A 144,179-nucleotide genomic window follows, 5' to 3' on the forward strand; every position below is an offset into this window, starting at 1 on the left:
AATTATAAATTATCGTCATAATTTAAGTTAGTAAATTTTTTATGTTAAAATTATATAATCATTTTATTATACGTTGCTTAAGTAGTGGAACGAATAAAATAAAATATATTCTAACTACATTATTATGTTAATTATTCACTTAAATATGTTTAAGATTTTTAGGATATTACATCGGTACTACTCTATAGTGACGTAAACTTCAATGATGAATGAATGACGTCTACATTGCAGGATTATAATAGAATCATCCGACTTAAATTTGAGGTCGTCTAATTAGACTTCAATTATTGACACTTGAACCCGAATTGCGCGATTCTAAGTCCTAAGGGCGGTATATTATAGGTTTTACTAAAATGTCGTCCTGATATTTCCCACTAACGTCTTATATTTTTGTACACCAATATATGGGTTGTATTTAATACATGGCATTCCCTCCTCTCCTCTTTCCATTTCTTTATTTAAACTCTCACATGTCTTCCATGTGTTTCATACAAATCCCACCACACTTTCTTTATTCACTTTCATTTTCTCTTATGATTTTCAACATTGACCAAGGTGTTTGCCGGTGTTGACTAAGGCGTTTGCCGGCGTTGACCAACATTGACCGGCGTTGACCAATCAAGAAGAAACAACTCCAGTGTCATGGCAAACAATGTGAGTTTGTTTCGCCAGTAAAAGTAGTTAGGTGACAAAAATAGGCGTTTGACAAGCTGGTCAGGCGCCAAAAAATAGGCGTTTGACTAGTTGGTCAGGTGCCTAACTTAGCCTGACCATCTGGTCAAACGCCTAATTTAGACGCCTGACCAGCTGGTTAAACGCCTATTTTAGGCGCCTGACCAGAGGATCAGGCGCCTAACTTAGGCGCTTGACCAGATGATCTGATATTTTTCTTCTGTAAAAGCAGGATTAATAAATATTATTTTTACTGATAGATTTTAGTTTAAAATTTTGTGTACATAGTAGAATAATATGTTTCATGGTATGTAGAATATATGTAAAATTTACATGATAGACTTTACTATGTTCAAGTTGAAATGTAGAATTTACATGATGTGTTATATGAATTATATCAAGATTTTTAGCATATTATGATAGTTATATTTAGATGTTTAGCATATTAGAGTAGTTATAATATAGTAGACATACATTATTTAAAAAGTGAAAACTACAACTAAATAATATTATTTTGCATATTAGAATAGTTATTAAGCTCACCTTAAATTAAAAATGCATGAAAATATAGACGTTAAATTTTTTCCGCTTAAAAATATATACAAATGCCTAGTTTAGACACCTATTCCTCTCCACAGACGCCTATTCCTCTTCACAGACGCCTATTCCTCTTCACAGACGTATAGTCCTCTAAAAATATATAGACGCCTATTTGTCTAAAATAGGCGCATGCACCAGTTGTCAGGCGTCTAAAATAGGCGCCTGACCACTCATAGACGCCTGACCACAAATGACCAGACGTCTTATTTGGGCGCTTGTGTAAGTTTTCACCATGTTTTTTTTTTCAATTTATCGCTGGATTTTTACTTTGTAATTTTGATATATAATATAATAAATAGTTTATATTACTTGTATGGTCTTTAATAGGTTCCATAATCGAGCAATAATGGGGACGGGGTTAATTATCATAGTAGATTTAGGATAAGTGATGGATTGACGAAGGTTAAAGAGGCGTCTGATCATCTTAATGAAATCGTAGTTTCCATAGGTTTTGAATTGGTTATTAACTCATATAAGCAAAATCATAGAGGTCCCCACATTTGCCATTTGAGATGTTTTCGGGGGACGAGATACAAGGGGGATAAGGTAGACCCGAGAAAGGTGAAACGGCCTAATACATCGATAAACTTTTTTGGATGTCCACTTAGGATTAACTTGATTTTGGGGAATCAATGGTATGCGTCTATTCCTTATAGTATATATGGTTTTCACAACCACGTGTTGATAGTATATAAGGAGGGCCACAGACGGAGCGTTGGGCTCAATGATGATGCTATGCGGATGGTTCGACAAATGACTGATGCTGAGACGACATCGAGAAACATTCAAGCTGCTGTAACAGACGTATACCCGCATATTCACCAAACGATAAATCATATATATACAACAATAGGCCTTTTTACAAGATGGAAGGGAGTGAAGAGCGGACTTCAGTTGAAATTTTCTGCACCTTGCTAGGTTAAAAAACTATGTGTCATGGTCATTACGAGATGATAATGGAGTTATTACTCATGCATTTATATCTCATCCTGTTGGTACGAACGCATTTCATACACATCCTTGGGTAGTTTGCATTGATTCAACGTATAAAACGAATTGATACGGTATGCCTTGCATTGAGCTAGTGGGTGTGGCGCCGACAAATATGAACTTCCTCATCGCCTGTGCCATAGTGAAGGATGCGACTGTAGAGAGTTACCGTTGGGTGTTGGAGTGCCTATGTAATCTACTTGGCCATCATGTGAGCCCACATGTCATATTTACATATCGTAAGTTGGGTTTGATTAGGCCCATTAGTCAAGTTTTTCCAGATTATGCTCATCTTCTTCATACATGGCATATTAACAAAGATATGGAGCCACGAGTTGGTAGAATATGTGGGGCCAAGTCATTTGGAGAGAAATTTTGTGCTGGTCATTGGTGGAATGTGCTAAATGCAAACACAGAGGATGAGTATGAGGTCGCATTGGCAAATTTGAAGTTCACTTGAGCGTGGAAGCAATTCGTTATTGATTATTTGAGACAACATGGTTAAATCCTCATAAGACCAAGTTTGTGAAAGCATGGACCAACAAAGTGCTTCATTTTCGAAACACAACCACATGTAGAGTAGAGAGTGCACATGCAACTCTCAAAGCCTGACTCAAAACTTCCACTTGTGCCTTGGATACACTTTTTACACGTGTTAGTTTGTTCATTGCTAGCCAAATGATCAAAATCAAGGATAACTTAGAGAAATCTAGGTGCAGAATTAGTAGGCAACATATGATAAAACTTTTTCGTCATTTAGTTGGCTATGTCTCACATTATTGCCTTAATTTGCTGAAGTTGGAAAACACTAAACACCTAAAATTAGGAGCTGGGGTGTTTGATTACTGTGGTTGTCGGCTTTTGTCTACTTCTGCTATCCCATGCGCATGGGCCAAACAGTTGGCTATTGTATCTTGAGCATATTCATCATTTCTTCAAGATTTTGGTCATGGGAGATGGTGTAAATGCAGTAGATTATGTTAGTCAATGTGATCAGGATGTTGAATACCTTCAGAGATTACTTGTTGAATTTTCTGAGTGCGATCTAAAGATTAGGAGAGGTATAGCAGACCTCATTTGTCTGCAGTTACACCCAAAGGATGAGAGAGTTCAGCAGCCTCATGTATTTACTTCTAGGAGAGGTAGACCTTCTGACTCATCATCTACTAGACCAGTTTGGAAATAGATCAAAATCTCGTAGTCGTACTCATACAACTACGACGACTCGATCTACTGGAGATGGAGGTACATATATTTACTTCTTAACTTCTTTAAAGACTTAATTGCTATGTTATTTGCTAAGTCATTTATCAATCATTTCTAGTGTGAACTGCCTAACTCGTATTTATATAACAAATTCAAGTGCAACGAATACATTTGCATAGGAGGTATCTGAAACACAACTAGAAACATTTTCTGACATGCAGAACATACCCGATGTTATCATCCTATTTATAGTTGGATGGAATGACGTCATAGGTAATGGGAACTGCGGATTCAGGTGTATAATTGATGCTTTTAATGGTGGACAAGATTGTTGGCCACACGCTCGTCAACACCTTTACAACGAGATTTCTACAAGGAAAGTATATGAGGATGTTTATGGAGGACGAGACTACGTGGATGCTGCGAGAAACTGTATCATGCGCACCCAAGGTCCTGGTCATAGTGATCATTGGCTAGAGTCTGTTAATGATTTGTATGACATTGCTACATTGTACAACTGCGCTATGATGTTCTATACAGTGGGTAAAAAAGGTAGTTTGGGGGGTTGTTGCACTATTCGACCATTGACTGCACCAACAAATGTGGATCGACCATGTTATGAGTTTGTTGTGCTACACCTTGGAGCGTGTCATCAGCACTAGCTACATCCGCCTACACTTGGCTCCTGATTTCTTGGTCCCTCCAATTGCTGCACAATGGTTTTATTTGAGAGATGGAAGTGTAATTGGATGGGAACATCGTTTAGCATCACGGATTAGGTCATGTAATGTTCATTATGATAACTAAAGTCAATGTAAATGTTATTATAGTGAAATCGATGTTAGTTGTAAATATTAATGTACGTGTTATTATGGTGTAAATTATGATTATCTAATTAATGTCAAACATATTATGATCTAATTAATGTAAATGTGTTAGTAAATATGTAATTATGTTCAAATGTAATTATGTTTGATTTGAAAAAACAATGAAAATCAAACTAAATATCATAAATGTTTATGTTTGATAGCTGAAAAAACAATGAAAATCATACTAAATATCATAGGCATAAATCTAAATAAATCATCCATGTAACATGAAAATTCAAAAACAAATCTCATTACATTGAAAATTAGTTCAAGTGAAAATACAAAAATGGACTAGGAGTGAGGATCGCGACTTGGGGCCACACCACATGTACAGTTCCATGCATCATACCACCCTAACATATCGTCAAATTAAGCTCCGAAAATCATCAGGCAGATGGCTAGTGTCCCGTTCCATAAACAGCTCCATCAGAGTGAACATCGCAACCAATACCTACATATAGTAGTATATAACAACACAGTTAGAATTTAATGTATAATTTATTAACACTTAATTTCAATCAATAATAGAATATAATATACCTAATCTGGCACCAAACCCTCACATCAGGCAACTCAGTCGGGGTAATGATGTAAGGCTGGGGGTAGGTGTGATATCACTGCATGAAATCTGACGCCTTCTTCAGAGCACCCAACATAAGCTGTGAAGCATGTGGAAATAAATCCCGCGTCTGTCGTTGTGCTATAAATAAGAAGTCTACCCTGTACAGATCCCCTGCAGAAGGCCTATAGCAAGACTACGACTCCAAGATCCTATGGGGGACATCTTGAATGAATCCAAGCCGACTTATAGTACGGTCTGGCATATATGGCTCAATAATATCCAAGTACCTCAACCACCCGTAGTACGTGCTACGAGGATGAGCGAATACCGGACATATACCATATGGCAACCAATCAGCCTGCATGGCGTTCATCTAATCCAATGCCTATCGAATACTCAGTAGACGGTTAATCCCCCTGGTCTTATGTCGAACATCCCAACAAGGTGCCGAAGCATATCCTATAGGAACCATCCTCCTAGTGTGGTTTGGCCGGAACATGGGAAAATACTCGTAAATCCATGCCTGCAAAAGCGTGAGGCAACCACATATCTGTGTTGAATCAGCAAGACTACCTATACCAAGCTTCATGTATAAATATGTAGCCGCTCCCCAAGAATACCGATTCACATCCTTTGGGGAACAAGACAAAAATGCCAGTGGCCAAGGACGGACTCGATTACCACTCTTGTCAACTAATAAAGTGACACCAAGGAGGGTTAGCATATAACCTCGAAACTGGTGAGTAGGACTTCGATCGGCAGCAGAACATCTATGTATTAAAGAATCAATGAATACACCACCACCGAACCAATGCGCCTTCAAAAAGAAGCTCTTCTCCATCCCAAATAGCTCTGCACATGAAGTCTTCACGTCATCCCATGTACCAAAGTCACTTGTAATTAGTTCATCTGATGGGATATGAAAAGTAGAACTCACATCGTGGAGCAAGATACTTATCTCTCTGAAAGGGAGGTGGAAAGAGTTTGTATCCGGCTGCCACCTCTCAACAAATGCACATATCAACGACTGATCCAGACATAATATCAGGCAAGTGACTCAATCCATTAGCATGTATCATCCCCTGAAGATCGAAGCTCATACTAGAGTACCATGCCTGAAGCATGTTGCACGTCTTCTCCAGGTTATGACAATTCAACATAGTCCTCTCCAGTCCAAATGTGTGACGCTTTGTGGCCTCCATAACTCGGTATGACACAACCGTCCAATGGCCCACCTGGCCTAGCGTCACGTACTAGCCATGTAATGTCATCCTCCGTTACCTTCCTCTTGCCAACTGATGGGTTTTAAAATATATAACGCAAGTGCACGATGTCTGTTTAGCAGAAACTGACAAATACGGGTCGATGCACAGGGAGATGAGTTCTATAGATTTGTGCTCAATTATTTAACTACTTCAAAAGAGAAATTTGATTGAATAATTAACAACTAAACTAGAATAAGCTAAAACACAAAAAGATGAAAGTTTATCAAATAATTAAAAACCTAGGGCAATCGATCGGTCCACCATGCTTATACCAATTTAATCACTACATATAATTTAACAATACTTGGATTGAGGTTCGAATAATTAGAGTATTTCATTCATCCTACGGTTGGGCCTTAACAACTCCGAGATCAACATATGCCAATACGGTCACTCAACATAATCAGTTCTACCTATTGTAACAAGCCTCTAATGAGTATGATCTTTCGATTCTAACTCCTATTAGCTAAACATAACTCATGATGTTGGAAAATCACATGAATTAAACAAGCATTACAAATCAATAGGAATTACTCTAATTCAATCCAAATATCAAAGAACTTTAAACCACAATAAAAAAAAAGGTATAAACATGGCTTCCCTCTCTAAACCCTAGAAAAAGATTACTCACTCATGATAATGATAAACACAATAAACATAGTGCAAGTAGAAGAAAACATCAAATTAAACAAACTAAAGAAGAATACCGAATGATTGAAGAGCACTGAAAAACGAAATCAACGATCTTTTTAATCTTCAAGGGCAAGAGTTAATACAAAGCTAGAGAGAGAAAAATAATTGTTTAAACCTAAATGCAGAATAATAGATGCCCTAATCAAAATACTGAAAAACTATCTATAGTTTTTTTACAAAACCGGCTAAAAAAAGCAAAAATTATTGATCACAAAAAACCGTCCCGTCGGGCGACAGTGATTCTCAAATCTACGACAAAGGAAAAATTCTGCTCGGTCGAGCACGTAAGAAGTTTTAGCTCAGTTTTTCGCCCGGTTGGCCGAGTGAACAAGTCTTGGTGCCTGCTGACTTTCGTGGCTCGCCCGGTCGACCGGGAGAGAGCGATTTCTCGTTCTTTCCTTACAATCTTGTCCGAATCACTTGTGCAATCTCTTGGATCTTCTCTGGGCCTTATGTGATCATTGGACTTCCGTTCTGCAACTTAAATAAAGGTATTAAAAGCCTAATCTGCACACAAAAATCTAACACACGAAAACAAATCCAAACATATCAAATCACACAAAAATCGAGCTCAAAGAGCTCAAATCGACTATCAAAACTAAGGGAATTGGAGTAAATAATTTATATATAATAGACACATCAAAATCCCCCCAAGTTAACCTTTTTCTTGTCCATAAGTAAAACCATGACCTGAACATGAATATGATTGCTTCACCCCTTTATATATGAAAACAGAGATAAAAAACTTTTACAAAACTCATAATCATTTAAGTAGACAAAATTCAAGTTCAACTTTTCATATCACTCTACCCACCAATCGCCCAAGCAAGTAATCAAATTCGGCTGCCTTATATGACATGCAAATCTCGAAAAGGTACTCACTAGGGTGTCACTCCTCTCAATTTTTTTGTGGCAACCAATAAATGTGCCCGAACACTTACCAACCCAACCATAATAACCCTTCCCACTCACGCTCTCATGTTTTAGAAAGATAATAATGCCACTCATCCTAATCATGCCGACTCAAGTAGCGAATGTAATCTTTAACTTTGGCAATTTGACTATGTATCAATTCAACAAACAAAGAATACATGCTTAAGAGGTCTTTTTTAGGTTGTAGTGGAGCTTAAGTTAAGGTATGGAAAACATTTAGGGAATGTAATATCCCGAAAATTTAAACTTACTTAAATTAAATAATAATAATTAGTGGCTAAATTTTTCCTTTAAACATAAGGTAAGATCGAAATTTTGTTATTCTATGTCCAAGTAATAATAATTAATTCTTTAAATAAAAATATATATATTATGGCAAGAGTTACAATTAATAGCAAGTTATGTAAAATGATTTCATTAGTTAAAATAAGAAAACAAATAATAGACAAAACAATTACTTGAACTTTACAAAAATGGGTCAAATTGGTTTTGGTAATAAAAAGGAAAAGAAAAAGAGAAAAGAAAAGAAAAAGAAAAAGAAAAAGAAAAAAAAGAGAAGAAATTGAAGAAAAACAGAAAACGTGAATTTTCATTCTCCTTGGCTCCATTTCAGTTTTTTTGTCTTCAAACAAAACCCACCCATGAATTTCTTCCTCACAATTTCACAAAAGATCCATTAAAGGATTATAAACTCTAAAATGGATTATTCTTACTCTAAAATCTGGTTGTTTTCATAAAAAAAAAAAAAACCCACCCATGAATTTCTAAATCCAAAATGGGTTTCTTGCACACAATCAAACTCATCTTCAAATAAAAATTCACAATCAACCCAAATCACTCAACAACCCATTTTATCCATCCAATTTCATCAATCCAAATGGGAACAATTGAAGCTCACACAATGGCTATATATACCCATATTTGCTCCACCATTCCTCACTCAGTCATCACTAACAAATACACTCAAAAGCTCCTGAGATTATCGCCGGAAAACGCCACCCAAAACACCCCTTAAAATCCCCTGTTTTCGCACAACTCCTCCCTCTCTCTCTCCTCTGTTTTTTTTTTCGAACTAACACCACCGTGGCACCACCTTCTGACGCTACCACCGCCACTCAGCGCGGCCACCAGCGTGCGCCACCCATCGTACCTCCAATCACCTGCCGCAAAAACCCGGACCGTCTTTCTCTGTCGCCGTATTTCTCCTCCTCTCGCCCAGTTCTTTCTCTCTCCTCTGCTTGCTGCGCGCACCGCCAGACTGCCGCTACAGCACCGACGAACCCGAGCCCAGATTCGCCGGAGTTTCGCGCCTTCCGCCGCTGTCGCCGAAGCCTCGTCCGTCCTTCCCTGCTCTCTTGTCGGGTCTGCTAAGTTGGAGCAGAGGTATAAACATACTTCCCTACTGTTATGTTTAGTTTGATTTAAGTAGTTGAGCCCAAGAATCACCTATTGATGACTCACAAGGTTGATTTTAGTTAAACTAATTGAGTGGTTGGGCTTAGTGTTTTGGGCTGATTTTAATTAAATCAATAAATGAAATAGATTAAATGAGATAGTTAAACTCTTTAACTCACTTGGATTAATATTGATGCTTAGTTAAAAATATAATAAATGACTCACTATATAATACTTGTGATTCGATAATTAATAAACGATTAAATGATAATTTATGTGATAATACTTAACAATATATGTCATATATATATATATATATATATATATATATATATATATATTATATATATATATATATATATATATAATATATATATATATATATATATATATATATATATATATATATAACCTTTGCAATTTGATTATTATGAGACTAGACTATGACTAATAAATGATTAAATGACGATGTAGTATGTTTTAATATTATATTTCATATAATTATAATATATCAATTAAAGAGTAATAGTAAATAAGTATAGTTTACTTGTTAAATTTGTATATGTTAAGGTAGCAGATAATTATATACTAATTAAACTACAAGAACGTAAGAATTCTATTACGAGTTTTATAATTACAAGTCATTAATTATAATCATGAACCATAAGATTAATGACCACTGTTTTAATTTATAAAATGACGAATAATATGTTTAAAGGGACTCTATGACTAATAGAATGAAGTTTCGTATTAAAGGTTAACAAAACTATAACGTTTTAAAATTATAAAATACGAAATGGTTATGGTAAGACGTTGTCTATAATCACGAATTACGACTTAGACGCTAAGTTATTAAATGGAAAGAATGCCTACGACTTTTATCAACCACCAAAGACGTTAATATATAAAACTCCTAAATACCTCCTAAAAATAGAAACGTGATGGAAATGGATCAATAAACTCAGAATTCCGAATAAGATATTAATAAGTCTTAATTAATTCCTGAATTTATTATTAGATTAAAAAGGAAGAGATATTACAAGCCTTCCCCTACAATCAAGGTTGTTAAGCAGGATTCCAGGTAACGTCTACTGCTAACACCCACACTCCCCTTCCAACTATGTTTTATGGTGATTTTATATAATGTTTATGCTATGTTTTATATGGTGTGCGGGATATAAAATGTGCGACTATGTAACGTCTACTGCTAACACCCGCACTCCCCTTCCAACTGCGTTTTATGGTGCTTTTATATAATGTTTATGCTATGTTTTATATGGTGTGCGGGATATGAAATGTTTTGTAAATGATTTGATGACGTTATGAAATGACTTTACTATGATTTCTGAAAACTACTCAAAAGAAACGAAACATGATAAATGAAAGTGAAAGATGGTGAATGGCAGTACTATGTTCTCTGGGCCGTGCATGTGTCATTCTGTTATCTGGCGGCAATGCCACCTTCTGATGGGGGACAACGTCCTCGGTGGCACCCGCATTATGGCATTATATGCCACCTTCTGATGGGGGTAATATCCTCGGTGCCTTCTTTATGATGTATGGCATTATATGCCACCTTCTGAGGGGATGAATATCCTCGGTGGCTTTGCCTTTCTGTTCGATGTATGGCATTATATGCCGACCTTCTGATGGGGGATGAATATCCTCGGTGGCTTTGCCTTCTGTTATGATGTATGGCATTATATGCCACCTTCTGATGGGGATGAATATCCTCGGTGGCTTTGCCTTCTGTTACGATGTATGCATTATATGCCACCTTCTGATGGGGATGAATATCCTCGGTGGCTTTGCCTTCTGTTATGATGGCATTATATGCCACCTTCTGATGGGGGATGAATATCCTCGGTGGCTTTGCCTTCTGTTACGATGTATGGCATTATATGCCACCTTCTGATGGGGATGAATATCCTCGGTGGCTTTGCCTTCTGTTACGATGTCTGGCATTATATGCCACCTTCTGATGGGGGATGAATATCCTCGGTGGCTTTGCCTTCTGTTATGATCTATGATGTTATATGTCACCTTCTGAGGGGATGAATATCCTCGGTGGCTATGCCTTCTCTGTACTTGCCAAGTAACCAAAGAAAGTTTTCTGATAATGAAATGTGATAATGGAGATAATATGAAGAAATGACTTTTAAATTCCTATTCGAAGTGTATGTTTACGAAATGATTTTTACTATATTCTCTTCTCCCTGTTTGCAAATAAAATGAATTGAAATGAATTTACGATGTTAGAGTAGTATGTTACTGAGCCTCGGCTCATGACGTTTTGTTTTTCTGTTTTAGGTATGCATATGAAGATGGGATGACGTAGCAGTGAGGATTAAATTACGACTATGACGGTTATGTAATCCAAGTTTATGATCACTAGATTACGTAACATTAGATATGCTTAAGCTATCTATATATATTTCTAGAATTACTATAATTATTATAGAGGTTTAATTATATGAAAGAATGTTGCCTTGTACTATCCTGTGTGGAGAGTACGGCAGTGACGCACCGACTAAGCTAAGAAGGTCTTCCGCTGCTAATCCTTGCAATTAATTAACCTAATAGTGATGCTTAAAAGTCGGGGCATTACATGGAATGTGTGGTAGAGCCAAGAAGGGGAGCAATAAACGCTAATAATCAAGACCAAGTGAAGTCTAAAACAACTCTCAAGGCATCAACACACATCCAAAACATCATCCCACTATGAAATATCACCAAACACATAACAAACTTTTGTTTTCAGTTAGAGATGTAAATGGATCGGGTTCGGGACGGGTGGAGTGTCACCCGCATCCACCCACTCCACCCGATCCATCCATCACCCGCATCCATCTCCACCCGAATCCATCCATCCATTTGTAACCGGGTTAAACGGATGGATCGGGTGATTAACGGGTGAAATCAAATAGTATTAGGAGAAGAAAGAAAAATTACTAATAAGAACCACTAATCCATTTATATAATTCTACTTACGATGTAAAATCGTCTCCAAACTAACCCTAATCCACATTATTAACATTTATATACTTATATTATCATCTTGTAACTTTTGGGATATAGATTAATAAAGCTGTACAAATGAAAAAGCCAAAAATCTAAAAAATTATATATTTTTTTACTTTAAACGTGTGAAGGATCGGGTGGTAAACGGATGATGGGTCGGATGATGGATGAAAAAATATCACCCGAACCCGACCCGCATCCATCACCCGATTATCCGTCACCCGGATATCATCCATTTAAACCGGGTTTTTCACCCACTTAATAAACCGGATGGAGCGGATGGTCGGGTGATCCACTGGATATTGCCATCTCTATTTTCAGTTCACTCTCTCATGATATATTTTTGTTTTCTTTTCAGAACAATGTGAATAAAAGAACAAGGAATATATGCACTTTTTCAACTTTTCATACTTTTGTACTCTCCTTTGAACTTGCAAACACACATTTCTTTTCTTTCTTTTTCTTTTTCTTCAAACCTTTGAACTTGCAATTAATATTTTTCCAGCGAACCACCAATAACAACTTATCATCACAATGACATCCTAAGCTAATGCTCCCCCAAGGTAGGTTTGGGATAGTAATCAAACATAGGACTCAAGGCTTGTAATGTGGTTTAGTAACCAGAAAAAGTCATTAGGCTCAGCAGGGCTAGAGTGGAAAAAGAATCAGCATGAAAATCAAATCCAAGGCTTAAGAATCATTTCAAAAGAACGCCTCTATCACAACATATGATGCCAAATGTCAACAAGTACCTTGCCAAAATCAAGATCGAAATGCTAGAGAGGAACTAACACACAAGAATAGACTGGATATAGAAATAAATCCATGGACAAGAATGAATCCTCATAGTCCAACCAGTTCAAGCATGCAGTCAAAATAACCGCATTATCGTTAAAACTCACTTAAGGTCAAGGCAGTTAAAGGTCACATTCCAGCATCACAATCTCAAGTGCCCAACTATCCAGATAAAAAGCCAAATTATACTTTCAAAGAACATCATGGGGCACAGGGAAGCAATCAATCCAATCCAGTCAAATAGTATTTTTGGTATTTTTTCAGCAATATTTGATTTTTTTTATTTTATTTTTTATTTTAGGAAAGCAATGAAACTAAACTACGGAAAGGTATAAATATGGCTTCCCTCTCTAAGCCCTAGAAATAAAACTACTCACTCATGATAATGATAAACACAATTAGATGAATTCATCAAATTAAACAAAATAAAGAAGAATACCGAATGATTGAAGAATATGAAAAACGAAATCAATATGATCTTTTTAATCTTCAAGGGCAAGAGTTAATATAAAGCTAGAGAGAGAAAACTAAATGTTTAAACCTAAAAACGCAGAATAATAGATTCCCTAATTGAAATACTAAAAACCTATTTATAGTTTTTTTTTTCAAACTGGCTAAAAAAAGGCAAAAATTAATGATCACGAAAAACCGCCCGGTCGGGCGACGATGATTCTCAGATCTACGACAAAGGAAAGATTCCGCCTGGTCAGGCGCATAAGCAGTTTTGGCTCATTTCTCACCCGGTTGGCTTGGCGAATAAGTCTTGGTCCCTGCTGACTTTCGTGGCTCACCCAGTCGGGCCAAACCACCCGGCCCGGTCGACCAAGCGAGAGTGATTTCTCGCTCTTTTCCTTGCAATCTTGTCCGAATCACTTGTGCAATCTCTCAGATCTTCTCTAGGCCTTATGTGACCATTGGACTTCTGTTCCGCAAATTAAATAAAGGCATGAAAGCCTAATTTACACAAAAACATCTAACACATGGAAACAAATCCAAACATATCAAATGACACAATATTCGAGCTCAAAAGAGCTCAAATCGACTATCAAAACTAAGAGAATTAGAGTAAATAATCTATATATAATAGACACTCACCTGCCCTACTACTCTCGGATCCCTCAGCGTTGCACGATGCTCCATCTAAAGAACGTGCAAGGCGACCACGAGAGGTACGTGGTTTGGATCCCCGAGAAGCACGACCCTCCTCTAGGCCCGTTGATGGATGCTCCGATTGACATCATAATAAGCACCTGCCTCTTGCTCGTTCCCCATCATCGGATTTCCTGTCCAAGGTGGGTGAGGTGTCCACGCCTCAACAATCATAATGGTAGGATTAGACAATGCAACGGAGAAAAGAAGGAATTTTCGGTGCTTCCTTTGTTTTTGCGCCTGGTGAAGACTGAGTGCTCCTCAAAAGCAACTCTCAAGCCTTCCTCAATCAGATCGTCACTCTTCTATCATGAGGAGGATGATGACCTGAATTTGTAGGCAAAGACTTTGCTTTTTCCTTGTCTCTCCCACTCATCTTTATTTAAAAGTATAAAATTTAATTAATATTAATAATGTAATAATATGAAAAATCAATTATATCTAATAATTTAATGCGTTCTCAAATATATAATTATTTTTCTAAAGTTCATCGACTGTCTTTTCTATTATATTTCATTAATTTTCTACAATAATACATTTTTCTACTTTAATACACCATAATTAACACAATTTTATAATTATTATTTCCTAAACTAAACAAATTCAAATATAAAACAAAAGAAAAAAAAAATTAGAACTCACCTATAAATTAGGCGCCTAAATTTACAAAAAGGGTTCATACGCCTAATTTAAGCGCTTGCACCACAGGTTGGGCGCCTAATTTAGGCGCTTCCACCAGAGGTGGGGCATCTAAATTAGGGGCATGACCAATGGTGCAAGCGTTTATTTTAGATCCCCCACCAGTGGTCAAAGCGCCTAAATTAGGCGCATGACCTGTGATTTAAGCGCTTATTTTAGGCACCCACCTCCCCATTCGAATTTCATTTCAAATTTATCATTTTCATCAATACACATTGCAGACCTAGTCTAATATATGCAATTTCAACAAGAAATTTACGACATTCAAATCAAATATGCAATTATACACATGCGATTTTTAAAATAAAAAAATAAAAATGTTGGTGGGCGTCCGAAATAGGCGACCTACCATTGGTATAGGCGCCTAATAACTTCGGCATTCCACCAAAGGTGGAGGCGTCCTCAATAGGCGCCTATACCTATGGTGAATCGTCTATTTTAGACGCATGAAGATAATATTACAATTTCTACACTAACCCTGGTTGCCAGAGATCGGTGTTAGCCGAGGTCTCGCCGGAGTTCTTGTCGCCAGAGTTATGTTGCTGGAGGAATGCCTCCGAAAAGTCTGCCATGGGTCGGCGGAGATCGTAGTTGGCTGAGGTATCGCCAAAGTTCTCGTCGCCAGAGATCTTGATGAGAGATCCTTGTTGATGAGAGAGATAGTAAGAGAGTGCGGGAGAGTGAACAGAGTGAAAGAGAGTGGGAGAGTGAGAGAATGAGAGTGTTAGAGTATAAATACATATATATGTATTTATACAAGACGTTAGTAGGAAATTTCAGGACGGCATTTAGCAATCCAGTATATTATAATTGGGCTTACTAATGGATATTAGGCATGTGAGCCAAACCCACCCCCATTCCCAACCCAAAGAAGATCTAAAACACGATTTTTGTTGGTTTGGTATCCAACTCGTCCCCTGATATAATTCAAAACCCAAAATCAACCTGACTCGTGATATCCATCATCATTTAAACATATTAATTATTATTCAATTTATTTATAATTGTAGAAACTATAATGATTTTCATGAACTTTAAATTATTTCTTTCTAAACTTTAACCTGGATCAGATAGAGACCCGATCAGAATTCAACTCGAACATGAGAAATATTCAATCCAACATATAAGCGAACTTAAGAAACACTTGTTCCGAGCTTATTGCAACTCATATGAAGACATGATTTGAGAAGATTAAATCAGTTTTTAACCCAATGTCGCAGATGACCCAATCTAAACTTGGCCTTACTCATCAATGTCCCAATTTAAACTTCACCGGCCTAAACATCCGGAGTAACTTGACAGACAACTAACAATTTGCTTGAATCCGACCCAATGGCACATGTTACTCCGACATGAATATATTTTATATAGACGTATATTATATGTCAACATATGAGAACGCTTCTTATATGAGAACATAAGAACAATAAGATTATTATAATTCATTTTACTGAAACCGTAATCCAATTTTAGGATATCTTACTTTTCAAAAATATGTAATCCTTTTGGAAAATTGGCCTTATAAGGAAAAAAAATTATATAATTTAGCCAATATGAGTTACATATTAGTTAAAAAGACTATAACAAAGTATTTTAATGTCCTCATAAAACGATTATATTGTTCTCATGTGAACCAACCTATACAAAGGGAGTCACGAAGAGGTAGTAATATAGGTGAAACATGATCTCATGTCATAGGTATATAACTTTATCAACTAATTAAGCCAGTTTAAATCCACATAGTAGGTAATATTATATGTTTATATATATGTTGACTAAGACTCTGTTTGACAATTAGTGAATAGTTGCCAGCTGTTAGCTAATTGTACTAAAATCCAATAATACTACTATATCATGTAATAAAATTCATTTTTATACTCCTTTTCTCTCTCTAAAACCCTAGCCTCCCTTACCCCTTCTTCATCAATTAGGGGGTTGTCATGGATGTTTTCATCCATGGTAAGCCCATTTTTCCCTTTTATTTTCAGTTTTTAGTTCATTTTCTTGTTTTGTTCAATAAATTAGTATCTCTTTATGAGATTTTCTCAAACCCTTTTATGGGGTTTTTAGTTTCTGTTTTGGAAATCTCCTTCTCCCCTATGGGAGTTGTGAGTATGGTTCTATTGTTTTTAGGTATGAGAAATTATTCTCATTGGTTGAAGTTCGAGATTCAACCTGAAGAATTAGGGTTTCACAACTTCTGTAAAATTATGGAAGACTATTGGAGTACGTTCATCCCAAAATTTCCGCATCTGCAGATCGTATGCCGAACCAGAGCGAACTCACAGATTGCATTGCTTCAGATGAAGATTTTTATTAAGGCAAAATTAAGTCAAATCTGCGATGTTTACATTTCTAGGTGATATGTATTTCTATTAAAATTTTATGTTTTTCAGAAATGACTTGTAAGTGCCGTTTGGCGAAATATTAATGAAATCCCTTTTCTTTCTTTCAAAAAAAAAAAAAAAGCTAATTGTACTAACTGATATTTGATAATTTATTGTATTATGCGATTTGGCTCGCTGGTTATATTAGTTGTTTATATAAAAGTGTTTGGTAAGTACTCCCTCTGTTTTTTTATCGTTCTCACTTAGAATCTTGATACTATTAATACTTCAAGTGAATCTTCGCAATTTTTTTCAATTTATAAGGAAAAATATAGTCATGTGGGTCTTGTTTGATTCATCTCAATTAGTACATTATTAATATTCAATCGTTATAGTTTTTGTTAATATATAATAAAAGATATTTAAGTTCAAAGATGTGTATTGGGAGATGTACACAGGAAAGTGAGAAAGATAAAAAAAACCAGAGGAAGTAGTTGTTCGCTATATAATTGTGCAAAATGACCAATAAGGCGACATGTGCATAAATCCATTGTTGTGCTTTTTATTGTTTATTAATGTAATTTTTAAAAATTAGGACATAAATTTAATTTGGCTACGTACTCATGCATTCCAAAACCTTTAATGCCAAAAAGCTCATCCCTCAAATTTTTAAAAAAGAGCTTTTTGTACCCAATTAACTATTTGAAACCTCTCTTTACCAACACTAGCTCAAATTAGAGGATTAACTAGTCAAATTCTCAAATATGAGTTCAAACCTCGAAATTTTCCAAACCTCTCTTTACCGAAGAAGGCCTAAAACAATTTGTCTTGAGTGGACCTAATTAATCCACAATGAACTCATTGTGTATTGAAGTATAAATTTCCCTTTTAAGCTTTTATGTGATAATATCTACATCGTCATTCAAAATTAGCCTTTGATATGGTTGAGTAACCATTTCTAAAAAAAAAAAAAAAACAAAAAGAGCATAAGTGTGGAATTACTTCACCTAAGTAGTAATAATTCAAAATCAAATAGGGTAAGTAAGAATTCTAAATAAATTAAATAAAGTTTTTGGTAAATTGCTTTTGGATGACTTTAAGCTTTAAGTTTTACTTCCATGTGGTTAAATAGACAAACAAAGTTAATTTGGTAAATAAGTTAAATAGACACCATTAATAACTAATTTTACCATACAATTTTATAAACAACTGATATATACAACCAATACACAACTAGTTAAACAAGTCTAGTAATATAGCTATGCTAAAATACATATTTCCTCCCCTCAAAAAAAAAAATATACATAGTTCATCCATTTTAAAAATAGTTACATCGTTTTGCATTGGGTCACTGTTAATCAACTAACTTTATTAAGTTTTCTCTCATTATTATATAAGAAAAAACGTATTCAAGTGAAATCTTATTAAATTTATCTCAATACGTGAATTTCAAATATTCAACTTTTAATAAGATACATATACACAATTTGATATATTAATTTTAAGAAACATTTTACCAAATATAAAAAAAACAAATGGTGAAACTATTTTGAAAATGAGAAAGTAAGGGTCAATGATTGAAGATGCTTTTATTCGCAAAAACAACCACGTCTCCGATGAGTAAGCACGAGGTAGCTGCATACTCGCATAGTTGCATGATTGCATTATCACATCATCAAATGACAAATGTGATCACACGAGATGAGAATAAGACTTAATGTTGACGATAGTACAACTTACAAGTATTTGACACTTGACACCATTGGAATTGTGGCCGTCAAACACCTTAATTAGTCAACTGTTTACACCTTCCTCTTATTCTTCCCTAATCAGAAAGTCACTACTCGTTTTCATAGTCAAAATTGATATCCGTGGTACGAATGTGTGTTTTTTGATTATTAGGGAGTATTTTGTTGTAATAATGAAACGAGGTTCTCTTAATTTGGTGCCCACTAATGGTTATTCCGTCAAGAAATAATACTACTATAATTCAACATTAGAAGTCAATGTATAGGCAATAGTGTAGTACGAGTACGAGGAAAGTCGAGGCATCTTTCAGGATTTCAATGTTGAGTGGTTTGTAGTTCTTGTGTGTACGCTTTGCTTTTTGTCGGCCTACCTAAATTTCAACACACTTCCTCTCTTCTTAAAACGAGAAAGTGTAGTTGCATATCTATACAAATATATTAAAAGGCGTGCGAAAATAAGAAATTGTGTCACATGGCGCTTTTTTTAGGTAGTTTCAGTTCATGTAATCCATGTATAATAAAAAAAAATTAAGAAATTGCATAGTATAAGGTTTGATCCCGAGACCTCAAGTACATATACTAAACTTCTAACCACTAGGCTAAATTGTATTTAGTGTTATTATCATAAAATATTATATTAATAAATGAAAATTTTCTTACCTGGGGCATAATCCAGGCCTAATAACTAGTTCAGTATAAAAATTAGTTGTTCATATCGAGGTATATATGAAATTTCAGCGCACAAAGACAAAGTAATAAATGAAAGCACATTTGACTTGTTGACTTTGTCGTTGGTGTTTTAGGGTAAGAGATGAGAAGGAAACAACAGAAGAGAGAGATTGAGCTGAAATACTCGAACACTATCTAAAATGTTGGAAAAATTGTGAGAAAAAAATGGAGTAAATTAGTAGAATTGATTGAGCAAAACTGCCAGTATGCGATGTTGAGGATCTGCAAAGAAGAAGGAGATGAAATTGGGCAGGCATGCAACTTAGAAAATACCGAAATTCATGTAAGTAAATACAGAATTGATGAAACTGGGGCATGCATACAGTAAGGGGGCATTTGGTTTGAGGTTTTTAGGAAAGGGTAAGGGAAACAAATAGGTTGATTCCCTTACTTGTTGTTTGTTAGCACATTTTAATCATTCCCTTTACCCTTCCCTTTCCCCCAAAACTCCTCTACTTCCATTACACACACCCCCCAAGGTTTCACTTACCCTTTCCCTCCTCTACTCCATGGTCACTTTGACTAATGGTTGACCACCACCGCAACCACTAGAACAACCACCCCAACCACTAAACCACCACACCAACCACCGCCCCACTACCCCTGCCACCGACACCACCTCTCATCGCCACCCTCACCACCAAAACCACGCCCACCACCGACACAACCCCACGCCAACCACCTGCCGGAGATTCACCCACTCCAAACCCAAAAACCCACCCCCAAACCCGAAAACTACCCCCATTCCTGAAAACACCACCACTGCACCCGAAAACACCACCATCGCATCCAAAATTCCACCCGTACTCTCGAAAACCCACTACCACTACCAAACCCGAAAACCCACCCACTACCCTAAACCAAAACCAAACGTGAAACAAGGGAAGGGGTGGGGCAACGATGTCGAAGGAATGAGAAGGGGGTTGGGGTAGCAACAACAACGTCAAAGGAAGGAGAAGGGGGTGGTGGCAGCAACAATGACGCCGAAGGAAGGAGAAGGGGGTGGGGACAGCAACGCCAAAAGAAGAAGGCGGTGAGGGAGGCGCTGCTGAAAGGAGAGGACGGTGGTGGGGGAGGTGGCGCCGAAAGAAGGGGTGGGGGTGGCAACAAAGTGATTTTGTTTTGAAGTAAAAGTGTGGTGGTGGTGGTGGTGGTGGAGGGGGGAGGTGGTGATATATTAAGGTTTTCCTTAGATATCTTAAACAAACAACATAGTAAATCTAAGGTTTTGCCTTTTCATTCTTCTTGTTTCCGTTTCTTAAACCCTTACCCTTTCCCCTTTGTGAACCAAACGCCTCCTAAATGTATTGACATTGCTGTTTATTTCGTTAAATTTTGTTTGATGAAGGGAATGTGGTGGGTGTAGTCAAATAAATACGAGTTCGCATTGCAATTTTGTTTGCATATCATTGGCTATTGAATAGGATTTATTGTTGAATTTTATCTTTTTCATAATAAACTAGTTATTAGGCCCGGGTTATGCCCCGGGTAAGAAAAATTTCATTTATTAATATTATATTTTGAATGATAACATTAAATATCACTTGTTGTAGTGGTTAAAACTTTAGTATGTAAACTTGAAGTCACGAGATCGAATCTTACATTATGCAATTTTTTAATTTTTTTGGTTGTATGTGGATTACACAGAGTAAAATGAACTTAGGGAGAGCACCACGTGGTACCGTTCCTTGTTTAGGAACGCCTTTTAATATATTAGTATAGATATATTTTTCATGAATTGATAGTGTTGTGGTTGTATGGGAAGTTTTGATTTTATAATTTAGGTTGCAGTTGTGTGAAATAATCAGAGCATTAATTGCAATAAGAAAGTATGTGAATTGACATATTCTTAAAAAGTCGACTGCTTCTAATAATTCAGCAAAGTGATTGTTTAAGAAAAAATATTGTATGTGAGCAAATAATTTTGAAATTCATTGCAATTAGAAATTAGTGTGTAAATCACAATGGGTAAATGTTAGTATCCAATGGTCCAGAATTGTATGTTGAGTAGTATTAAAATTCAATGATAGTGTTGTAGTTTGGATTTCGACAATTGTTGAATAGGGTCCAGAATTGTATGAGATGAATGGCGAAATGTATGTTGGCGATGGTGTGGTGGCATAGTCAATACGCGTGGAGGGTAATGAGATAGTAGCAGTAACTCCAGAGGGGAGAGTAAGTAGATCTAGAATAGGTGAGGTTAGTGTGTTAGACGTCCCTTATGTTGGTATGGTTTTCCCTAGTTGGGAAGGGGTTGATTGTTATTATAAAAATTATGGCATGCGAGAAGGGTTTGGGATTGTTCGTGCATCTTCAGCACACGGACTGGAAAAAAAAAGGTCAAGAGAGACAACATCATAATGGGTCATGGACTTATGAATGCTTTGGGAATCCTGAGAGGAAGAAAAGAGTGATCAGCGGGTCTGTGTTTGTGACGGATTATTCACTGGTTAGTGATGATGGTGTGAAGAAGTCGATCGAAGAAGTGTGAATGTTCCGTCATAATCGGTTCTAGGTCGAATGAATGTAGGGAGTCGGTGATTAGGAGGGTTGTGTTAGAACATAAAAACCATGATCCTACACCATCTAAGTCCCGACATATAAGTATGCATCGCAAAGAGGAGTTGTCTAATCACGTAAGGAAAAAGCTATTCAATGGGCCATAAGCTATTCAATGGTTTGGAGGAGTTGTCCGACATATAATAAACGAACGTGAACAAAAACATTGAATAAAAGGCAGAAAATATAAGGATAGATCTAGAATTACAAACTAAAATATACAAAATCTGAAATTAAATATACACAAATCGAAAACAAACTAAAATACTCAAAATTAAGAAAATGATCTAACCCTAAAAACAAAAATAGAAAAGAAAAATAAACAAAAATTGAGAAAGGACTTCAAATCTGAAAAATTTGAAAAAAAAAAGAAAAAATTACAACGGGATATGAAATTACAACTAGATCAAAAAACGAAAAACCTTAGATCTGGAATCATAAAGAACGACGAATATAAACGAAATCAGTGGCGAACATTGAGTGAGGAGACGAAACTAGCAATGAAGATTGAGAGAACTTCAACAATATATGGCGAGCGAAAGCGGTGTGTGACAAGTGAGAGATGATTAAGAGCAACGTTGATGGAAAGATCACGAGTAAGAAAGTCGAACGGCGAGCGACGCTGACGGAGACGAGTGAGAGTGTCGCTAATGGAAATGAGTGAGAGTGGCGTTGATGGAGTTAGGAGGAGGACGGAGAGAGTCGTTCATCGCTGAGTTTCACGAAGACGGAGGTTGTGCGGAGATCGACAAAGATGATGCAATAAAAGAAGAGAGAGTTAGGGTTTCATAAGAGAGGGGCGTTTGAGAGAGAGTTAAGGTTTCAGAGGGAGGGGGAGTTAGGTTGGAAAGGCGATGAGAAATAATGGAGGTAGTTAGGCTGGAGTTAGTATTTGTGGGAGACGTTGGGTCGTCTCATTTATATGTGGGGGAATCTCATGAGTTTGGGCCAGTTAAAAGGACATTGGGCTTAAAATTTTTTGGGCCATAAACTGGTATGGTTTGAGGGAAAACCGGATCAGTTTGTTAACTGATCCAGTTCTCCTCCAAACCGGACCAGTTTATGGCCCAAAAAATTGTGACAACAAAAAATATTCAAATTTACTGATCCGATTTTGGGAGAAATCGGATCAGTCGACTTTAACTGGTCTGGTTTTGCCTAAACTAAATTAGAGAGGTTGTGACATTTAAGTTTTTTCCACTAGTGTTTAAAGGAAATAATGTGGGTTGATGCAAGGAGTAGAGTTGCGTACAAGGAGTATGATGATGTAGTGTGCTTTGATTCTACGTACCTTACAAATGAATATGAGCTTCCATTATCGAACTTTATGCGTGTAAATTACTAGGGGCAAAGCATTCTTCTCGGTTGTGCTCTAGTCTCTCATGAAAATACGAAGTCGTTTGAGTGGTTATTTAGAACGTGGCTAAATTGTATGGGTGGAAAGTCTCCATCCGAGATTTTGACGGACTAGTGTGCACCAATGTGCAAAGCGTTGTGCCTAATGCTCGGCACTGTTGGTGTCTTTGGCGTATCACTGACAAGTTTTGTGCAAAACTCGGAATCTATTAGGGGTATAAATATTAATTTCAAGGACGAACCGAAAGATTTTGAGGTCAGTTGGACTGCATCTATATTGAAGTACAAGAAGTTGTCCTCTAGTGAGTGGCTGTCAGGTCATTCAAAGTATTATTTAGTTTTGTGTTATGTTTTTGTTGATTTAAATTTAGTTAACAATTGGTGTGTTAATGACTTGAATGTGGTTAGCTTCAAATCCAATAAGGTTTATTTTTTTGGTCTTTACGAGTAAATAGTAGGTGTAATAATGAGTTCCGAAGCTTCTGTTTTATTAAGAAGAAAGAGTTGTAAGTTTAGGGGAAAAAATATAGGGAAAATTGTATACCAGTAGCTGATGTTATGCTGTTGTATTTTTATTGTTATACTGTTATGATTTATGAAGCTGCCATTATGCTATTTTATACTTCAGAGCTCTTGTGTTATGTTGTTATCAAATTTGTTAACAGTAGTTGTGTTATGATTTATGAAGTGTTTAATAGTTTAGAGCTACTGTGTTATTATATATGATGTTTGAAGTGTTTAATTTGTAACCAATAATTATTATTGTATTTGTATTTAGAAATGAAATAAATCGATTTTGTAGATTTATATCGAGAGAGAGGGATGTGGTCCTTACTTATCTAAGGCACATATTTTTGGGCCGGAATGAAAATATAGGGTAAGTTATGCATTAGTGCGTTACAGATTAATTATATAGTTTGTTTATGGTTCTAAAAAGTAAGTATTAACTAAGTTATGGTATAATGTAGGACACCAGAATGTGGACGCGGCGACATGAGCATGAACATGAACATAATAGTTGGGGTATTTCTGCCATCACATCCACACCAAGTGCTGGTATTGGTGTGCCAATGGAGGTAGGTATTGCAAATTTCTACATTTTAATGTTCGTATGTATGAGTTACGTGTCTGGAAACTGAGAATGAAATTTATGATAATGGTAACTTGTTTGAACAATATGGAGAATCGCACAATGGAATTAAAATGGTTGATGGAGACGGTTCGATAGGTTATTTTACGCGACTGCTAAGTAGAGGAGGAGCATACGACGAGAGCCGGTTCGCGAGCATATCTGTTGCGAGCTTTAATGCATTCTAAACCTGTAGATTATTGATTTTGTGTAAACATTTGATTTTCTAACTAGTATTTGGGCCCGGGCGTTGCTCCGGATTGGTACCGTTTTACAAATTTGATATGTATTTTTTTGTTTTCCCTTAAAATATATTAAGGAAAACTCAACATTTAAAAGGTACAAATATAATAATGTGGACACTTAAAACATGATTAAAAGTTGGTTGAGATGGTACTTGTATCATATATAATTGCAAGAGGTCACGGGTTCAAATATTGTTGGAACCTAATTTTACTTTTGTTAATTGACACAACTTATTACTTGTGTACACAGTACACATTGGACAATTCTAGTGGAGTAATAGAGGTGCCACGTGGCGTGTATACATTGTCATGCACGCCTTTTTAATATAGACTAGTTATTAGGCCCGGGCAATTCCCCGGATAAGAAAAATATTCGTTTATTAATATAATACTTTATAATAGTAACACTAAATACAACTTAGTCTAGTGGTTAAAACTTTAGTATATGTATTTGAGGTCTTGAGATCAAACCCTATACTCTGCAATTTCTTAATTTTTTTATTGTACATAACTAACATGAACTAAAACTCCATACGGAGAGCGCCACGTGGTGCAGTTTCTTGTTTTCGCACGCCTTTTAATATATTTGTATAGATGTATAGATATATGACACGCTTATGAGATGAGTAAACTTATATTCAAATATCAATATATGACAGTAAACATTTTTTTGAGTTTGTAAAGATAACTTGAGCAATGAGTGTGTTAAGTGTAGTGGGTGTGGTAGAAATTGGTAAGGTAAAGTTAAAATGACTCGGCCCAATCAGGATGTGTAAGTAGTGGGTGAAATTTAGAAAAGTTATGTTAAACAAAAACAGGTCCTTTTTGATGATAATATAGGTAGAAATTGGTAAAGTTAAAATAAATCGGCCCAATTCCTAATTATAATGTAGTTACTATATGAAAGAAGGCTCCCAAATGTCCCGACCTTTTGTGCCTTTATGAATTTTTTGCAACACGAGTTGCGTGGATGTCGATGATTTGTATCTTATGTGTCTAAAAAAAAACATTTTCATCCAGACTATACAACATTATTTGTCTACGTGTTCAATGACACGAGCTCGTACTTGCTTACTCTAAGGTACGTTCAGTTTTCTTACTGTTTGAATCGAAAACTTTGTAACTCATATCGTTGTATGAGTAAATCAAATCTTAATGTGAGGTACTTGGATTAAGTAGTACATGTATATTTGATTGTGTTTAATTTCCATAATGGTAAAACGAGTGAATTAATTATGCTTATTGATTGTGTTTATTTTCCATACATGTGGTTTCAGTGAATCAATCATGTATTTTTGCTAGCTTTTGTTTATTTTTCATAATCGTGGTTTAATTGAGTAAATCACTCATGTATCTGTGCTTATGTTTAATTTTGAAAATTGTTTGAACAAGTATATTGATCATATGTAATTGTTTGAACATTCTGAAGTGGCTGTTGCTTGTGATCCTAGCCCTGATCACAACTACTACTTTTTGACAATGCGGGACGTTAAGAAGAAGCCTACTACTGTGGAGATATTCTGGATAAAATGCACCACCAAAATTAGGAGGTTGGCTTTGTGAGCTTCTATACAAGGTATTGACCCTGCAAATATTTAGTACCAAAATGATGATTGTATTGTTATGGATGGTAACCTCATCAATGAAGGTATTGTTGATGGTGATATCATTTACGTCGTGCTTGGGTAGTATGAAACATTAAGGTTGCCATGGTATTATTTAACGATTATTATTGTATTAAGTATGGATTATTATGTGTATTATTGGAGCCTGGAGGGTGTTATGTTGTTTAATGAATTTATGTTTCACGATACATGGTATTATGTAACAATCATTATGGTATTGTAATAGGATGGTTATTTCGTAAGAAAGGTATTAAAAAAATGTGTTGATGTTCAGTTGAATCATATTCTAAAATCTTAGTTTAGTTAAATCATATTTCCAAAATGTTCATGTTTAGTTAAATCATATTTCCAAAATGTTAGATCATATTTGATTTGAATCAGATCCGTAGGAAAGTAATTCAGATCTACTAGTAAAAAGAATAAGATCAAATTGAGGTAGACTTCGCCCATCATGTTGGTGGAAAACTGACAGTATACTATAATCAGGTTTGTTTATACGAGAGTGAAGGATGGCTCAGTTGGTTAGAGCTCCCTTCCCGCTTCCCAGAGATCCTGGGATCAATTCTCATCACTTGTCCTTGTGGCTCTCTAAACATAAAAAAAATGCTTGCTTGGTGGAGGTAGTAGGGAACTTACCTTGTGACTTGGAAGTCAAATTCGAACCCCACTACCTACTAGTGCTTGGGAGTAGAAATTCCCTTATCTCCCGTACTCTCAAGCGTTGACCTATGATAAATGTTGGTCCGGTAGGGTTCTTACCAAGGGGTCTCAAAAAACAGAGGATTGAAGTGGATTATAACAGGGACGAAATTCCTGGTAAAATACAGCTAAATCAAGAGAACATTCATCATACAACCAGTAATTATGCACATTCGCACGACAAGAAATATTCTAAAACTATAAACTGTTCATAAAATGATCTTAGTTAGGACTCCAACAGAAGCTAGTATATTCTTGTTGGCTCTGGGGTCTAAAAGGATTATCTGAAATATACTATACATGTTCTTGAGCTACAATCAGCCCATTTTAAAAAGATGGGCTTACAAATATATGTTACAGTCCATGATTATGTAATGTTCCTGAGTGCTGAAAAATATTTCTACCTCATATAACTACAGGTCAAGAGAGGTAAAAAAAAATTAAAAAAAAAAAAAAAAGAAGAAAAGAATTCACATTTTGCCAAAATGAGGTGCAACTTTTTTTACCTTTCATGTTTTGGTTTTGAATTTCCTATTAGGTTTCAAGTCAACCACAATGACAGTAATGTTGTCTTTGCTTCCCTTTTGGAGAGCAAGCTTAGAGAGGTAATCTGCCGCCGCTTGAGCTGCCAAATCAATGCTGTTCCCTCTGTCGGAACTGATATTAGCACCGTTCTTTTTATGCCAGAGAAGAATTCTCCTTCGTGCTGCATCGCAGACTTCTTCATTCGTCAGGACATCCCATAAACCATCACTGGCAAGAATAAGGCAATCATCATCCTTAGCCCGCTGAACTATTGTCACTTCTGGGTCTGGTATAATCCATGGCTTCAAATAACGATCACCTGAAAAAAGGTAAAAAGATATGAGCCTATGATAATTTTCACTGAATAAGCCTCAACAACAGCTGCTCATAGACATTAATGCATCTAATTCCTCAGATCATTTAAATAAAGTTAATATGATATGATAATCCTATGATCCTATCCAAGTAGCATAATTTGAAAAAATCACAGATGGACAGCTTTTCAGTTTCCAGTATATGCCTTTCTACTCAAGGGTCTTGGCACTTTGCAGTACACATTACGACTCATGCATGATCTTGTCAACCCGAGAACTGCAGTGATCAGAGTTGACAAGATCAGTCGTAAGTCACTTGTTCACAATTCCGTCCTATCCCAATGCTGAAGTATTAGACCTTGATAAACCTACTTCTAAGTAAAGCTCTAGGCGTGCCTCAAAAAAAAAAAGTAAAGCTCTAGGCCTCCAACCAAACAATGATGTTTATTGAAGCTGCTCCACATCCCAATAGATACCTAGAATCCTAGTAACATTCTTGTATATGGCCACTTATTCAAGTTACAGCATTTCATTTGAAGTGTTTCAGTTGACTAGCCCTGCAAAGCACACAAAAACCAGCAGTGGTTGCTCTCTGAAAGTAGTACCATCTTCTTGTACAGAAGTGCAAGTGAAACTGTAATCAGCCAAAGCCACCATATTTTGTAAACAAGTTGTGAACTGTGATCAACTTAAATCCTATTGCCTAATGAGATGAAGTCATTGATTTACTTTCACACTTCAGAGTCAAAAGTTATTCACATGAAGGCTGCTTCAAAAGCCAAATCTTTTGATACCGCATAACTGAATCGGATCTTTCAAAATTGTAGAGCAGCAACATGAATTACAAGTATATATACTAGCGTATTTAGGATATAAGCAAATCCTCTTCAGGACAAGGTAACTACCATCAAAACATAAATGTGACAGAAAGAGATGGACAGCAAGGAAGTGCTTAAGAACTATGTTACTCGGCCTCTTCATTTTATCTGAAGTACATGTGTCAGATTGTCAATACTCTGAAAAATATATGGACACCACAACACTTTATTTTGGAGCTAAAATATGAAAAATAAAACATATAAGAAGCCAACTCAAACATTTAGACACATATATGTCTAATACAAGTTTCCAAGTCTCAATAACATAGCTTAAGAATGCTCAATCCCAGTCTAGAAAAAAAGTATAACATTATAACCATGAGGTGCCAGTAGGAAATTAACTAATTCCATTATTCATGTTCTGATTACACAATGGTCGCAAATATATCATGCTTTCCCTTGTAAAAAAAAAATATGGTCAAATGACCTGGATGGAGCAATGATTTCTAAGGACATAGTGGGTGTCAGTCACATAGAATATCCGAAACAATACCCTGTGAAAACTCCAGATAAAAAGCCACAGCTAGGCAAGATAAACAAACAGGTGCCATAATCATTACACTGCTTAAAAAGTCAAAACCATTTTAATGAACCTCTCAAGCTGCACCCAAAAGTCAACCAGTACACTGCTTAAAAAAGAAACTATTTCATGGGCTAAGGATATGAAAATTGCTGTCCTCTCTCCAAACACAAACATACCTTACATTGGCAGAAAGCAATAGGAACTTCATATCAAGATGATGATGATGATATATCCGGTCATCCAGAGAAGTCTACATAAACCACGAGAATGACCTATATCCCATGGAGTGCCATACTGCCATTAGCTAATTGACCATTCCTGGTAATTATTGGGCCATCATACTTTGCTACAGTAACAAAAAATCTGGAAAATGAAATTTTGGAAGACCATGCGTCCAATAACCTATGTCTATACCTTCATATCGGAGATCTCGTTTCTCAATGGCTCACACCACTCAACATCTTGTCTAGAATCACTCCTCTTATCCAAGTAACTAAACATGAGATCACCATATCAAAGAAAATTGTCACGCTAGATTAGCACCGACATACTAACTTGTCACAAGAGAGACATTGCACAACTTACTTTCTGATGTTTGATCCTGTTTCATCTTAATAAATAAAAGCCTAACCTTGTGTAACCAGAGCCACAATAAACTAGATGAAAGAACAATAAAAATCCATTTCGTCCATGAAACAGACATATATAGTCATCTAAGCTTGCCATCCACAAAGTGATGTTACTATACTGCTACTCACCTATAGCATATGGGTGCTATACCATATTATTCACCACTAAAATCTTAAAACTATCCCACAACTGGGTTGTTATTACTGTCTAAGCATAGAAAAGAAGCAGTATATGTCATCACAAATCACAACTAGATACAGGTGTATATTTAACCTCACAACAGTACGGATTTTACATATTTATAAAAATACATGAGAGATCATATTATAAGGAACTGAACTCATAATATACTGAAATCCGTACTTATAGCGGCACGTCATCGTCAAGGCCATCTTCTTGCACTATCATATAAAAGATAAAAGCAAAATCAGAGAAGACTTCCGGTTAAGAAATGCTTACCAATTGATCTTGACATTGCAAGAACACCAAAAACACGGTAGCCATTCCACTGTATAACCTTGCCATCTGCAGCTTCTATCCTGTCCAATTCATCTTTTCGGTCAGGCTGTAAACAGTACAATCTAGATTAGCTTTATGAATCTGTGAAACCATCTACAGCTAATAATCATATGTTAAAAGGAATCGAAATGAAGAAAAACCTACTTTATGGTCAACAGACAGTGGCATGGGTGCTTTTCCACGACAAAGAACAGCCCTAGAATCACCGCAATTAGCAACTATAATATGGGTTGGACAGACAATCGCTACAACCGCAGTTGACCCAACAGTTTCCGGGGCAATAGGCTCCACACTAGCCTCAGACACATTGTTGCTTCCTCCAGGACGCCCTTGTGTGACTCCTCCAACCTCAGCATCAACTTTAAGAAAACAATGTGAAAAAGCCTTCTCCCATTTCTGTTGCAAATTCTCCTCAGATCTTCCACTTAGGATGTTCGCTTTTATAGCTTCAATTTCCTCCACCAATGCTAGATGCAAGCGATCACGGCAATAATTCGCAACCTGAGATGCAAGTAGCAAAACATAAGATGCTATTCACACAAAAATGTTACATTATCACTCTACATATCATTTGTATTCATTTTGTTAAAATTGGCTTTAGGTTTGGGGGTATCCTAGGCAAATCCTAGTTAACTTTTCTTTAGCAAAAGAGTTCCTAGTCTTCCTACACATAAACAATTCAAAACACAGGCAACATGGGAAGAGAATTGAAGGGAAGAGATAACTATGTACCTGACATCCCCCATGTCCATCATATACACCATACAAGTGTGCAAACTGGCTTAAGCTTTCAGCTATTCCATTCAATACAGTTTCACCCATCAACATTTTGGCAGGAATTCTGTGGAAATATGGCACAGCTGCCAGAGCATCTTCCATCTCCGGCCTTCGACCACAGATTGATGTGAACCCCCACAGGGGCACAGATTCCATATCAAACGCACACTGGCTGCTCATTGTTCTGATTATTCTTTCATGGTTTACTTCATCTCCAGCCAACAAGGTAGAGTCACGTACTTCATTATCCTCCACATCAAGATCCTCTGCCACTGCCAATACATCATCTTTAACAGGTTTACTAGAATCAGCTGTGACTCCAGATTCTTGAACACTCTTATCTAGATCCACCTCAGCCCGTGAATGGGGTACAGAATTAGACTCAAATGCCAAAATCTCCTCACCATTGATGCTACTTATCTCACTACTCACAGGTTCAAAGCTTGAAGATAACCCTTCGTCTCCAATTTCCTGATCCATGTTATCGCCAGAAGCACAACAACTATCATTTTCAGTTAACCCTCCAGAAGAATCAGGCACCCTGTCATTCTCTTTATCACAAAAGGGCTCCTTCACGACTACCAGTTTTGCTACTGTATTTTCACAATAGGAGACATCTTCCCCCATCAAAGAAGAATCCTCGGGCATCATCGTAGAATAACCTCGTAACAAAACTTAAAACTAGATTTCCTTTTGGCCTAGTGATATGCTAGAAGCTATAAGTATCTTCACTTCACTAATGAATAGAGTACCCATTACAAATAACCGTAAGCTCATCGCTCCTGCTATGTCGTCCACTGAATCCCGTTTTCCCATACTGATCAATCTGACTATCCACTCTCCCACCCAAAACTGAAGCACACCCCAGTTCAGTCTCTACCTCTTTCTCTCTCCCTCTCCTACCATAGTCTCTTACTTGACACAAGAAACACCAAATTCTAGACAGCCAGAAGTGTTAATCACCAACAAGAACCACCATAAAAGTTGACCAATCCCAGTATCTACAAACAGTGAATTACAAAAACAGAAAACTGGGCAGTTAAATAAACTGATTAAATATGATTCTCAGCATCTAATATCTGTATAACAAGAATTACACAACATCATATATATGGGTTTCAATCACCAAAACAATTTTAATCCCCTAATACAAGCAACTAGCAGTAAAGAAGCAATAAGTGGAGCACCCAAATCTAACCATCAAAATGAGACTCCCATGATAAATTTTTCACCAATGAACAACCCACCCAATAAAATGATAAAGCAAAGAATACCCAATTTCCCTCTTTCTTTCTAAGTCACACACAAGGACACAATTTTCAGAAACTTGTGATCCAGAAAAATTTCCAACGACCCAAAAAGCAAAAGTTAATCAAATTTATAATAGGAAAAAGAAAGCAGAAAAAAGGGGAGTCATGAAAAAGAAAAGGACAAAAAAGGGGTAAAGAAATCACAAGAATGTCCACTCCAAAAAAGTCCAACAAGATTTATTACCCAGATCTGAGGCTATCTTTGCTTCACTGAATCTGTTTCTTTCTCTCTCCAAAAACTCCAGAAATAGTAGCAGTGATTGTTGTTGGTGTTGTTGTTGCAGTTCTTTTGGGGAAGTTTCTTTCAAAGTTCACCAAACCCAATTAAAAATAAATCCAACACTGCTCAGCTATAAAATCCGATCCAAAAAACTGCTTGCAATAAAAGCGAAAACCCAAGAAAGTAGTGATATTGATACCAAGTAATAGTGTATTTTGGAAGGGAAGAGGACCCTTGTTTGTTTGTTTGTTCTCGTGCTAATTTTCTTCCATGTAAAAATGCCACCTGTGTGCTTCTTGATAAGGTTAAACATAAACCATAAACCATCTGTAGTGGTGTCAGGTTGTCAAACAGATTCTGGGTATACCCATGGCGAATCAGGTCAGATCCGAACAGGTCAGGACTCTGATTGTCAGTGCCCCAAGTCATAATTGGTCTAGTTTTGTTCAACTGGATCGAGTACATGTGAATCATTGGATTTTCGGGTGCCGGACAGGTCCGAGCGTTCCATTTACAAGTCGATTCATTCTCGGATATGATCACCCATTGACATTTTTTTTTCACCGAGTTTGCGCAGGTCGTATTTAGGTTTCATGTACGGTTGCGTTAGGTCAAATGTATTCGGGTTGAATTAGTAATGACCTTAGTTCGATCATTGTGAAACATCGGGTCCATTCGCTATTGAACGTTAATTCAACTTCGGGTAACTCCCGATTGGGCCATCTTGATTTTGTTATGGATTTTGTAAACGAATCATATTAATAAAAGTATTAAGATCGACATGTATATACATATGTGTGTGTGCGATAAATATATAGATGACAACGAAAAACCAATAAAAACATTATTGATTACTGTGGTGTTTAGTGTATTCCCTTAATCAACTCTTATTTCGAATAATCAACTGCTTAAAACCACTCTAATGAGTAAACGAGTAGAAAGACTCTTCATATGTTCAAATATTATATATTATAACCAACGACAATAATAACGAGTAGACGATCAATCCCAAACTTTATATAAATCAATGTGTCTTATATATATGTGATTATATAGAAACTATTCCTCTACACATTGATTTAGTAGCCTAATAAGAATATGACTACTTACAATAATAATAACAATATAAATACTAATACTAACAGTAATAGTAGCAACAATGCTAATAATAGCAATAACAATAACGAATATAACGCGGTATATATGTATTTTTTTTTTTTTGACAAAGAGAGAAAAACCAGAAATTATAAACTAGTAGTGGTGAATTGCGAACAAGTTCTACCACACTGTTGAGTTATATCATGCGCTCCTTAAACTTGTTGGCGATTCACCTTTAAGAGAAAACACCATGAAAAGGATAAAGCGTCTTGCTTGATCTTGTTAATAGTCCAGAAAAGCGATGTCGGCACCGCTAAAGAGGATTGTAGCGCAGAAATAAGGTTTGAGCAGTCGGTAAGAAAGGTAACGTGCTGCAAGCCTTGCCCGTGGGCCCACTGTAAGGCTTGAAGAAACGTTTGGCTTTCTGCATGGAGTGTTGAACTAGCTAAACCAGAGTTGTCCCTAGATGAACCTCAAGAAAGCCTAGCGGAGCATGCAGATCTTGTTCCGGGCGATAAAGAAATCTGAGATTGTTAAAACACGGTAAAGATGCAAGTCGAGAGTCTACTTGAGTAATATCCTGAAGTTGTCCTAAAACGCAGGCCACATCAGGGTCTATACTACGAAAAAGGCGTTCATTGCGATGCAGCCATAAACTCCAAAGGAGCCAAATAAACCTTTTAAGGTTTGAACCCTACGTATTATCCTTGCTATTATAAAGCCGGATATGTGTAGCAACCCAATCAGAGCAATGAATTAGGGTACCATGTTGAATTTGAAAAGGAAGAGTGAGTTGTTGCCAGGTTTGTTGAGCTATGAGACACACTTGAAAAAGGTGTTGTAGAGTTTCAGTTTCTTGATGGCAAATGTCACAATAAAGATCAATAGGGATCTTTCGTTTAACCATCTGCTCCTTTGTAGGTAATTTATCAAGCAAGATGCGCCAGAGAAAGTATTTCCATTTTGGGAGGACAGGAAGATGCCATAGAATTTTATATACCTTTAGATTTACTTCCCTTAGACGACTAGAAGAATGAAGAGGGATTTGTTATCGCAGCAAACATGCATAAGTTGTTTTAGTTGTGAATTGACCAGAAAAGTGATGAGTCAAAACCATAAATCATCCCTCGACTGGTAGGGAAGTTCAGTTGAGAGCACACCTTTAGCATCTTCAAAAGAGAAAAAGGATCTGACCAAGGTTGTTTTCCATACCTTGTTTTCTACATCAATGAAATATCTAACACGAGAGTTTGCTATTTGACGTAGGGAAACTGAACTTTTCGCGATTGGAACTCGACCATTTAACCAAGCAGTAGAAAAGGTTTTTAGAGACATCCCATTTCCAAGCTTCCAAGAGCAATTCTTAAATAATGAACCTTCTGCTATTTGTAGTCCTTTTAAACCCCAAGATCTATTTGCTCCTAACTTGCGAACATACAAACATTAGATAATGATAATGGCTTGATAGAGCGATAGAAAGTAGACAACAAACAATTTGGTTTGGTATGCATATACCATACTTTTTTCATAAGGTATGTTTGATTAAGAACCTGGAGGGACCGAACTCCTTAACCCCCTAACCCTTTTGGAAGATGAACCTGTTGTTGTTTAACTAGAGGTGATCATGGGCCGGGCCGGGCCGCAGCCAAAAAAATTTGCCCACTGGTCGGGCCGGGCCTAAATTGCGGGCCGGATTGTTGTGTCCAAAGCCCGCTATTTCGGGCCTAAATTAGCGGGCTTTTGCGGGCTAAAACGGGCCGGGTAAAAAAATAGACTAAAAAGTCGTTTTTGGCTTGCCCAAAGCCCGCCCAAAGCAAAAAAAAATATGGGGAGGCCAGGCCGGGCCCGGCTCGCGGGCCGAAAAATCTGCCCAAAACCCGGCCCAAAAACGGGCCGGGCCAAAATGATCACCTCTATGTTTAACCTAGTGAATACTCGATCTATCATTGTTTGACCATAAGAAAGCTATTATCATAGAGTCAAGGCGATTCGTTATCGATACAGGTTTTGCAAAAACTGATATAATGTGGAAAATCATGACTATTAGAACTGTGTTGATGAGAATCACTTTAGTTGGCATAGAGAGAAACACATTATTCCAACTTAGTAGTTTCTGTGAGAGCATATCAATAAGGAAGTGAAAGTGTGCTCTCTTTGAGTGCTGAATGTCCAAGGGTACACCAAGGTGAGAAACAATATTATCCTTACGGTCCATATGCAGAATCCTTTTAAACATACTTTGAGAGCTATATAGTAGATGTATTTGGACTAAATTTGATATAGGACTTTTGGAAATTTATTTTAGACCCAGAAATGAGGCAAAACCGGTTGCTAATATTCTGTATATGAAGACAAGCATCTTGTGATGTTTTAAAGAAAAGCAAAGCATCATCAGCAAAAAGCAAGTGAGAAATCGAAGGACCTCGCCTTGCCATTTTTATGCCTTTGAACATATTTAGGTCCTCCCCGAGTGTGAGCATTCTAGAATATATATCCATACATAAAATAAATAAGTATGGGGAAAGCGGATCAGCTTGTCAAAGTCCACACTTTAAATAAAAGGGTGGAGATACAACCCCATTCAGTAGAATTTTGAAAGAGACCGACGACACACAATCCGGGATCCATTTCGTCTAATTAGTTGGGAACCCATAGGCTTGTAATACTGCCCCAAGAAAATTCCAATATATTCAATCATAAGCTTTGTTAAGATCAATCTTAACAGCAGCATACAAATTTTTAGTGTTAGTTTGACGATTGATAAAAATGGAGCAACTCTTGAGATAATAACACATTGTCTGTCATGTTTCTTCCTGGAACAAAGGCATGATCAAATGGAGAGATAAGTGTCGATAGCATATGCTTCATTCAAAAAACTAGACACTTGGCTATACACTTGTAAATGGTATTGCGTAGACTAATTGGGCGTAACTGAGACACCTCTGTAGGGTTAGGGACTTTATGTAACATCACTAGGAGGGTATTATTCCATGCTTAGCTTTGAGAAGAAAACCATTTTGGAAAAGACCTTGAATTGCCATATTGATGTCACTTCCAATGAGATCCCAATGCCCTTTATAAAACTCAGCCGTAAACTCATCTGGTCCCGGGGATTTAGAATCAGCAATCGAAAACATAGCATGCTTAATCTCATCATGGCTAAATAGTTGCGAGAGAGCCTCTTGTTGATTCGCAGAAAGTGAGGGTAAATCAAGTTCTCTCAAAACTTGATTTGTTTCATCATTACTACCAGGCGAACTATCATTTGAGTAAATGGCCATCCAATAATCATGCACAATATTCTTAATATGTTGGGAACCGGTAGCCCAATTGCTTTGAACATCCTTAAGACACATTACATCATTCCTTGTTTTACGCTTGCGGATCTTTGAGTATAATAAATGTGAAGGGCAGTCCCCCAATAACATTCATTGAAGCTTCATCCTTTGTTTCCAATATAGGAAACCTTTTTCAATATTAGGATATGTTGATATAATAGACTGTATATAGTCTTGATCACTAGTCATGGTTTGAACTCGTTGTCCTATTTCTGCAATGTCTGAGCTTAGTTGTTTCCAATTTATCCCATGAAGCTTCTTGTGTTGCAAGCACCAAATTCACAATTTTTTTTTTGAATTAAATCAAGCTTACTTTGAATTACAAACATCAAAGAACCTCGAAAGAACCTTGACCAAACTCCCGTAATAATCTCAATGACTTGAGTCATTAGAGCCATGAGATTGATCATACGTAGTGTAAATAATAGCGGCATGATCCGAGCATAAAATAGGTTAATGGTGAACAACATGATCTGGGAACAAGGTGAGCCATAATGTAGTCACATAAGCTCTATCAAGTCTCTCTAATAGTAAGGAAGTCCCTAATTGCTTGTTTGTCCAGGTAAAACGTGGTCCTTGGAAGGGTACCTCTAGCATGTTAGATTTAAATCTCCAGCTCACAAAATCATTCCAGCCACGTATAGTACTAGATACACCAAGCTTATCTTCATATTTTTCAACTTGGTTAAAATCTCCAATATTCATGCAATAAGGCATAGGTTGCAGGTACTGAAGCAAATGATCCCAAACTACTGCCCTATAATAACCGAGGCCCCATAAAAGAAACAAATATTCCATTGAATCCCATCTGGTTGACATACAATACATAAGATAAAATTTTGACAGGCATGGATAATATAGACTTGATAACTAGTAAACCCTAACACTACTAAACCTCCTCTTGATCCTACAGCATCAATTCCAGCAACAAAAGTCGGATGCAAGGGACTAAACTTAGTTTGAGCTAGACTAATAGATGTTTTAGTTTCTGACAAGCAAATAAACACAGGTTTATGCGTAGTAAAAAGCCAAAACACATACGCATACGCAAGGGAATTATCACTAGAGATTCCCCTTGCATTCCAAGCTACTATTTTCATAAAAACCTTATAGGCTGTATAAGGTCAGCCCCAACACCTTCAGGAGGATATAGTGAGAGAACCATCGAACTCCATGTCATCGTTGCTGTCAGCAGGAACAGAAGTTGAAGTAGATGCTTCATTGTTGCTTTTAAACTTCTTAAGAAAGAGAAGAAAATCCGGCCCAGCATAACGTTTAGTAGCATTAGAGACTCTCGAAGTAATCTCAATACCAGCTTCAACACCAAAATCCTCTGCCATAGTTATATCTGTAATGGACTTTGGTTTCAATTGGACTTCACCTTTATCAATCCACCACATGTTGACACCCCTCTGCTTTCCCACCTTTCCCATTTAACACGACGACGTTTAAGAGCCCAATCAATGGCAATATAACTTGGATGCATAGTCTCGATATCCACACCAATAGACTTGCTCCTTGTTAATTCAGATCCCTCTTTTTCTTTCTGGGCCATACACTAGTAGCAAGGTGAAATCCATGTAATATATGCTGGGTCCGAGGAGTTTGTGGGGAGTTTAGAGAGTCCTCCTCTGATATAGGTCTCTCTTGAGACGGTGATGATTGCGTGAAAGATGAAAAATGCGAATTTGGGGAGTGATGAAATGTTGTTGTAGGATGAACTCTAGACCGTTGGGCAAACGAATGTAACATAGTACGTAGCCTTTGCCTTGCATGGGAGAGAGAACCAGACTGGGGGGTGATACTAATAGGTTGCAAAGGTCGAGATTAATTGGGTCACTCTAGGCAGAACGGGATCCTTGAGCCACTACCTCCTGAAGAAGGCCCGAATTAATTTGTTACGAGGCCTCTTGAACTTGAACTTGAGGGACTGGTTCCCCATGTCTTTGCTGGGCCCACTCATCTATACCCAGGGCTTGAAAGAGAGTTTGACGAGCCTCGGGTTGAGTGTGAGATGACTCATCTCGCGTTTGCAAGTTAGGAACAATACTTGGAGCTAAATAACCTTGAGCTTGAGAAGGATAAAATTGAGCATACGAGTCCAAAGATAGCCCAAACCTTCTTTCTGGGGACTGGATCGGATGTATTTCCTCATTTACTCCCCCTATAATATGAACCTCCTCATTTCTGGAGCATCTGCAGGGGAGATAATGGTCACTAAAATTTTCCTCGCCCGAGAAATATTGATCAGAATCCCCAGAGCGCGAGCCTGAAAGAAATTCTTGATGGCCTGAATTATCATCACTTCCTGAATACGAGTGAGGCCGATTTCTTGGATAATCTTCTTGATCTTCAATATTTTGCAATAAATTTACTTGCATGTTCCGAAAACGAAACCGATCCGGAAGTCCATCAATAATATTTGTGTAATAGGCTAGGCTCATAGCTCCATAAAGGACTCACCTTCCAGAGTGCTCTAGTTCAGCAACCCAAATTCGAATACGACGGTGGGCTTCGTAATCAGATAATTGATAAGAGCTGGTATAATTTCTTGCACAACCACACTTTTTGCAAAACCTGAAAACCCCCTCATAACGAAAATAAACCCAAATTACCTGAGAGTTGTAAAGAGGTAAAAAACAACCTGGGATGAGGGGCTTAGAAAGACCAATTAACATCTGAGCGCAGAATTCCGGGTCAACCGACAAATCTATCGGTTCATCCGACATACTTTCAATGAATCCTACATGCCGCAACGCTTGCATTGCTCTTGCATTTGATAAATAACCCAGAGGAAGACCAGCTACGCGAACCCAGAGTCTTGCATGGTGAAAATTTATACTTTGAGGAACAACAATCAATGACAAGCCCGAAACGTGACTATACGACTATCAATTATTGTGGTATGCTCTTGGAGTAAGGCCTCCACATCGGCTCTATGGCTGCATGTAAATATATAATAGTCTCCAGTTCGCTGAATAGTTATTGAACCATGTTTAACCCATTGCGCATTTATAAGACCCTGAACCAAACTGGGTGCTGGAGGATTGGGGCCAAAGAAATGGCCTAAAACTGAAAGATTCCAATTTACACGATTTAATGAGGAAGTGTCTGGTGGGGGATCAATTAATGCTCCCATACGAAAATTTCGGAACTTAGATGCTCCTTTCATGGTAATATTGAAGAAAATTTTAGAAAGAGGAGAATGAAGATGGCAAGACAAGGATGAAGTGGTAGTGAGTAATTGTACTAGAGGAAAACTGGAGGTAGTTATAATAAATAGGCTGAAGAAGTCGCAGTTTTGGAGAACACGACATTGTAATGTTTGGCGTGCAAATACCTGATTGGTGCTTTCATGCATGAGAAACAAATGCAAGATCTAGTGGAGCTTATAAAGTGTAAACCTAGTAAATACTATTCCCAGAGAAAGCTACGCAACCTGATTGGGAGAGATTGAAATATATGTATTATGTTGTGACTATATATGATAAAGTATAAACAAACTATTTTATCAATATGTTTGAACATTTTAGTATAAAATTGGTATCAAAATAATTGTAAAACCAATCTAATACTCTACTAATTATAGATTGAGTATAACGACTCTTTATATGTTGTAACATTATAACAAATGACAATCATATGTTTATAATTATGGTTCATATGAGGCCTCAATGATTATAACGAGGGTTTATATGTTGTACAATAAGAATAAACATAACAATAGTTTATATAAATGAGTAGTAATGTTACTATATTAAGACTTAGATTACTGGCTAAGGGCTTATTGCATTTATGCGTTATTACTCCAACGGAGTATGTAATCACTAATGATCAATCATCAAATGATTACGTCAAATCAACTTGTGTATGTGAACATTCGGTTATAAATTTATCGTAATAAATCCCAACTTTTTCATTCTTTGTAAAATTCTAACTTGTTAAAAATCAAAATTAAGAAGTTACTCCCTCCATTTCCCAAAGATCTTCCTTGTTACTGTTCCTACAGATACCAAGGAGGATCCACTTGTGTGGGGTGGGTAAAGTAGGAGAGAGAAAGGGGTTAAGATGAATAAAATAATAAAAGGGGTTAAAGTAGGAGAGAGAAAGGGAGTAAAATTGAATTAATAATGTAATGGTGGACCATATGATAGGGACATGAGAGGGTAAAAAGGGGAAAACAAATTTCAAATAAGGAATAAAGTAAAAGATGGAAGATCTTTTGGAAACGCGCATAAACGGAAAGAGGGAAGATCTTTAGGAAACGGAGGGAGTATTTGTTAGCAAGGTTAATCTACCATAAGCCAATAAGTTAATAACTACTTACTTCATAAAAAAAGTTGTTACTATATAAGATTAATGAATGTATCAATATAGGTTATAAACTAATTGAAGATAATAATACACTATTTTACCCAATAGTCTTCATATGAAATGCATTTCGAAACTATTAACATGTATTTGTATTGAAACAAGTTGTTATCTGACGAGATCAATGAATGTATCATTGTAAGCCGATAATCTAAGTCAATATAACACTACATATATGTTCACTTAAATAAATATAATCATATTATTACTTAATTGAGGTATAAACTGATAGTTGTATAAGTAACGCTATAAGATCTAATTAAAATTTAGAAACTCAATTCATAACTCTAATTAAATAGTAATAATTATTACAATAATAATAGTTATATTATGCTAATTAATAAATAATAGTTATACTTAAATACTAATCGTAATCACTTCAGTAAAAATAACCAAAATTTTAAATTATAATAATTGACTAATAATTAAAGTTAGTAAAAGTTACTAAACCAAGACAAGAGTTAGTAAGATTATAGGAATACAAGATTACCAATCATGTGCTAGGTCATCAATCCATGTACTAGATCATTCTCTTTTCCTATTGGCCAACGAATAATATTCTGGATCATGAATTAGAACCCTTCATTTGAAAAATATGAAAAATCTAACCATCAATCTCTCAAACCCATCTCTCCCACTTCCATCGTCTCTCTCCATCACTTCTCTCTAAAACCCTAATTTCCCACTCATTCTCCTCAGCCTACCACCCCTCAAACCATCCACTCCTCTCTCGCCACACTCTCAACCACCACGCACCCTCTCGTCTTCGCCATCGTTGAGCTGCGATTTTCGAAGCTCCGGTCAAGCTAGGGTTTTGGATCTCTAATTTCATTTTTATTCATGAATGATTTTCGATTTATATTTTTGTAATTGTTTTTATTATTTATGTCAAATGTATGATGTTGTGATATTTTATTGATAATTACAATTCTATGAGCTTTCTTTTCTACTCCCAAGCCCACTACTTTCTTTTCTACTTTCTCTCTCCTCCTTCCCTCGTCTCCCTCTCTCATGTGTTCAGAGCTTCTTCATTTATTTGGATTTGAGATCTAATGATTTTGATTTTGGTATGTTTTTTCTCATCTTAATGAATACATCTCATAATCTGGGTTTTGTTCTTACTTCATTTTATGATTTGAGTAACCTTTTCAGTGTTATTACTAAAGCTAATTAGATCCAGACATTATTTCTAAAATCTAAAACCCCTTGGTTTTGTGTTTTTGATTGATAATTACAATTCTATGCGTTGTTTTATATTTATTCTATTTTATTTTGCATATGGGTTTGTTTAATTTTGTCCAATTTCATTAGGATGATGAATGGCTTATTTTCTTTCTTTGAATTCTTTTTCTGTTTTATTTTTTTGTTCAATTTCAAAGATTTACCAGTCACAGAGGGAGATGGAAAAAGTCCCACATGAAGATAATCCATTATAGTTTAGAAACTTTAGTGAGAAAAAAGTTTGATTGTTTGTGTAAATTGCATGATGAAAGGTTTGATTGGTCGGTGGATTGGGCAAGGAAATGTTTGACAATACTGATGGAGAACACCCAAAGCTACTGAAATGGAGAATTTTAAAGGGCAGCAGCTTGGGTTTGGTTTAAGAGAGAAAATTCTTAAAATTGAAATGTTTGATAATGTTTGACAATAATCATTCTGCAAGATGAATTAAACTGGAGATTGGGGAATCGATTCATAAGCTCTTGTAGTTTAAGTATTGAAATGTCAGATGTTTGACAATAATCATTATGCAACAATTGAACTGCAGAAGTTGGGGTGAAATTTTGAGTTCACTTGGATGAGTATGAGTATACAACAGCTGACAAATGAGGAGGAAAGAGGTGTATAAATGTATAAAATACAGGGCGTTAGTAGAAAAATTTAGGAGTATTTTGCAAAACCTATTAATTTTTTAACTCGATTTGTAAAAGGTTTAATAATTGATAATCTTACTATTGATGAGTATAAGCTATTTATAATACAATTTACGTAGCTAAATACAAGGAGATGATAAATACGAGTGGTTACAAAGATTAGAAAGAAAATAGAAACTATCAACAGAGAGGAGAGAGAATATAGAAGATGAAGATGTAGAATAACAAACTAAGATATACAAGGAGTCCACTTGTCAAAGGCGGTGGGAAACTCCTTGTAGTAGAACCAAAAAAAAACTAAGATATACAAGAAATAAGTTACAGAAAATAATATGAGAGAATATGACTAAGTCAACTACTATCTCTATCAATTTGAACTATTACAATTTTCTTCAATTAAAGTACATTAGAGATTTTATATCTTAAAATCTCAAACAAAAATTGTATTCTATACTACCGTAATCTATAATAATTTTGTGGGGTTTAATTGTCCAAAATAAGTTGGTTTGAAAATTTGGATCAAATAAGGTAAATCTTATTTATCTAGTTCAATAGAATTATAGTTGAATTCGGGTTAATCATAAACAAATCGGGTTGAACTGCGTATTTACTTGGCCTAATCGAGTTTTGGGTTAATATCTGGTTGATATATGGTCGGGTTCGGGTTTGGATGCAGGTCTGTGTAACGATCCCTTTTATTCAAACCACAAACTAATTAAGTAAATCATATTAGTCCTATAATGCTTAATTAAAACGCTTTAGAGTTTCAAGACTAAGAACTATCCCTTGTATGCTCAACATCATGCAGCAACAACAGCACACCTAGTCTTCTCCCCATTGTAACATCAATGGTTCATCACAGGTCAACAAACAACACAATAACACACAATCAGCTATGCTAAGTACATAGTAAAGCATTGAGTGCATACACGCATAAACAAAGCAATAAGGATCATTCCTAGACATGATACTACAATAGCATTACATTCTTTACTTTTTATTTAGTTGGCAGCGAACGGGCACCGTCATCTTAATAGAATCATACGGGCTACTTAATCCTTAATAGACAACTTGGTCTATTAGATGAAATGCAAATACGATTTCGTTCCGTCTCACATCCATCACCTTAGTATGCATACCCCCAAGATCGTACGGAACCTTCCGCCTACTAGAGTTATCAAAATTTATAAGGACACTACCGTCGTCACAGTAGGCTTCCCTAGGAGTGTAGAATAAGTCCCACACTCCCCCCATTATTCATCACTTGTAGGGAGTTCGACTACAAGTTTATTGCCAAAGTCCATCCTTAGTATATATTATCCATTCATACCTCAATAAACATAGAATCATTTAACATTCTTTCTTAGATACAATACTCAAATCTTTACTTCTTGTAACATTGTTGTTACACCATGGATCAAAGAATACAAATCCAATAATCATGCTTATGATACGATAGAATTACGTATTATAATGCCACATATCGATTTCCAATCATAATCATGTTACCAAACAATCTCAGCAATCACAATTGTTCCCTATCATGATTCTAGGTTCCGATAGAATAATTCACAACCTAACATGATATTAATAATTGTAACTGAACTGGTACGCGTACGTACCTTGTAACAAATAATTTTCGCTGCCTAATCAAACATTCCACTTAGGAAATTGGGACCTAAACGAGTAAGGAAGTACTTCAATGCTACGTCCTTGATATTATTATCATACAACACGTGACTAACTATATCAACTTAGTATTTCGAAGTATAAACAATAACTAATATCGTTGTTTATTAACTTCCCTTTCTTTCATAACTCTATTGAACTTAGCATCTTTTAAGAGCCAATAACAGTGAGCAAAACTGATTTTAGTTAACTTAATAACAGAATACCTTTACCAAGTCCATTTAAGTCCTTGTGTCCAATACTACTAAAATCAGATTTGAATAGCAAGGCCATTATAACATTCCAACTAATAATCAATAATCTAATTTCTTAACTTTACACCTTAGTTACTTACAAAACCCTAAATCAGATTTACAACTTAAATTAATTTTACAAACTTAGTCAATTAATAATTTACTCTAATTACAGATTAATTAACTTAGAACTTAATATAATAGAAAACAGATTATACAATATCAAAATTGTCATATTATACATCATTGTTTTTATACCGCTAGACTCGCCGATGATAATCACCAACGACGTGATTCCGACAGTGATGCAAAACCCTCGAGCCTCACACAACGTCGCTTCGCACATCACACACGAGTCAGGCTCCTTGTTTCGCACCACCACAGCAGCGACGCACGACGATCACGTTGCACCGCTCGCACTACACCAAGATTCGTCGCACCGCTTGCAAAATATCACTTGCGACTTCGCACAGCGCACAATGAAGTCCCCTCGTCGCACAGCGCGACTTCGCCCGCCTCAACCCCCCTCGAGCACCACTCGCTCGCACGGCACACTCCGACCCTCGCACTTGTTCGCGCTCGCTCGAACCCACGACCCTCACTCGCGCTGCCCTCGTCGGATTGCTTCGAACACCCACGCACACACAGACTCGAGTACTCACCCCTGCTCGCACAACTAACTTCGTCGAAGGAGATGAAGTTCAGAGGAGGCGACGAGGGAGAGGGAGAGAGAGAGAAGAGAGAATTTGAGAGAGAGAGAAAAAACGGCTGAGAAGGAGAGAGAGGGTTTAGGGTATTTTATTTATTCCAAAATTAAAATAAATCGAACGATAATAGGATTACATTATAATTGTAAGCGTACTCACACTGTATTATTATTATATTATTATTTTTTGTATATTATACTAAAATACTTTTCTTTTGTATCTTTATATTTTCTTATTTATAAAGAATAACTCCAAAAAAATACGGAGTATTAAACCGTTACTCAAAGCCTTCAAACCTTCTATTTCCCTGGTCTGCAATGGGAATTTTTGTGCTGCTTCCTTGTAGGTTTTAGCTCTTTCCTCATGCATCACTGGGTTTAGTGTTGGATTGGACTTAGCGGGCGCCTTATCTTTGGCTACGTTGGCCTGATACTCTTCCAGCTTCATGGCGTATTTTCCATGTCTGAGACAACTAATCTTTTAAGATTCAATTGCCTAGTCAAGAATTTACTGAGCACTTGGCACTGGTCTGTTGTATGTGACCCATTCATGTGCCATCTGCACATGTCTTCCAACCCTCCTTCATTGGCTATTTTTGGCATAACCAAGATTCCTTCATCGAGCAATATGTTGAAGAGCTAGTTACCTATTTCAGTAGCTTGAGATGCCTGCAAGGTAACAGTATACACACTATTAGCCATTCCAACTACATTCACATCTTCATCATCAAGAAACATGATATATATTTTTAACAATTTCATACTGGATTTTATTTCTAAAAATAATGCACTTAGAAGTATCATGAGTTCCTGCATCATGCCATTTACAGTATTTTTTACCCTTAACTTCTTCAGCAGTTCTTACTCTATGTCTCCCTAATAATTTAATCTTTTTGTTATATAACAACCAGTCGAAAATAGCATTAGCTTTTTTGGCATCAAAAGTGTATGTCCCCTTTTGTCCAGATTTCATATGCTTTGGAGCCAAAAACTCTTTCTTCTCTAAAGGAGAACATTTGTAAGGTACTCCATGAATGATTTATGCCACGTCCACTTCTTGTGCAGTTTCAAAGTGGAAAGGCTCCTCATTCCGAGCAAAGAAACTCTGGTGCTTTGCTGCACTTTCAGCTTGTAGGTTTCTTTCATACCTTACGGCTAATTCTGCTAATTCAACAAAATCACCAAAGGTATAACCATCACACCTTTCTAAATTGAATCCACATTCCTTCTTGAGCTACTTGTACGAATTCCCTTTCAGGAATGCTAATATGACACTTGATCTTAGCCATCTTGAATCTAGATAGGTAATCTTCCACAAACTCTCCTAACTTCTGTTGGATTCTGACCAGCTCACTTAGGATCACTCTTGGTTCAGTGCGTGCAAAATGATTTTTAAATTACACCTGCATATCCTGCCATGAATGAATAGAATTGGGTGGTAAATTGGTGTACCACCAAAAAGCAGTCTCCGTAAGAGACATGGAAAACTTTATAAGTTTTAAGAAATCATTGTCAGCTGCTTCTTTACACTAACAATTGAACCTAACTAAATGTTTTTCAGCAGAAACTCTATCATTTATAGAGATCAAAGTAAAGTCAAGTATCTTAAAATTTCTAGGAAATGGATTTGCTCTACCAATCCATTCAGGGTAAGGTTTTTGACCTATCTGTCTCTGATTTCTCCTAGAGGTACCACCCACTAATATTTGAACTAGTGCCTCAACTTGCACTGCCAATGGATCCTGCCTTCCTGAATATCCCATATTCCCATATCCCCTGTTTCTTGCATGATCATATGTAGGAATATGATTAGGGTTCAAAGGTTGATTTTGATAACCTCCCATAGAAATTTCCTGATTGTGCATGAAGGTACGATTGGTTTCTCCTTGTGCTATTTGTGGTGGAGGTGTGTTTCCATTTGTGGGCACCTCTTGATGATAAGCACCAGTTTCTTCAGCAAATGGGGCTTGTAATTGACAAAATCCTGGAACATTCCCATAATAAGGAGTACCAGTCATAGTTGGTTGGCTAGGAGGTATATACGCATATGGTGTACTATTGTTGTTTGCAATAAAAGTACCTTGCCTCTATCCTCCTTGTGATGATCTAGGTTGGTGTGTGTTGTCACCAACTTGTCAACCACCCATGGAAAGTGAAGGTTGATGATAGCCTGATGACTGTTGTCATTCCATCACTTCTAAGATTTCCATGATTACCCTTTCCATGGCTCATGGGTATTGCCCTTGTTTGACGCACATGAGAGGAAGTATGTGGATCGCTAGTGGTAATTGGACCCCTAGTTTTAGGATGGGAGAAATCTACCCTTGGAGGGTAACCTATTGGAGGAATGTCCGGTGTTGTGCCACAACTTTCCCTTGCTCTATTTAACAGAACTTCTTCTAATGCCTTAACTAGTTTCTCATTTAACTGACAGTGTTTTTCGACTAATGATTTTAGGTGAGAAACTAGTTCAGTGGCAAGAGATTTAGACATTGTCGTGAAAGTTGCACTGATAGTATCATTGATATTTACCATGATCCTATCAATTTTCCTAGAGTTAACATCATTGTTCTCTTCACTTATCCTTTGGAGGATATTCATGAAGACTCTAGCAGACTCATGGGCTAGAGTTCTGTAGTTAGAGTCAAATTGTTGTCTTTGACTCTCTCTACCTTCTAATAGTAAATTTCTTACTACCTCCGTGAACTTTGCATGCATTTGGTGTATGGGTCCACGACCAATAATACTACTCGGAGGTGAGCCACCCCTATCTCCAACCAACTCCTCATGAACATGGTGAATTGATTCATTATTGTTAGTTTGTTACCATGCACCTTTGTCTCTGGAGGGACAGAAAAACTAGTTTCCATATTGTGGAAATTTGATTCGACCTAAGCAACTTTTTTATTCTTCTGAGAACGTGTTTCCTGCATTTTAGTAAAAATAACCATTTTTTACAGTTAGCTTTCAAAAGTTTGAAGAAAAAGTTTCACAATTTGATTATGAAACTTTTCCTCCCACTATGGTCACCAAAAACCATGTTGGTGCAAAATCAGTTCACTGACCTTGCAAAAAGTCAATGGACACCCAATAATTTGATGTTGAATGTCTTGGGAAACTTAGTCCCTCGGGTTACCGCTTTTAATTAGATAAAACCTTGCTAACATACTCTGTTGTAATTTAATTAACGATCAAACTAAAACATAAATTAATTTCAGACAAAAAGCAATAAATGGAGCAAATAGTAATCAAGCTTTTAATTAATGCACAAAAGTCTCATACATGCCACAAACTTAAAGATGACTTTTACAACACAAAAAGGATAAGCCGAGCTGGACAACTAAAGGGGAGACAAGAAGGTTGTTACCTCCATGGTTCCCTGCTTCAATTGGAGTGAGAATTTGAAATCATGCCTAATGGTGCCAGAACATGCCCGAATTCCTAAGCTAAGTCTAAGGACTAAACTATAACCCCATAAAGGAGTTGGGTTATGCTAGTGCTAAGCTACACTAAAGAATTAAGAAATGCTAGAGTTTGATGGATTGTTCGTGTCTTTTTCTTGATAATAATTTCTCTATTTATAGGGAATCATAACATGTAACTTTCATGCATACTGGAGAGCGAAAATGTTTGAATCATATTTGATTTAAACCTTAACTGTTTTTTTTACGCTGAAAAACCGTTGCCCTCTAATGTACGTTTGTCTTCATGTTGAACCATCTTCTGATACCTTTTGATTGATATTCTTTTACTGCCTTTGACTTTCATCTCTTGATAATCTTGATGATCTTCCTTTGAATTTTGTTGACTTTTGACCTATGTTGACTTGCTTAATGGGATTTATACTTATATTGGACCCTAATGTTAAAGCATAAATTAAACCTTTTGAGATTTGATTCAATGTACCATAATAAATGTTACTTGACATCCAAAAATGGTATTAACCGTCTTTACAAACAAAAAAAATTCATTAACAATGTCTGGAATATTAAGATTATAAATGTAAGTTTTCTTCTTCTGCTTGTAGAAAAGGAATAAATAAAACAATTAAATTCCGAGAGGCTTCATAAAGTGCTTCTTTCGGAGTTAAACTGCCCTTTGTCCATATTTCGAGAAAAAATATCTCTTGTTTTTCGTTCCCATTTCCATAAAAATGAATACTATGATTCACGTTTCAAACAGGCATGAATAAAGCTTCACAAGCAAATAGCAGGATGATTTAAAGAACACGATAATCAGGAATCCAATAGCTAGACTGCTGACCTCGGAAGCTGATGGCCAGCATGAAAACATTTACCCATCAATAGTATGGTTTCAAGCACTGAGTTATGCCCAGGATTTAGCTAAGTAGTACATATTTGCATGAAACATTGACAAGAAACCAATTGCCTTCAGAAAATAAAATCATAAGTTGATAGGCACTGCAATTGGACGGCTGATCGTATTCATGCTTTAACTGCATCAACCAGAAACTCCTAATCAAAATTTAAAAGGCTTTTTCTCATAAACAAAATTACATCTCCTCGAGTATCAAAAATCTTTGTAACATCAGAACCCTTTACAACCCACCAACTTCTCCGGTACTGTTGTAGGTTTTGAAGAATATGATTCCACATCTAACTTCTCTTGCACTGATAGAACGTCACCTCAAATTTCGGAGCTTTATGAAAATTTGTACCTAATAATTCAAGTTCAAATTTTACAGAAAAAAGAATTACTACAAGGAAATAAATGCATTTAGCTACCATAAGTGATAGTAGTTGTTTAATACAATTAGGGAACTTGATGACCACTCATATAAAGCTATTTCTTCTACATGAGGTCACTATTGCTAGAGAAATGCACCGTTAACTATTCAGTAAACATCAGCAAGTGATTGTTTTATAGTATCAAGTCAGAGACTTACCAGAACTTAGCCTACAAGGTTGTGAGTGGAGATCCAGCATTGGTGAAGTATGAAGCTAAATCAATATGCAAATCATCATACATACTGAGGAAAGGATGTTCCTGAATCATCATTAAGCAAGCCAGAAATTCATAAGGGCTACTAGGAAAACTGAAGGGGGACAGTAAAATAAAGAATGATTCTATCGAAAATTATAAGGTAAACTAAACATATACTTCCTCCGTTTCTTAATAAGTGCAACATAGAGAAAGTGGGAGAATACCAAGGAATGTAGAGAGAGAAAGTTGGGACCACAATAAAGTAGAGTAATTCAAGTGATGAAACAAAAAAGTTGTGGTCCCCTCTTGCTTTTTGGTGGCATATTTGAAATAATATTAAACCTTTTTTACCATTTTGAGCTTGGTTGCACTTATTGTGACTATTCCAAATAAGGAAAATGTTGCACTTATTAAGAAACGGAGGTAGTATATAATTTGAACTATTGGTGGTTCAATAGTACGTAATAACCAACTACTGAAATACACAAAAATAATACTTTCTCCGTTCTTTATCTATTGCAACAATGGAGTTTTCACTCTTTTCAATGCACAACTTTGACTATGAATATATTTAATTGCTTCTTAGTAAAAATTATAAAAATTTGATAATTTGAAATTACATATGGAGACAAATCTACAAAGATCCCACATAACTATATTTTCCCTTACGTAAAAATCACAACAAATAGTGAAAGGGTGGTAAATGAATAATGTAAAAACCCTATTGTTGCAACAGTAAAAGAACAGAGGAAGTACAAACTATGAAGTTCGTCAACCAAAGGATAGCAAACTAAGGGCCTGTTCTCTTCGGCATAAAACAGCTGAACTGAACTGAACTGAACTTATCAAAGCTGAACTGAACTGAACTGAACTTATCGGAGCTGAACTGAACTGAACTGAACTTATCAGAGCTGAACTGAACTGAACTGAACTGAACTGAACATGAACTGAACTGAACTGAATTGAATTGAATTAAATTGAATTGAATTATATTACATTGAAATAAATTGAATGTAATAAATATATAAATAATATTTTAAACAATAATAAATGTGAATATTAAATAATAATTATAATGATAAGTAATAATAATGAATAATAATAATAGTAGTATTTTGAATATCTTTAAATGATAGTTATAAATAAATAATATTAATAATCATAAATTAATAATAATAATTAATGATAGTAATGATAATTAATAATAATTATTTTATATTATTTGTATTAATATATTAATACTTGACGATGATATATAATAACAATAATATCTAAGAAGTAAATTAATATTACTATTTTAATAATTAGATTTAATAATTTAAAAAAATTTAGTAATAAAAATAATGATTGGGTTGGACCGCGAAAATTATATCATAAACCGTCTTGACGCGATTTGATTGGTTTATGGGCTAAAAAAAGTGGGTTTATTTGTGCTTTGACCTAAACCATGTTCCTCTAATAATAATAGTAATAATAATTAGTAAAGCTATAATAAAAAAAATATATAGAAACAACAACAACAATAATAATAATAATAATAATAATAATAATAATAATACTTAATAGTAATGATATATATTTAAATAATAATAATAATAATAATAAATAATAATTATAGTAATTAGTAAAATAAATTATACCAACATAATAATAATAATATTTAACAAAATGGTTATAAAAGAATAGAGCTGAACTGAACTGAACTGAACTGATCTGAACTGAACTGAACTTATTGGAGCTGAACTGAACTGAACTGAACTTATTGGAGCTGAACTGAACTGAACTGAACTTATTAGAGCTGAACTGAACTGAACTGAACTGAACTGAACTGAAAATAAGCTGGGGAGAACAGGCCCTAAATAATCAGTGGAACCTTTGGGCAGGTAAAATAACAGGTTAAATCTGCTTAGGTTGAACTTGTATCTTGCTTAGGTAAAAAAAGGATGGTTCATTATTTTATTTTGTTATTTCACTCATATGATTGATCTCCCTCGCAGCATGTCCCATTTTTTTTTCTGGTTTGATTTATCTGTCTCTCGCTTTCTCATAACTCCATCATCTTCTTCATACTTTACTAATTTCTCTCTTTTTTTTCCTCGCCATCATGCTTAAAAAAATATCTTCATAAGATGGGATAATTAGGTGACAATAATGGATTAATCAGATCTTCTGTCAGCAGTCCACCATGACTGTACTGCAGAGAGTGTATTAAAGTGAGGCAGTGAGTTACTGAGTTTTGGTTTTTTAAAGGAGATTTGAAACTAAAGAGATGACCAAATGAAGTTACTTGGTAATTTGTTGTAAAAGTATGTGATGTAAACTGAAACTTCCGGAATCTGTTTCCGCCAAAGCAAACTTATTTTACCAACAAAAAGACTCCACAAGACATTTCTTTGATCTACTTTTGCTGCAAATTTTATAGTTAAAATTTTCTTTGTATATTTCAATAGTTGTTTATTGCATCACTAGTAATTTGTATTATATATAATTAATTTAAAACGATTATTGAACCTTGAGGATAACAGAAAATCGAGACACATACCATTAGCTGTTGAGCAGAGTGCCTAGCCTTCGGGTCTTTTTGTAAGCTGAGCAGATGAAAATAAATAGGGAGAATCGATTATAAACCTTATGCAAACTTCAGGAAAAGGGGAGTAGAGAAGAAGAATTAGCTACTTCAGAATTCAATCCAAATTGATATAAATTAACACTAATGCTGAAGTATGTTCCATGTAAATTTCCACCTGAATCTGTGGGTGACTAGCTTTAAAGGAAAGCTCATACTAGATAGTTACTGGGTTCAGAACAGATCTCTTTGTGCTTATGCTGTATGAACTTAAGACTGCATGAATTAGGCTGGTTTTCAGCGGCAGAGTAGGGAAGTAGCATATGATGTTTGGCCAATCATAATTACAGTCTGTTCTACACTCACAGTCTCACATAAAGCAAATGTTTCTCTCCAATCCCTGGTATAGTGTTTTTGTCTTCTCTGTATTCTTTTGCTGTGTTCTTGAGGGATATGCCCTCTGATTCTTTGTAGAATCACCTGGCTTGGTATAATTTAGCAAAGGTTGGTCTCTACTCCTAAAGGTTTATGTTTTAGCAGGGAGATAACTTAGAAGCACAGCAATACCACAGCTATGCAATTTGAAGCAGATGCGCTAAGCGGTTAATCGAAGCCATTGGCAAGTCCTGTATGTTATACTTTTTGAGGGAGGCTGAAAGTGAAATAAATAAAGTTCCTCTAGGCGCTTAGTGACGACAACTGACAGTCAAGTGCTGCGGAAACTGGTGAAGTTGTTAAACCAAACCACTAACCACCCAAGCCTTAAAACACTATGCGGCTTCAGTTCCAAGAATCCTCTGGCACCAACACAACACATAAGATTTGTGCTACCAACAGACTGGAAAAAGGAAACACTAGCACTATCATACTGGCCGTCAGATACATTATGCAACAGTCCTGGAAAGGTTGGAACGTTAGTCGTTCTGTGCATTTTTAAATGACAACTCAGACACTATTATGCTAGTTGTCCTAAAAAATTCCCGATGTTTTGATGATGGAAAACTAAAATCTTTCTATCACAATTGTAAGAGTTTCCACAAAAGGTATTGTGTGACAACCAAATCAACAGAGAGAGAGAGAGAGAGAGAGAGAGAGAGAGAGAGAGAGAGAGACCACAAGGATATAAATGAACAGAACTCAGCAGAAAACCGGTCAGAGGAGGCAGAAGGTGGTGGCTGATCAATAATGGTTTGCATAATTGAAAAATAGTTGATCCAACCATCATCTTCATCTGGAATAGGATAAGGAAATTTCCCTGTTGCACACTCGAGCACAACCAAACCAAAGCTCCAAATGTCACTTTTAGCTCCATAGGTATCTTCACTGAATCTCTCTGGCTGCATGATATCAATGCAGAAAACAAAATAGAAAATTTATCAGAGACAACATTTAGAATCTAAAAACAGAAAAGAAAAAAAAATAGAACTTCTTATAAAACATCAAATCATATATAGGTCTTACAGCCATATAATAATATGTCCCAATTTTGGTATTAGCCTGGGCAGAAGTACTTGCAACGATTGCACTAACACCAAAGTCCGTAATCTTGACTTCCCCTCTATGATTTATCAACAAATTGGATGGTTTCAAGTCTCTATGAATAATGTGCTTCTCATGATGGAGATAGCACAAACCTCTTACCACCTATAAGTGTAAAATCAATCAGATATTGTCCAAAGTAGATATTCAGAAAACAAATTAGGAGGACAATATAGACATCATCTGAAACTATCCACCTGTTTACAAATGGCAGCAAGATACTCTTCCGGGATAGTTCTAACTTTTCTCAAGAAATCTAAAAGAGACCCACCATCCATGTACTCCAGAATTATGGAGAAAGCCTCGTTTTGGTAAAAACACTGATAGCAAGCAACAACATAGGGACATTCGAGTGACTGGTTGATTTTCAGTTCTTGTGCTGTCTGCTTGCGAGCAGACTCTTCAATATTCATCTGAATAACCTGAAAGTAAGATTGCATCAATAAATAAACTCCGAATATAAAATAGATCTCACAAATACAAAAGTACTAGCATAGCTGTGCTCAACATAGAGATCTTGAATCAAATGTCAAATCTATGGATTTCAAAAGCTTTAATAAAAGTGTGTTTTATTTCCGAAATGGCCAAACATTTAGAGGTTGGTCAAGAGAAGAAAAGTTATAACTTCACCTCTTTTATTGGATCGCATTCGTTGTAATAAATAATATCCAAGGTCACATGACCAGAGTGCATTGGTACTCGATCATGCCATGCATCCTTGTTTTTTAGGCCTAATGCGTAATGGGCATTGTACCCGCTAGCGACTAACGAGACTTTTTGGAAATGAAAAGGGACACTATTGCCTATTGGCGACAACAGTGAAGTTGGCATCAATCAGCTTGGGCGCACTAAGTGAGAACTAAGTAAGTACAAGAGGGCCTGAGACATCAAAAACAGGACTTTGGAGGCATAGAAGCTTTCTAACATATGAGGTGCCCAAATGTAAGGTTGATAGAACAGCTCATGTGCTAAAAGGAAAGGCAACAACTGGTGTAGACTTCTCATATGATTAATCATTATCCTACAGAGGCTTTAATGAAAGATTGTTGTTTTTCGATGCTCCTAGGGAAAACATACTGATGAAAGAAAACTTAAACGTATAAGTCCTAGAAACAGAAAATAACGTACTAGAAAGAATAAGATACAATGGATACAAGCTAATATAAGGTGGATTTTAACACTAGGCTTCTCAAAGTAACGATTGAAGGCAATAAACGGTAACTTACTTCATTCATGAGGATCATGGGACTACTGGAATAGAGTCCAAAGCGGTTTAAAATGCCAGATTAGCAATTGTATTTGCCTGAACTGGAGAGAGAGAGGGGATTCTGTGCAGCCATACGGAAACTAATATAAATAGCAAACATAATGGATGACATTGAGCTAATATCGATCCCCTTGCTGATGTAAGGTTTTGAGAAGTCCAAATCTAGGCAATTTTACCCATAACAAGTCCAAGATCATCAGAGAGGTGGTTTCCTAAAGAAAAGGCAGATTCTTTTCATTGTATAACAAAGAAACTTATTTATGTTAGGACATGGATAAAAGTAAAATCGCGAAGGATTAGGCTAAGTCGAAGTACAGATTAAGTATATGGAGTACCAATTTACAACTGAAGGGAGCCAAACAAGGATGTAGTGACATTAGATAATAAGGAGGTACTCCTAGGTGAAAAAGTAAAGTAACTTGGGTCAATTTTTCATAGTTAATTGAATATTTTGGCTAAGATGTGGCTCAAATGATTAAGTGCGGGAGGCAATGGGGTATTGTACAACTGTATCATAATTCCAATGTCAAAGGGAAACTTGTAGAGTACAACTATTAGACTAATGTTATAATATGTGCAGAAATGCTGAACATCCTCAAAAGAACCAATCGTATTAAGCAGATGGGTGTAGAACTAATATGTATGTTGCAATAGATGTGTGGGAAGTGGGAACAACTTGAAGATAGAATTCAAAAAGAAGCTGTTCGGAGAAAGGTTGGAGTTGCAGGATATTGAGGATAAGATAAGGGAGAATCGGTTACATTCGTTTGGGGCATGTGGTGCATAAGTGAAAAGATTTCCCCGTAAGGAAAGTGGAGAGTTGGGATTGGGTGATTTGAAAGAAGTCAAGAGGGCCACAAATGGCTTGCTTGGAGGGACTTAAGAATCATATTTCAGAGCACTATCTCTAGTAATAGTGAAACCGAGAAGAACAGGCGTAAAAATTATCAAAAGTATTAATTTTGTACTTGTTCTTTTCTTTCAGAGGGATAGAGGGAGAGGGTGGACCAGGGTAAGTAAGATTGAAGCGGAGGCGGAGAAAGAGAGAGATGTAAGCAGAATGTAATATTATAATGTCCAGCTCCACCCTCAAAAAACCAGAGAAAGACCAGCTCACAGACTTGAAGAAGATGCAAATATGATCAAGATATGAGCGGAATGATACTTTTCTACCACTGACAGAAAAAAGGAATCTGTTCGAAAATAATGAAGCTTTGTGGCTTTTCAAAACCAAAGGCCCTCAAAAATGCTACCAGCTTCAGAAGATGCTCCAAGAAACAGGCAAAAGAGAAATGGAGGTCTAGCCATTTAAGATTTACAAAATTATGATCAAAGAATACAGCCAGATCAAAAAATCACCTATAGGATTGAATTCACTAAAAGCTGGGACCAAACCAAATAAACTAAACTGAATCACCAGTAGCGCAGTTTCAACATTCTGTGTAATGACACTAGTACATAAATCCACTCAAGTGCAAGGCTATATATTCATTCCGCATGAAAGAACGACAACTACATGATGGATCTAGTAAACTGTGCTCACACTTCAAAAGGATCCAAAAAAGGTACTAAACAAAGTAATTTGTTCTTCAAAACACAAGTTTGGCATCCATGAGGAAGAGAACAGTCACAAAAACATCAAAATCAACAGAAGAAATAGTACAGAATATAAGCAACTTCATGCAAGTAAAGCCTAATAACGATTTGGCCAATACCCAATAGTGGGTCAACTTGGAACGTGCTAGTTATTACTAAATTTTGTCACTGCAGTGTGTGTTAGAGTGGTTAAAATGTATTGGTAAATCTTGTGTTCCCCAATGCCTATTAATAGATATATACAGCAACCTCTTTCCCAAAGTTTGCAGCACGTTTAACTCAAAGCTCTAAGAGTACAAGAGACACCGGTTTTAACATTGAGGAGAAAATGACATGAAGCATCCAGATATTGGAAAACAAAAGGTCTAAGAGCATGCAAAATGGGCTTCTTGGGAGGGCTCTACAACTAGCTCTACAAGGACAGAGAAAATGGAGAGCTACATCTTACCCAACAATGGGGCTCTTGGGTGTATCTTGAGTGTATCTCCATGGAGACACTTTGAAAAGTGTCTCTTGGAGGAGATACCATTTGGAGAAATGAATGACTCTCCATTGCCCTAATCAATCAATTGGTGACACATGGCACAAAGAAATGGGTTTCATTAACTGACATGGGGACCATTTCATAGTGAAATATGAATGGAGAGCTCCTTAAAGAGCTTTATTATTGTTGGGTGTTCTTTAGATATTGCTTTTGAGAGTAGTTTGAACTTTGAAGAGAGAGAATAATGCAGACTTCATTGGAGAGTCATTACCATTGTACATGCTCTAACAAGACATAATTTATTTCAGACTGCATCTATATAATATAGATTAGCAATAAAGTTCACATATACAATAGTCAGAACTGTTAATCTGATCCAGTAAATTCACATAATCCTTACCTTTAAAGCAAAGAACTGGTTAGTCCATTTGTGCTGCACCAGCTGCACAAGGCCACCACTACCTTTGCCAATGACCTTAATTGTGTCTACATCAGCCAAACTTATCTGGTTGTCCAATGGCTTGATGGGGGGAGGAGGCTGAAGGAAACAAGCCAGATAATAGTAAGCAATCAATAATTGAACAAAACAAGACTACTACATAACTTGCACTAAGTTATACAACAATTTTGAAAAGAAAAAAAAGGATCCTAAAAAAGGATAACTCTTGATATATTGAGAACTCATTATTTGACCTTATAAGTTATAAGTACAATCATTGCACCATTTGTTCTTTTAGGGGGTGGACAGGAGGGGGGAAGTGAGGGGGAGGATCATTTCCTTACCGCCAAAAATGATCATTCCTCCCTAAACAAAAAATTATTTCCTTGCATTTAGTACTTTGGTACATCTTTTGGTATTCAAAGTGCTAAATTCCTGCAATTATGTAGTGAAAAAACAATCTCCTGTAGAGTATCTCTTCACAGTTTAATATTGCTATCATATGGTAAAGCATTCTTATGATTACTTCCTATTTGCTAAGTATTTTTCTGTCAAAGCACACATTTCAGAGTTCAGTAAAAGCTCTATTATTGGTAAAATTGCTCATTACTCAAGAGTCAAGCTGCAAAATCCGACTTTGATGCCACCCATATAACTTACTTAGTGTTCTTGTAAATTTGTAGTCGATGTTAAAAAAATTCTATTCTTAGCTAAGGAAATAGAGGCAATGAGTTACATTTTTGAAGATGTTCGATTATTTAATACAATACCACCAAAAAGAAGGGTTGGCAGTACATTTTTCAACTCTCACTACCCCTTCACAGTAGGTCTAAGGAGTCAATCCATAATTACTGCTTTAGTCTCTGGCAAGCAGTAGTGTCTAGTGACCGAGATTCTAGAATTTAATCACAAACCACGTATCAAAGGAAAACTACTCATAACGGAGAAATGTTATAATAGTACTAGAGAAAACAAAGAACGTCTTAGCATATTTAAAAAATGAATTTACAAATCTAAGCAGAACAAAAAATGTGATATAGAATATTCAGGAATATTTCCGTTTATAAATTCACTAGGCACTTGCATCCAAGCCCTCACCCCCCCCCCCTTCCCTCTAGAGAAAGTCAATAAGGTGGGATCAGTTTTCAAGTCCCCTTGATAACATTATTACATGCATCATAAGCAAGTCAATTGTGCATATTATACCTAGTCATCATCTCGTTGCCTCTCATGACGATCCCACTAAGGCTGGGTAGGTGAAAGAGAATCAGGCAGCTCTAATATTTACTGAGAGGTTGTTCATGTTAGTCCCCTCTATCTTGTAGACAATTACAAGCTATTAAATAGTTGAACAGAAGCATCAGACACTTTAAAGAGACATTTAACAGAGACTTGTTGAGTTATTTCAGCCTATTGAGGATCAGCCGATCAGGAAGTCAACTGAGACTATATGCGGAGAATTTATAGAATAAAGGTCAAGAAGGCATTTAGAATGATGAAATAACAGAAAGTAATGACCCACATGGTACAACTATTAAGGTAGGGAGGTTAGTATTGATTTTAAAACAAGATGTGGAGCAAGAAAGTTACAACAAGATTGAAGAAAGACAACTTTGGTACATTTTTTCTATGAGACCAAAGGAGATAAATTTTATGAGTCACAACACTATGGGAGAGTGACAAATACATACTGATAAAAGGTACAAGCATCTCTCATTACCAATTTGGTTTATTAAGGAAATCCATAATAGAAGAGCCACATTATGGGGTGAATGATGAAGCATTACAGCGAAAGGAAGTAGAATGTTTCTTGCATATGGTATTCATTGTCTTAGGAAGGCTTATGACAAGGTAGACAGATGTTGTATGGTGATTGATGGGTAATGAAATAATGACAAAGAAGGGTATACCACATATATATATTGACATAGTCAAGGACACATATCAAGAAATGAAAAACACATGTTAAGATATGTGGAACAGTAACAAATGATCGTCTTATTACAATTGGGCTACCCTGGGATGTGCATCATACACGTCGTTATCTCTTTGCAAGTCCACTAAGTATGATGCTTGTTGTTTGAGGATGACATTGTATTCTTAGGTGAGACTAGTCTACTAGAGATAAGCTTAATGCTAAGTTGGAGCTTCAGAGACAAAAATTATAATCATGAGAGTTTAGGCTAAGGAGTAAGACCGAGTACACGGAGTGCCAATTTCGTACTCGGAGGGAGCCAAGAGAAGAGAACACTCCAGATTGATACTCTAGGGTTACAAGAGTTTTATCATAAGTTATACATTTTATAGAATAGCAACATTTTATAGAATAGCAACATATTATATACTAATCAACGTCTTTAAACCAGATTTTCGGAACCTCTCACTTGAGTTCTTCAGCCAATTCATTTCAAAACCAGATGTTAATTTCCAATAAGCATGCTCATGAATACTCAAACAAGTACAATTTCCTACTATATCATAAAACAAAACAAGAAAATCCTAGCTTAAGTTCAAGAAAGCAATCTACTAGCATTTGATTTCAAAAAAAAAAATTGCAAACTAGCACTTCATAACTTGAAAATTAAGATAAAGAAGTAGAAAACTTACAGCATCAGAATCAATTTGAGAGACAATTCGAATTCCATCGAGATTAACTAAAAGATCGCCGTCTCGAAATGTGCCACTTTGAGTTCTATCAAAAAAATCATAAAAAGAAATATGATGATGATGATGCAGAAATAAATCAATGGAGTAATTGATGCAAATGAAGAAAAAGAAAAGACATACAGAAATTTAGCGAGAGAAACTTCGTCAGGAGGAACATCGAGCTTGAGATTAAAGCCGCCTTTGTTAGGCATACTTGTTTTTGCTTAGCTAGCTGCAAAGAAGAAGCTTGAGGTTGAGGAGATAGAAAGAGCAAAGAGAGAAAGAGAGAAAGAGAGAGTGGAAAAGTCGTTGCGAAGTCGTGCTTGTTTATTTGATTTTCCAGCGGAAAAATACGTTTGAAAGGTTGAATGAGAGAATTGGTGGGTTCAACTTCAACATGTCGCAGTAACGCAGCAACGTCTAAGAAAGTAACAATCAATATGTTCGCGATTTTAGTCGAATTGGTTGGATGTCCTCTTTTTATATTTTATCTCTGCGATAGAGGTTTGCCTTTGAAAAAAATGTCGCATAACATGAAATCATTTGCAAGGGATGAGACTCGATTTCATAATCTTTAAGATAGAAGGTAATATCAATATTACTATACTATCACCAGTTGAGTGGCGGATCCAAAATATGTATTAAGTGGGGTCAAAATAAAATTACTACTTTTTAAAGGGTTCAAACAATCAAATTAATCATAATATTTACAAAATTCTCAAATTATATAAGGAAAAAATCCAAAATTTTCATATTTAAGTGGGGTCAACTGGCCCCACTAAGGCCAACATAGCTCCGCCCCTAGGCAGTTGTTCAACTAGGTTGCCCTCGTACAGGGCCACTCACCCAGAGGCCTAATTGCTTCCACCATGATTCGAACATTGATCTCCGATATAAAAGTTAGAAAGCCATACCATTAAATCCTATAGTTTTTGATATCATGCGAATCAAATTAGCAACGAGAAAGAAATAAGTCTACCTTGTACATACACTGATACACATCCATCCAAGTAAGACGATAAAACTTGTAACTTCCTCTCACCATAGTGATGCAAAGTATTGCGGACAATATTATGTTCAAATTTCAATCAATCACAATATGGACTAGTACTCTAGATACTAGATAGTAGTACATAGAATAGAAGTAGGTGGTAATACTTTAACGCTCAATGCTCATCACTTTTTCTCAAGTGGAGTGGCCTAGCACTTTGCATTAAAAAGTAGGAGTATATAATTGGAAGAATCATACGCTAATCGCGCTAATACAACTCTTAAGAACTTAGTTGAGCTAATATTATATTCCCTAATGAACTGTCAACTGGCTTTTAAAAATTTTATCAAGTATAATGTCCTGTCTAGCATCCGAAATTGTACGGAAAATTAACAATTTTTTAAACCATCTTTAAACAATTCGATAGGCTTGAAAATTTTACATACCTAAATAATATCTTTAAATAGATTAAATAAGCTTTTTTTTAATCAGAAAAAAAAAATTAGGTGGTGTCTACAGAAAGAATACGCACTAAAGCATTTTGAAGGATGGTTATAACTTACAACCTTATATAAAAGAGAGCACTAAATAACACAAGTGAAAGCTCTATCGTGACACGCCTTCTCCCCGAGCCCAAACAAAGACACCTTATTATAACCCGTCAAGCAGTGGCGGAGCTACACGTGGTCCCTGTTGGTCACGTGACCAACTATTATTTTGGAAAAAAAAAATAAAACTCTCTCTCCTTCACTGACCAAAAAAATCAAACGCTGCCCCCTTTCTCTCTCTCACGTCTCTTTCTCTTCCTCTCTCCTTCAACCTCAAATTGTTAACTAAAATTATTGAATTTTGTTTACATCAATATCCTTTTTCTTTCAAATCTTCAACTAAAATTATCATCTAGCCTTGATCTACCGATTGATACCCGTTTTGCATTTTTTAGAGATAAAAATTATCATTCAAAACCCTAGAATTTGGGGAAAAACTCGTGTGTTGCCGGTTTGGTGTCGTAACTATGGTGAATTGGTGATTGGTGAAACTCGCAAAATTCTTCTTCTTCGAATCGTCCTCTTGAATCTGCTATTTTTCACAGGTTAGGTTTTTCGTTTTACATAATTTTTTTGAAATTAGATGATTTTGATTCGAGAATACTTGAATTTGTTGTTAAATTAATTGATTTGGTTGTTGATTTTATTGAATGAATTGGAGGCCTTGTCAAAATTTTAGTTTCATGGATTTAGGGTTCTGATTTTGCATTAAATTTTCATTGATTTTTCGCTCAATTTATGCTTCGATTTGTTGTATTTGAAGTTTGGTTTGGTTATTCTAAAGAAAATCTTTGAAATTTCACAACTATTCTATCGAAAAATCCATCTCTTTCACTTCAATTCGACAGCCATGGTGACACCATTGATAAGAATCTGAAGAAAAAATGTTGTCGGTTCGGTAACTTTTTAGTCTGATATAATTATGGTAAGTAATGTACAAATGCTGAATGTTGCAGGTTGAGCTTAAAGAAGGACCTCTGACGGAGTTCAGCCATGAGATGGAACCCTTCCTACGCAAGCAAGGGTTGCCTGTTCGATTAAATAAAGGTCTGCTTACTTCCAGTTATTAGGAGGCTAGAAGGTTTTCGTTATATCCCCCATTCAGTGGACGGAGAAAGAAAGATGTAGATGTTGATTGAATTTTTTTATGGCAGGTGTGGTGGAGCTTATCTCAGACTTGCTTATTTTCGTCGTATTTTTGATCCGTCTCTTGCTTATAATTCTATACTTTGTTGTTTGCTATCCTTTTCTTATGATTTTTGGCCTTTTCATGTTGTAGCTATGCTCTGATATTGGGGGTATTTTATGATTTTTGTTGATATATTAATAGTTTGATGTGATTATTTGTGGAGATAAAGTAATTTCACTCGGAATCGTGTACATTGCAAGTTTAGAGCAATTGTAACTAGCATATGGTGTTAGCCTTGGTTCTGTAGTTGCAAGTTAAGTTGTTGTTTTTTTCTTTTAGCTGAATTTATGTCGTACCCATTTTTAAAATTTTAATGTTGAGGTTTTCCATCCCTGTACCTAGTGGTGTCAATTCAATTAACCAGTTCAGTTCTGGTTCAAACCAAACAGTTCAGTTTACTTCAGTTCAGTTAATTCAGTTCGTTTTTTCCAGCTTAATTGATTCAGTTCAAACTTTTTCGGTTTCAGTTTCAATCCATACAGTTAATTCAATTTTCAGTTAAGTTCGGTTCAGTTTACAGTTTTCTTTTGGTTTGACCCATACAGTTTTGGTTTAAACAGTTGACTTTTTATCGAATACTATCAGTTAAACAATTATTTTCAGTTCGGATTCAGTTAATTTCGATTTCTTAAGGAAACCCGCATCGACTCGGGTGAAACTTGATATCGGTTATGTTGTGTACATCTTTTCACTTCGGGTCTCGCTTCGGGTCGAGGCATTATTCATTGTAGGAAATTCCAACTCGTTTGGACTTTTATCACATAAGAGACGTATCTATATTTGTCTATGAAAGCGCATTTTGAAGTTGCCATATATTCTGTAAAATTATCTTATTAAAGGTTCAATATTTGGCTGATATTGATAAATTCAATTTCAAATTCTTCCTTATTCTATAGTTTTCCAATGTGTAACTATCAATGATGAATTGGTGATTGGTTGTGGTCAAAGGTTAAGATGATGATTGATAATGATGAATTAGTTTATAAATCATTTAATGTAAGTGGTTAATCATGAGGTTGATTGTCTTCCAATGTATAATGGAATTTGAAACAAAAAACATCTACTTAAGTAATCCAAGTATTTATTATTGTACATAATGAATGTGCCAACGATAGCCGCTAAGCTAATTCAAGATAACAATACGATATTTGAGTTGATCCATTCCAGGTATGATCGTTAGTGGACATTTTATAACCGGGTTTGCGCATGTCGTATTTGGGTTTCATGTACGCTTGGGTTGAGTCAAATGTATCGGGGTTGAATCATTAATGGCCTTAGTTCGATCTATGTGAAGCATCGGGTCATTTACTATTGAACGCCAATTCAACTTTGGTTAACTTCTGATCGGCTCATTTTGATTTGTTATGGATTTTGTAAATGACTCATATTATTAAAAGGATTAAGATCGATATATATATGTGTGTGTGTGTGTGCGTGTGTATGTGTGTGTGCGTGTGTATGTGTGTGTGTGCGATAAATATATGGATGATAACAAAAAAACTAATAAAAATACAAATGATAACAGTAATTGTAACAATGTTGACTATAGCAATAGCAATACAAATAAGAACATGGACACTAACAATAACAATAACAATAACAATAACAATAGAAGTATTAATATTAATAGTAGCAACAATGCTAATAATAGCAATTACAATAACAAACATGTAACGCGGTATATATGTATTATGTTCTGACTGTATATGATAAAGTATAAACAAATATTTTATCAATATGTTTAATCATTTTAGTATTGTACATTGGTATTGAAATAATTGTAAAACCATTCGAATACTATATTGATTATAAATTAGTACAACGACTCTTGATATATTATAATACTATAGCAAATGACAATCGTGTGTTTACAACAACGATTCAAATGAGGCTTAAGTAATTATCACGAGAGTTCATATTTCGTACAATAATAGTAATAAACATAACAACAATTTATATAAATGATAGTAAACATAACAACCATAAGTCAATAAGTTAACAAGTACTTACTATATACTAACTTGTTAACAACGAAGTATATGTTAACTTAGCATTTAGTTAGTTACTCACTTGGACTTATACACCAACTCAGTAACTCACTAACTTGTTCCTAGATAACTGAAGAAGTTGTTACTAAACAAGATTAATGAATGTATCAATATAGATTATAAGCTAATTTAAGATAATAGTACACTATTTTAGCTAATTCAATATAATAGTACACTATTTTGGCTCTTACTAAACGGTTCATATGAGAAAAACCACGTTACAATTACTTATCTTGCAAAAAAGGGCTCGATTTTATTACACGATTCACAATAATCGAAGCATCATTAGATTAGATTAATTGACTTTCGTTAAGTTAAGGTTCACATAAATCAAATGATCATAAGATTGATTTTCTTTGACATTAATCAAAACCATCAAAAGATTAACCGTCTTTCACCCTTCACGTTACAAGGTTCTTTATACAAGATAGGGCTCGATCATCGATGTTTTTACACAATTATAACAATAATAAAAAGTCTCAACTCTATTTGATTATCCGTATCTTAAGTTGCTATACATATCTTATTGGTGTTACGGATTACGCTATTACAACTTTGCCTTAACAGTTTCACTTCATTTATAATGATCTTTACATGAATCAACTTGTTTAAAATTAGAAATACTAATTATTCTTCTAAAGTTTATAATTTTTGTTAATTTATAATATTAATAATAGTTTCAGATCAATATGATTTAATTCTCAATTTAAATAGCTACCCACCCATTGTAGATGGGTCTAATAATAGTTTAGGAATTTAAGTAGATTACTAATTACTAAACAAATCAATATTAGAAGTCTAAAATTATAAATTTAGAAATTAAAAAATAGAATACTTAATCTTAACCATTGATTTGAGAAATATAAAAATTCAACCATTGATATTTTGAAATCCATGTGCTTGGTCACTCTCAATGCTCATTGGTCAAAAAAATAAATCAAGGATCATGAATTGAGACCATTGATTAGCCAATATCAAATCTGAGCCCTTCATTTCTTTACTCTCTAACCTAGTAACTTTAGAACTCTAGACTCTTTACTCAAAAATCTCAGCCCTTCATTCTAAAATCCAACGATTGAGATTAAGTGATTAATCCTAAAATCTAACCCTACAATCCATCCTATATCAACCCCCTTTTCAGTTCCTCCCCCATTTCGCCACTTTCTAAACCCTAATCTCAATGTCTCTCTTTGCAATTCAAATCTACACCAACTCTCACAAAAACCCTAACCATTCGTCTTCTTCGAACCAAAACTACCAGAGATTCAAATGAGGAATCACATTATCTATACACATTTCGATGAGTTAGGTGAAGTATCAGACGGCGAAAAATAACGGCAAGAAGAATCCAGATAGCGAAAGCGAAAGTTTCCGGTAGATCATGATATCTTCGACAACGAACCTTCTAGGTAACTTTCTCTCTCTTATTCACCATCATTCTTTAAATTTCTCTGTTTCGAATTTGCTGGTTGATTTATTGTATTGTTACCGTTTCTGTTGGTTTGCAGAAATTCGGCTCAAGTATAGCGAGATCGAAGGTAATTTTTCGCGCTGCATCAGATCGGAGAGAAAGTTGAACGAGATGGTCTGAAGGAGGAAACGATTTCTAGGTCTATTTTTGTTCTTTAATTGTTGAGATTCTGAATTGAAATTATGTTTGAGTGTTACATACCTAATTGTGGTCATCCATCTTGGATGAATAATTTTTTACAAAGTGAAACCTGACGCAATCAATGCCAAAGTTTATGTGCTATAAATTATGTACCATGGGGTTCTATATCATCCCGTATATCTTTTTGGGTGCTTGCTACAATATGTTAAAAAAAATTCAGAATTAATCGCTGAAAGTCAGAAATCTCATAATGATAAAGAAATAAGGCTAGTATATAGGGGTGATTGTTTTATGTGCATAAAATTATTAGCAATGTTACCACTCTAATCTGAACTAATTGCCGAGATTATTTCTTCATATAATCAAGCGATTCTTGTTTCTACTAATGAACAAAAGTGGAGTTATTGAAGTTAATTTCTTATTTCATGCGTGTGTTTGTCGTATGATTCTTCTTCCTTGCATATTGAAATTTTGTTTGTAAGAATGACTTAAGAAGTGGTTGAAACAAGAAATATTCCATGATTGTTTTATTGTCAAGGACTTTCTTCTATATTTTTATTTGTATCTTAACAATATTTTTTATTTCTTGTAGGTGAAAAAAGGGTGGTTAATACTATGAAGCAGCAGAAGCATTAGGATTAGTATTTAAAGTATTTTGTAAATTTTAACTTTTCTTTTGCATCAAGATTGGGCTACTTTCTAGTTATCAATGTCGGGATTTGTTAGTAGCAAACAAATTTTATGTATAGATATTAAATTGAATATCAATAATATTTCGTTATTCCTATATTATATCGCATTGTTTGTAGCTATTTATGAAAGATAAGTATTTTGGCATTTTAAGTTTTTAACCTACAACTTGTGTATTACTCCATCAAATCTCAATTTTAAAACATAAAAGATAAGTCAATGGGAAAAAAGTCTAATTATAACCGTTATATCAGTGTGTTATAAGTTTCTTTGTGTGTATAAGTTTCAAAAACATGTAGGATGATCTCTTTAGATATTTCTTAATATATGTTAAAACTTATTCTTTTTGGCAAATTCTTTCAACTTTTTAGGTCATATATACAAACTTTAATAATACCATTTGATTTACCTTTAAAATAACGTACAATGGACAACTTAATAAAAAAACAACCACGTGGGGATTGAAATATTGAATATTGGGGGTTTCAAATTTAAATGAGGTATTTACAAATGATAGAGATCTTAATTATGTATTTATGTCTTGATAAATAATATTTGTCAATTACTTTGACCAAATAAAGTGACGAAATATTTTCTATTCAAAAATTATATAAATTGAAGGATAGATTTTTTTTTGATCCATATGAGCCACGAAGGCGGTACAAAGTACAAAGAAGGGGAGGGGGGATTCGAACCTGTGACCTATCGTTCACAGCACCTCAATCTTAACCACTAGGCCAAGACATCCTTGGTATAAATTGAAGGATAGATCACATTGTATTTATATGTCTTAGTTTTACATCTGGATTATAAGATAATTCTACGTCTTATTAGGTTTATGTAGATCTAGAATTTATAAGGTTTTTTTGGTAATAGTTTTTTATAGTTTAAAATTGTTTTATTCAGTTTGATTCGGTTCAGTTAAAACAGTTTTATTCAGTTTGATTCAGTTCAGTTAAAAACAGTTTGAAACAGTTTTCAGTTATATTCAGTTCATTTTCAGTTCAGTTCAGTTCAGTTTAAATCGGTTTTTCGTGCATTTAATTTCAGTTTGGTATGTTTTCGGTTAAGTTTCAGTTCAGTTAATTGCAGTTTACTTTATTCTGATTGACTTATTGGTTTTTGACTTTTCAGTTATGGATCAATTCAGTTCAATTTATTCAGTTCAGTTGATCAACCGTTTGCAGTTTAACCATCGGTTTTCAACGAAACTGACAGTACTACCTGTACCTATCCGGCCGTCCCTATATCTGTTTCCGTGCTACCTAGAGTGTGACCAACTATTCTCAGATTCCTGGATCCGCCACTGCCTAGAGGAAGTCAAAGTTGTTCACTATTGTGCAAACGTAAGTAAAATTCCCATTTTGTCTATCTATAACTTCTATTTTTCTTGGGGCATTCTTTTTGAATGGATAGTATATACTTCCAATAATACAAATACTTTGAATGTATACAGGGTTCAAAGCCCTGGAGGTATACAGGAAAAGAAGAAAACATGGATAGAGAAGACATAAAATTGCTGGTAAACAAATGGTTGGACATATATAACGATGAATCCCTTGATTACAAGCCTGAAGTTGAGGCTCATCGTCGGAAGTTGCAACCTTTCAAGGCGGCGCTATCGGAGGCTGGTGTTCTTCACTATGTTTCCGCCCCATCTGCTGCCTAGAACGAGCTCCCTAGTGGATATCCATCTTCTTTTTTGTTGTACAAATTTTTTGTTGAGGTTTCTTTTTGTTTGGCTTTTGTTTATGTTTGTTATGTAAAAAGATGAACTAGAAAATAGTCTCCCTTGATATCTCTTTCTCTTACTATTCTGTAAGCTTTGGAATTTGTGAAAATATTGTAAAAATTATGCGAGTATGCAAGTATGCAACTATATATTAATGAAAGGGGAAAAAATGTCTTATGGTTTATATTGTATTTGATCAACTTATAGTTATCATCTCCTGCCTAGAGGTTTTTAGCTCGGGTTTAAAGGGTCGATGATCTGAATCATTTTGCGAGTTTAATACAATGTAGATAATCGTAGATAATAATGTGGTTTATCTATTTGTTGTGATTCTAAGTCAATGTTATTTTGATGATGATAAACAATATGCTTTATAATATGAGTGTGTATGACAGATGGTTGAGAAAGTAATAAATAAATGAAGACTTTGAAGAAATGAAGAATCAAGATTGAAGTCCAAGTTTATATTAAATTCATAGTTTAGTTACTATATGCAAAATGTACTCCCTCCGTCCCATAATATAAGTCCTGATTCTGTTTTTACGCGGGAATTAAGGTTAAATGGAATCTTGTTTTATTTGAATAAAAAAAATTATTTTTATTGAGAAATACTTACATTATGATGACTTTTTGACAAAAAATAAAAACTATTATTTAATGTTGCATGGTTTAATGTGTAGAGGAGTTCAGTGGGGTAAAAGATTTCATTTTGTCATTAATAATGGTGCATTGAAAGTTGAAATTATGATGACATTTTGGGAATTAAACTATTTTCATGAGGGTATTTTGGGCATAATTATTGATTGAAAATAGAAATAAGACTTATATTTTGGGACACCTTATAAGGAAACAGGACTTATATTATGGGACGGAGGGAGTAATATATTTGAATTAGATGATATATTATGTGCCAAGTATAGAAATATAAATTAGGATAAAGTTTATTTTCTAAAAAGAAAAATTTTATCTCTTAAATTAAGGAGTAAAAGATAAATATGTTTTGAAGGATTTTCGTCCAAGCTATGGTCTATAAAAGGGTTTACAATTTATTCTCATGACTCACGTTTTCAGAAAAAATAATCGGAGATATTAAGAGCTGAAAACAGTTTCCTAAGGCACGTAGTATAACACTATTCGAGTCAGTTTAAGTAACCATTCAACGATTGTAATTGTCCTCGAAATTGCTTAACTAAGAAGCACATAATTGAGGATCGTTTTCTTTCTGTAATTTCAACATTATAGAGAGTGTCAACACTTAGAGGTTAAGTGTTGGGGGTCACTACTAGGATTAGTAGTGAGGGAATTCTTATTGTATCAAGATAGAGGTTGATATTTTAGGATATAAAGAAATAAAAGAGTTTTTGTTTCTTGTGGACGTAGATCTCAGAGGTGAGATTGAACCACGTTATATATTGAGTTTGAGTATTGATTTAATATAGTTTTAGTTTTAGTTTTTCACAAAAACTCATAACAGAAATTTACGAGCGTTTCACACAGTGTCTGGCACTGTGCCATAACCGAAGTTTTGCGAAAATCGATTAGATTTCGTCACTCAATTCAACCCCCCTTCTTGAGTGTCACCTTGTGTTCCAACACTATTTCGTGTCATATGTGATGCAAATTTTTGGATGCCCTTGGAAGCCGCTTCCAAGTATATTTGCTTATGTTTTTTTTTGTTTTTAAGGTAAGGAAAATTTCTTGCGAGGCGGGAGAAATTGAGGATCCTTTTTGTAAGGGGTAGAAGAAGGATTTTATAATCATTACATCAATTTTGATTTCCAAGTATATTGTTTATGTATTTTCTTTAAACAGTTAAACGAGTAAAATATAAAATGTGTAAAAAAAGGTGGTTGGGAACATAAAAAGGGCTTTGAATTTATAATAACTCTACTTGTAAAGTAGGTTCGCTTCGATTGCAGAAATATACTCCACAATATATTTTATTAGTTTGTATATGTTTCTGATATGTTTTTTGATAGAAGCAACTAGACCTAGGCGTGGGATCGTGTCGGGCCTGGTCATGGGCTCGGTCCGTGAGCTTGGCAAAATGGCGAGGCAGGCTAGGTCCGAGCCCGTGAATGTCGGACCATGTCGGGCCTGAAATTTCTAGATTTCGCCACGGCCTGGCCCATGTTTTATGTTGTTTTTTTTTTTATTTTTGACAATTTTAGGCTAAAAAACAAAGGAGAGGAGCGTTTTGAGACTTTAGTTTTGCTCGAGATTTGAGATTAATTGATCACAGTTTGTAATTCCGATAACATTCAAGGTACTTTTCATTCAATTTACTTTGAAGTTTCAGTTTTTATTTCATTCATTTCGTGGTTGTTCTTGTTCTTCCTTGTTATTAGTTCTTCATACTTATAGTCTCATAATTGTTATTTCTATTAGTTTGATTATCTCTTAATCATGTTTAGCCTTAGATTAGTCATAGATTTTATGTTTAATTGCTTAGAATCCATGATTAGTGAGTAGTTTCACATCTAGGGTTAGGGTGAAAGTATGGATTAGGGGTTTAAATGTTTTGTTGATGTATTTGTGATGTTTTAAAGAAGTTTATGCATTGATCTTGGTGTTTTGAGACCTTAGATAGATATTGATCACATTTATACTTTGGTATTTTGAATTCAAATGTTCTTGAATTGAATTTTGAACTCTTTTATCAGCCTAAGAATCAACTTAATTTCTAGGCCAAGATATTGGGTAGAAATTAAGGGGATCCTTTATTAGGCGTTTTCCGAATTTATCGAATCTCTTAATCAGTTGACTAAAGACCATTTGAGAGAGGATTTAGTTGATTAATTAAGTGATTATTCTTGAGGACCATTCGAGAGAGGACTCGAGTATTTTAGAGGAAAACTAAACCTTGTATAATCGTTTCCGTTACTTCACAATCGCATTAACATTCATTGTCCATTCTTATTCATACTAGTAACCTTAACTCTAGTGTGTTCCTATCTGATTCATTAATTCGAGTTATTTGCTAGTTCTTGTTATTATCTAGTCATAGTTGTTATTTCTAACCCCCACATACCCTTCAATTAGGTAGTCTAGACTTGATAGACTTGAATTGATCCTATTTTCCCTATGGATCGACCCTCGACTTACCCTTACTATTTACTTAGTAATTGCTTGTTAGGTTTTACAAATATTGTTTGAAAAGCGATTTTTGGTGCCTTAAAGACACACTAAAAACCTCTTATCAACTATCTTCAAAGGCTTTGTCAGATTGGTGACAATGCTGCTGCCATCCACTTACTTACCAAAATCGTTTTTTCGCGGTTTGGGTTGGTTTGCGGTTTTAAAATTACGGTTTGGGTAACGATTTCAAGAAAATCGCGTTTTGCGATTTGGGTTGGGTTTTAATTTTTGTAAACCGAAACCGCACCATAAATCGCAATTTATATGATTTTTTTAAAAAAAATTAAACACACTTGACAAGCTTGCATACAAGTATGCAACTGAAAAAAAGAAGTTTGAGGTAAAGAAAAAATTTAATCCGATACTAACTCTTTTTTTTTGAAAGAAAATTTTCATTAATTGAAGACCAGACAGTATCTAGAATAGATATTAAGGAAAAATAAGATACAATTAAACAAGGTTAAATCAAATTCGTCTTCAAAGAAACTATAATGAACCAGGTCGAGCAATACAACGCAATCCGCTTGTATTTGCTGAATCAAGCAGCTATTGATGAGGAAGTCTATCATTCAAACATAGTTTGGGAAGAGCAGTCTTGATCGAGCAATGTTAACCGTATCTGAGATTTCAATACCTTTATGTTGAGTCTCGAACTTCAACCAATAAGAATAATTTCTCATACCTAAAAAAACACTCACGACTCCCATAGGGGGGAAGGAGATCTCCACAACAGAGACTAAAAACCTCATAAGAGGGTTTAAAGAAATCTCATAAATAGATACTAATTTATTCAACAAAATAAAAAAAAGAACTAAAAACTGAAAATAAAAGGGGAAAAGAGGTTTACCATGGATGAAATCATCCATAGCAGCCCCTAATTGATGAAGAAGGGTAGGAGAGGTTAGTGTTTTAGAGAAAAGAGAGAGAGAAAGGGAGGCTAATTAATAATGAGGAATGTTATGTTATGAAGAGAAAGAGAGAGTTTTAACTTGAATATTATGCTTTGAATTCAAAATGGAGCACCGTTATTATATATTATCTTACCGGCTTGTATTGATATATTGATATATTGATATATTCATTTAGTCTAATATCAATATGTTAAGTTTGGTTGAAATGTATGAGTCTACAAAGATTATAACTTCTTTACAATCAACTTAAATGTAATATTCTTATCTTGATTTAGCTTATCGATTCACATTGATTCATTGATTTAATACTCTAAAACAAATTTGTTTCACTCCAATATATTATGTTTTAAAATCAAAATAGATACAACTTAATCTTACTTTTAATGAAACACAATTATTTTCAATTACTTTACCGACTAACATTGATACATTCATCTAATTTAATATCAATTTTTTTTTGCTTGGCTGAGATTTATAAGTTTCAAATTGGATATAACTTGTTAACGATTAACTTAAAGGTAGTATTATTATCTTAATTTAACTTGTCGATTTACTAGATACCTTGATCTAATCCAATATCAATTTATTTTACGACAACTATATGTTTTTAGTTTTCAGATGCATATAACTTAATGACTAGTATAGTTATATTAATCCATTGATCTAATATAGTTATAGAAAGACATTGATCTGATCTAATCGTTTTTTTAAATGTCTAACTCATCTTTTGAGGAAATTTATAAGAATTTATACTGATATGAAACGTCCTTTTTAACTAAACATGACGTGATTTGCATACAACTAAAAGTTTAAATATCGACTAATATAAAATTGTCTTATTTGATGTAGTAGTGCTTGTTGCTAGATTTACAATGTACTGGATATGTATGTTTCCAAAAAGATGATGAAAATACAATGTGAATTGTAACAAACAAGGAGTTCTTGGACTCAAAGCAGAGGCAAATTCAGAAACTTAAACGTGTGGTGAGGCACGGAAGATAGTTGACATTTAGAACAACAATTTCATAACCTATCTATCTTATGATTTGAAAGCATCAATAAATGGGAGACACTGGTAGTGAAGCCACTGCCCTGGTCCTTCAAGGAAACATTGAGAGGTGGCACGATATCCTTCTAATTGGTACCAATGCACGTTGTTACTGAGTTGTTATCGACCTCCCGGTAAAATAATAAGATAAATCATTTGGCACCAATCTAATATTCTATTGGTACCATACTTAAGACAATTAGTACCAATCTCATTATTATCACGCTTTGGTACCAAACCCACTTGTGCTTGGTACCAATTTAGGGTAATTGAATCATAACCATGTAGTATCAAATCATATATTATTTGATGAAACCACTTTTTGTAATATTGATCTTGACGTTATAACTTTTGTATATTTAATTTCCCACGATTGAAAGCTCAACGAAAATGGGTACAATAATCACAAATAATCAAATTAAAATTAATGTGGAAAAATTGAATTCATATAAAAGTTGTATACTTCCTCCGTTCTATTGTAAATGAAACATTGGATGAAATGACACTATTCATTGATCAATTTTGACTCCAATTTATCGCTATTATATAAAGAAAAACATAGTCAAGTGGGATCTTGTTAGATTCGTCTCGATGCATACTATCAAATTATAACTTTTTTATATTTTTTACGTGTACATAACTATAGATATTAATGACTAAAGAAGCGCGTTGGGTTGCGTGAAAAAGCAAACGTTTCATTTAAAACGGAACGGAGGAAGTATTACAATTTTGTCCATTACTTAAGATACAAACAATAATCTAAATATAATAAAAAAATTATATATATAATAAATTTACAGCTAAATGATTCTAGTTACAAACAAAGTTAAATCATAAAAACTTCTAGAAAATGAAGAAGAGATGATGTTTAAATAATACTCCCTCCGTTTCCTAAAGATTTTCCCTCTTTCCGTTTAAGGGTGTTTCCAAAAGATCTTCCCTCTTTTGCTTTATTCCTTATTTGGCAAAACAAATTTCCCTATTTAGCCTCTCATGTCACTATCATATGGTCCACCATTACATTATTAATTCAATTTTACTCCCTTTCTCTCTCCTACTTTAACCCCTTTTTATTTGTTTATTTATCTTAACCCCTTTCTCTCTCCTACTTTACTCACACCATGCCCCACACAACTTGATTTTCCTTAGTATATGTAGGAACAGTAAGTGGGAAGATCTTTAGGAAACGGAGGGAGTATTACCGCCTAAACATCAAAATGAAAACTTTGTTTTAGAGAGCGAAAAAGGGAAAACTTAAAGATTAGAGGAAAGAAATAAGAAAAAAAAATATGTATATGAACGAAGAGAACAAAGAGGCCAGGCAAGAGCTAGTATCATCCACAAACTAATAATAATAATAAACAATAATAAAAATCCTAGTTTTTAATCCTATTGAACTTCTCCTAAACAAACTTTTGAAATTTCGGAATACCCGATTTCTCGACTTCATTTAAAACTATTAATTTTCCAGCAATTCTATATATTTTTTCTTCCTATTCCCGTTAAAAAAAAAATTTCTCCCCCTTTCTCTATATTTTTCTCTCTATCTTAATTAATAAATTGTTGAGAAAATTTATAATTTTTCTCTATCTTGAGTACCATAGCACTACTTTTTAGGAGATAAAGCAACATTATCTTATTTTGGTTTCCGGCGCTAACTTTTGTTTTTTCAGTTACAAATTATGAGAAAAACAAAATTACCCTTGTGGAAATTGCTTGAGATTCGACGATATGGAGAGGGTGATTGTTTCAATTTTAGTTGAAGTAGAAGAGGAAGTTAATGGTAGATTGGTGGTACAAGTGTCACAGAGATATGATAAAGAGAGCGCGCCCACACAGGGAAATGAGAAATTATGGTGGGGAAAATTTAAAAAAAAAATGAAGAGATCAAGTGATATAATGTGAAAATTAAAAACCGAAAAAAACAAAAGTCACCGTCGAAAACCGGCATAAGTTAGCTGTCAACAATAAAATGGTAATAGTAATGTAATTTAGGACAACATTATTTTTTATAAAATAGTTTCTCGCAAAAACTTGAAAGTGAAAAATAGTTTCTCGCAAAAACTTGCAAGTGAAAAATAGTTTCTCGCAAAAACTTGCAAGTGAAAAATAGTTTCGAACAATAAATCTAAATATTTATAATTTATCTCTCTTGAGTAACACAACACTAATTTTTAGGATATAAAGCAAATTATATTTTCTCTCTCTTCAATACACTAACACTATCCCACTCTCTTGCATTAGGATTTTTTTTTTAGGAGGTTGAGTCACGCACAATGTATTCTCTCTTTCCTCACTTTATGTTGCGATCTCCAGACTCCACTTCTCCACTCTCATTGTTGAGTTTCAGTACTGCATTTCATTTGTGGCGAAGACGACGACAATGAGGCTGAGTCGTCCATTAATTGGTAATAGCTTTCTTCCTTGCTCTCTCTCTTCTTCTTCTTCTTATTCCCTTTCCCCTTTCTTTTCTGCTTTTCATTTTCATTTTCAATTTCATTCACGCAATTATTACTCCATTGCAACTCATGAACATCGTAAGTTGTTTCTTCAATCAGTTAAAGAACACTGCAAATTAGGGTTTTCAAATCTCAATTTTCCCCTTTCTCTCTTTCATCAAATGACTTCATTGCGCCCTCTTCCTTCTGTTATAGATTTCAATCAGCTCTTCACTGCCATTTCCAAATTGAAAGCCCTTCACCCTCACTCCACCCTTATCTCTCTATTTAGAAACCTTGAATTGTCAGGTATTCGACCCGATAGGCACTCTATTGGTATTCTCGCCAATTGTTACTGTCATTTGGGCCGTGTTGATTTTGGCTTCTCTCTTCTCGCCAAAAGACTTAAGCTTGGTTACCCCTTTGATGGTGATTGTGTTATCTTTAATACCTTAATCAATGGCTTTATCCACTGTGATAAGCTTCCTCAAGCTCTTCAATTGCTCCATCAAATTGTTAAGCTAGGTTTCCAACCCGACATTATTACCTATGGTGCTATTTTCAAAGGCCTTTGTCGGATTGGTGACAATACTGCTGCCCTCCACTTGCTCAGGAAGATGCAATCTAGTCCTTGTCAGCCTGGTCTTGTCATATATAACACCATTATTGATAGTCTTTGTAAGGATAGGTTGTTAAAAGAGGCCCTCAACCTGTTCACCGCCATGAAAAGTGAGGGCATTGTACCTGACGTTATCACTTATAACTCCTTGATTAGAGGTCTCTACAACTCCGGCTCCAAGGTCGAGGCTAAAGATGTTTTAGCGGAGATGTTGGAGTGTAACATAACACCAAATGTTACCACCTTCAACATACTTGTTGACATGTTTTGCAAAGACGGGAATGTTGATGAAGCACAAGCTATTCTAGACTACATGATTGAGAGAGGTGAGATTCCAAATGTCATAACTTACAATGCTTTACTCGATGGATATTGTTTGCGTGGACAAATGGAGGATGCAGAAAAGCTACTTGATTTGATGTCCAAGAATGGCTGTGAGCCCAATCTTATAAGTATCACCACATTCATTAATGGATATTGCAAGGCTAGAAAGATTGACAAGGCACTCTACTTATTCCAAGAAATACTTCAAAAAGGAATAATGACACCTGATGTTGTTACCTATAATACTCTCATTGATGGACTATGCAAAGTTAATCAACTCCCACTTGCGCGTAAATTATTCAAGGATATGCAAGTTCATGGAGTTACTCCTGATATTGTTACATATGCTTCATTGCTTGACAGCTTATGCAAAAATGCACTACTTGATGAGGCAATAGCATTACTTGAAGATATGGAATATAATGGTGTTGAGCCTGATATTGTCATATACAATATCCTAATGGACAGCTTGTGTGAGGCTGGGAAACTTGAAGATGCTGCAAAATTCTTCTCAGATCTTGTATTGAAGGGCCTACAACCTGATGTTAAAACGTACAACATATTGATCAAAGGTTTTTGCAAGAAAAGGCTCATGAATGAAGCTGTTGAATTGTTGACAATAATGGAGGAAAATGGTTGTTATCCTGATGATCGTATTTATAATACAATTATCAGAGGATATATTGTCAACAATGACTTATCAAATGCATTCTACTACTCTGACCTTATGGTTAGCAAGGGATATGAAGCTGAAGCTGATACTTTCTCGTTATTTATTGGCCTCTTGTCTTCTGATAACTTAAGTGACTCGGCAAAAGACCAGCTAAGGAAGTTCATCAAATGAGTTGAATAAAATCAACAGGGTAATTATGACTAAATTTTAGAAATATGCAAGATCTCAGTATAGTTGAGATGTTCCTCCGTGTTGTTTGTAATGTCTAAAACGATACGAGTCACACATTAGATTACTTGTACTTTGGCTTGAGATTTTGCTTTTAGTTTCTTTGTCTACTTCATCTCAAGTCCCTGATAACCATCTTATTTTATGACTCGTATTTCTGGCCCTTGGGCTGTTTGTTTCTTCATTGTATTAAGTTGAATGTGTGCTGATAATATATGATGTTTTGTTTCTATCATAGAAAAAGCTGATGAAGCGTCTTTTCAATGTGTTGTCGATTTCAGTTTCTATCTTCTTGACAAATCCATCTGGCTATTTCCCTCATCGTGTCATGTTTACAACCTTAAACAATGGCTCTATCCACAGTGATGTCCTAACTCCTAACTGAGAACAAACCCATATTATATTGAGTTTCTGATTGATCATCTCTTTTAAGTTTTAACTCATCAGTTTGCAGTGTCTTAACCAACTAATCTGTGGTCTGTCCCTTCCCGGTGTAGCTATTAGTTTATATGGTTGCTGTTAATATTTTGTTTGAAAGAAGCTGATCGATCATTTTATTGACAATCTTTCTGTTACTGTTTGATCTGGTGATCGGAAAAATTATGAACATCATATGACTCTTACAACCTGTGATAATCTTCAGAAAAGGGGAGTCATGGTTAATGGTACATGCCTAATGTGTAACAGCAAAGTAGAATCACCTGAACAGATGAGGAAAACAAGTGACGAGGAAAGGCTGTTGTTTGAAGTGCTCCAGCACCTGCTGTATCATTGGGAAGATGATGAGTCGTAACTCGATTGATTCTATATTTAGTCTTGGGCAGCACTACAATATCGACATCGATTAATTTGGTGAGCAGGCAAATACAACGTTTGGCTTGTCTTAATTTTATTGTAGCTCCTGCATTATTGTTTGTGTAAAGTGTAAGTTGCTTATTCTCTTGTAAGTTCATTATAAGTTCATCATTGGCTGCAACTGGTAGAAGATAATTACTCTTGTGAGTCACACTTCTCTAAGAAAAATGGATTTAGGTTATTGAACGAAGAGAAGAAGAAAAGGGGGCAGGGTGAGTGGGGGAGAAACAACCTTAAAGCATTGTTTGTGCCTGGCAAGTTGAATCATACTAACTTGAGGGATTTAGCTGCAGTGAGATTGGAACTCTACAGTAAGTAAGAAGCATAAACATGAAATGAGCCACTTTGAATTGTTGAAGTGGGGGCTCAATCTAGGTGTTGTTAGACTCTTATACTGTAGCAAAGTAATGTACAACACACTAAGGGTCCGTTTGGTTGGAAATATTTTAGGCTTGAAAACGGATTGAGGTAACACACTCCCTTATTTTATGTTTGGTTGGGTTATCCATTTTTTTCATTCCCTTACTAGCCCAATTTTGATTCCCCCATCTTGAAACCCTCCTCACACCACAGGAAACAAAAAGTAAGGGAGTCATTAGGCCAATGATTCCATTCCTACATCAAAACAAACAAGTGTCTAAAGTAACACATTCCATTTCCATTCCATCCTTTCATCCCATTCCATTCCCTTTCCATTCCTTATTTTGAACCAAACGACCCCTAAAATGCAATGGAAGTGACTTTATGTGCTGAAAGAGTTATAAACGAGCAGCATGTTGCTATGTGGAATCTGAATTACCTATAAATGCTTTAATGCTATGTTTGGATAGCAAGATTTCATTTCAAATTCTGGATTTGGATGAAATCTATTGTTTGGATGGCATAGAATTTGAAATCATGGAATTTGTCCAAATTCTTATCAAAAGCTTGTATTAGTAGAATTTAAAATTCAAGCTATTACCTTGTCATTTGAAATTCTCTCCTCATACATATCCCAACTCCATGAGTATCTACATCCCAACTTCACTCATTCTCTTTCTAATATTTATTTCTCTCTCCTTTAGTAAACCCACACTTTTCTCTCTCCTCCATTAAACCTCTATTTTTCTCTCCTCTATCAAACCCCCTTTATGAAATAGTGATTAGGAATTGAAATACAAACTTTAAATTCCAGATTTCAATTCCATTATTTGAAATGAAATACAAGTTTCCAAACATTACCTAAGTTGATACATGCATTGTTAAGTCATATTTTATGCATTGATCTTGTGACTGTAGTGTATAATGGGTTTTTTTTTCCTACCTCTCTCTTTTGGATTGATAAATGGTGATAATATCCTCGCAGTATTGGTGGATTTGTTCCAGCTTGAACAATAATAATAAAAAAAAACAAAAACACACTATAATAGAGCGATAAATCTCCTACAAAAAGGTAAACCGTAGAGGGAGATTAGGAGAAATTTCTAAATGAATTTTATGAATTTTGATCCCTAAAATTCAAAAATATAAAGTAAGAAGCGATGCCATTATTCTATCACTCCAATTTTAGAGAAACTGAGCAAAATGAATATCTATAGTCTACAGTCTACACAACTACTACGTATACTTTCCACTTTGAGATAGGAGTAGTATATTACACCTCGTAAAAGACAAAAATAGAGGTATTAGGAAAGATCCTTAGATATTCCTTGTTTTACTACTCAAGTTTAATATTAACTCCAACCTTATTTGGCGTCAAGGGTGGGCAAGACAAACACCAATGAAGCATAAAAGGCTCTCAAATCTTCCATAAGAGCAAGTCCGAATCACGGACAAGAAAAAACAAGGACGGGGAAGCTTCACCATGGCATGTATAGATCTACCTGTAGGAAAGCAGGGGTAGACAAAAAGCCCAAGCACCAAGAAGGTATCGTAACCCGCAACCCAGTGGCGGAACCACTAAGTAACAAGGGTAGCATGTGCTACCCCTGAATTTTTTCAAAAAAAAGATTTATTATCTTTGCTTTTGCACTGCTTGACATATAAATAGTATAGCGCTGTTGGTTAATTTGAAAGTTGAAAAAGTTCATAGTAAATGTGGAGAGCCCCGTGTTCGAAAGTCCACAGCTCAACTTTTTATTACTTAATTGTGTTTTTTTTCTTTCCTTAAGTACTACTTGTATTGTAGAGTTGTTTGTTAATAATTATCTTTGAAATATGTGATGCACAGGTTTAAAGAAGAATAAAATTTACTTTTTTTTCTTATATTTTATTTGCTCTTAACAAGTAAAAGTTCTTTTATGCAAAAATTTCCCAACATTAAAGATATGAACCCTTCACCTTATTTTTTGTTATATTAGGAGTATTATATTATTTTTTCAGAGATTTTCTCTTTTTTTTTCTAAACTAATCTGAACCTTTCTTATTTTTTATGAACTTTTCTAATTTTCTTAACTTTCTGAAAATAAACAAATTTAAGGAGAATAAGACAAACCCTAATCATATTAGGTGATTTATAAGTTAATAAAAACATAGCTATATAGTCATGTGTTACTTTAAAAAAAAAGTCTAATTATTGGGTGTTAATTATTCAATTTGTCTCAATGTATATTACTTCATCTCAAAACGGTTACTTGAGAAAGATTAGGTATTCAATATTATATCTGTACTAAAATATGAGAATTTGATGCCAACTATAATTTAATTGATTAAAGTAATATTAGGTTATACTTAGATTAATGTTACTTTTTGAGTTTTAAAGTTTCAGTTGGTATTCGATAATAGTGCAATACTATGCTACCCCTAACTCGAAATCGTAGATCTGCCACTATGCAACCCATCGGCAAACTCTAACCCCATGTCGTCGAACAAACCACCACCGCCACCGATGCCCAAGATATCTGAATAAACCGACGGCCAGCAACAACAAAATCGGATGTTCGGATTTTAAGTCGGGTCGGATTCGGATTTTCAGAGTCGGATGTCAGAGTCGGAGTCGGGCTCATATTTAAAATCCGACTTCCTGTAGGGTCGGAGTCGGATTTATGCATGATCCGGTCCAAGTCCGACCCGTTGCCATTCCTACCCACACCCCTCCCCCCTTACCCCTTATCCCCACTGCCCAACCACCCCCTCACCACCACCACTCCCGAAACCCCTTCCCCTTTACCCGCTAACCCCCCCCCCCCTCCACTGCTGCTATCGAACTCCCTACCCCTTCCCCTACTGTTGCAAACCCCCTCCCCTGTTGCCGTCGAACTCCCTCCCCCTTCCCCTACTGTCGTGAACCCCCTCCCCTTCCCCTTCTGTCGCGAACCCCCTCCCCTTCCCCTTCTGCCGTCGAACTCCCTCCCCCTTCCCTTGATGTCATAAACCCCTTCCCCTTCCCTGTTGTCGTCGAGCTCCCTCCCCCTTCCCCTGCTGTCGTGAACCAGTGAAGGCGTCGTGAAGTATGTGGTAGTCTGGAAGCAAGCACCGCATGGGTTAGGGTTTGGGAGGTCAGCGGGGGAAGGGGGAGAGAGTTCGACGGCAGCAGGGGAGAAAGTTCGACGGCAGCAGGGGAGGGAGTTCGACGGCAACAGGGGAAGGGGAGGGGGATCAACGGGGGAAGGGGAGGTTCAGCGAGGGAAGAGGAGGGGGGCTTTGGGGTGGTGGTGGTGAGGGGGTGGTGGGGGTAATAGGGGTAAGGGGTAAGGGAAGGGTTGTTAGGATTAGGTTTTGGGTTAACATATCAGATTAGGATTAGAGTTAGGATTTAACTTAGGTTTAGGTTAATTAATTAGGATCGGAGGGGATTAGGGGTTAATGACTCACGAACGTTTAACACCGTTAGTCAAAAGGTAGTTTGGTGTATTTTTCGAAAAGCGAAGGGTATATGGTGAATTTCAAAAGTTGAAAGGGTATATGGTGCAAATAAAGAAATGGTCAGGATATATGGTGAAAAAACTGTAATTTTATTGATTAAAAAGGGAAATTTCATAAATTAAAACATAATTCAAGCTATTTTCTATTGTTATTCTAATACTATTTACAATTTATACTGCTTAACACAGATCTCTGTTCACGATAAAAACGGACAATTATTGATCAAGACATATTTACATAAAGCAGTATTCAAGTCAAAGAGAAGAGGGCCTGATTCAGAAAGATCTACATATTATAATTATACATGACGAAATAATTGGAGAAAGATCTACTGCATTTTATAACTGATTACTAACCTACATCGACTCTCATATCACACTACAGATCACAAAATACATGTACAGATTACACGTACAACCACAACAAACTCAGCTATGAAATTAATGAAAGCACACTATACAAAGCAGGTGCCACTAGTTTGTTCAAGGCTCTATCCAGAACTAAGATCCCTCTGCCACAACTTCTGTCACACCTCACAACACTATATTGCCTTACATTGCTTCCATGAAAAGCTCCAGCTCTACGTCTCGAGCATGTTGAAGGAATATTTCGATAGTAGCTGCGGAATCCCTGCTATAATTGGTCCGTATGTCTACAAAGATCAATTAGAATTGTCAATCTTTGATTGAATATTAAACAATACAACATAACATCACATCCTCGGATGAAAATTTGATTACATAAGGGAAAATGATGGGATCATGACTCTTTGTACACAAAAATATTTGGCCTTTAATCGAAGAAAGGCAACATCGATGAGAGGGACTCTATAAATCAGAACCAGCAAATGAAGATAGTGAAAAGAAGCAGATAATTTGCACATAGTATTTATGTGAAATAATAGTTTGACACCTAAAGCAGCCAAAATTTTACCCAACCTGGAATTCCAAACTATACATGTAACATTTTGAACACAATATTTTACCTAAAACCAAAAACTGGGTAACAAACCTGAATTTAATCGACCTGACTGACCAATGTGACAAGTCTATTACCACATTCTAGCAGATTTCTTAGTGTCTCTATCCAATGCATTAGAGGAACTACTGTGTATACCATTTGGAGTGTAAGAATTAGAAGATATGAAACAAGGATGCAATTTCATGCAAGTAAAAACCACTGGGCCAATTGCATCATAGTAATTCGTAAGACGGTGAAATTCCATGATACTTAACTTAGAACTGGTGTTTCAGTTTAAGCTTTCACTTTATCTGCAACAAACAGATATTCCAATTCTCTAGTAACCGAAAAGACAGCATACGGTAAAGTATGAACTGCAACTTTTCTGTACCCCAACTAAAAGGCTCTTCGGACATCAAAAGCCATCAGAAGTCAGAACACAGGGTATAACAAAGGATTTGGAATATCCTCCTCATGCAGCAGGGGGGTGCGAGCATTGCAAAGTCTGCAGTTTCCAGAGGAAAATACTCCAAACCAAAGATGACAGTGACAATGACAATAACGATAACAAAGGCTGGGAAGAGGAAAAAAAAAAGGAAAAGGAAGCTGAAAGGACTAGATTAATTGATTAAGACACAAATGAAGTTTTAAGTTCTTAACGGCAGTCAGCAATATAGCATACAACCCAATGCCAAATCCTCACAAAAAGCTAAATCGCATGCTAAACTGTAACAATGTATATACCTTGTGGTTGTCATGAACCTGGCACAATGGAACAGCGAGCAGTTTCAAGTTCTTTGGCACAATGAATCTGCGACTTACGGGTAATTTCACCAAAAAGAGCTTGGCACACTCCTAAATACACGATAGTCAATTCAGATCAGTTTAGTTTACCAGACACAATTTCTTTAAAAGAATTTACTGATTGATATGAGTCAATACACACCTTGGGCTTCTTAATATTAGGCGGCAGATATGGATAGAACAAGGTCTCAAAATCTGGCCTCCACCACATTCCAAGGCAATCCCCCACCTAAATTTAGCAATTCAACTAATTAAAGTTGCAATTGTATCAAACAATCAAAATTTCTAGAGGTTGTAAACTCCAATATCAAGAGTAATCAACCATTTAATTACCTCCCATTCTCTTTCATCACTGCCTTCATCAAGAGATAGCTTCCTTGAAAGCTTGCGTCGCAAACCTTCAATATCTAAAGCAATAGCAGTTTTAACAATTGTACACCCCTCTTCAGCATGAAAATTCGTTTAGTATCACAAGGTTTACCTGATTCACCCTCCCTTAAACGACCTCCAGGAAGGTTAAAAGTACGATTCCTCACTTGTAGCAATAAGAGATGTGGATGCTTAAACAACTCAACCTGAATAGAATAAACTCTATCAACGGAGCAACACATTTTGTATTTTGACAAAAGCAAGCAACTTAAATAAATTCCACCAATGGATGCTTAGTGCTTGTGAAAAAGAAAAAAAAAAAGTTAAAAACTGAGTTTATGACAAGCCAAAAGGTTAGCCATCCTTGCTGAACAGCTAGCTGGGTATGGGGGCAAAAATGGGGATGGGGACCGAATACGGCAAATCTATTAATTCTTACACAACGGTTACAGCACGTTATTAAGTAAAGTACCGTTATCATCCCCAGCACAGGGACAAATCAGGTACACGGAACAGGTAACAAGTGAAGTACCCATGGTACTATCTCGAACACTACCTTACTTAAAGGGTCATTCTACAGTAATTGACACTTAGCACAAACCGCCATAGCAAATTAACCAAAAGAGGCCAGTCTAAGACAATCTGACACTAGAATCTTTAAATACAATCCCTGTAGTAGTAGCTGGTAAGCACTACAAAATTACAATGAGTCCAGAACTACTCGTCTCCATTCATCAGAATCTTAACAAACATAGATTTATATGTAAATATAGCTAGACTAAGTGTTACTTAAAACATATGAGAAGTGGAAAACTTCATAGTTGTTCGGTTGATAATTGACATAAACATAGGAAGTGACAATTCACAGGAAGTTTCTACTTCTCACAAAATGGAGAAAATAAATTACGTAGGCTCCCTAGGTAAGTGGCAATTTCACTAAAAACAAGACTTCCTTGGCATTGGAATTTCCTAAAAAGTTACAATTCCAACATTCAACAAAACGACAACTAATCCCAAACCAAATTTCCCAGAAAACAGCAAATTGCGAACATTGAAATGATGTGTATAGAACAACTACTATGCTCAATAGCATTCAGTAGTCAGTACTCATCTTCACTTGTCAAATACATTCACGAGAAACAGAAATATTCAACACGGAAACAACTTCGAAACATGGAAAGCGAGGTCCAGCCATTTCTGAGCTTCATTAGCACACATACTAGCAAAGAAAACTTGAATGAAACAGGTTCACAATAACTTATTGTACACCGAAAACCATATGATATAATCATTTTTCATTCGATATAGTGCATTTTTGTTTGACATAGTCAGTTTTTATATGACATAATTACTTTTTATATAGTCAATTTTGGTATGATATAGTCAATTTTCGTATGATATAGTCGGGTTTTTTCTTAAATAGCCAGTTTTTGTGCGATAAAATGAGCTTGTGTGCATAATAAATTATTGTGAACCCAGTCTACCCAAGACGTTTCGACATACGGTCATACAGATGGGGTTCCACAAACATAAAGGTTTCGAAAACCGGAAAACCTCCGATCTCATAGGTAACAAAGCTCGAGGTTCGAAGAAATCAACATGGGTATCAGTACAAAAGGTCTTAAAACAAAGATAACAAGTAACAGGAACAATTTCAGTACCCAATTTTAGATATAAACAAGATGAAATAAACAGCAAACAAAAAGGTGGGAATATTACCAAAATTACAGCTTGAACGCAAGTCCTTAATCCACGAGCTTCATAACTAGGACAAAAAAAAAACACCACCCAAAAAGATTATGAAATAATCAACAGTAGCAATTCAATTGAATTCAAGCATGAAGGAGAGAGAAAATAAGAGTAGTACTTAGATTTGAAGCGAAGACGGGATTCAGATAACGTCTCATCTTTGGAAGAAAGAGTATCTTTAGAACCGAAATAGTAACGACTCAAAGGGTAAATATCCATCACATAATTGGCGAAGTTGTTGCTACTACTGCTACTGCCTTGTTCTGGGTGTTCATTGTGTTTGTTGCTATTTGTAAGCAGTACTACTTCTTCTTCCTCTCTCATATTTTGGGTTTTGAGAATGTTTCTGTTGTAGCAGGAAGAGTGGGGATTTTGGGTTTTATTGTCGTGTTGGAGATGGGAGACGGTGATGGAAATCCCGCGAAGTTTGTGGAGAAAGAGAAACTGTGTGTGTGTGTGTGTCGATGAAGTCGTTGAGTTATTTGGTGGGACAAAGAATTAAAATGCTTTTGGGATAATGACCCTTTCGACTCCCGACAATGGAATGTATAAGCCGAGCTGAAGTGAAAATGATGGTTGAAAATTGTTGGACAAAATTATGTTCTTGGTTTGTATGTTCTGTTATCTATCTTGTCATATGTTATTGTTACTATCATTCTTATGAGATGGTTAGCATTTATTATGATACATTATATTAAGGCTTAAACCCTAAAGGGTTTAATGTTTACGTTTATGTGAAGGCCCAATTATACTAAGAAGTCCATGATGAAGAGTCAAGGAAAGTCAACTACTAGAAGCCCATAAAAGAACGCCTATGAAGGCCAAGAATGTTCAGGAGATATAAGTCACATGACGTCAAAGCGTGTACAAGGACGTGGATAACTGTAAACCTAATGAGGAAGCATGCAAGATTACGTGGGTAGTGAGACATGATCACTTTAGCGCCAGAAGAGAGCAGTTGTGATTTGAATCATAAATGATTCAAATCGTTTCCCTCCAAAGAGGCAAGGAAGTTACGCGCAGTGGTGAAGTATAAATACAAGAAGAAGGATCAATTGAACAACAACAAACACAACACATAACAACATGCAATTTACTTCCTTGTAGCTTTAACCTAGATTAGTCAACCCCCTTATGGGGTTATAGTTTAGTTCTTTATTTTTTATCCATATGAGCCACGAAGGCGGTACAAAGTACAAAGAAGGGGAGGGGGGATTCGAACCTGTGACCTATCGTTCACAATACCTCAATCTTAACCACTAGGCCAAGACATCCTTGGTATATTATAGTTTAGTTCTTATCCTAGATCTAGAACATGTACTAAGTGATATATTTGTTCATCTCCAGTTTTAGCCAGAATTCATGGAGGTATCCATCTTCGTGTTTTTCCTTTAATTGTCCAGCCTGGTTTATCTTCATGTATTTTATAAAGAATCTTTTTAGAAGTTTGTGATATGAGTAAGAATATTCACCTTTAATTAATAGATTAATTATTGCGTTGTTGTCTTATTTAATACCTATCGCATGAATTTATTAGACATTGTAGTTCAATTAACTAAAGCTATAACAAAGTACGTTAGCAAGCTTTTAACTAATTAGAACTGGTAACCCCCAGGGACTAAGACTCCTGTGGTGCTCAATATCTAACTATTGGGTGTGCATTGACTTGTTTGCAAAGTCATCCAACTAATTTTGCACCAACAATTGTATAGTGAGGTAGCTTAGTTTGTGGTCCAAAATAGAGATGTAAAGCATAGGGTTGTATAATATGTTGGATACAACCCTTGTGAAGTAGATGTATGAAATACACAAAACGTAACACCACTATACACGACTGCTTATCGTACGTACCATGGTATCAGAGCCACCACGTCATTGACGGTAATCTTTTGATTTATTTTCTCGACAGCCTTGACTGAACCCTAGCACCACCCACGTGAGTTCAAGGGAGGTAGAACGAGATGGGTGACGAGAAGAATGTTGTGTACGACGCGAAAGGAGGATGGCAGATGAGCGCCACCTCCCTATATTATATCTTGGATCCGACGACCGGCCTAGAAAAATGTGATTAGTCACGTGATTTTTACTAGAGAAAACTATGTGGCTTGGGCACGCACGATGACTTTGTCCCTTCGTGCCAGGCACAAGTTTGATTTTGTGGACGGTAAGATCCCTAAACCTACGGACTCTAATGCTTTACTTGACTAGGATACTGTGCATTCCATGATTGTGTCATGGATGTTGAGAAGTATGGATTCGAAAACTGCAGCAAGAATACCTTTACATGAAAGTGCAAAAGTTTTATGGGAGTACCTTGAAAGGCAATTTTGTGTGGCAAATGAGCCACATATGCAACAATTTAAATCGGCCATTATTGACTGTAAACAGACTGATGTGATGAATATTGACGAGTATTACACCAAACTCATGGGACTTCATGATGAATTTCCTAGATTAAAGCCGCTACCTTCATGTGAATGCAAGAAGTGTGAATGTGGTCTTGCATTGAGACTGTCGAAGGAAAGAGAAGAGGATATATTCCACCAAATTTTTATTGGTTTGGACCCCAAGTATGTACCCGTGCGTACCAATCTTCTTTCTCAACAACCCTTGAGGGAATTGAAACGAGCATTCCAAGTACTATCCAAGAAGAACACTCACGAGCCTTGGTTCGTGGCCGAGAAACTCACGAAAGCATTCAAGCTTTCCATGTTGCTGCTGAGCGTGGGAAGGACCGGTTTGATTGAGTTGATAAAAGCAAAATTGTTTGCTCGCACTATAAACAGAAGGGATGTGAAATTAGGACGTGTTTCAAAATACACGGGTATGAAAAAAATACTTAAATTCGTATATTAAAATCAAAAAATTATGCCTGTAATCGAATTTCAACATATACCTTAATTTGGGGAAAATCGAATTTCAATATAAACGGTAGGGCTTGCGTCATGGCTTGCTTGAGATAATCCTTAGATAATAATCGACGGTCTCAATTGAAGAGATAAAAAGAGAGAAAAACGAGTGTGGTTTGATTTGGGGGAAATTCATGAAGATGATGTTCATTTGAATATAGAGAAAAAAATATTGAATATTCAGATATATGGGTTTGGGAATTAGGGGAGTAGTGGTTTGATTTGGGGAAATTGATGAAGATCCATGTTCGATTGAATTGGGGGAAGTAGTGGTTTGATTTGTGTTTGAGAAATATGGGTTCAGTAGCAGAGCGAATATGGGTTTGTTCAAGAAATTAGAGGAATGACTTAAAAATAGGAGAGTGTAGTCTGTGAAAATTTTTGTCATTAGCTAATATTGAAGAATTGAAGAGGGAGATAGAGTAGACTTAGTGGTGTCAGAAACAAATCTGACTGCTAGGTCAACCTGATTATGACCTGACTTGAATTAACCTGGTTCGACCTGTGAACCCTCAGACCTGATCGAAACCTGACCTGGGATTACCCAGACCTGACCGACACCTGGCAATATTATATGCTGACCTGACCAGACATACCTGCATTCAAACTTGAACCCGACTGTACTCAACCAGATATTACTAAAATTCAATTTTTTTTTATACTACAAAATTATTTAAATATATTAATTTATAAAACTTATTATATTTAATAATTAATTAAATAAAAAATTAAATTACATTTAATTTAAGGATTTTGAATATCATGTACTTGTTTATATTTTCATATAATTACCCAATGTTCTCATTTTCAAATAATATTAAAAAATATCTGATTAAACCCTATACTCCAAATTTATAATTCTATTTTAATATTCTACCGAAAATTCTCCAAATATTCTACCAAATTATCTCATTTAATATTCTATCAAATTTGCTACCAAATAATAATTCTCATAACCCTATACTAAAGAACAACATATGAATATGAAATTCATTCTTATTGAAGTAAAAGTTAAAGCGTATACATACTTAAGTAAAAGTTACAGCAAATTTGAATTCATTGTTTAACTTTACATCCAGAAAATTACAGAAATGAATCTACAATTAAGTAATTTACAGAAATTTTGGGCAAAAAAAAAAAACAATTCAGTGCTTGAAATTGCATCTTCATTCTTCACTTAAAAAATTGCAAGGAAGATGTGTCTTCAACTTCTAGCTCAAATCTTCTATAGAACTCGCTCTTTAGATCTGGAAAATTAGAAAAAATAAAGAAAAATAAAATTCTCGAAACCAAAGTTAATACTCCATGATTAACGAGAGCTAAAAGATATTTCTTGTATATCAGCTTCAATCTAACTAACCATCCAACAACAATGAAGCAGGAAGGGAAGAAAAATCAAAATCGATACATCTCCCTGTTTTCCCTTACCTGCGGTGGTTTCTCGGACCCACCACCAGTCGCTAAGCTGCAATTTGTTAGGTCGTTAGAGTTATGGCAAGCCTTGCTCGTTGTCGGCTGCGCGTTGTGAATTTTCTCTCCCCTGTTCTTGTTCGTTGTTGCTGCTCTGTCGTTGCTACCGCTAGACGTAGGTGCTTATTGCCTTCGCCGGTGATGCGCCATCTTGAACTCAGTTGAAGCCCTTGCTTTGGCGTCTTTGTTCCGATCTTGATATCTTGTGTTGTAGTGCATTGAGACTCATATCAGTCAAGTGCAAATGCAAATGTATGTAAGCTTTAAAATCAAATTGCTAAGAAATAAAGAGATCCAGAAGAAGCAAACGAACACAAAGTTCATCATATAACCATAATTTACACCAGATTGGAACTCAACTTACAAGCCCCCATCAAAGCAGCAGCAGTAGTTTCCACTTTACAGACGAAAGAATACTATTTTTAAGATTCAAGAAAACATTTGGAAAAAGAAAAACATTGTTCCTAGTAAAATTAGACTGGTATTTAAGAAACGATCAGATACATTCGAGATGATAACATGAGTTGAGAGAAGTAGGAACTAGGCGGGAGGCTGGGCAAAAAATATGGGTTTGGAGGAAAGAGATGAGGGAAAAGGTGATAGGTTATAAGGCAATCTAACGGTTTAGCTTCTTTTATGGTTGTATCCAACGGTTAATATTGATGATCCATGTGCTTTGTATTGTTTTCTTATGTGCCCTTGATTCTGATCACCTAACGGTTTAGATTTTGCCTATTAAATGATTTTGGATTTTGCCTTAAGAAAATCAATAATCCTACCAACAACTAAACCCCAAATCTCATACTTTATAACAACATTTTCAAATAATAATCATAATTATCTAAAGTAATAATTAAAATTTTCATAATCTATATTATTTGTTTAACCCAAATTGCTCGTGTCAATTATCTCATTGTCTCATTTGTCGGCGAATTGATTAGGGAATGACAAAGAGCATAAACACTAATCGGTTACAGACTTATAGTTATACTAGTTATATTGCTCTAAGGTCATTACTTATGAAACTAAACTTCTTGAAAAATTACTTATACAACTGTTATTTACTCAATTAATGTTTTGATTGTAGTTATTTATGTGAACTATAGTATAGCAATATGCTTCATATAAAGATCTTGTGAACAAGCAATAAGATTTAATCGGTTAAAATCTTGTTAAAATGCAAAAAGAATAGTAATTTAACAAACCTCCCTGTATATTATAATAAACTATGTTCCTGAATGTCTCCTATCTAAGCTCTACAACTCTATGGTGATTTATTTGTTAAGTTATTATTTTATAGTGTTATGTATGCAAATATCACTCAATTATGTAATTGTTTGATTATAATATCTATTTAGTAAACTTATAGTGTAACGATATAACTCATATATATGAACTTCATTGAGTTGATAGTGATTGTTTGTTATATTATCATCATAAAGATGATGAGCTTAAATGGAGTATTGTTATGTTGAACTATCAACTTTCATTCATACATTATATTGATCTTATCTAATAATAACTTGTTTTAATTCAACTATATAGTAACTAGCAAGTACTTGTTAACTAATATACCTATGGTTGTTACTTGTTAACAGTTAACTTATTGATTTTACTTTTTAATAAGTTATGGTTAGCTTTTACAAGGGAGAATGATTTGGGGGTATAATTTATTATTATTATTATTGTACAACATATGAACCCTCGTTATGATCACTTATAAGCCTCATATGAGCCGTCGTTGTAAACATATGAATGTATGATTGTCATTTGTTATATTATTATAACATATTAAGAGTTGTTATACTAATTTATAATCAATAGAGTATTAGATTGGTTTTACAATTATTTTGATATCAATCTTATATTAAAATGATTCAACCTATTAGTATTTATATTGTTATTGTTATTGTTATTGTTAGTATTCCTGTTCTTATTTGTATTACTATTGCTATTGTTAGCCTTGTTACTATTACTGTTATTATTTGTATTTTTATCTATTATCATTGTTACTTTATGTTTATTAGTATTATTATTCTCATTACCATCATAGCTTATAATAATAAATCATTTATATCAAGTTTGGAATTGATCGTCTACTCGTTATTATTGTCATTAGTTATAATATATAATATTAAAACATATGAAGAATCGTTCTACTCCTTTACTCATTATAGTGATTTTACGCAGTTGATTATTCGAAATAAGAGTTGACTAAGAGAATACACTAAACATCAAGGTAATCAATATGGTGTTTTTATTGGTTTTTCGTTGTCATCCATATATTTCTCGCACACACACATATGTATATATATGTCGATCTTAATACTTTTATTAATATGATTCGTTTACAAAATCCATAATAAAAATCGAGATGGCGCGATCAGGAGTTACCCGAAGTTGAATTGACGCTCAATAGCGAATGGACCCTATGTTTCACAATGATCGAACTAAGGTCATCACTAATTCAACCCGAGTACATTTGACTTAATGCAACCGTACATGAAACCTAAATACGACATGCGCAAACCCGGCAAAAAAAATGTCAGTGGGTGATCATATCCGGGAATGGATCGACTTGTAAATGGAACGCTCAGACTTGTCTGGCACCCGGGAATCCAATGATTCAAATGTGTTCAACCCAGTTGAACAAAACCTGACCAATCATGACCTGGGGCATTGACAATCAGAATCCTGACCTGTCCGGGTCTGACTTGGTTCGCCGTGGGTATACCCAGAACTTGTTTTGACACCACTAAGTAGACTGAGTAGTATGTCTTTTGTCATGGGACACATGGGGTGCATATAAATTTTGAAAATAAGATTACTGAAATTTATTTTTTATTTCGAAAAGCTAGTTTATTATTAATAAATTAATTAGTGGATGAAATTAATTTTGAAAATTTGAACAAATACTGAAAACGATTACATTGAAACGCCGATATGAATAATAACTTACTTTGATTGAACTTGAATGAACTTATACAAGGATCGAGTAACAACTAATTTTGAGTGTGAGGCTTTTGTATTTGATTCCTAATTTTGCTCTCTCTCTTTTGTTCTGAAAAAACACTTACTTTCCTATGATGATACAGGTAATTATTTATAGTACATGAATTTTGGATTTTTGTGATACATTTGTGATAAGTATTGCTGCTTGAAATGGGAAACTGAATTCCTTTTGAGTTTGCCTCATGAATTGGACTTTGGAATTATGTTTGAATGTTGTTTTTGACTTCTTGTGGAAGAAGGGTGCATTTCTGAACATGCTCGGAGGATGTAATTGATGAAGATGCTATTTTGGACTTTTCTTCCGTTGTTGTTGTATTGCAATGTTGTCGTTTTGTGCCTTAGATTTATCTTACTACTCTAAGTTGGTTCTATAATCTTATATCTATATCTATTAAAGTGTTTTCAAATACTATCTGTAAGTATTTCAAAAAATCGTATTTACAAAATGAAGATAAACTTAGGTACGAATTTTCGTTTTTGGTTTATTTTACTATCAAATAACAGTTATGTCCAACAATATGTCGCACGCATCGAGTACATAAAAAGCTAGTATTAACAATAATCCAACACTAATAAGTCCAAAATTGCACAAAAAAGTGGGGTTGTGAAAGCCATAAAGACAAGAAAGAGACGAGTCAAACAAATACTATCAAGTAGCAACAAATGTGTACATACAGCAAGTCGGAGTAGACTAGTAGAGAAAGCACTCGTCGACCCCGGTTGTTAATCCGCAACTACCGTTTGCTTTGCTTAGACAGTAGACTTCTTCCTTTTCCAAAATTTCCAACTCCCTGAAATAAAACCTTTGTCTCACTATTAACTCAACTTCTCTTCATTTCTCTCTCTCTCTCTCTCCTTTTTCTCAAGAATTAGAAGAAATCCCAGATACCCAAACAAGAGTTTAGCTTTTACTTCTCTTTCTATAAAGGTTTGTGATTTTTTTCTTTGGACTTTTTCCCCCATTTTTGTTGCATTTTTTTCTTTAGTCTTGATTTTTCTTTATTAAGTTTTGCCATTTTCAATTATAGCTTACTTTGTTGCTGATATAATTGCTTAAAAGGTAATCTTTTATGTTGTTGTTTTTCTGGTCGTTGGTTGGTAGGTAATTCTGAAATTAGCTGTTGATTATTTTTGGTGATAGAATAGGGTAAACGTAGAAGAAAAGTTCAACCATAATATAAGTTGTTTTGGGGAAAAGATTGGAGAATTTTGTGCCATTTTTGCAATATTTTTTAGAAGGGTATTTTTTTTATTAAATTATTATTACCGTTTGAAAATTTACTATTGTATAATCTTGAACACCTTATGTTATGTTATGTAGCAGACGAATTATATGATGTCAATTATATTACACACTCAAAACTTGGCATGTTTTTATGTAGTTCTTTAATCCAGAATTTTGCCTCCTGTGACTATTGAATTGTGTGAGCTTTAACTTAAGGTTATCTTATACTCTCTTTGAAGGTGGTAATTCGATGTTCTTTTCGTTGATTCGATCCATATGAATCGATAAAATAACCGGTCTATCAAATGTTTATCGAAGTATGTAGATGTTCCTTATAAAAAAGTATGTAGATGTCCTTGGCATATGTTCAGTGATATATTGATTGGCAAATGCCATAGTTACAAGCTGAATTAGGTGAAAGTATCAAAGGATTGGCAAAGTTCAAGATGATATTTCATAGGTCGAATTCCAAGGAGGATATAGAGTTAAGAAGGAGAGTATGTTTAGAACTCGAATATTTGAGTCAAGCTGAGTTACATAAACTGCGGAAATGGAAACTTTTTTTAATTCTCTTACATGGATATCATTTAATGAATCCACTCTTAAGCTACTCATGGTCCATGGAGTGCATCTTTTGACTTGGATATCTTAGCTTTTTCTGAATTGTGATTGATTCTTATAGATGTGCCTTGTGGAAAACCGAAACTCCAATAAGACATTAATTGCATTTTGGTTTTTGCGACGCAGATATTGGATGTTCGTGGCTCGTTGAGAGTGTAAGAAGCTTGAGATTGCTGGATGCCATTCTCAGTCATGGACAAGAGTATGAAATTTCCCTGATCCTTCAATTAATGGTGTAATTTGACTTAAATGCTCTCTCATTGACTTATTTTGACACCTCGGAAACTTTGAATCGTTTACCTTTCTTGCCTTTAATCTTTCTTGTGATTTGTTTATCTTTTCAAAAACATAGATAAATGGCCATAGGACTATAATATGTATGTCTTCTTGTTAGTCATGCACATGTAATTCCTTGTCATCATTTAATTCCTTGTTCCCTGGTGTATATAATCCCTTTGATGCCTGACAACTGAAATAATGAGGGTGGGGATAGTGAGAAAGGAACTAGAATATGGCTGGTATTCGAATGTAATGAGCTGGCCAAGGGGAAGGGTACCATCGGGATTGTCTTTCTAATTCGAGTAGGAGAAGCTTGTGAAGGAAGGTAGAGGAATAGTTGAGGGGAGAGAGAGAGATTTTCAGTGTTATGGATACAGGGAAACTGTAAGAGAGAAGATTGTGCAAATTTTTATTTTAGTTTGTTTAGTTTACTCTTGGGAGTGCTCAGGCCACTCTGAATCAAAGGAAGAGGAACATGATTCTTAATTGATAATCTGAAAGTACAACTGAAAGTTAAAGATAGTTCAAGTCTTATAGTGGCTTGATTCTTGATCCCTCCCAAGTGTAAACTAAACAAGCTAAGACAATTTAATGTGATTTTCTCTCCCTTCCAGCTCCCTCTGTTTATAACATTGAAATTCCTGTCTCTTTCTCTAACTGACTCTCTACTTTCGTTCACAAGTTTCTCTTGACCGGATGAGAAAGATAATCTATGTCTCCTCGGCCCTCACCTTAGCGAGCTCATTACACCCACTTTCTTTTTGTGTATGTTCTTCCAAGCCTTCTAAACTGGAACTTGTGTTCTAGAAGGTACATGAGTTGGCCTTCAACATATACAACCCAAATTGTATAGAGATGATGGATTTATGCGTTAAAAACTGAAAGGATTTTCCTTTCCTACATAATTTTACATTGAGGTTTCCATTTCTGAAATCATATATGTTGAACTATGCCTTTAATTATTTATCTAGCGCTAGGATCAATCAAGCATGGGGGTTTGGAGACGTGGGGGCAACTCCCCTAAAGCTTTTCGATATATGTTGTTTATTATATTGAGTCTGTTTAATTTTGAATTTAGGCCCATAGTTTAGGTTAATTAGTAGGGTACTATATAAACCGTATAATTAACTTGTGCCTCCATATTCTGTAATTTGTACTCTCTCTCTTAAACCTAATAAAATCTAGTATCCCTGCTGTGTGGATGTAGCTAACACATTGTTAGTAAACTATGTTAAATCCTTGTGTCAATTGTTCTTTAGTTCCTTATTGTTTTATTACGTTCGTTATATCAATTTCATTTCCTTTCATAGCAAAGTTCACATCAGAATGATGTAGCTCATCAGGAATGGAAGTATAATATTGATAACTTCATTCATATTAGTTTTCCCAACTAATTTATCAACGCAGACACTAACCGCTGATCCTTCTCCATAGTTTTTACACAGTTGTCTTCAGTTTCTTCCCTATAGGCTATTTCCAATATGATTATTTTGCCAACTAAGATTTCGACTCCAGCGATTGTCTGATCGACCTTTACTTAAGTCGCACGGGTTAGAATGGTGCTAAACTGCTAACTATGAATTGATAATAAGGACAGAAATTGGAATCCAGTTCTTTTTCTTTTTCCAAAAAGATACAGAAGCTCCTCAGGAGACCTAATCTTTGAGGAGACTCTAGGATTCAGTACTTGGCATTAATGCATGAGGGCCACACTAATTATTTCCATGGTCCAACTAGCATAATTATTGAACATGGGGTCGGTACAGCAGCTACAAATATTGAATTCCATTATGTTAAGAGACAAAGATGACTACCTGAACTAGTGAAATCAGTTCCATAAGCTTCTAGGTCTTTTGAGACTACTCGCTCAATACTTTGATTTTATAAGAGGTTCAGATTAAACATGATCTGCAATCAGTATAAGTATGACTAAACTTCAATTTATCATACAACCTATAACATATGACTTCTTAGATCTTAAAACCAAAAAGTAGGTTACTCATATGTGCTTCCTAGATTTTATTATTATAATAGTAATGAGTGTACAACTAAATCAATTAGTTTTTACTTTAGTAGCCATCTCTCATGTTTACCCGAATAGTGCTCAACTGCTCATAATCCTTTATGTTCTTTCCCTGCAAATGACTGCACTAGAATTCTTAGCCACCGGTTTACTAATTTATCTAAGTAAAGCTTCACCTTGCCAAACTTACATATCAACATGTTGTCTCCACTGCTGTGTTTTGTCTGACTATAAATATTCTGGCACAGAATTTGTGTTCATGAAATCTATGTTTAAGATGTAATTATGAATTTTGTAGGGCAAGCAAAGGATGTTGCAGAATATGGGAAGACCAAATATACTCTTATTAAAGATGTTGAAGATCACCAACCCGGAATATATGAGAAGCGTCTCCCTTGCTTTGGTTGTGGGTTAGGGTGGTTTTCGTAAGCACCACTACTCTCAGTTTTTATTCAGTATCATCTTTTCCTTGATCTATCTTGCTATCATGCTTTTTGAAATTGTTCTAATAGTGTTTTCCTACACAGTTTTCTTTTAGGTTTCCTTTTTCCTCCAATGTGGTATTATGCAACATTTCTCTATTTTGGGAACTACTATCGTAAAGATCCGAGAGAACGAGCTGGTCTTGCTGCTTCTGCGATATTAGTATGTGACTGTTTTGAATTTTTCCTTTTTTTCGACAAGGAGAAAGACCCTACTGGACCGGTACCTCTATAAGGTCTACCAGTCCAGGTTAGCTGTTCATACTCTTTGGAGTAGTGAGCAGCACTATCATTGCTTTTGGCATGTCCTTACTTGGCTAATTCCCTTGTTGCAGGCTTTGGGTTGCTCTGTTGTGGCATTAATAGTTCTGCTCGTTCGGGTATTCTTTTTTTCGTCATCAACAACAATGTAAATACACATCTGCCACTTGGCAACGGCCATCAAAAAGAGGTGGTCACAGAATATAGATGCATACATTTTGGTCCAGATTGATCAAATTTTGGGAGAAAACCTCCCTTCAGAAATGTTACAACAAAAACAAATAATTGCATTAGGCCATTGTATAATACTACTGTAAAGGTTAGAAAGAAAGCAATAGATGAGTTGTGTGGGTTTGAGATAGTCAATGACTTCCTTTGATTTGTATTTATACACATTTGATGAATAAAGTGAGATGATTGGAAGCGCCACCTGAGTGGTTTCTGAACTTGCACATCATGTGAAGAAGTTTCAAACAATTCTAACCTTATGTTACAGTTTACTAGTCATATAGGTGTGATATGTTTACCATCTATATTGAAATTATACATCAAGTAGTACTTGGTTTAGTGATAAAATCTGTATTTCACAACCTTGAAGTTGTGGGATCAGACTCCACTATAGGCAATTTGGGGATGGAACCCTCTTTCAAAGAACCTTGCTTGTTTTTAAAAAACGAATATCGTAAATGATAAAATGTTTTATCAACCGGTTAGAAAACTATTAGAAAATCATGCAATAGTAACCATGTTTGTCTCACCTTGCTTAGAAAACCATGCAATAGTAACCATGTTTGCTTCAACTCGCTTACAGGTTCTTTTAGAACTTTTTCAAAATACTACAATATATGATTATTTTTGAGAACTAAAGAATGTTGTATCTACTCCATTTGTCAGCAAAAGGGAGAGTGGGCATCTTCTAAAATGTTTATCAACCGGTTAGAAGACTATAAAAAACCATGTAATAGTAATCATGTGAAAGTTATGATATAATATGGTCAAAGGAGTAATCTTATTAAAATAATACCGACTTTAGATTATTTTAAAATAGTCGAGACTTTGAGGAGGATTTTTGCAAAGTACCCCATATTGCTAATTTTTCTATATAGGAGTATAAAGTTAATAGTTTGGATGTGGAATTATTTTTAAAAGGCAAAACACGAATTAGAACTATTTATTTCAAAAACCCATATTTTTAAAGACCCCGTGCATTAGGCACGGCCGCACGGGCACCCTACACTCGCGTTAGCAAAAGGGAGACTGGGCTCAGATTTACATTATGAGTGTCTCTTCATTAAGAGGGTGTTTGGTATAATCAACGTAAACGGAATGGAAAGGATTTGGATAAGGAGGTGAAATGAAAATAATAATCGTTACCTTTAATTGTTGTTTGGTATCCTAGTGGAATGGAATTAATTGAGAGGTTTATGATTGAGGAAGGAAATGTGATTTGTTTCCACTAGTTTGATAAGGGTGACAAATGGAGGGATTATGTTTCTCTTTGAAAACGGTATTTGTTACTTAGAGGGTGTTTGGTATGAAATTTTTTGATGTAGGAAACGGATTCAAATAAGCGCTTCCATTTCTAATTGTTTGGTATGGGACTATGGGTGTTAAGTAACAAATACTCGCTATTGCATTTATAACCAAAATAACAAGTAATATTTCAAGCCTGAAACTAATAAATTTCACTACATAGACATTTGAAGTATGGCCACAGTATTGTGGATAAATAAATACACATCACCAGTCCAAATCCATTAATAGCTTGGTAGCATAGACATAAATTATAAACCGTCATCTTGGATAACTTTTCTCTATGACCCATAAATATAGCCAATGACTTGAAAAATGAATTTGGATGATTTCTTGTATTCTTTAAAAACCAAAGTTTCGTTCATTTATATATTCAATTCAAAAGAAAATTTTGATTTTTTTTTTTACATAAATCCATATTAAAATGAGATAACAGAGCATATTTTGTGTGGAATTATAAAAAATATAAACCTCAATTAATATAAAAGATTTTTTTGTGATACCAAAAAAAGAAATATGTGAACATTTGTATACAAGAGATAGTGTGATGAGATCCCACAAGGTAGAGAATACTAATACCCTTGTTACCATAAACTTGGGAATGGAACTTTTGTTACAAGATTACACAATTATCGCCCTTTTTTGTTACTAAACAAATCATCATTGTATAGAAATGGTGTGCAATTGGGGCAAACACTTATGAAACATCTAAACAATCAACGTTCAATCTCATCTTCAATTACTTCTCAGTGTTCAATGCAATCGCTAAATCACTAGTACAGAAGATCCATCATCGTCAATAATAATACATCTTGATATATTGAATAATACAAAATTCCATTTCAAGTACAAAATTGCTTAGGAATGTCTCTTCCCTTTCAACATCTCGAGATCTTCAGAAGAAAGAATGCTCAGCCCATCAAACAACGCATAAATGGTTGCTTCGTGAATTTGTTTTAAGTCCTTCGGTTTATATATTGCAGCAATGCTTTGCATTAAATTTGTTAAACAGCCAATGTTACAAGCTTGCCATCAACTACAAATTTTGAACTCGAATTAACCTGCAGTATAAAAGTATTAGATTGTTCGCAGTTTTTTGTTTAGTATAAGCAGACTTGTTGAGTAATTGTGTGATCTCACCTTGTGCTCAAGAGTAGTTCTGAATTCAACCTCATCCACTGCAATGCCAGACTCCTGGAGACTTTTAAACACAAGTTTCTGTAATTTCTTCATCTTCAGAGCTCCATCTGCAGTCTGTCACCAGTACATAGGAAATCATGGTTTAGGCATCATGACACCACTACAGCCAAATTGGCACTTCTAAGGGACAAACAGGATATAACCTCTACTACCCAAAGTGTCAACATCTTGATCAAAATGATATACGGGGAATTGGATCAAAAATTTGATTCAAACTATGCTGAAATTACTTTATTTGGAAATAGCATGAATGAATAAAAGAGTCAAGGAGCAGAGAAGGATTCAACCTGCATTTTATCTTGGCTTCTTTCTTAATAACCCTGAAGTTACAGCTCCAAGTTGCCGGATTTCTAATTTCTTGGTCTAATTTAAATTGAGATGACTTTTTAGGCATTATGTGTGACAATCTATGTTACTTAGACTCTTCACTTTATCCTCAAAGGCCCATGTCAGATCCTCAGAACTATCACATGGGTACTTGGGTGTGGACACTTTGATACTTTGTTTTGCGCCAAAATAAACTATGAAATACCCAAGTCAGACACTTGGTCACGTGACAATGTCCGAGATGAGTACCCAAGTCCGAGTAATGTAAGATACAACTTATAATATTTAGATGCCAACACCATGTCATACATGGATGGCCAACAATCCTGAAATCAAACAAAACTTTCATCCTCATGTTGAATCGGCCACCTCAAGGTACCTTTGTAAAACTAACAACTATAAGACCCTTTTTCTGTTTGTTTTCTTTCAGATGGGCAGCAAAAGAGGGGGAGGGTTGAAATCCTTTACCAGACAAATCAAGGAGGTTTTTTTTTCCAAGAATATAACTCTCTATACTTCAACCCCTATCAACCTCTCAATTTTTTTGTAATAATGAACCAAACAGGATGCAAATGAATTGAAATAGTAAAACAGAGTTGTTCTGATACTCACAGATTTTAAAACTGAGGCAATCAGCTTCTTCCACTTTATATTCAGTTCAGAACCTTCTTTTCTGGTACTAGTTCTCTCAGCTTCTTTCTCTGCTTCAAATTTGGCTTTCTTTTTCTCTGTACCTTTCACCTCTGTTTCCTGCCTAGCTTTCTTTGACTTTTTAAGTGTTTCCTCTGGCTCTACGTGAGTAACAATACCATTACATACTCCATTTGAACACTTCTCGGTGCCATTAGACGTGTCTTTTTTTCTCTTCTTCACAGAAATATTCCCAATCTCCGTTGCAGAATTATTATGTTCTGACACCCCATGTGAAGGACCATTCTCTTTGTCATCCTCAGAACTTTTGTCGTTTGGAACTTCATCCTTAGGAGTGTTTACTATAGATTCCTTACTAGCTATAGCCCCTTCCTTGCCAATTGGAATTTCATTCTTGGGAGTGTTTTCTGTAGAGGTTTTATTAGTTATAGCCCCTTCCTCAGGTGGATTAGGCTGTTGTTTTGCAGTAAACGCTCGAACCTTTGCTCTGTGCTTCTTCCCATCACCATGCAAAAGCAGAGCCTGCTGGCTAGTGGCTTTGGTGTTGCAGAGACTACAAATTAAATGTAAACATGAATTGGCATGGGCAAAGTCTCATCACAAAATGGTGCCCAAAAAAATTGATTTCACATAGTTAAGAAAGATTTAAAAAAAAACAAGTGCAAAAGTCAGATATCATCAGTCTATTAATCATTGTAAAACAATCATCAAGAAAATTTGAAAATGCAAGAACATAGCAAGAAGGAAAATAGAGGTCCATTTCCATTCTACCAAAATAGCAAAACAAAAACAGAAGAACCAAACACATGTTAGTTCGACTTAAATTATGTCAAATTTTATGTAATTAAACTTAATTATTGAGGCCACGAAATATGTACAAGAGATTCAAATATCACAAAAAACTTTGCAGCATTTGTCTTTAAACAAAAGCCACAAGATGAACATTGTGTTGCAATTGGTGAAAACCTTTAAGGAGGCATTGAGGTTCTAGCTCGGCAAGTAGGTGTCTTATGAGAATATCAAGATTCAATTCTTGATACCATACTAATGGTCTTATGAAGGTAGCAGAGTACGTGAGCTTTTGGTGGTTTATTTCCAATTTTAGTAGGTACTATTGTCTTTAATCCTTATTTTGTATTTACCTTTGGTAAGTAACAAAAAAGTTGATTTGCTGAAAAGAAAATTATTACGGTTCGTCAAAATGCATAGAGAAGTTCCCCCTTCACAAAGTGATGTTATTCACCTTAAAAACAAAAAAGACTATGTTAGGGTCAGCATAAACAAAAATTCCAGAAGATATTCACCTGCAAAACCATGGCGGCCGTTCAGATAATCCGATATTTATATCAACATCTGGCTTCGGCTTGGTTGACTTTGCAGGTGTGCCACTTGCAGTTTTTGCTTGACCCTTTGGACCATACTTTTCCTGGAAAGCACAAGATACTGAGTTGAACTTACATCCTCGACTATAGCATGAAAGTTATGCTTACAGCATTACTAGGATCAAACAACTTAAAACGATCCACACAAAATGAGGGCATTGTGATGCAAACGAAATAAAACTTTGAGAAATGGGCCAACATCATCATCAACCACAACACATCTTATTGGAGTGGGAATAGGATTTTCTCTTGTTCCTATGACCTATCTTCTGATTACACCACCTCACCAAGTAAAAATAAATAAATACCAACCCCCCCCCCCTCTTCTCATCATGCAAATCTTACCATTTCAGTCCCTAGAAGAAACAAGAGAGAAACCAGATCCATTAAAGTGTATCTTTATGTTTGAGCTGACAGGTAATTAAGTGTAACTCATACACCGATGAAACTTTTGAAGGGCAACTCAACATGAGAGTACTTCAAAGCCATTTACAACTCATTTCTTCATGCAAAGCTAAACATGAGAGTGATTCAAAGCCATACAAAAGATTCCCTTTCTTTTTTGCTTACACAATCACTACCTCGCCCGTCAACTATTACTCAAAATACTACTACAAAAACTATCCTAGTCCTCAAAATACACATTCTAAGAAGTCTTAAGATTGAATAACTTCCCTCATAGCGTAACTGTTCATATTAATGGATGAGAAACATTTAAGACATTCAATTTCAAACATCCCAAATAAAAAGAGGAGCAAAACCAATTTCAGGAAATTCTGAGAAACACCCACAAAGCGAAAATTAGAGCACATCAGAAAAAACCAACCTTTATTTCAATCTCAGCAACTTATTCACCCCACTAAAGAAAAGTAGAAAACCAATCCACCACTTTCACAAGTGTTCATCAAAATTAAAATAATACCCAGGTATTAAAACATCCTTAAATAAATAACCCTACTTCAATTCATCAAAACTAGATGACAAAACCTACAGAAAAAAAAAATCAAGAGATAAAGAAAAACATACAGCTTCAGTAATGCATTGAGTGTGCGCTTGAACACGCTGCTGATCAAACATCTCTCCACAATCTATACAAGATAGCTGTTACCAAATAGTTATGATATATATAAGAAATCTTTTAAGAGAATTAATTACAAAAATAAGAAGAAATAAAATGGGGAGATGGTATTTTACCTTATATGCAGAGCATTGGCGAAAATGATTAAGGAGCTTAGGCTTCTTGAGATTCTCCCCACAATCTTCACATTGAAACCAAACCATTTTTTTGCTGTGTAGAGAGAGAAAAATGGGGAAATTTTTAGGGCTTTAGGTTGAAGAAAGGGTTTAGGCATAATTTTCAGCCATTTTTATGTGCGCAAATAAAACACATAATTCCCTTCAAAAAAAAAAAAAATGAGTACGACTAACTCTAACCAAGTTCACTCTGATTGAAAATCGTTAAACGTAGAGGGCGTTTGGTCTAGTGGTATGATTCTTGCTTTGGGTGCAAGAGGTCCCGAGTTCGATTCTCGGAACGCCCCTTTTTATATAAAAAAAAACTAAATTTGCATAGAATTATCCAATAATTTTTTTTACTTACATGTAAATTCTTTTTGAAAACAAACTCACAAAATCTCGTTGGTTGATTCTTTTCTTTTTGAAAATTATTTTAAAACATTAATTAGATAATAGGTTTTCAAACACTTCTTGTAATATAATAACAAGGCGATTAATAAAATAAAATCATGCAATTAAGTCAATGTTAATAATGATTTTAATTTGAAAGGTTAATAAAATACAAATGTATTAGCCAACTAATATACAATCTTAAATCAATGTCAATATTTTGTTTTATTTGCTCTAGATTTTTCTTTTTAAAAAGAAAAGGGTGCATACTTTCGACTTTAGTGTTTCCAACTTCCACAAACACTTCCCCTAAAAAAAAAAAAAAAAAAAAAACTTCCACAAACACCTCTTCTCCTCTAATATACTACCCTTTTTGTATATAAAAACTAGTGTGTGACCCGCGCTATGCCCCGAGTGTTACTATTAACATTTTTATATGGTTTAACTCGTGTGTTTATTATTTATGGAAATCATATTATAACCTTTTAATCATTTGTAATACCATGTAGTTAGTAAATTGCGCTATGCATGGGATAATTTTGACCAGAATTCATTGTCATTCTTACTTTTGGGACAGTGGAAATATGTCAAGTGTGTGTTAAAAATCAATAATTTTATCTTTTGGCAGAAATGAGACATAGCAATTTTTTTTTGGCAGACAATGCTTTTATTGTAGTTGCTAAGCATCATAATCTTTTCGGTTGCTGCTTCGATTCGAGCTTTGCTATATACTTGGTTGGCTACTTATTGGCAGTAGGGTTGTCCTGTTGATCTTCTTTCCTGCATTTTTGTTATATGCATAATACAGGTGTTAGTTTTTGTAATGATTGTTATGGTAATTATTTGTATAGATTTTGTGAGTGCAGTGTCTTACACAATGTTTATGTTCCTCTTTTTTGTGGTATTTTCTGCTTCTTCATTTTGGGTTGGTTCACCAAGGAATTGACCTTTTATATGTGTGTCTTCACCACTGTCATCAAATACTTCGCTTCCTTGGCTTCCCGTTTAAGAGTTTTTGCATTTATGATGTCTGCATCTTGGCCTTCTTCTGGAATTACCAATATCATGTATGTGTTAATAATCGTTTACAACAATAAATTAATTTATTTTGTTGTTTTATACTTTTTTAATGCTTGCCATTTTCTTTGTGTTGCTGTTCCTCCTACGATTTTTCTAGTTGGTAGTTTGTCTCAAATGTCCTTTGGCAAATCAGCTTAGTTGTCTCACTCCTTGTGCTGAGCTTGACCCTGAACGCAAATTGTTTTCCAATACAAATTTGTAGGCGGTCTATCACCTTCTCATTGCCATTTTCCTGCAATGTATTTTTTATGCCAGTAATTGTAAAGTGGCATCTGTGTGAGAGGGATTGGTGGGATATTTCTTAATTTTCATATTACCTTTTTTAATAACACTTTCAGCTTCCTTATCGAATAATGCAAGTGGAACGCATGCGCTCCAGTCATCGATGTTAACTATTAGAAGATACATGTAGTTGTGAGGAGGTGAACATAGTAATTTATCAGTCATGAGATTGGAGGAAAACCAAGTCAAGCAAGCAAAGTCAAGCTTTGCATAGAACATCAGTTAAATCACTATTGTATAAGATCATAAAGTTATGAAGAAAAGCATCATTAAGTTTTACTAACATTATGTTGTAGTAATTAGTGTTAATGCTTTGGAAAGACTGTAAGAAAATTTATTGTCAACCATCATTTTGTTATTGGTGTTTACCTTATCTTTTGGGTATTTGACCACAACGTCACAATTGGTCCAGTATAAAGTCTCATCGATCTTGGTCTTGCATGCGTCGCAAGAGTTGTAATGCCATTTTTTGTGAAGATTTATGCTTGTAATTGTGGCACTGCAAGTAAAAGTCTCCTGTAGATTTTGATTTTTAATTGAAATATTTTTTTTTTGTTGAGGTATTTGGTAAAGAATTTTTTTTAAAAACTATCCTAGATTAGTGTGTTATGAGTCATATGTTCCCTTTTCTCTTGGGTCCTGTTGCAAAATGTATTATAGCTTTGTTCTGTTCCGGAACATGGCTTGTTCTGGTGCTTCATGTGGGTGTGGCTGCAATGCTTTAATTGGTCTCATTTCATCCCCCCCTAATTATGCATGCATGATTTGGTTAGTGGTTTTTTTTGTGCATTAATGTTTGTTTTGAGAATACATTATTTGAAATGATTTTTGGGTTTTTGATGACGTACCTTTGTTTGAAGCCTTCTGATTCTGGAATGTCTTTGTTGAAGTATATTTTTGTTGCGCTAGTTGAGTTCAACTGGTATCTTCCTGTAAGACATGTATGTCGTGTCATTAGTGCATAATTTATTCCACCGAATTGTATAGAAGTTATGCTTACATCACACATGATCATATTATGTCGAGTTACGTATTTATTGTTTTGATTATATTTTAGTTTTCTGTTTTTCTTTCTCTTACCTTGGTACATGTTCACTTTTGTCGAAGTGATGATTACTCTTTGCAGGTTTTCTCTTTTGTTTTCTCGGTGTCGATCAAATCTGCTTTCACTCCCCACAAAAGTGATTGTCACCTTCAAATTGATGTATGAGTTGATTAGTACATTAGGGTAGTGAATCTCTTGTTTAAAATCCTTGTGTTTACTAAAGGAAGAGGGTGTCTTACTTTGAATCTTCGATATAAATTCTTCTTATTCGATTCTTGTTTGCTCCTACATTGACCCATGTTTTTTTCCTCAACTCCAGTTAGCAAGCCACCAACATCTACATTTTTCACATCAATAACCAATGAGTATAAGTTGTTAAAGATTTGATTAGTATAATATAGTAGTTGTCTGATTAGCATAGCAATTACTACATTAATAAATAATTACCTATGTTGTAGCCATTTTTGTTGTTTCGTTCGTTCAATCGGTCAAGTGGGTGTATCATAAATACTTCATCCTGGATTGTAGCTTGAGTTTCTTGTTCTTGAAAGATAGTCGTGTAAGGTGTAGACCTGATGATTAGGTCATTTTTCACGGGCAAGTGTTGTTTGTTGTTTCTAGCAACTTCAAAGTTGTTTAGAGTGTGTAATTTTCCTTCCGAGATTTGATCTTTGTAAGCCTGTAACAGCCCGCACTTCCAAGCTGCTAGCTAATCATACTTAACATTCATTAATCTCAATTAACACTTAATACCCTCGAATTTACATTATCTTGCAGCGAAACAAAACCTTTTTATACGATCCTGGACCTGTGGGTCAAGGCCCACAATAAAACAACTTCAAAACCAAATAACAGATTCCTAGTAACTTACTCGATTCCCAAAACAATAGATATATACTCCTAAATACAACCTCTAAACAATAAATGTAATTATAATTTCATAACCAACTCTTCCTTATTGATCTATTCCGAGCTTCCCACACGAACCTGCAATTACAGAAAAGAAATACAAAACAACCAAAAACTAAAATAAGTGGAAAGCTCAGTAGCTTTACTTCAGCCCGTCAAAACGATTTTGGTTCGTAAACGTTTTTCATATATATAAGAAACTAACATGGTAATTGTTCGGAAAAGAATTCATCTTTTAAATATATCGCTGGCAGAGCTTAATCACGTAACAGAAATCGCTGGCAAGTACAGGTGGAAACTTAACATAATATAACATAAATATTCGACCTTATCTGGTCTTAACTCATATCTGAATCATTTCCCTCCACCTGTACCTTGCCCACTATTCATCTCAGTTCATAAACTAAGCCAGCTAAAACAATTTCGAAATCATTTTCTCATTATCATACTCAAATCATATTCCAAGAAACACAAATATTTCCGAACAATTCCGATAACTGAACAAAAAACATACATGCTTATATTAATCAATTTAATTACATAACTCAACACATGTAAATGCATCTATAACCATGGCCATGACTATAAATGATATATGATATCTAAAATTCAATATAACGCATACACGAGCATTTAAATAGATTTTGCTGAACATAAAGGTTACCTCAACGCTATCCAACTCCATAATAAACTCAAGAATGATTATATGCAACCTCCAAAAATCATGAACTTGATCTCCTTATTGGCTATAAACATACATATCTCCAATAGCCATGCTCTAACCACTACCACACAACAACAACAACAATAAACATTCATTCTCATTACAATTCACTCTCTAAACTTTTGTATGCACTAACTACAAGCCCATATATACAAATTATTCCACTAATCTATCCCCCATCATTAATATCACAAGCTAGCTCTAATAAACACACTTTGAAAATTACCACACTAATTTGCAAACACATGAAATTATGATTTTAATTTGAATTATAAAATCTGATTTAGCAAACTCACTAAGATTGTAAGTTCCAAAGCAAGTTCCAATCCACGCAAGAAGGAAAGATTCAATCTTTAACTCTAACACACTACTACATGCTGATTTTGCAAATCAAAATCAAGAAAACCAAGGTTTAGAGCTAAATAAATTTATGGAATCATAGAATAAAACCCATAGAAATCTGAATTTATGCTTATGAACTTAAGGAGAATAAGATAAAGAATTGAACTTTACCTTCACTAACACACAAGAGAAATGGAAATAAATAAGTAAAAAGGAACACCAACATCAACACCATTGCAAAGCAGCAGCGACGGCGTCGGAGTACCGATAGGAGAACAACAGACCACGACAGCAGCACCGATAGTTGTCGAAGAAGAGAGAGGAAATGGTTGCGACGACAGTGGCTGCAACACTGACAGAACCACCATCAGGAGCGCCAACGCACAACAACAACAACACGCATAGCAACAACAACATAAAGGAGAGAGAAACGAAAAGGAAAGGGCGGTGGTTGCTCTGATGAGGAGATTCGAACTGAGTGAACATAGGATTGAGAAGGATGACAGTAAATGAGAAGAGTTCAACTTGGGTTTGATGAGTTTTATTTATCTTTGTTGACGGTGGATGAAGAATTGACAACAAAATGATAATGTGGCAAAAATGACAATGTGGCAACTCCCATAAAAGTCACGAAGCATCGACAAAAGAATTAGTTTTAAATTTTTAGTTTTTTTTTCTTTTTCTTTAAAACATTAAATTTCTTTAAGAAAATCCCATTAACTTATACCAAAATATTGTAATTATTTTAAGGTAAATAATTAGCCCTTAATTAAATCTGCTTAAAATATACGGGATATTACAAAGCCTGTATCAAGTCTCTTCTCACAGTTGCTACAATTAGTCCTCCTTGGATATTTTGTTCATGTTAGTTATCTGTATAGTGAAAAAGGTAACATAATTAATATATTTTTTGTCTCCCCCACTTGATAATTGGCCACAAAATAATCCTAGATGAGTCGTAACTTCCATAAATTACAACCGAACATGTTAAGTTTAAGGAAGAGTACTATTTTTCAATAATTTTCTTTTACCTGTTCGTCATAAAGTAGGATGTCAAACGAACTTGGGTTGATTTGGTTGTACACCACATCCCATGTTCTTATGACTCGCGCCACCAATGGCCCCCCTATGAATGTGGGCTTCAAGTCAAGAATATGTTGTTTTTTTATTTCATTTATCAATGTTTTGATTCCTGCATGAGAAAGGGTTAGTATGAACAATATCAAATTTCAATTGTTTAATTGTAAAGTGGAAAACATGGATACTTTAGAAAAGAATATGGAGATGTAGAAGTATATATGGGAGTGACACTATGTAATAAACAAACTTGGGAATGATTTTATTGAAATGTGGTGTAGGCATCGCTTTTTATATAACAGATACTCCTGACATAAGTTCATATTTATACATTTCTAAATATTTCTTTGTAGACTTCATTTTTTGTCATCGCAATATGTTGATCTTCGGTTTCTGCCCTCGGGGTGCATATTTTCAATCCTTTACGTGTAGTGACTCTTGAGACGGCTACATATAGCTACCCATGCGTGAATATTGGTTCTGGCAAGTACAGACCCACTTGATCAAATGTTTGTCTTTGGCTCTTGTTGATTGTCATTGCAAAGCACACTTTTATGGGAAATTGACGCCTCTTTAGGGTAAATGGCAAATTCTGATCAGATAGTGACATTTCCACCCTTGGTATAGTTACCAGTTTCCTTGCCTACTCTTTGTTTTAATCTTGTGACAATAAGGTGTGTGCCATTACACAACCCATCTCTTTGGTTGATGTTTGTCAATAACATAATAGGGCATCCCACCTTTATGTGCATCTCATGATTTGGTACCCCGGGAACTTAAGGCTATTAAGAAGCTCAGTTTGGTACAATGCTTCGAGATTTCTTCATCCTATCATTGTTCGACACACTCTATCTGCACTCTTGTAAACCATCTCCTCCCCGGGAATCAGTGCTTGAATGTGTTTTTTTATGGTGTCCAACATTTAATGTTTAGGAGCTAGTATAGCCCTTTGTTGGAGGTACTTTGGATCGATGTGGTTTTCCAATATTCTAGGGTAAACTTCTTGCACTAATGCAACTATGTGATCTTCATCACTCTTTATCAATTGATCTCCGGGTATTTCTATCCACATAGGTTCCTCCTCATATTCCTTTGAGGTTGCCTTTATCTTTTCATCTCCTACATCTAGCACCCATTTACAGAATTCTGCAAGCTCTATATTATCCTCGTCATTGTTTGTCTTTCTGAGCCGCATGTTAGTCCTCAAGGTGTAGACAGTACATTGTGGCCATATAGTTGTCGATTTGCTAATCGATGCATCAACTATTATTCTTCTCTTCCTCCATTTTGGACAACTGATAGTGTTTGTCGGAAATCCCCTCCTAAGACGAGTGTTTGCCTCCAAATATTTTATCCTTTGTTGATGGGTCATATAGTTGCATTATATCTCGAATTGTGCTGTCTAATGCTTCGAATACATGCCTATGTACCATTGGGGCCTCATCCCATATTATTAGTTTTGTTTGCCGTATGAGTTCTGCAAGATCAGATCCTTGCTCAATGTTATAGCACGAGTCCTTGTTGAGATCAATTGGTATCTTGAATCGGGAATGAGTTGTCCTCCCACCCACTAATAGGAGTAATGCTATGCCAAATGATGCCACTGCAAGTACTATGATGTTTTGAGAGCGTAGCTTTGACATTAAGGCTCTCCATAAATAAGTCTTGCCGCCCCCCCCCCCCCTACCATAGACAAAGAAGAATTGACCTCTGTTATGGTAGACAACTTCAAGGATGTTATCGTACACCTGTTTCTGCTAAGCATTCAAGTCTTGCTCCAGATCAGCTGAATCTTGAGTCATTGATTCAGTGGCATAGGTTAGCTCTTCCAACAACAATCTGTTTCCAGCATCTTGCATTAGGGCCACATCTAGTAATGAAATTCCGTGGTAGTCGGTGAGGGTTTTGTTTTCCCTGTTTAAGATTTGTTCTATTTCAACCAGTGCGTAGTTTTGAATTTGCTCTTCAGTCAAACTTAGGTTTGGAATACCCATCCTTTGACGTTGCCGGAAGAGGATATCATCTTATAAGTCTTTCTAATGCCTATCCCATATATCTTTCGGTTTATGAGACTTCTCAAAAAAGCAGGATTGCCACAAAAGGCCGTGTAACTGTGTGCCAGTACTCCATATGGCTGCTTGGAAGAGTCTCTCATGCCATTCATTATCTCCATTAGAGAGTCTGAGGGTATTGCATGTCGCCTTATATGTGGGGTAGATGATTCCACCCACAATTCTGATGTCCTTGAAACATGTGGTCCCTTTCACAATATTAAGAAGCCTCCTTAAGTAGTACCTCTCTCCAGAGGCGGGGTGTGCAAAGTAAATCCTTCCGATGCTTCTTCCTAGTTCTCGCCTTTTTCATTTTTTCTTCTCACTCACCCATACCCACTTTGTCGGAAAGTCTACATATGTCAATTCGCACGCTTCTTCAAATTCCTTATTAGCTGTCATCCATTATGTAAGTGTTTTTTTCTTTGTCTCAACTCTTTCGAGGACGTCATCTTAGTGCTCATCCTCAAAAATGATCTCCTGATGATTTTCTAGGTGGAAGGTTAGTTGTTGTATCGGGGGATCCTTGTATTGATATTGAATGCAAAAATTTGCCAACATGCTCCAGAGGCAAACATATATCTACACTTCAAGTAATCCTTAATCTCCCCTATGACTTTCTCTTGTTCATTATGTGTGTCACCATCATCATTACTTGTAACTTGTTCAATCCTTACAAGTGTCATATCAGGCTCCTTGTTCATATACTTGAATAGGTATTTCAGCGACTGGTCTTTGTTGCACCATTCTACATTAATGTGGGATTAGATTTTCACCAATAAGTCGATGTCATAAGGGATGACGGACCTGTTGTCCAAAGTTTGACCATTTTTGGTTGCCATTTAACCATTATCACGCCTCATATAAACTGGGTAACCCTCTTCACTAAGCGTTGTTTTTGCCTGAAACAGTTTTGGGTAGTATTGGGAACACTGGCCATTTTGCATACATGGAGATTTTTCATTCATTGATCTACAAGGTCCATGCATCATTGATTGCACCACTATTTCATTTCCCAAAAGGTCATTTTTCGGGTTAGGTAGCTCTGCAAATATGATAATGTCTATGTCTTCAGGTGTTAAGGGCTTATCTTCCGAATCTAAGAAGAGTAAGATGTGTCCATTCGGTAATCCCCTCTTTTGGAATCCAATGGTGTATATGACTGCCATAAGATTAAAAACAAGAGTCTTAGTTATTCAGTTTACTCTGAATTATGTATTTATATAGTTAGGTAGCATAGCATCTATTTATATATACATGCCAGTGTCTTTCCAAAGTACACAATGAGATCGCATATTGATTCATCAAGCTTGATTTTAAAAACTCAAGCCACCACATCCGGGCGATCTTCTAGTCGTTGTCCAGGTATGCTTGCAAGGAATTTTGTAATCTCTTGCCATTTTAGATTACATGTAAAAGTTATGAATAGGTCAGGCGGTCCAGCCCATTGGCAGATGGCTATGTATCTAGGACCTCCAGTGAATGAAGACGGTAAGACGATTCGACGCCCTATTGAAGCTGGCGTTGTATCCCCCTCTGGACACATAATCAGTCAACCCGCAAAGGACATTCTCTCTGATTGTCTTTTGGTTGTTGCGTACAAAATCCAACCTCGCCTGTTGCAAGCATGTGAATGCGTCGACTATCAATTATTGGCGTAAACGACCACGAAGAATCAGTATGCGAGCCTCATTCAATCTTTCCATAAAGCGGAAAGCATTATACAATCTCATGGCGGTGACAACTATTCTTTTTTCCGAGTTTTGGAATCGAAATCATTGTGTGGGATGTCAATTCTGTACCCATATTCTCCATATGGAAAAAGGAGTTGATATTGTAGGGCCATGAAACTTGGATGATTTTCTGATATCCTTTGGAGACGATGACTTTTCTCCTCTACTATCACATCTCGTGGCCCTCTTTCATTGTCATTGTTACCCACAATCAACGCTGCCAACTTATTGCTACTTGGTAGGGTGTATTGTCTACCATCTTTCAAACGGGTAGACATTAAGCGAACCTGCACAGGTTGCATATCGATACCGGAGAAGCGCTCCCTAGCCATTCTGAAAACTTTGGCTAGTTCATGGTGCTCATCTAGCATTCTCGAGAGCCCCTCAACTATTTAGGACCTGAGATCACACTCGCATAAATCGATTACATATGCTAAGTTACTGAAAGAACATGTCACTTGACATATGAAGATTGTTGTAAGATAAAGTAGCAAATTGTTCTTGGTCATGAGGTGTATGAAGCTACAAATAGCAAACAAAAGTTATATATCTTAATTATATATTTTTTTATTTTAATCTTTATTAAGTATATATATTTTGATAATTGGAATTTATTAGGTATAACCGTCACACAATAATTTATAGTGTAACAACCCATTGAGATCACAACATTTAATTAAACTGTATCTTTATCCTTCACTATTCGCATTATCTCTCCTCCAATGTTGTTCGTCTCTCTTATGCCACTTCCCTCAAAAAATGGAGCCTTCTCAACATCATCATAACTTGTAGAAGCATCCGCAAATTGTTTTTGTAGCAATAATTTTTTTATTGCAATGGAGTGATCTTATTTATCGAAGATTTGCATTGGCATAATCGATCAATCCATCTAATTCCATCCACTCAAAAAAATCCAGAAAATAATAATTTGTTGAACAAATTCTTGAGATTCTCTTCACAAATTACTCTTCTAAATTCCTTTAATACTTGTGAGTTCCTTCACATTCGAGTACAGAAAACATCTTCTACCTTTTTCTTCACCATCGTTTTCCTTGGCTCGTTGGTAAGGGGTCAGTCAATCAAGAACAACATTGACATCGACACTAAAGATAAAGTCATATCATTCTGGGGTTGTTTGGCACTTGACTGTTGACTGTTGGCTTTTGGCCAGTTTAGTTGGCTTGTTTGACTGGTTGGAAGCATTGGTTGTATGTATTAACTTTTTATGTTGGCTGTTTAAGCCAGCTGTTTGTAAAAGTGTTTGGCAAAATTAATTGTGGTTGTTGGCTGTTTATTAGAAAATTTGTGGGCCAATAAGTCAAAAGCCAATCCAAAAAGCTCCTCCAAACAGCTTTTTCCTTTTGGCTTAAAAGCTAGCTTTTCAGCCAACCAAAAAGCCAATAACCAAACACTTTTTTTGGCTGTTTGACCAAATTAAAAAGCCAAAAGCCAATGAAAAACCATTTACCAAACATGACTTTGCCAACTTCAAGTGTATGTTGTCATCTCTGCCATCCAATGAGACGGTGATTAGCATCAAATTCTTCAGTGGTTGCAGTGATGAGGGGTTAGAGTTTGGATGGAAGAGCATGGACATCGAAGTAGGTAGGGTTCTTTTCTCTCTCCTCTTGCCGCGTGGTAGCAGGTAGGCACAACACTATTGTTTGCCTATTCGTTGAGGTGTTGAACGACGGGTCCTAACACTTGGCGGTCGTCGGACAGAGTCGCGGAGGAGAGAGAAAAACTAGGGGTCAAAGAGAAAGTGAAGGGGATAAAAGAGAAAGATATAATATTGACGCATGCTTGCTGAAAAATGACATAAAATCAAGTAACGATGACATCATTTCATTTATAGATGATTGTGTAATACTGATAAGTATATAAAGATTTGAAAAATGATAATGAAATAATGAAAAATGATACATGTTTTTGTTTGTTGCTTCAAAAAACTGCAGCAATAGGCTTTTTTAAATAAAGAAAGCGCGCGGCCCAATTAGGATTTTGTTCCTCTTCATTAGCCGTTTAAGTAAAAAAATATTTCTCTCTCTCTCATTTTCCTCCTCCTCGGCCGTTTAGGCCAAAAAGTATTTCTCTCTCTCTTCTCTATCTCTCTCCCTCCACTCTCCTTTCTGGTTTACAGCAACTGGCGTCCGTTGCCCTCGCCACAGATCTTCGTGGTTTACAGCCCCTTCTCTTCATCTCCTCCCCTCATCTCCTTTCTCTTTTCCCTCCTCGTTTCCGCCCCTTCTCTTCTCCACTTATCACTAGCATCGTTCGTCTGATCATCTCCACTTATCACCGGCGTTCATCTCCATCAAAGTTGTTCGTCGTCTTCGTCTCCACCAAAGTCGTTCGTTCGTTCAAATAGTTAAGGCATCTCAAGTCATTCGTTAGCACCAGCGTCGTCGTGTTCGTCTCCACCAAAGTCGTTCGCTGTCTTCGTCTCCACCACCGTCGTTCGCCATCTTCGTTCATCTGTTTTGGCCGTCGTTCGCCATCTTCGTTCGTCAGTTTTGGCTGTCGTTCGCCATCTTCGTTCGTCAGTTTTGGCCGTCGTTCGTCTCGAGTTCGTTCGCCGTCCACACCGTCTTCTGCGCCAAGCATTCGTCCACACCAACATCCCATAAGTTAGGTTTCAAGATCTAATGTCATTTTCCCATTTTCTTTTAATTTTTTTTTATTAATTCTATGCATCTCTAATGTACTTCTGTATAGGGGTGTGCAAAAATATCTGATCCTATGATCAGAGCCGATTATCCGTTGATCCGATCCGAAATTTCAGATATCCGGTCCGGTTTTTGGTTTTCGGGTATTACGGATCGGATATCTGAAAAAATATCGGGTTTTCGGATCGGATGCGGATCAGACTCTTTTGCATTTCGGATATCCGAAAACCCGATTTAAATTTTCTCCAAAATAAAATATGCAAAAGCCAAATATTTAATTGGCGTGCAGTATTGCTCGCTGCTACTGCCTAAACCCTAAGTGCCTACTGTACAATTTTCAGAAATGAAACCCAGTGCCTACTGGCTACCTCAGTCATTGCTCCCGAAGTCTCGACTCTCAGTCTCACTCCTCTCACAATTTCACAACTTCACGCCTCTCTATCTCTTCATTTTTTCTTCGACTTAAGCTTGAGAATTCTTCGATTTTGAAACATATGAAGCTTAGATTTCACTTTAAATTTTGGAAATTTTTGATGTTTATTTCTCTGTTATTATCAGCTATGGTGAAGGATTTGGAGTCTTCTGTTATTGCTGGTTTTTGTGATGAAGATCCCTTCTTTAATCTTTGCATTTTTTATTTTGGTGGTTTAGTCGCAAACTGCCATTTTGGTGGTTTATGGGCTCTTAGTGGCCCAGTCTGCCCCGACACATGAGGAAAAAAAAAGCAAGTTCAAAGGACTTGGCGACTTGCAATGCAACGTCCCACCATATGTGAATGAAAGTCGGATCAAAGTTTCGGATATTTGCTTCGGATATCGGATCTGATCTGATCTGATCCGATCCGAAATTTTCGGATCGGATTTTTGGTGATCCGAAAATTCGGATATCCGAAATTTCGGATCGGATCAGATCTAATATCTAAATCTGCACACCCCTACTTCTGTATCTCTATTTCTTTTTTTTTTGTTTTTTTAAATTTTTTCCTTATTAGCTCTGTTTTTATTTTTCTTATATATTTTTGTAATTAGGGTTTGTAAAATATTATTTTTATTGAAGATATGACGGTTTGGTTTAGTTACTTTTGTGTTGTGTTGTTATGGTACTTCAGTGCTGCAATAGTCTCCTTGGATTAGAGAATGATATTCTTTCAAATTTAATTGCAAAATGCAATAATTTTTTTTGTTTTGCTTGTACCAGGACCTATTGCTGCGGTTCTTAGCTAAAATCGCAGTAATACGCTGTACTTTTTTAATAAGAAATAAACATATTGATGCGGTTTTGCCCAATATTGTCACGATTTTAAACCGCAGCAATATATTAAGGAAAATTTGCACAAAACGACCTTAAGTTTTCACTTATTTAGAAACTTCCACCTTTATGTTTTTTTCCCATAAACTTCCACCTAAACTTTGCAAATCTTTATAAACTCCCACCACTTTACGAATTTTGCCAAACTCCGTTAGTGGTGGGACCCACATCAGTTATTTTTTTGTTTTTCCCTCCAAGCAACTCACTTCCCTCATTCATTTCTACAAAAATGTTGTTTGGAATCCATAAATTTACCCAGATTTCAAGAGAGATGAATGAAGAGAGAGAGAATGGAAAAAAAAGGGAGTACTTAATGGTGGGAAGAGGAAGAAGACATCATTTTTGGAGAGATGAATGAGGGAAGTGAGTTGTTTGGAGGGAAAAACAAAAGAAATAACCGATGTGGGTCCCACTAGTAGTGGAGTTTGGCAAAACCCGTTAAGTGGTGGGAGTTTATAAAGGTTTTGTAAAGTTTAGGTGGAAATTTAGGGAAAAAAAAACATAAAGGTGAGAGTTTCTAAATAAGTGAAAACTTAAGGTGGTTTTGTGCAAATTTTCCATATATTAATTACCTATTGCTGCCCCCGCGGTCAAAATCGCCGCAATAGGCCACTTAATGACTGCAACAATAAGCATTTATTCTACTAGTGTGACATAAAATTGAGTAATAATGATATCATTTCTCTCAAAAATGATATTAGTTTTGTATAACAATGATAAAGTATATAAAGTGTTGAAAGATGATAAATAAAGTAAGGGAAAATGATATAAGTTTGATGAAAAAGGACATAAAAGTGAGTAATAATAATAATAATATATTTTTCTTTTAAATGATATTAAGCTCCCTTTGTATTTTATTTTGTTCTTTCTACCCGGAATCTTGACACTATTTACAATTAGTAAGAACCTTCTAAATTTTTCTTAATGTATAATAAAATATAGTCATGTGTAGTATTGTGTGACTCGTTTCAATGAATACTTTAGTAGTATTCAATCGTTATAATTTAGACTGATATGTAATGAAATATATTTAAGGTGCGAAATTAATCAGAAACCTTAACAATCATGTACAATCCACTTAGAAACTTCACTATATATGATAAAGTTTAAACCCTTTTGCTAAGGAGATTCTGATTAGAGATAAAGAGTTAGGGAGAAATGGAGACGTCGAAAAATAAATTAGGGCTTTTGGTTTACAGTTCAAGTAAGTAGAATAGCGGTATTAGCTTATCAAGACGATAAAATTATAATAAAGTATATTTTTAGTATTTGTTGCACCTTTTCAACCCCACCCCATATATTATGATTGTGAGCTTGGAAGAACCTCTTGTCATAGGGATGGAAGGAGGGTTTTCCAAGTCACAAGCACCATACCAACCTTGATTCTCACTAATATGAACTACTTTATTTGTTTTTTTAATTGTTACACTTTGTTTTGGAAGGAGATCGAACCAAGAAAATTATGCAAAAAACAAAGAAGAAGTACAAAAAAAGAATGTTTGATTGTGAAAAATGTAAAAAAAGCATTAAAATAATATCGAAAAGAGAAAAATAGGATAGGTGGTAAGATTTTGGGTGAATTATTAAAATGGATGGTGAAGTATATGAGGTGAAAAAATTGAAAAATTGATGTGATAGGTTACCATATAAGGAAAACTGAGAGTGTAACAATAAAAAAAGACCAAAAAAAGGAAAGCGTAAAATTAAATAAAAAAAAGAGGGAATACTAACTAGGCATTACCTCAAACTCTGTTCTTTTGGACTGAATTAACGAAAATTCAGTTCACAAATTCAGTCGAGTTTGTTTCCTCTTACCATTTTCATCCACTTCAATTCAGTTAAATTCAACTTAGTTCAATTCAATTCAGATAAAGTAAGTTCAGTACAATTCCGTTTAGTTCATTTCATACAATATTTAATTTAGTTCAATTCAAAAGAACTTAGGCCCCGTTTGGTATGGCGTAAAACGTTTTCCTGGAAAACTGTTTTTCTCTATTTTCAGTTATAAGGAGTGTAAAACCATTTTTCCTTGGAGTAAAATTTACGCTCCAAATGATGAAAAACCATAACCCCTTCAAAATGAAGAGAAAAGTGTTTTCTTTACTCTCTTACACACTCCTCTAACTACCTCCTTACTTTTCCTTCATATTTCTTTCATTTTCATTATTTTTCTTACATGAAACCAAACAAGGAAAAAACTAATTTTGAAATTGTATTTTCTATTCTATATTATTTTGGAAAAATGGATCAGAATACCCCCAACTTTGGCCCGTCCGCTTTTAATACCCCCAACTATGAGTTATTTTTAAATACCCCCTACTATTGAGGAGGTCCACCAAAAATGCACCCAGATGACTTGTAACCTGTTAACCAGGTAATTTTTTTATTTCTCGTTTATTTTTAATTTCGACTCCTACCCACCACCACATCAACCACCCTCTCCCCCACCCCAGACCCTCCCTCTCCCCTCCCCGGCTGCAAACCCTCTCCCCCCACCCCAGACCCTCCCTCTCCCCTCCCTGGTGCAAACCCTCTCCCACCCCCCAGACCTCCCTCGCCCCCACTGCCCTAACCTCGTCCCAACAGCACCCAGTCCCCACCCCCATTCGACACCACAAGCATCCAGCCCCACCCCCTTCGACCCACCACCACCCAAAACCTCGACCCAACACCTGCCACCAAAAAACCTCGCCTTAACCACCCAGAAACCCTGACCCAACCACCCACCACCCAAAACCCCGCCTTAACCACCCGAAACCCCATTTCAACCCCACCCCAACCACTAAAAACCACTCAAAACCTCACCTCAACCCACCATTACCCACAACCACCGACTCAAAATTTGAGCAAAAACCACCCCCATGTTGGTGAGAATGGAGATTGTGGTGATGTTGCTGTGGTGAAAGTGGAGATGGTGTTGTGGTAGTGTAGGTGGAGAGGTGTGGCGGTGTGGCGGTGTGGTGGCGCAGATAGGTGGTGGCGGTGTTGTGGTGCGTGGCAAGCAGTGGCATGGTGGGAGGTGGTAGGTAGATGAGGAGAGAGGAGGGGGTGGTAGAGGAGAGAGAAAGGGTGGTATGGTGGTGGTAGAAGAGAGAGAAAAGGTGCAGGTAGATGAGGAGAGAGGAGGGGGTGGTAGAGGAGAGAGAAAGGGTGGTATGGTGGTGGTAGAAGTGAGAGAAAGGGTGCAGGTAGATGAGGAGAGAGGAGGGGGTGGTAGAGGAGAGAGAGAGATGAGCAGAGGGGGTGGTTTTTTGGTTTACCAGTTCATCCGGTCATAACAGGTAAATGGTGCATTTTTGGCGGACCACCCCCAAAGTTGGGGGTATTTAAAAATAATCCAAAGTTGGGGGTATTAAAAACGGACCGCCCAAAGTTGGGGGTATTCTGATCCATTTTTCCTATTTCATGAAAATCATTTTACACTCAAAATGTTTTACGTCCCTAACAAACGGAGCCATAGTTTAACTCTTAGGTCGCTGTGTCCCACACTGACCACGGTATCAAATTCTCATTCTCAATTCTAAAGCCTAATTCTCAATTCTAGGGTTTTTCTCTCTCCTCTTTTATCACCTTCATCACTACTATCCCACTCTCTCCCAACAACATCAACAATGGTGGCCGCAAGTTTCGAAGTCGGTTTCGTCCCTTTCAACCCCGACGGCTGGGGCCCACCCGAATCCTCCACCACCACCACAACCACAACCACAACAACCACCACTCCATCCCCTTCCTCCACCGTTCCCGTCAACGTCCCTTTCGCCCCCTTTTCCCGCTCCGAAAAACTCGGCCGAATCGCCGATTGGACTCGCAACCTCAACAACAACCCTAACCGTCGCAACAACAATCTCAACGACGCTGTTTTCGACTTTTCCGGCGACGATTCCTTCGCCGCTACTCTCGCCGCCGACGAAGACTCCTCCTTCCGTCTGGTCGACGGTAAACCCCCTCCTCGCCCTAAATTCGGCCCAAAATGGCGTTTCCACCACCACCACAACAACCCCTCTCGTCACCTCCCTCAGCGCAAAGACGAAGAAGTCGAAGCGCGAAAGCGCGAGGCGGAGAAAGAGCGCGCCCGACGAGATCGTCTCTACCACAACAACCGCACTGGAGGCGGTGGAAACCAACGACGTGAAGCTGCTGTTTTCAAATCCTCCGTTGAGATCCAACCTGAATGGAATATGCTTGAGCAGATTCCATTCTCTACTTTCTCAAAGCTATCGTTTTCGGTCCCCGAACCAGAGGACCTTCTATTTTGTGGCGCTTTGGAAGGGTATGATCGATCCTATGATCGTCTTACCCCGAAGAATGAGCGTAGGCTTGAGAGGTTTAAGAATAGGAACTTTTTCAAGGTTACTACTACTGATGATCCTGTTATTAGGAGGCTTGCTAATGAGGATAAGGCTACGGTTTTCGCTACCGATGCCATTTTGTCCTCGTTGATGTGTTGTCCTAGGAGTGTTTATAGTTGGGACATTGTGATTCAAAGGGTTGGTAATAAATTGTTTTTTGATAAGAGGGATGGGTCTCAGTTGGATTTGTTGTCTTGTCATGAGACTTCTCAGGAGGCGTTACCAGAGTCTAAGGATGATATTAATTCGGCTCATTCATTGAGTGTTGAGGCTGCTTATATTAACCAGAATTTCTCTCAGCAGGTTTTGGTTAGGGAAGGGAAGAAGGTGGCTTTTGATGAGCCGAATCCGTTTGCCAATGAGGGAGAGGAGGTTGCTTCTGCTGGGTATAGGTATAGGAGGTGGAAGCTTGATGATAATATGTATTTGGTTGCTAGGTGTGAGTTACAGAGTGCACTTGATATTAATAATCAGAGGCAGTTTTTGACACTTAATGCTTTGAATGAGTTTGATCCTAAGTATTCCGGTGTCGATTGGAGGCAGAAGTTGGAGACTCAAAGAGGGGCTGTTTTGGCTACTGAGTTGAAAAACAATGCTAATAAGTTGGCTAAGTGGACTGCTCAGGCTCTTTTGGCTAGTGCTGATATGATGAAGTTGGGTTATGTTTCGAGGGTTCATCCTAGGGATCATTTTAATCATGTCATTCTCGGTGTTGTTGGGTATAAGCCTAAGGATTTTGCATCTCAGATTAATTTGAACCCCAATAACATGTGGGGAATTGTTAAGAGTATTGTTGATATGTGTATGAAGCTGGGTGAGGGCAAGTATGTGCTGGTTAAGGACCCCTCCAAGCCTCAGGTGAGGATTTACGAGGTGCCTGCTGATGCTTTTGAGAATGATTACGTCGAGGAGCCGTTGCCTGAGGAGGAGCAAGCTCAGCCTCCTACCGAAGATGCTGCTAATGTTATTTCTTCTGACATTAGTGTGGCTGCTACTGATGTGGAGGACAAGGAGATTAGTGCTGTGCCTTAAAAGGGTATGGATTTCGATCTAGCTTTCCCTTCTCTATTTTGTATTGTATATTTTGATGTTTCTTTCTCATGTATGTCATTGAGATTATTACTATTTGCTCTCCTTGCTGCTTTGTTGGGAGAGCTAGCTTAGTGGTAACTAAGGAAGAGGACCTGCTCAAACTATTGTCCTAGTCCTAGTTAATTGCATAATTTGAAGTTTTTGGTGTAAAATTTATTGCTACTGATGCTATTATAAGCTTACTTGCTCGGAATTTTCAGATTACCTATCCTAAGATATTGATTACTTGTGTGTCTTTTTTTGAAAAACCCACATCCTTCAGGGAGTATTAGACAGCTATGAGAGCTATGACAGCTATGATATTGATTACCTGTGTGTGTGGTTTTGAAGTGTTATCTACAGAGTGTAGGGGATAATGTTGCTGATAATGCTTTGGGTTCTGTTCCATTCGCCTAATGTTTTAATAATCTGAAATTGTTTGTACAGATAAAACTGATATACACGAGCCAGTGTAACATATATCCCTAATTTCCCCACAAATTGCAAATGGATAAAAGCAAATTGTGGTCGGTTTTGAGCTATTTTGGGCCCATTTTGGGTGAATTGTGAATTGGAAAAGCGATTTATATTGAGATTTATGTCACACTAACACGATCCACTATTGTTTTTTGTATATGAAGTTATTAAATTTTACTTCATAAAACTGATTTTACATATTTAAATTTATTTTTGTTGATACAAAGTGATTTTATTTCTGTTAAGTCGAAGAGAACTTAAACTTGCACAATTGAGGTGAAATATTGTAATAATAGATGAGAGATGAGGGAGATGATCCAACTCCAAAAAAGTAGAATATTACTGCAAGACAATATCAAATCGTGGTCGGGCACAAAGAATATGATATTCGAATTCTGTGGAGGTTTAGGTACCTATTAGGACCTGTAAGGGATTCAATCATTCAAGTGTGAAGGAATGTATATGGGTCTAGCCATAGATACTTAAGGAGTAATTACCTCACTTAGTCCTTAATCAGTTAATCCAATGTTTAATTTGGTTCAGTGTCTTGTTCCCGTAGTTGTTTGGTGCTATTGCTTAACAATTAAGGTCTTTAAAGCTGCGTTAAGGTCCTTAAATAACTACACTATTTCGGTTTTTTGATTCACAAACTAGCACCCGACCTGAATATTTGATGCAACAAAACGGCCTTGCATACATTCTGTTCAGTTCTGGGTGGAATACTGTCCCTTTTATAGCTTCTTTACCCTCTTATAAGGCGCTAGACGATAAACTATGTGGCTGCATTACCTTTTAAGCCTTAGCCAATTTTGCTGAAGGTTAAGGTCCCTCCATGCAAGTCCATTTCACAAGGTCGCAGCAACGTTTTCCAGTCATACTACTAGCTTTGGATGCTACTATAACATGTCCTGACCCCCTAAAAATTTGTGGTATAATATCCATCCAAGTGGAGGTGGTACTGTTTTTTTCTTGCATTGTTCTCTCTCCACATTTTAACTTTCCATCACCATCTCTTGGGTATTTTAAGATGGAATCCATTTACTTCCTCCAGATCTTTGTATGTTTGACCATGTTCTAGTGCATAGATGGATGCGCAATATATTTGAAGCTTTGCTTACATGAGTATTTATTGGATAAAATGCCTAGCTGAACCTAAGATAGGAACTTATTATGATCGAATGCTTTGGCATATATAAAGTGGTCCATTTATCTGTTTTGTCATTTAAACTACAAACCCGAGAGGATTCTAAGATATTATGTGCGCGATGCATAAAATATGACCTTTATTTAAGGTGCGTAAATAAAGCGGAGCTCTTTATCAACTCTTTGTTTTTCTAACTCGACCTATATTTTGAGTGTGGATGGTTTGGTCCAAGCTAGAAAGATGATTTTTGTAATTCTTATCTGAATGTTGGACAGCCTTTTATTTATTTGACTTGGTGGGATGTTCTATTCTGAACTTGGATACTGTATGGTTTAAATCCAGAACATAAGAAATTATGTGAAGTAAAATATTTTAATGATGGGTTGGCTAATTTGCCTGTTTTGATAATTTTATCTCTCATTGCTATTGTAGCAATATCATGTTTTTTTTTGTCAGTTTCTCTCTTTTTTTTTTTTTTGCATACTCTTGGATTTACTCACTTCTCTTGAGGTATGTACTCCCTCCGGTTTTTATTAGTTTATCCATATTCCTTTTTGGTATGTCCCTTATTACTTTACCCCTTTCTTTTGTTTCTATTTTTGGAATGGGACCACTAACTTTTCACCACACATACATTCAACTTTAATATATAAAATAATAGTTTCTATTTCTTTCTATGACCCACAACATAATTTCAACTATGTGCAAAAGAAAGGGGTAAACTAATAAAGGCCGGAGGGAGTATTTGCCAAGTTTGTGGAAATGATTATAGTGGACCTTTAATGGACTTTGCTTTTTAAGTTTATCTTTTGAAATTTTATTTGATATTGTGTACTCGTATCCAATTTGGCTTTGATAAAAAAAATACAAGGTCATGCTTGATTTATGCCTTGTTAAGTAGTTTCTGGGATTATGTTATGAACTTCAATTTTTAAAACTCGAAATGTAACTAAGAAGTTAGTTATTCCTTAAAATGTTTCTGATAATTAGAAGGCTCTCGAAGTCCAGAACTATGTTTAGTAAGTAAAGTATGACCGGGCACATATTGTAGATAAAATCCAACTTCTTTCGCACATAATTTTACACTCTTAACTACTTCGAAGACGTTGTGCTCATCTTTAGAGAACTGTCTGAAAAGGGTTACATGTAGTTCCTCAGATTGACTGTCTACTTGGCAGGGGTATCAAATTTTGTCTGCGTGGACATGTTGAGGTACTAAATGCATTGTCTTTTGCAGATGATGATTCTTTTCTGGTAATTTAGCTTTTAATATGGATTTTTTTTTGCCTTTCGAAATAAAAAGTATGGATCCCCCTCCCCCGGTTCATCTGCTTATCTTTCTAATTTGATCTTCGTTTGAGATGCTATCAAATAATGTTCTTAAAGGTATTCGTTTGAAAAAAAGACTTAACACAGGACATTTACTTAACTCACTTGTATGGGCTCTATCTCATTTTCTCTAATGCTATTTTACAAAGTATTTTTGCAGTTTAGGAGCCATACTCTGAATTGATCATCTAATATTTGATGCTGCAGGTCAGCGAGATAGTGGTGAAGAGAGACATTGCTTTGGCTGTGTTGATTAAGCAGGATTACAAAGAGAATTATGCTGGGATTGTGATCATCGGTCCGTGATTTTGTAGTTGAACTCGTGCTGGGAAATGTCTATTTTTCTCCGTTGCAGTAGAGACTCTCGTAATATGTAGAGCTAAAGCTGAAACCGAAGGGTTTTAGTGAACCCCAAATTTTGGTTGCTGCGAATAACAAGTTGTTTGTGTGTTATCAAAGATATGTGATACTATATGGTTTTCTAACTTGGATTATATTTATTGTCATAATGTATTTCTTGATTCCATTAATCAGTGAAATCTTGATGTTGTTTTGTAAATTTATTATCGGGGTCTTCTTTCGTTTTTCCGTTTTACTCTCCTCACCTTCATAACCACCAGACGCAGCCTGCATCAATAGCACCCAACTACCCCTATATTTTCATAGTCTTTGGTCTCTCAGCTTCTCCTTGCCTTCACGGTCATCCGACGCAGACTGCGTCACCAGCGCCCATTACCACTACTTCATAGTCTTTGTTCTCTCAGCTTCTGCCATTCACTTCCTTTCACTTCAATATGACCCAAATTGACCACCAACCAAATTAGGTCTAGCGATAGCAAGACACTGCTACAGTGTAGAGGTGTAGCTGATTTGTTTTGATTAGGTTCATGGCCAAATGCTCCAATGGCAAAGAGAAGTTAATTTAGTGATTGCATTATGCAAGTACAATTAAATGCATCATGCATGATCACTTCGATGAAATAGGTGGTTTTTGTTTTGGCAAGGTATTGAATTGATGGGCTTAAAACTAGCGACTACATTGTTTACAGATAAAACACATCTTAATTGATTATATTTGTCTTAAACATTTTAAAATCAAAGAAAATGTATATATATTTAATCGGTAACTTGTGCTTTAGTTTTAGACTCAAGGTTTTTGTCTTAAACATTTTAAAATCAAAGAAAATGTATATATATTTAATCGGTAACTTGTGCTTTAGTTTTAGACTCAAGGTTTTGCTTATTAGTGTCACTCTTATTTAATACATTAAGGTCTCGTTCTTTTGAATTGAACTGAACTAAAATTAACAGATTGAACTGAATGAAAACTGTGAGTGATAATTGTTTTGAAATTTCATTATTTCAAACAAAGGAATTTAAAATGAAATTATGTCATATTGATATATATAACATAAAAAATTAAGACGTGTTTTTTGTCTCTGAACTTCCATGATTTACAGCCTTCAAACCCTATATCTGTCCCCTTGTTTACTTCTTCCCTTTCGACATCCCTTTATCTCCTCCTTGAACTCTTCGCATCTTCCATTTTTCCTCATGACCCATACACAATTTTGGCCCTTTTGCGTCAAAGAAGACATTTATAATTCTTGTTCTTTGTTTCTTCATACTACTTATTTAAAAAAAATTCTTTTAAAAATAGCTAAATTAAAGCTAGAATATATATATATTTTTTTGATTCAAGAGAGGAGAGAAATTCCAACAAAAAAAACAATTAAAGCAAAAATTACACTACTAATCAAACTACAGATGGATAAGACGTGACAAAGCCACACTTCTACAATTCTCCTTTAAAAGACGAGTAATACGACTAAGCGCTAAAGAAATACCGATTACCTGAATGAATAACAGAAGCTTACATTCTTTAGTATTATCTTTATATGATCATAATATTTGACCATGTTTCCATTTATTAGTATATTTTTTTTGGAAATACTATAAAAGAAAGTGAAATGAATCAAAAATAACTATAGATTGAAAATATATATCCTAATCTAAACATTTTAGTCATAAATCTCAACCTTAACCCTTTCATTTCAGATAGAGGTGATCATGGGCCGGGTCGGGTTCGGGTCGGGCCGTAGCCAAGATATTTTGCCCATTGGTCGGGCCGGGCCTGGCCTAAATTCGGGCCGAATTTTTGTGTCCAAAGCCCGCTATTTCGAGCCTAAATTAGCGGGTTTTTGCGGGCCAAAGCGGGCCGGGCCAAAAAATAGACTAAAAAGTCGTTTTTGGCTTGCCCAAAGCCAAAAATACGGGCGGCCTGAAAAATCTTCCCAAAATCCGGCCCAAAAGCGGGCCGGGCCAAAATGATCACCTCTAATTTCTGATCGAATTCGAATCAAATAATAATTACGGGTCTAACAGTAACTTTCACAGTTTACTAGAACAAACAAGTTACCACCTAACTCTGGAAATACTTTGTCTACTCACTAGTTAATCTACTCACGAGATATATGAAGTCAAACTCAACAAAATTATTTATTTTTTAATTATCTATTTTTGATGAATAATCTACCCGATGAGTAAATGTAGCCATCTCCCACCTATTCTAACACTATCCCAAAATTGAAGATAAATAAATCTAATGATCATTATTCATTCAGGTAATCGGTAATCCACATTCCACAAGAGAAGTAAAGCGTGGCGGTTTGTCATCCTTCCAAACAATTTACAACATTCTTCCATCCTCTCTTTCCTCATTATTCACACACTCAAAATTTCTTTTTTTTTTCTCCGCCATTTTTACTTCAATCTTCAAAGTGCGCAAAAACTTTGAAGCTGAAAATGACAGCTGCAATTGCTAATCTTCAACAACTTAATTTTGATAGCAGGGGTATCATCAGTTTCACTGCACAAACTCTATCATTTTTCCCTCCTATTAACTCTTCTCATCACTCTCTTTTTAGAGGTTTGTACTTCTTTTTACATAGTTGCACATAATTTATTTATGTCATTTTAATGTTTAATGTTGGTTTGTCCATAAATTTTAATTACTTGGTTGTTAGAAAATGGTGATTTTACATGTGATTATTAATTTATTATTGTGGTAGGAATAAGGAACACAGACATTAAAGGGTTTCTTTTTAATTGTAGGTGGAATTACTTCTCAAATATGGGGTAAAAAAGTTACAAATTTGAGGAAGATAATGAGCAACAAGAAATTGTTGTCTAATAAATCCGTGGTTACAAGATGCAGTGGTAGTTCTGGGTCTAATGATACTGTGGAAGAGTCTTCAAGTCAAGATAAGGCAAGCATATTGTTTCAATTTATCCCTTGTTTTTTTTGTTCTCTTACGCATTTGTTTTGATTAATTTTTATGGGTTTTGTTGGTCTGTATTTAAGCATTAAATTTAACCAATTAGTACTTGGTCCAGTAGTTTAGTTTGTATCTCCATGTTGTCGGATCAAACCCCACTAGAGTTACTCCCATTTCCCCTACTCCCAAGGGGTAAACTCCGGGCAGGTTGACATGTGCGAGGTTTTGGTTTGGTTCCTTTAAAAAAATAAATAAATTTAACATTAAATTAATTTCTCAAAATGGTATTTAGTTGGGATTTTTCATTTTAGGGTAAAATCATGAGGTGGTTGGGAAAATTCTCATTAGTAACCCCGTGTTTTGGCTAATTATACTAGCTTTATATGCACGCGATGCGTGCGTCAATTTAAAATAGTGCCTTGTATCCACTTAAAATACAAAGTTGAAATGGAAACATTCTTAAATTGTTTTCTTTTGTAATTTTTTATTCCATTAGATCATTAAGGATAGTATTTTTAAATGGGGACACCATCTTCCTCCCCCCTTCCTTTATATAATAGAGATATAGTAATCAAGGAAATGATTTATTTTATTGAATGACTCTAGATTATTGATTATTCTATGGAGTGACAAAATGATGAAATTTGCTAAACTTTTCTGCTGATTAAACTATTTGGAGGTTACTTAATGTTAAACAAATACTAGTACATTAGAGCACAATATTACATAAAGAATAACTTGGCCTTCTTCCGTATGTTGGTGTTGCTTCAGGGGTCGGGAGGAGGGTTGTTCTTTTTGTTTCGAGCTTTGCGTTGTGGTTTCTGTCCCTTTTTGTTTCTTCATTATGCTTGGCAGAGAACAATTATGAAGGCACTCACTTAGCTGCTTCTCTACTAAACTTTACATTGGCATGTAATTTTGTGAGATTATAGGATTGTTTTTTTTTGAGATTGAGGGTTTTGTACTTGCGTTTTCCAAAGGGTGAGAAGTTTAGTTGTTAATAAATTGTCAGTGATGGTGATTTGGAGGAAGAAGCAATTCTTGGTGGGTGGCAAAAGTGGCACAAGTTGCTTACAAACCAAACCAAACCAAATTACACAAACTTGGCTGCAAACATATATATGATATTGGTACAAGTCCAAGTCTAGACTATTCCATTTCCCAGTATTTTGGACGAATTTATGTATTCATTAAAGCAAATGGGAGATGAACTCCAACATGCATGTACCAAGTATCATGCTATCAGCAAGCATACTCCAAGTTGGCAAGTGATACGAAGGGTCCATACAACATAGTTTACAAAATTACAAATGCAAGGTGTTGGAATTTGATTTGCAATCACCTTGAGCCTTTAAGGACTGATATTCGCTCTTAACTCTATTTTTTCTTAACTCGGTTCGGAACTAACATTCCTATCACGGCATTTACTAGAATTTGAACTTGAAAGGTGAGATTGTGAGAAGCAACTAGTTTTTACTTTATGGATACGAAAGAGAGATGTATGCCCTAATGCCCACACATGCTCCAGAAATAGTGAACTGCCTGTAAATTTTTTATCTTGTCTGTGAGTAGTTATTCTGTACAAGCTTGCATGCTAGGTCAGACCTCTTATCAGGAGACCAAAATAATGTAATTTGCCTTTTTGTTATGCCCTAGTATCTTCAACTTAAAAAAAATCATGGTCAGGTTTAATTAGCAAACATCGATTGTAGTCAGTAAAATCCAGTTACAATCAGTTAAATTCAACTTCATCCTATGATAATTTCAATCTAGTAAAATATCAGGTGAAAAGAATAGGCCCTTATAGAAAGGATGTCTTGTTTAGAAGAACTATAGCCATTCTTTCCATCCTGCTGACGGCTGCTGTCCTCCAATATGTCCGGTACTCGAATAACTTGTGTGTGTGCGTTATCCTTATGGCTAGAGGGAGTATGAAAAGAAATTGAGAAACATACAGTTTTAAAAAAGATAATGCTTTGTGTGTAGTGTTGCATAAAGGATTAGTTGTTTGTCTTTTAAACCTAGGTTGGAAGAATCATCAAATAGATTGTACTCCCTCCGATCCTAAATAAGTGTCACATTCTTTTTTTTTTTCATGTAACCCGAATGCGCTTTTTTGATCATTATTAGTTTTATTTGCGCACAAGTAAAAATTATATAAAAAATGATATTGTGAAAGTAAATATTGAGGCGAATCTAACAAGATTCACTTGATTATGTTTTTCTTGACAAAATAGTGAGAAAATAGAGTCAAAGTTAGTTGACGAATAATGTCAATTTACTCAATTAACACTTATTTAAAAACGGATGAAGTATTACAGGATAATAAATTGTGTTAGCTTGTACAATAGTTCACTATTTTGTACAACTTACAACTTAAGTTACGCTCTTACAAAAAAATCCGACTAGTATCATATGCTCATGTTATAATTTTAAGAAGTGTCGGGAAAGAGACCTCACATACTCAACTTTTATGCAAAATAAAACTTGTACAACCTCATTAAGTCACATTGTAATGTGATTTTCATGATATGGCCATAGATAGAAATAACATTAGTGAAATTGCAAAGTGAAGAAGGCATGAATTATGAGATACCCGGACGGTACATGCATATATGTCATTAATCAGAAGATATATTTAATAGACTATCATGTCTAACATTCTAACTTTTTTCGCATGTCAATAAACGAATATCTTTTAATGACAATAAGATCCATCTGTACCCCCACAAGACAAGAATGGGGTTCAAAAGCTCTTTGGCGTAGCGATATCATATGATTATATCCTCTTTAGAATATATCTAGCTAGTTTTCTCATCTTTAAATGTCAACACTGAGGCCCAGAGCTTCTCTTCTATCAGGTGGCAAACTTCACTCCTGTTTGACTTCTTTCATGATGATGAGTTAATTGCAACTATTTTTTCCATTTATGCGAGCTCCAAAGGACACATGCAAAGCTTGGGAATGTTAGTGAAAGTAGACAGATCTCCAGATGTGGTGGTCATTAAGAAAGAAGGAAACCTTAAAGGAAAAAGTGTTGCTACAGTCCGATATTTTTCAGTTTACAAATTTAACTATACCAACTAGATACTGCAACTATGTTGCATTTTCCGGATGCCAGGGCTCGTGAACTCTTGCCATCTTGATGAGAATGCTGCAACATTTTGAACCGTGTTTAAGTAGCTGTTAGCTTTAGTATATTGCGTTTTCTTTATAGTATTTTTGAACTGGCAAGCGAATGGTATGAGATTAGTTATGGGCATAACTTGTGTTGCAAGACCACTTTGTTACAGGGGATAATGTTATCAGAGTTTAATGATTCAATAATTTCAATTCATTATTTTTTATGTATTACCTGCTATCTGATTGAATAAGTTCTGGTGCTGACATTCTCAATTAGCAGGCGGAATTTGGTTATAACAGGAAGGATGTGTTGCTGATTGGGTTGGGAGTAACGTTTTTTGGAGTGGCATTGAAGAGTGGATTGGAGGTATTCGAGCCTTCTTTTAATTCCTAAACTCAGACAGTAACCTTTTTCATTTTGTTTTGTTTTATACATTCACCTTATGAATCAAGTATCCTCTATGGCTCTATCCAATATACAATGTCTCCTTCAATATTTTGCGATTTCTACTGCTATAGAAGATGTTGATATCTAGTTTCAGCTCTTTGTATATTTTTGTTGCATTGTTTGGTTATTAGGTCATGAATAGTTTGTCTCACAATGGTGTTTTGGGCAGTTTTTTGGAGTTGACCCATTACAAGCAGGAAATGTTGTTCAGCTATTGGTAGTCTTGGGCATGACAATTGGATGGATTTTGTCATATATGGTTCGGGTTGCAAATAAAGACATGACATATGCTCAGCAGTTGCGGGACTATGAGAGCAAAGTGATGGAGGTAGGTTTTCTTCCATGTTTGTCTTTCTTAGTCTTGGCATGTCTGTTTCTGGAGCGCTGCTCCTTCTGCTCAATCCTCCAATATAAATCTCAACTCTGTGTTATTAGAGAATAATACTAAGTCTGACTACGCACTTCAAAACATGGTCCGTAGCATTTAGGAGCTGGAATCTACTTCAGATCTAATCACCTTATCTTACAGTTTTTCCTCATGTTTTTCCATCTTGGCTGAAAATTTGAAGGATTTTATCAGAGATCCCACCTCTAAGATGTTATGATCATTTTGGAAAGAGGGTACCTTAACTTGGGAGTTTGAAATAATTCAAAAATGGGATAAACTACCAGCAAAACTTGGGGATTAATTTTGTAGATTTAAATGTGCAAGTTGCTTCACTGAGAAAACCATTACAAAAGAAGGAAAAAGAAATTTCAGAACATTGACATCTTGAGGAAAGTTAGATATCAACCACTTAGGAGCCACTATGAGACACACCCCTTATTTATTCTCTCTCCAAGATGCATACACTGATACAAGTCTGCAGATATGGACAATCTCAAGCCTATGGAGTGGGTCAAATGGGCACTTTGGTAATTGTAATTGATTAATATATACCTCTTTGGGACCTTCTTTATCACCTAATTTCTTGTTAAGTTTTTCAACTTTGATGTCTCAAGTAGGGATGCAAATGGATGATGGTCTGATGGATCATCCATCATCCGCTTAACCCGGTTTTATTAAGCGGGTGAAAACCGGGAATAAATGGATGAAAAGCGGGTGGCGGGTGATGGATACGGGTGAGATTCTCGAGTAAACAATTTGTCCCATTCTGGTACTAGCTTAGTAAGCAATGCAACATCCATGTCCAATATGATTTTTGTATCCGTGAAAGTTTTAAAAGAATATGAGAATAGGCTTAGGCTACCTGAGTATGAGAATGAGAGTTATGACCAGTTAAAGACCCAAAGAAGGTTCTATCGCAAAATCAATTCATAATGAGAGAAGTATTCCTCGTGCTTGTAAGGTGGTTATTTGCTCTTCTGTTCTCCAATGCGGCAATGCAGGACAATTCACATGTGCACAAAAAGGGGTTCAACAATACCCTTTATCAATTCAGATTTTGACACGGGATTAGTATGAAAAAAGAACTACAAGTAAAGTAAACTTCTATCACATAAATTTTGTTGTTCTTGCCTGAAACTCTGCCTTCGCTCCCATTCAATGCTTTTTTATACGAACGGAATTGGTGGTTGGGAACTTGGGATTGCTTTTGATTATTTTTGTTGGATCATCATTAGTTGGGTTCATCTATTGTCAATATTCTTTTATTCTTATTTACGATACGTTGCATTTTATAGAAACGGTTGGAGGGCCTTACTGAAGCAGAACTTCAAGTTTTACTTGAGCAAGTTGAGGAAGAGAAAAGAAGTGTGGCCAACCGTAAGCAGGTTAATTAGCAATACATGGTTAGCAAGTGAAATTACTTTTTTGTGATCAAGATAAAATGTGTATAATATGCTTCATATTGGTTGGAGGTTTGTGGTTATATGCAATGGTATGCCTATGTGAGTTGCTACTTGACAATCACAACTCCTACAAAAGCCTCAGTTTGTACATTATTGGTCAGGTTGTATTCCTTGCACTCAATGGTTGCATTATTTGCAGCTTATACGTAGCTAGTGTTGAATTTCCCAGGAACCTACAATAGAGAAATTTAAGATTAACAGATTAAAGTTCCTCCAATTTTTATTTTTATTTTGTTTTCAGAAATTCCCAAGTTATATTAAAATCTTTTGTTTATAACTGTCTGGGAATCAAGAAAACAACATGCTCTTAGTGTATCTAAGCTTAATGGGCTGTTTGGTAAGTGATAATAATTAATAAGGGGCTTTGCTATTTAACGCCCTAATATATCCTACTAACGTCCTAAATACAATATTTTTATACTGTATATTTATACCTTCACTAGTTTTTTGACCCGTGCAAAATGCACGGGAAGTATTGTGTTTTATAAATTTAAACACTTATGTGTATTTTGGTTTAGAAGTATTTTGTCCTCATGAAGATGTAATTCTCAATTTAAAGTTTAATCTTTACAATATTGTATGGCGAATCGACCTATTATTACTATTGAACATTTAAAAACAATAAATTTGCATGAGAGAACATTGTTCTTGTAAGTTATGGATCTTGTGCATTCATAACATTGCAATTAGTCCAGTCTATATATGACTAACTTGACTTGTCATACCACATATGAGGACGTAATTGATTATGCTAAAAAGTTGCTTTTATTAATTTTTTTATATATTAAAATAGTGTCATTGAAATTTATTTGGCAATTAGAAAATACCAATATCATTGTTCCGTGCAACTAAGATTAGTACTCTAGTACTAAGAATAACACAACTTCTGGAGTTGTGCTTCGCACTCATTTTAGCAGAAGCTTACCAAGTCACATTGAGCATTCGAGATGCCCGTAATAGAATATTTTGTGATACTAATATTTAGTATATGAATATAGACACATTTTTTTTACAGAAAATATATTATTATCTTTTTTTTATAAGGAAATATATTATAATCTATATACTACATGTTGTTGCAATATATCTATATATATTAAGCATATGCTTAGAACTTACTTCCTCTAATAGATTTTTCTTACATTATTAATCTCCTCTTCTGCATATAACATTATGCATATGTTATTATATTAAACATTATACAACATAGTTATATTAAGCATACATTATACAACGTAGTCATACAACATTATTAATCTATATATTACGGGCCTGTTCTCCCCAACTTATTTTCAGTTCAATTCAATTCAGTTCAATTCAGGTCAGTTCAATTTAGATCAGATCAATTAAGTTTAGTTCAGTTCAGCTTTGGACAATACTTTTACTCTCACATATCACTATTCATTTCAATTCAGTTCAGTTTAGTTCAGTTCAACTGTTTTATGCCGAAGAGAACATGCTCTACATTATGCATATGTTATTAGATTAAACAGAATACAACATAGTTATATTAAGCATATGTTGAGCGTTTCTTGAGCTTTGACCACATAAAAATTTAGTTAACTCGTATTTATTGATCCTGGTTGTTCTAATAACATCACATAAAAAATGTTTCTTCGAAGTTTAAGTGAACGAAACTATAATATACCCATGTTTTCTTTCTTTGATAAAATGAATATAATTCAAAATCAGAAAAGACTTAGATGATTGCATTACCACTTGAAATACAATTGAGTGGGCTTTGAGAGGAGTTAAGATGAAACATGCAACCATGCTTAGAGTAGTTTGAAATCTGACCACATACCTTTTTGATTCATTGATGTTTGATCCTATTTGTCCTAATAACATCGACATGAAAAATGTTTCATGCATAAAACTTATGAAAGTTTGTAAATGATAAAAATCATTGCAATTGCATAAAATATTTTTACTAATCATTAGATATATCGCTCAAAGGACTTTGCCAACTCGAGAAGATATTTGTACCTAATGATGGAAATGTAGATAACTGATCATAATTGTCTGTATGTCAAGTACAAAAAAATTAAAGTTAGGTGGGCTATTATATATATCTCTATTATATAAGAGAAGGGGTAAGTTATGGTGCCCCCCTTATTATATAAGTTGCTACAATTTACTGTTAAAATATTATATAGTAGAGAGATATAAAATATATCACAACAAATAAATCACACTATTATTTTCACAATTTATAAGATATATAATGACAAATATTATAATAGTTCGAATCCCCTTTTATTGCCCCCTTTTTTTTATCTATCTCTTTCTAGCTTTCCTTTTCTATGTCTTTCTAGATTTTTTCCTTCCTCTACGTCTTCAAAATGAAATTGCTTCAATCAGAATAATTATTCGAATCTCCTTTACCCCCTTTTTTGTTTCTCTATCTCTTCTATTGTCGATAGTGAAACTAAATAAAATATATCATCTAAAAAGAAACAATCATTTTTGAAAAATGTAGCATAAAAAAGGGAGTAGATTAAAAAGCTATTTCATGCTCCTAAACTTTTCTTGAATTTAGTTGATTTACTCTATTATAAAATATTTTTGTATGACGTCTCAGCTAAAACTTACATGATCCTCCAAATTCATTGCACTACCACAGAAGAACATCGTACTTAATATTACCTCAGTTTTTTCAATAGTCACGCTTTTCTTTTTTGGTTTTTTTTAATTGTTACTTTTTCAATATTTCATTATATGATAATATATCACACCAACTTTTAAATCAACCCAAAACCTTCCCTCCTACCCTATTTATTTCTCTGCTTCAGTATTTTAACGCTTCCTTTACATTTGAAAAAATATATTTTAAGCAAAAATATTAATAAATTATTGTAACACACATTATATGCTAATTTTGAAATTAATTTTCTTTGGCATTTGGCAATAAACTAAGGGCCTGTTCTCTCCACCTTATTTTCAGTTTAGTTCGATTCAGTTCAATTCAACTTTGGACAATACTTTTACTCTCACATATCACTATTCATTTCAGTTCAGTTCAATTCAGTTTAGTTCAGTTCAATTCAGATCAGTTGAACTGTTTTAAGCCGAAAAGAACATGCCCTAAGTTGTTCACTCCAACACATTAAGCAAAAACGATTTGCATGTTGCACAAACTTTTCTTTTTTTTCTCTATTTTCTATTGACAACTATACTCACCGCTATACCAAATGAATTTTATTTGTAAGATTTTGACTTCAAGTTTTGTTTTCATTAGAAAATCCATTCCCCTATTTCACCCCTTTTCTATTTCTCTATCTGTCTAGCTTTTCGTTCTCTATAACTTTCTAGAGTCTTCTTCTTATACCTTTCTCAAATGAAGGTACCCAAATCAGATACAAACCAAAACATTGACAAAATTGCTATGGGAATTATTTCTTCTTGCCGACATGAAAGAAAATTGGCAAAATCTCATGAAATTTTTCATCACTCGTCAGTGCCTTATACTGGTATTTTTCCATACTCAAATATAGTTTGTCCCTCAAACAATACTTAGACGGGAGGTTTTAATAATTTTGAAATAAGAGCATGGGAGCAATAATTTTGATTTTCTGCATATAATGGAGAGTTAAAACTGATATACGTATTGATTTGATTACCTTAGATTATCGGGTAACTATATCAGATTGACAGATTTTAGGGGGATTCGATTTTTTATTTTAGGAATTGTTTTTATTATGACTGTGCATTTGACTCCTAAATTCTGGCCTTCATTCAGATTATGCTTGATTGAACTTCCTTATTTATCTTCAACTCTTAGCAAAGTTGTTGGTCTAATTTAGTAAATGCGGATCTTCTATGATTGTAATAGTAAGCCACGCATAAGTGTAGTTTACCAAAGGCATGACACATCATCAATATTAAAATATGAAGTTTATACAAAGGCTTGACACCTCAGCATTTTTAATATAGTCATGACACCTAAGCAAATCCTTATTGCTTTATAGTATTATATAGATAGATTCTTTATCTCTTCTTTCCTTCCCTCCCCTTTCCCTTCACCACACCACACCCACACCGTTGCCAACAACACCGTCGCCACCACCACCGTTTTTTTGCTAATACTGTATCAATGACAGATTTTTTTTTTTAAAAAATTATGTTAATACTCCCACAATGAGAGAAAATGAGAAAGTTTATGTCAATTCTGGTTATAGCATTTGCGTAAGTTTATCAACTCAATGGGAAAAATTAGCCATCATTCAGCCACACAAGCAGCTTACTGAGGCCCCAAGTATAACCGAAAATAAGCACCATCAATGCTAAATCTGAGAATATTTACTGCATTTTCACCCATTTTTCCCACACCCTTCTCTCTGTTTTCTCAGCGAATTTTTTTAAAAAAAGAGGCGTCCACCATGGACGCCCCACCATCGGTGGAGGCGTCCATGGCGGGCGCCTCACCTTGTGGTGGAGCGCCTGCCATGGTCGCCTCCACCGATGGTGGGGCGTCCACGGTGGACGCCTCTCCATATTTTTTTAAAAAAAATTTCAAACCCTAAAGGCGTCCACCATGGACGCCCCACCACCGGTGGAGGCGACCATGGCAGGCGCCTCACCTTGTGGTGGAGCGCCTGCCATGGACGCCTCCTTTTTTTTTTTGAATTTTTTTAGAAAAAATCAAAGAGATTTGAACAGAGGAGATAAGAAGGGAGAAGAGGGGTGGGGTGTAGGGATGGGCATGGGTCCAAGACCCTACCTGGACCCTTTTGGACCCAAACCTAATTTAAGGGTCTGGGTCCAACTTTTTCAGACCCTAAGGGTCTGGGTCCAAGTAAATTTTTTAGGATCCGGGTCTGGGTCCAAGTAAATTTTTTAGGGTCCAGGTCCAGGTCCGGGTCCGGGTCCGAGTCTTAAAATTTTGGACCTAGACCCAACCCTTAGACCCTAAACATATTTAATATATACATTTTAACTCTTTTTAAAAAAATAAACTGATTTTCTAAAAGACTAATAGCTAAACTAAAACACCAAAACACTCATTCTGAACTCTTATGTAAGTTATGTTTGTTTTGTTATTTTTAGTTTGTATGTTTGTTTTGTTTTTTTCAGTTTATATGTTTGTGAATTGTATTTGTTTCGTTTTTTTTCAGTTTATAAGTTTGTGTTTGTTTCTTTTTTTCAATTTATATGTTTGTGTTTGTTTCATTCAAATTCTTGTGTTTGCTTCATGCGATTTTTTGTGTTTGTGTCGTGCGAATTTCAGTGATTATTGATATTAATAATGCTGAAAATTTGGCCAATTAAAAAATTTAAGCCTGGACCCTCTAGACCCTTCAGACCCTAAGAGTCTGGGTCAGGGTCCAATTTTTTCAGACCCTTAGGGTCCGGGTCCGGGTCTGGGTCTGCAAAAAAAATTTAGGGTCCTGGTTTAGGGTCCGGCTGGACCCTACCCAGACCCTACCCTTGCCCATCCCTAGTGGGGTGTGCTAATGTCGCCGGAAAATGTGGCTGCCGCAAATGAGTGTCGCCGGAAAATGTTTCTGCCGGAAATGATGTCGCCGGAAAATGTTGCTGCCTTGCTAGAGTTCCTTGGTGATGGTGATGAGAGAAAGTGGGAGTAATGGGGTGATGAGAAGAGAGGGGGTGAGGTATGGGAGTGGGAGGGTGAGAGAAAGTAAAATAGTATAAATACGTATTAAGTATAAATACAGGGTGTTAGTAATAAATAATAGGGCGGTGTTTAGCAAACCAGTTAATAAGCCGTGGTAATAGTAATAAAATTATATGTAATTTCTATACTAACATATTAAAAGGTGCTCTTCAATAAGGAATTGTGCCACGTGGTGGCGCTATTCCTTAGAGTTTTGACTTCATGTATCTCACATACAATAAAAAAAATTAGATTATACATGGTATAAGATTTGACCTCATGACCTCAAATTTGTGCACTAATGTCTTAATCATAAACCAAGTAATATTTGGTAATATAATTTTAATGTAAAATAATAATAAATGAAACATTTAAGTATTCAGGAAACTATCCGGGCTTAAAATTAGTTTTATAAACAAAGTAAGGTTTCAATAGCTTGCTAATGGAACTCCCTAACCATAAAAAAATGTGTTTTTCTCCTTCTATATCTGTTACTACTCAATACCAATTTTAAAGCAGTGATGAAGATTTACAGAAAAATTTAGTTATTAGAGTGATGGAAAACTAAGGCTATGTTCAGTTCAGCTTATTTTTGCTTATTTCATATCTAATCAGATCAGATCAGATCAGAAAAAATAAGTTCAGATCAGATCATTAAAAATCAATATTATTATTAAATATCTTTCATTACATATTAATAAAAATTATAATAATTGAATATTAATAAACTAGACGAATTAAACAAGACCCCACATG

The 144,179-nt window shown here is 35.6% G+C and overlaps 8 protein-coding genes, 2 long non-coding RNA genes and 1 other non-coding gene across 13 annotated transcripts in view; 7 read left to right on the forward strand and 4 right to left on the reverse strand.

Moving 5' to 3' along the window:
* Positions 1-27,454: 27,454 nt before the first annotated feature.
* Positions 27,455-33,231, reverse strand: LOC104909063 (protein phosphatase 2C 50). Its single transcript, XM_010698249.4, has 5 exons — positions 32,927-33,231; positions 31,388-32,433; positions 30,800-31,156; positions 30,596-30,701; positions 27,455-28,110 (listed from the first exon to the last, which is right to left on the reverse strand). Exons 2-5 carry the CDS (start codon positions 32,081-32,083, stop codon positions 27,776-27,778), a joined length of 1,494 nt encoding a protein of 497 aa, XP_010696551.1. The 5' UTR covers positions 32,084-32,433; positions 32,927-33,231; the 3' UTR covers positions 27,455-27,775.
* Positions 33,232-50,489: 17,258 nt separating this feature from the next.
* Positions 50,490-62,164, reverse strand: LOC104909064 (mitogen-activated protein kinase kinase 2). The gene is made up of 9 exons (XM_010698250.3): positions 61,894-62,164; positions 61,714-61,798; positions 59,068-59,205; positions 55,518-55,742; positions 55,243-55,425; positions 54,895-55,118; positions 53,758-53,803; positions 51,178-51,278; positions 50,490-50,949 (listed from the first exon to the last, which is right to left on the reverse strand). Exons 1-8 carry the CDS (start codon positions 61,962-61,964, stop codon positions 51,189-51,191), a joined length of 1,062 nt encoding a protein of 353 aa, XP_010696552.1. The 5' UTR covers positions 61,965-62,164; the 3' UTR covers positions 50,490-50,949; positions 51,178-51,188.
* A 7,975-nt stretch (positions 62,165-70,139) lies between these two features.
* LOC125492322 (uncharacterized) lies at positions 70,140-70,746 on the forward strand. Its single transcript, XR_007268896.2, has 2 exons — positions 70,140-70,176; positions 70,287-70,746. It is a non-coding gene; the product is annotated as an uncharacterized LOC125492322 (long non-coding RNA).
* Positions 70,747-78,042: 7,296 nt separating this feature from the next.
* On the forward strand, positions 78,043-80,904 carry LOC104909065 (putative pentatricopeptide repeat-containing protein At1g12700, mitochondrial). Its single transcript, XM_019247176.3, has 2 exons — positions 78,043-79,903; positions 80,585-80,904. The coding sequence occupies exon 1, from the start codon at positions 78,043-78,045 to the stop codon at positions 79,882-79,884; it is 1,842 nt and encodes a 613-aa protein (XP_019102721.2). The 3' UTR covers positions 79,885-79,903; positions 80,585-80,904.
* A 3,928-nt stretch (positions 80,905-84,832) lies between these two features.
* Positions 84,833-89,050, reverse strand: LOC104909067 (pre-mRNA cleavage factor Im 25 kDa subunit 1). The gene is made up of 7 exons (XM_010698253.3): positions 88,640-89,050; positions 88,492-88,537; positions 86,885-86,978; positions 86,737-86,810; positions 86,546-86,632; positions 86,344-86,454; positions 84,833-85,291 (listed from the first exon to the last, which is right to left on the reverse strand). The coding sequence occupies exons 1-7, from the start codon at positions 88,843-88,845 to the stop codon at positions 85,220-85,222; spliced, it is 690 nt and encodes a 229-aa protein (XP_010696555.1). The 5' UTR covers positions 88,846-89,050; the 3' UTR covers positions 84,833-85,219.
* A 7,526-nt stretch (positions 89,051-96,576) lies between these two features.
* Positions 96,577-101,255, forward strand: LOC104909068 (60S ribosomal protein L18a-like protein). The gene is made up of 5 exons (XM_010698254.4): positions 96,577-96,840; positions 97,885-97,960; positions 100,359-100,485; positions 100,588-100,705; positions 100,878-101,255. Exons 2-5 carry the CDS (start codon positions 97,936-97,938, stop codon positions 100,953-100,955), a joined length of 348 nt encoding a protein of 115 aa, XP_010696556.1. The 5' UTR covers positions 96,577-96,840; positions 97,885-97,935; the 3' UTR covers positions 100,956-101,255.
* Positions 101,256-103,045: 1,790 nt separating this feature from the next.
* Positions 103,046-107,280, reverse strand: LOC104909069 (UBP1-associated proteins 1C). Of its 2 annotated transcripts, none has more exons than XM_010698256.4 (6): positions 107,091-107,280; positions 106,923-106,997; positions 105,819-105,940; positions 104,476-105,067; positions 103,477-103,590; positions 103,046-103,397 (listed from the first exon to the last, which is right to left on the reverse strand). In XM_010698256.4, the coding sequence occupies exons 1-6, from the start codon at positions 107,175-107,177 to the stop codon at positions 103,341-103,343; spliced, it is 1,047 nt and encodes a 348-aa protein (XP_010696558.1). In that variant the 5' UTR covers positions 107,178-107,280; the 3' UTR covers positions 103,046-103,340. The 2 variants fall into 2 exon arrangements, with proteins under 2 accessions (XP_010696558.1, XP_048490767.1); XM_048634810.1 differs by having other exon boundaries at positions 106,923-106,984; positions 107,091-107,238.
* Positions 107,281-107,365: 85 nt separating this feature from the next.
* Positions 107,366-107,437, forward strand: TRNAP-UGG (transfer RNA proline (anticodon UGG)). Its single transcript has one exon. It is a non-coding gene; the product is annotated as a tRNA-Pro (tRNA).
* Positions 107,438-124,237: 16,800 nt separating this feature from the next.
* On the forward strand, positions 124,238-129,668 carry LOC104909070 (eukaryotic translation initiation factor 3 subunit D). Its single transcript, XM_010698257.4, has 2 exons — positions 124,238-126,124; positions 129,317-129,668. Exon 1 carries the CDS (start codon positions 124,351-124,353, stop codon positions 126,118-126,120), a length of 1,770 nt encoding a protein of 589 aa, XP_010696559.1. The 5' UTR covers positions 124,238-124,350; the 3' UTR covers positions 126,121-126,124; positions 129,317-129,668.
* Positions 129,669-131,744: 2,076 nt separating this feature from the next.
* LOC104909071 (hypothetical protein) lies at positions 131,745-138,038 on the forward strand. 2 transcript variants are annotated; one of them, XM_048634711.2, is made up of 5 exons: positions 131,745-132,038; positions 132,224-132,378; positions 135,788-135,877; positions 136,128-136,286; positions 137,642-138,038. In XM_048634711.2, the coding sequence occupies exons 1-5, from the start codon at positions 131,915-131,917 to the stop codon at positions 137,738-137,740; spliced, it is 627 nt and encodes a 208-aa protein (XP_048490668.1). In that variant the 5' UTR covers positions 131,745-131,914; the 3' UTR covers positions 137,741-138,038. The 2 variants fall into 2 exon arrangements, with proteins under 2 accessions (XP_048490668.1, XP_010696560.1); XM_010698258.4 differs by having other exon boundaries at positions 131,749-132,038; positions 135,791-135,877.
* Positions 138,039-140,641: 2,603 nt separating this feature from the next.
* Positions 140,642-144,179, forward strand: part of LOC125492594 (uncharacterized) — a 4,173-nt gene continuing 635 nt past the window's right edge. The window contains exon 1 of the long non-coding RNA XR_007269234.2: positions 140,642-141,279. This is a non-coding gene — a long non-coding RNA (uncharacterized LOC125492594). The remainder of the gene's footprint in view (positions 141,280-144,179) is intronic.

Source organism: Beta vulgaris, chromosome 8, assembly GCF_026745355.1.
Source record: "Beta vulgaris subsp. vulgaris cultivar EL10 chromosome 8, EL10.2, whole genome shotgun sequence".
NCBI classification, from domain to species: Eukaryota; Viridiplantae; Streptophyta; class Magnoliopsida; order Caryophyllales; family Amaranthaceae; genus Beta; species Beta vulgaris.

What these genes read in the sequence shown, in the direction of transcription:
- LOC104909065 (XM_019247176.3), top strand. Translation starts at nt 78,043, where the DNA reads ATGAGGCTGAGTCGTCCATTAATTGGTAATAGCTTTCTTCCTTGCTCT.
- LOC104909070 (XM_010698257.4), top strand. Translation starts at nt 124,351, where the DNA reads ATGGTGGCCGCAAGTTTCGAAGTCGGTTTCGTCCCTTTCAACCCCGAC.
- LOC104909067 (XM_010698253.3), bottom strand. Translation starts at nt 88,845, where the DNA reads ATGAGAGAGGAAGAAGAAGTAGTACTGCTTACAAATAGCAACAAACAC. An exon ending in CGTCTTCGCTTCAAATCTAA is followed by an intron (nt 88,538 to 88,639) that starts GTACTACTCTTA and finishes TTTTTGTCCTAG; the next exon opens with TTATGAAGCTCGTGGATTAA. An exon ending in AGGTTCATGACAACCACAAG is followed by an intron (nt 85,292 to 86,343) that starts GTATATACATTG and finishes TGATCTTTGTAG; the next exon opens with ACATACGGACCAATTATAGC.
- LOC104909063 (XM_010698249.4), bottom strand. Translation starts at nt 32,083, where the DNA reads ATGATGCCCGAGGATTCTTCTTTGATGGGGGAAGATGTCTCCTATTGT. An exon ending in ATGGACATGGGGGATGTCAG is followed by an intron (nt 31,157 to 31,387) that starts GTACATAGTTAT and finishes CTTGCATCTCAG; the next exon opens with GTTGCGAATTATTGCCGTGA. An exon ending in TGCAATGTCAAGATCAATTG is followed by an intron (nt 28,111 to 30,595) that starts GTAAGCATTTCT and finishes ACCTTTTTTCAG; the next exon opens with GTGATCGTTATTTGAAGCCA.
- LOC104909071 (XM_048634711.2), top strand. Translation starts at nt 131,915, where the DNA reads ATGACAGCTGCAATTGCTAATCTTCAACAACTTAATTTTGATAGCAGG. An exon ending in AGTCTTCAAGTCAAGATAAG is followed by an intron (nt 132,379 to 135,787) that starts GCAAGCATATTG and finishes ATTCTCAATTAG; the next exon opens with CAGGCGGAATTTGGTTATAA. An exon ending in CATTGAAGAGTGGATTGGAG is followed by an intron (nt 135,878 to 136,127) that starts GTATTCGAGCCT and finishes TGTTTTGGGCAG; the next exon opens with TTTTTTGGAGTTGACCCATT.
- LOC104909068 (XM_010698254.4), top strand. Translation starts at nt 97,936, where the DNA reads ATGCCATTCTCAGTCATGGACAAGA. An exon ending in ATTCTCAGTCATGGACAAGA is followed by an intron (nt 97,961 to 100,358) that starts GTATGAAATTTC and finishes TGAATTTTGTAG; the next exon opens with GGCAAGCAAAGGATGTTGCA. An exon ending in TTGCTGCTTCTGCGATATTA is followed by an intron (nt 100,706 to 100,877) that starts GTATGTGACTGT and finishes CCCTTGTTGCAG; the next exon opens with GCTTTGGGTTGCTCTGTTGT.
- LOC104909064 (XM_010698250.3), bottom strand. Translation starts at nt 61,964, where the DNA reads ATGCCTAACAAAGGCGGCTTTAATCTCAAGCTCGATGTTCCTCCTGAC. An exon ending in GTTTCTCTCGCTAAATTTCT is followed by an intron (nt 61,799 to 61,893) that starts GTATGTCTTTTC and finishes TTTTTTTGATAG; the next exon opens with AACTCAAAGTGGCACATTTC. An exon ending in TGTTCATTTATATCCTTGTG is followed by an intron (nt 53,804 to 54,894) that starts GTCTCTCTCTCT and finishes TCATCTGCTCAG; the next exon opens with CTTACAAAAAGACCCGAAGG.
- LOC104909069 (XM_010698256.4), bottom strand. Translation starts at nt 107,177, where the DNA reads ATGGTTTGGTTTCAATGTGAAGATTGTGGGGAGAATCTCAAGAAGCCT. An exon ending in TTGCCTCAGTTTTAAAATCT is followed by an intron (nt 103,591 to 104,475) that starts GTGAGTATCAGA and finishes TACTGGTGACAG; the next exon opens with ACTGCAGATGGAGCTCTGAA. An exon ending in GAACTACTCTTGAGCACAAG is followed by an intron (nt 103,398 to 103,476) that starts GTGAGATCACAC and finishes TTTATACTGCAG; the next exon opens with GTTAATTCGAGTTCAAAATT.